Below are 144,179 nucleotides of genomic sequence, written 5' to 3'. Positions count from 1 at the left end.
GACTTAACCCCCCCCCCCCCCCCCTGGAGATTACCTTTTGGGGCCACAAAAAAAAATGTTGTGTACAGTGAAAAATCAGACACATCAATCATTTACGGGAAAGAATCGTCGCGGCGGATAGGACAGTTACGTCTGAAATGTTGGTAAATATGTGGCGAGAAGTGGAATATCATCTCGACGTGTGCAGGGCAACAAATGGATCCCAGGTTGAAGTCTACTAACATTAAACAAAACTTGAAGAAATTCTCTTTCATGATATGTACTCATTGAAGTAATTTTTCATTAACTTCCCCATTAAATTTATACCTAACAGTAGTGAGATCTTTTTCAACACCCTTTACATTAAGCTGTACATACAAGCTTATATCTATAATAAGAGATGATGTATTTTATACTCATCGACTATATATGCTCTAGCCACAGATGAATGGTGGCTAATACCTAAATCCTGTGAAGTAAAAGTGATTGAATAAATAGAATTAATACAAGCAGCTTTATTTGATACATGTCAAAAAATTGCTTTCATCACATATTCAGAGCAGCACAGCACCCAAATTTAGAAGTATTATTCTATATTTCTATACCATAAATCACCAGAAGTAACTGTAAATTTGGTTTCTAGTTTTCTAATTTGAATAATGAAATACCCGCATATTGGCTCTGTGGCTAAAAGCATTAGAATCAACATCGACTATGGTGCAGTGACTCTAGAGTATGAATGCTGCCAGAGACAAACCAGCAGTTAGAGACACTGAAAGAAGAATGCCTAGAAAGAGTTTCCTGACTATGTGGGGACGATTTTTCTAAGTTGTAGGTGATATGAGAATATGAATTAATAAAGAAAACAAATTCCTGAAATAAGGCTGCAGGCATAATGAACTTTTGCGACTAACACTCCCTGAATAACTTAGTAAACATTTATGTATTACAGCATGCTTTGAATAGTGCTATCATTAAATCCAAAACATAAGACTGTTGAAAAAAAGTACAATGGCAACTTTCGCAACTCACACTCAACCTTGTTTCGTGAGTTCTGAATTTCAGATGTGATGATAGCACTAGTCCCGATAAATCCCGATATCCCGATAAATAAAAGTACGTTAAACGGTGTAGATAGTGTAATTCCCAAAAAATACAAAATTAAGGGACGCACACAAGAGTGATATCAAAGGACAACAGCAGTAGAAGGAGTGACAGGATGGCACCTACAGATTCATTATGTAATCATTAGCTCATTGAATTGTAAAAGTACGTTACTCAGGTAAAAGTTGAATGACCAATGCAACGGAAATTGAAACCCAAGTAAGAGAAGTTATGAATTAAAGAAAACACTATTGGAAGATATAGTGGGGGAGGAATGGAAACATTTTTAAGAAGGCTTTGAACTGGAGAACGTATTATGAAAGTTACATCAGTAAACATGAAGATCTGAACTACAGAGCACATCTTTCTGAAGTCTGTGAATTATATCCGTCGCGTTCACACTGAAAAGGGACGTGCACACAGCGCATCAGCAGAGAAACAGCTGAGGGTCACTGCTAACGTGTTGTTGTACTGTACTGTATAACGTGTATCATTTACGTTCTTACAGTGCTACACTCGAACCAGAGAAGTTCAGAAAAGACCTCCTAACAAATTATATTGGAGCTTATCAGCGCTATTATTCTCCATTACCCTTCCTTTACTTTTGTTGATGTTCATCTTGTATCTTCTTTTCAAGGCACTATACACACCGTTCACTGGCGCGCCAAGATAATGAATTTCTTAGAATTATTGTGTCATCGGCAGAGTTTAAGGTTCCTTTTTCTCTCCCGGAACTTCAATTACTTATCTGGTAGTGCCTTTGGTTTCCTTTACTGTTTGCTCAGTGCATAAATAGCATGTATAATACAGTACAACGCTGTCTACTTTGCTTCTCAACTACCGCCGACATTTCATCTTCTTAGACACTTGGATATGCAATCTGATTTCTGTAAAAGTTGCGAATAACTTTTTGCTCCCTTTATTTTATCTCGGATAACTTCAAAATTCTAAAGGGTTGTCGAAAACTTTCTCCGAATCTATAAATGCTAGGAACGAAGATCTTCATGTCAATCACTTTCGTAATATAATGGCTGATGTGAGTATGCCCGATGTGATCCAAAAGTTCAACAAAATCTAAAATTTCTTTCTTCTACTAATCATTCCTTTGTTGAGTAGACAATTAGCATTTTATAACAACGACTTATTAGACTTGGTACTGCTCTTATCTGTCTGCGAATTCTTTCTGTGGTGCAGAGAATATTCTATTCTTCTTCAAGTATGAGTGTGCTAACTGAATTCCATCAGTGCAATTACGACCACTTTTTTATATCCCTAAGTTGCGTTATGATTATTCACATAGTTATGAGCTGAGAAGCTATCATTCTTTCTTAAGCGTTAAAAAAAGATGTGTTATTTTCCGTGATAAATTTTGCCGTCCTGATACAGTATTAGTGAGAAAGAAGACACTTTTCATTCACTGTCCATAGCTTATTTACACACAGGGGAAATGTTTTGTTAGTATCTTGTCTGTAAACGGCAACAGAAAACTTTGAAACGTTGTTACAGAATGTCACTTTCAGGCAGCAATTTACTTGAGATCTGTTCATCAATTAAACTCGCGGAGAAAGGCTCCATTATTCTGCGAATTATTTATTGCAAGTGCAACTGACTATGCAACTATGAAGGTCGTTTGATTGGATGTAAAATATAGAAATATTCGCGTAGAAACATTCTCCGAACTGGAAGCCGATTTGTGGTTCGTGGCTGATTCAATGAACATTCTACGTCAAGTTTTCTTTGAGTTCGGTTCTTTTCTATGACAGAACTACAAATGTACTGTCGTGTGAATAGACTTGATGATAGTGTATTGTAATGCCGGTAGACGAGGCAGGCGTGCCGTGCTTTCTGTCGGGTGACCCCTGGCCCCTGGGCTTCAGCGTCCCCGCCACTGTGCGCTGTCGGCTACTCACCAGGACCTTCATGTCTTCTGCGGCTGCTGCTTCGGACTGAACTGTTCCTGCCCAGTGTGTGGCTGGCCAGCGGCTTATATAGCGCGGGCCGGCCTCGTCTTCCCCGCCACATCCGACCATACGGCGTGCTCCAAGAACGCCTTGTCTTCTGCGATGGGCGGTGCCCGCCAAACCCGCAACACATTGCCCCTCCTTCCTCCTCCTTATCGTGCACCACTTTTCTGTTTCGTCTTGCTTAATTTTCGTCGAGTGTTGTACTTTATCAAAAATGGATTGCTATCCATCGTGAAGCTTTATGTAGTTGTCATCGATGTCGCTCGATACACAATGTAATACAATAATTTGAAATTAATGGGTCCTGTACATATACGTGTAGACTCCATGAATAAACGTTTGCGAAAATAAGGTTATGATATTCGCACCCACATCGCATAAGCAAATGCATATCCATATGCATAAGCCAATCTGCATCTGTAAGTCTATAATTTTTACCTGCATCTGTGGATACTGAAATTTTGTGAATCACTAATGAAGAATTACAGGAAGTGTGGAGTGGCATGAACAGAGTAAGGAGTACAGATGTAACTAGTTTGGCAGTGAACTGAAGAAAGACGAAAGTAATGAGGAGTAGCAAACATGAGGTTAGCAGTTAGTATATAAAAATTGGAGACTTCAAGCTAGACGAAGTTAAGGAAGTCCGTTTAATTTTCTAACTTTAAGAAATGAGAAGGAGTGATCTACTTTACTTAATAAGAAACTTTCTATATTGATGATCCACCTTAGACGGCGTATGTGGTACAAGCCACCATATACGCCGTCTAAGGTAGATCATCAATATTATTGGAACAACTCACCATATATGCCGTATAAGGTAGATCATCAATATTTAATGGAAGATGTCAAGCTAACGTAATCGGATGTGATAATATATATATAGTGATTTTGAAGACTTTAAAAATCACGTGGGAGTGCTACATAACCGGACATGGTCATGTGCACAACGTGACTTTTGATTGTAAATGTTTTTCTCCTGACAAAACTTTCGTAATGTGCTAAATTTTATCCATTAATGAGATAACTTGGCATGAGGTTCCAGCTCACAATGAACACGTTTTGTAACAAAAATGTTTGAAGTCCATTAGATGACAACCAACTTTGTCGAAACCGATTGTCGAAAAAAGAAGTACTTAGGCTAAATTGGCTACAGAACGTTTGTTCTTGGGGAATTCTGTTACGTAGCCACCAAAATAACACATGAAAGACGGAGTAAGAACATAAAACCCAGCTTAGCACAGGGAAAGAGGGCATTCCTGGGCAACAGAAGTCTGCTAATATCAAATATCGGCCTTGATCTAAGGAAGAAATTTCGGAGAATGTCCGTATGGTGCACAGAATTGTTAAATTATGAATTATGGATTGTGGGGAAACCAGAAAGGAAGAGAATCGTAGAGTCTGAGACGTGGGGCTTTAGAAGGACGCTGGTCTATTAGAGAAGGAATCAAGACGTTCTCCACACAGTCGTTGAAGGAAGGAAGATAGGAGAAAGACTGTCAAGAAGAAGAAGAAGGAACGGGACATATGAGGATTATTAAGTCTTCAAGAAATACTTCCCTACAAGTAGTAGCTGTAGACGTTAAAAACTGCAGGGAAAGAACAGAGAGTGGAATATATCCAGCTAATTCGACAGGACTTCAAAAAATAAGTCAGACATGCCATCCCATGCTAAGATCATTGCGCAACAGTACTGGTGCCTTGTCAGAAGAGTGGACATGTTCTGGTCTCCTTGCAGACACATCTCTGTTACGGTGCGGATAATAGGTACATCAGACTGTGGGAGAGAAATGGCGTGGCAAATGGAAACGAACTCCAAAGTTGAAGTACGCGGGACATTACGATTCTTGTGGCAAAAACGTCTAAACGGCACACAGATTCATCGTAAAATTCTGGCAGTGTAGTGTCCAGCCGTAAGGAAATGGTGCCAAAAATTTGACAAACGCTCACAGATGTGGGATGACGCTAATCGGGAAGGAAGGCCATTAACGCTGACTGCACACAATCGAGGGACTTATTCGCAGCAATCGCAGATTTTACAACGATGTTGCCGAGCGGTTTTAGGTGCTACAGTCTGGAACCGCGCGACCGCTACTGTCGCAGGTTCGAATCCTGCCTCGGGCATGGGTGTGTGTGATGTCCTTAGGTTAGTTAGGTTTAAGTAGTTCTAAGTTTTAGGGGACTGATGACCTCATAAGTTAAGTCCCATAGTGCTCAGAGCATTTTGAACCATTACGATGATTGTTAGTACTTCCGGACCGTTGTTTAGAGACTTGGTGACCATATTGAAAAATAACGTCTTGTACCTTAGTCACTTTGACACATAGTGCAGCATTCAATATTTCCTCGACCTGTCGCGATAATGTATAACTTTTTAAGTACCTCCTTATTGAAAGTGTAGGGTATAAATCTTACTCTTAGATGAAGAGGTTTCAACAAGAGAAAAATTAGTACCGGGCAGCATCGAACCAGTAAGAAGAATGGTGCATAAACAAATACCACTTTAAGCCAGTTCGATAATATGAACCTCTAATGGAAGCTGTCAGGACAGCAAGGGACTTGGAAGAACAGTTGAACGGAATGGACAGTGTCTTGAAAGGAGGGTATAAGATGAACATAAACAAAAGCAAAACGAGGATAATGGAATGTAGACGAATTAAGTCGGGTGATGCTGAGGAAATTAGATTTTGCTATTTGGGGAGCAAAATAACTGATGATGGTCGAAGTAGAGAGGATATAAAATGTAGACTGGCAATGGCAAGGAAAGCGTTTCTGAAGAAGAAAAATTTTTTAACTTTGAGTATAGATTTAAATGTCAGGAAGTCGTTTCTTAAAGTATTTGTATGGAGTGTAGCCCAGTATGGAAGTGAAACGTGGACGATAAATAGTTTAGACAAGAAGAGAATAGAAGCTTTCGAAATGTGGTGCTACAGAAGAATGCTGAAGATTAGATGGGTAGATCACATAACTAATGAGGAGGTATTGAATAGAATTGGGGAGAAGAGGAGCTTGTGGCACAACTTGACTAGAAGAAGGGATCGGTTGGTAGGACATGTTCTGAGACATCGAGGGATCACCAATTTAATATTGGAGGGCAGCGTGGAGGGTAAAAATCGTAGAGGGAGACCAAGAGATGAATACACTAAGCAGATTCAGAAGGATGTAGGCTGCAGTAGGTACTGGGAGACGAAGGAGGACAGAGTAGCATAGAGAGCTGCAGCAAACCAGTCTCAGGACTGAAGACCACAACAACAACAATAACAACAATGGAAGCACAGCACCCTGCTTCAATCTATGTCTGCTGAAGTCTGATTTCATAATTTACTGTCTATAAAACAGACGATTGTCGATAAAGTAGACAATTGCCGATCGCGAACAGATTTTAATAGAACACACCTTTTCATAATATTGATACTTTTCGTGTGCTGAGTTTTCTGAAGTAATTGCTGAACTTTCCTCAACGTTCCTGATAAACATTTCCACAACATTGAGAAGTTAATGAAAGCATGTTACAAGTTGTGACATCTTCCATATTCTTAAATATATATCACATTTTTCGTTTATAAAATGTTCGTTAATTCCCCGCAATACTAAGTCACGGTAACAGGCCACACTGCTCAGTGTATTAAACTGTTCATTCTGAACTTAAACTGTTATGATGAGGTACGCAGGGACATTAAGTGATTTTGTATTAAATATATCTTCTATTGTATGTAACACACAAACAGCAGACGGTCCGCGAAGCGAAGATTCCAGTGGATGGAGTATCCTAGAACTGCCTCCGTCTCACTTTGTGGCAGCTTTCGATAATTTCGTAATGGTTGTCGTCATATGGAAGTTTGGGCCAGCTGTGAAGCGTGCTCGGATAGCGTAATGGTAAGGCGACCGCTCGTGATATGGGGGAAACCCCCGTTAGAGTCCCGATCTGGTACAAAATTTTGTTGTCGTCGTTCCATTATACAGCTGATGATTGTCGATATCTGCATACATCTCTTGTATTTCATAACAGCTGTAGTCGTGGCAGTTCATTTCCAAAGGAACATTGGATCGTACTTCTAAACAAGGCAGGCACTGTAATAGAGAATAATAATTATTGTCACTGACCGCATGCAAGTGAAATAGACGAAAAACGTAATACTGATACCGTGAGATAAATTTTAAGCACAACGTAACTACTGTTGCAGACAACGACTGATATCGGAAGCTTTTACTTCGGTCATCGAAATCCTTTAAGACCTCTACCCATATCCTACCAAGCGTTCCTGTCAGAGTATACATGATTTCCCCCCTTCTTTTCGTTTCATGGTCAGTACACCAGGAAAATGTCAGTACGTAATCATACAAATACGATTTTCTTTACTCACACTGTCGTTGTGTTTACCAGTAAATTTGTTGAAGGGTATAACGCAGTGGTTTACATGAGCCATCTAAAGTTAGCATAAATTCAAAAAATGCTCTATGTGGTAGAGACATCACAAAAGTGCAAAACAGCATAGCGAAAATAAAATGTTTAAACACAGTTACGGAAAGAGAACTTATTTTCTAACACAAATTTATTGGAAATAAGTAAATCATCGGTCTGTTTGGAAAATTGCAGACAATTTCCATAAAGAGACTCCAAATATCAATTATCCGCAGACGGAAATAGAGTATGTTAAACCATGTAGAGGGTGTTACACCATGTAGTGTGTCACACTGTGTAATTTGTAACACCTTGACGGAATGGTACAGAACTAATATTCCAGTATTTCCGTCCTGTGGTGTACGTCGTTTCAAATTTTTCTCGTTAAGCGACGTTATTTTCAGTAGAGAAAAAGCGATTCTTACACATGAAGAACTGTAGTTAGTGGATGTGTCTAACTCCTTTGATACATGGTTCAAATGGCTCTGAGCACTATGGGACTTAACTTCTAAGGTCATCAGTCCCGTAGAACTTAGAACTACTTAAACCTAACTAACCTAAGGATATCACACACACCCATGCCCGAGGCAGGATTCGAACTTGCGACCGTAGCGGTCACGCGGTTCCAGACTGTAGCGCCTTTAACCGCTTGGCCACACCGGCTGGATTTGATAATGGACTATATGGATGCTATATATGTTTTAGACTACGCGTGATGCTTAACGTCGCTATACAAGGTGTATGATCGTAACAGATAATAAATTTCTTTTATATCCGCCAATTATCATATAAATTTTGGTCGTTACACTATCGGCTTCGGTCAGCAAAGACCATCTTTAGATCTGCAGTAAAACATAGGAAATGAAATACAACTAGAGGACTGCCTGCATCTTAAAACAATATAATGTGTCATAAAGAAAAAGTATTACTCTTATGGATGTGGAACGTGCGCTTAAAATATGGCGCGACGTGTTTGTTCATAATATCTCCTAGTATAACAAAGCCACAGTGTCACTGTCACAAAATATTTACAAAATCACATCTATTTAAAATATGGTGGAGGCTAGGCAACATTGCCGGCTGAGTCATACTGTCGATAGCGCTACTGTTCGTAACAAACAGCAGAACAGGAGCCACAACATACGTTTGTGCCGCAAGCACTATACATATATATATATATATATATATATATATAAAATTAATAAAGATCTCAATTTCACGCTACTTAGCTGATCTCCAAGACAGACAACAGGAGCCTCACATCGAACTAGTACACTTCGGTAACCAGCGTGATGTCCACAACTAATCATAAGCGTTGATGTTCTAGACAGCTACTTTTATCACTGAATCTCTGCTCACGAACAGATGCCACCTTTGATCTAGCATTACTGTTCCTACATTACGCAAGTAATGGTTAAGTAAGAATCGTTTTATATTATTAAATTCAGATATCGACTGAATTATTCCTTTATCCTCGCTTTGTGGCATGCACTGGGTTCAAATTAGTTTGTTTTAACTTTTTGTCAATTATTAATTTTAACTTTGTCACTGGATGCCCTTCGTACTGCCTCAATCGTCGACTATTTTAAGCCGTCGGTCTGTGAGTCGAGCAAATTTCTATCAAATGAAACTCTACGGCTCCAGAGACCTATTCATGCCTCAAACATCTATGATGTATGTATGTAGACCGCTACGGTCGCAGGTTCGAATCCTGCCTTGGTCATGGATGTGTGTGATGTCCTTAGGTTAGTTAGGTTTAAGTAGTTCTAAGTTCTAGGGGACTGATGACCTCAGATGTTAAGTCCCATAGTGCTCAGAGCCATTTGATTTTGAAGCGGCGAATGAAAATTTTTTACCAATACTTGGTACAAATCTTGGATTCAAACCTGGGTCTCCTGTATTCCAGTACAGTTAGATAGTCAGTGCAATGCTGTTCGAGTTGTTAGGGTCGTCCGAGGAGTTGCGGAAAGCCACTGTGCCAGGGTGGGAATTCAGTTTGTGGAGGTTCAAAAATGGTTCAAATGGCTCTGAGCACTATGTGACTTAACATCTGAGGTCATCAGCCCCCCGGAACTTAGAACTACATAAACCTAACTAACCTAGGTTAGTTAGGTTACATACAGTTGTTCGAAGCCACTGTTCCAGCATACCACAGTGGTTAAGTGCATCTGCGTAGTCAGCAGGAGACCCGCTTTTGAATCTTGGCGTTGCTACGAATTTTCACTCATCGCTTTAGTCTGCATATACGAGTATACATCGCATAAATTTTGTTGTCTCTGGTGTGTGCCATGCCTCCGCAGCACGCAGCATTTTCCGTCACGCTGAAGTGACGCCAGAGCTGCAGGTTTTTCGCCTTGGTGGGAGGGCGGAGCGGGGGAGCCTAAATACCACCATCATCAATGAGCCAGAGGCCACGGTGACCGAAGAGAGTCCGTCTGGGAGCAGTGCAACAGCTTGGACTTGGAGCGAGCGCATGGATGGAAGTTGGCGGTTGGAAACACGAGATAGCGGTTCCGAATGCGAGGAGTACGAGCCGGCCGGTGTTATCTTGGCGTCATAGATATCTTTTCCTAGAGAGCACTGGCATTTACTCGTCTTGAGCTGTGTGCCTTGCTTACAGGTTTCCCCGAAGCAAATGGGAATTTGGTTTAAGTCCGTGGCTGACTGTGTTCTTACGGTACATAGAATAGGCACTTGAGCTACGTAGCGTACGTGGGTAAGTGTTCTGTACGACGTTGACTCCATTCTCGTTCTGACTTTTGACTCGTTGGACATGCGATTGGTCACGCTTGATTTTGTGAAGTTCTTGCAATAATATTTGGTGCAGCAAATCCTGTATCTATGATTTAACCACACACTTTCATCTGGAATATAAATTTGTTCTGGATAAATGGGTGTAATAGCTATGGCTACGTTTATGGCCGTCCGCAGAATTTTTTTCCTGAAATGGGGGGGGGGGGGTTGAGAGGGGGCGAGGGAGAAGACAGTAAAATCGCCAGTTTTACGTAAAAGAGTTGGTTGGTTTGAAATTTACATTCCACAATAAATAATTTTTAGATATGACACAGAAAAACGTGGTATGTCCCAGAGACCTGATGGTTATCCATGGCGTACGACAATTATGTAATTAATAAAAATTCTGTACTTCACATTCCAGGGGAAGCTGGGGAATGGCAAGTGCGCCCTACTGCACCTCTTGCGGACGTCTGTGGTTAGGTTATTCATTCAAGTTATAATTTCATTGTTGAATTTTTTCTCAGTCAGGCTTTTGACCATAAGAGACTACAACTCAGTTATTTTTGTGGCTGATATGCTTTCAGCTGAAAGTGTAATAATATTTTCACTTAAACGCTTTGTTGTGTTCATCGCCGATTCATTGAGATAGCTTTTAATTTTTTTTTTTTTTTTTTTTTTTTTTTTTTTTTTTTTTTTTTTTTTTTTGTCATCAGTCTACTGACTGGTTTGATGCGGCCCGCCACGAATTCCTTTCCTGTGCTAACCTCTTCATCTTAGAGTGGCACTTGCAACCTACGTCCTCAATTATTTGCTTGACGTATTCCAATCTCTGTCTTCCTCTACAGTTTTTGCCCTCTACAGCTCCCTCTACTACCATGGAAGGCATTCCCTCATGTCTTAGCAGATGTCCTACCATCCTGTCCCTTCTCCTTATCACTGTTTTCCACATATTCCTCTCCGATTCTGCGTAGAACCTCCTCATTCCTTACCTTATCAGTCCACCTAATTTTCAACATTCGTCTGTAGCACCACATCTCAAATGCTTCGATTCTCTTCTGTTCCGGTTTTCCCACAGTCCATGTTTCACTACCATACAATGCTGTACTCCAGACGTACATCCTCAGAAATTTCTTCCTCAAATTAAGGCCGGTATTTGATATTAGTAGACTTCTCTTGGCCAGAAATGCCTTTTTTGCCATAGCGAGTCTGCTTTTGATGTACTCTTTGCTCCGTCCGTCATTGGTTATTTTACTGCCTAGGTAGCAGAATTCCTTAACTTCATTGACTTCGTGACCATCGATCCTGATGTTAAGTTTCTCGCTGTTCTCATTTCTACTACTTCTCATTACCTTCGTCTTTCTCAGATTTACTCTCAAACCATACTGTGTACTCATTAGACTGTTCATTCCATTCAGCAGACCATTTAATTCTTCTTCACTTTCACTCAGGATAGCAATGTCATCAGCGAATCGTATCATTGATATCCTTTCACCTTGTATTTTAATTCCACTCCTGAACCTTTCTTTTATTTCCATCATTGCTTCCTCGATGTACAGATTGAAGAGTAGGGGCGAAAGGCTACAGCCTTGTCTTACACCCTTCTTAACACGAGCACTTCGTTCTTGATCTTCCACTCTTATTATTCCCTCTTGGTTGTTGTACTTATTGTATATGACCCGTCTCTCCCTATAGCTTACCCCTACTTTTTTCAGAATCTCGAACAGCTTGCACCATTTTATATTGTCGAACTCTTTTTCCAGGTCAACAAATCCTATGAAAGTGTCTTGATTTTTCTTTAGCCTTGCTTCCATTATTAGCCGTAACGTCAGAATTGCCTCTCTCGTCCCTTTACTTTTCCTAAAGCCAAACTGATCGTCACCTAGCGCATTCTCAATTTTCTTTTCCATTCCTCTGTATATTATTCTTGTAAGCAGCTTCGATGCATGAGCTGTTATGCTGATTGTGCGATAATTCTCGCACTTGTCAGCTCTTGCCGTCTTCGGAATTGTGTGGATGATGCTTTTCCGAAAGTCAGATGGTATATCGCCAGACTCATATATTCTACATACCAACGTGAATAGTCTTTTTGTTGCCACTTCCCCCAATGATTTTAGAAATTCTGATGGGATGTTATCTATCCCTTCTGCTTTATTTGACCGCAAGTCCTCCAAAGCTCTTTTAAATTCCGATTCTAATACTGGATCCCCTATCTCTTCTAAATCGACTCCTGTTTCTTCTTTTAATTACTGTTATGTAAATCGCAGGTGTTTACTTTGCAGTTACAAGTCTTCCTACTAATTACTGTGTGTTATGCATGCTTTTAATTGCTGTTTTTTTTAATCTTAAGTGTAGACTTTTCTTTCACTAAAGGTTTTTTTCTGTTCATGTTGAAGTTATTTAATAGATGTTCTATGATTACTGAATACATTTGTTAAGAGTTTGTTGCCCATTTGGAATGTTTTTGGTGTTTATAATTTGCATATTTTCATGAGAAACGTATACGCCAGCACAAACTCCTTGTAACAACAAGATCGATTATAAATAATTTACACTGTGTAATTTTATGTATGTAAACATGAAATGTTTTTTGGTCTTTACTGATTAATGTCTTTGAATTGCCAGAGGGAAGTGGAAGTTTGTGATGTATACAAAAAAAAAAAAAAAAAAAAAAAAAAAAAAAAAAAAACTTAACAGTGTGTTTAAATAATGAAAATTTATTAATTATGCCTGTTTATAAAAGATAAATTGTATGTACAAAACTGGTTGATACTTAGGGAAGTTCTATTATAAGGAAAAAAAGGTACTGAGAACCCCCTCCGCTACGGAAGTGGTGTGGCGCGAGGGAAAACGTGGTATTGGCGGTCAATCTGGGCGGCAAGAGAGAAAGAGAGAGAGAGAGCACATTACGCAGTAAGTGGCCAGCAGTTGTACAGTCAACTCCGCGGGTGCCAAGTGAGACATTCAGAAACCGATTTATGATGGAATGGCCTCGGATGTGGTTTTGTCTGTAGAATGGTGCTGTCGCATTTTGGAATACCTCTAAAATGATTAATACGTCGTCAAGAAGATTTGAATAGAGCATTAATCCGCCAGAGGTGGGACCACATAGCCGCCACGTGCTTTCCACCATTATTGCACCACGGCTTCACCAACTTTGGAAATCAGATATGTATGCTAGTACGAACCAGTATGCTTGTGTGTAAGTGTTTTTCAATAATAATTTCAATGATAAAAATTCGTGTTTGAACTTTGGAACTGTCCTGTTCATGAAACCAAGCAGGGCCCTATCCTAAAGGTGCTAAACATCGAGTATCCTGTTCATGAAGAACCACTAACTTGTTTCTGTTTGAATGTGCCTAAGTTTCAGTGTTAAAGCATATAATTGTGGCTAGTTAAATTACTTATTTCACAGGTAAAGAGAGAGCATATAATTTGGAACTTAGAAAAAAAACTTTATTTAGCTTTGAATTGTTTCTACTTTGAATGTGTTAAAGTCTTAGTGCTAAAGGACATAAATTTTGTTTATTAAAATCACTTGCTTCACAAGTAATGAAAGAGGCACACAATTTTGAACCTACTTGAAACTTAACGTTACCTTGAACTTATTTCTGAAGATAATTAATAATATTGTTAGTGTAAACTGCTATAAAGAATTGAAAGATAAATAATCTGAAGTGGGGGTTGGAAATCAGTATAGGTGTGATGCAAATTGTTTGTATGAGAGTTTAATCTAAACAGTAGTTTTGCTAATGAAATATGAAACATTTCCACAGTAGAGTGAATATAAAATGTGTGTGTATAGTGTCATTTAATTGCATTTATGAAGTTTGGGTGTTAGTTAAATCAGTACTCTGTTCATGCTCAAATTTGGTCTTGTGATGCCTTTGATAACATTTGATACTGAATCGGTTAATGGTTGAGATGACAATTATTAACAGATGTATAAGGCCATTTGTTTTTGCGTGACTGCCAACTAGACAAATGATAAATACTGCTATCTACTGTTCAGTTCGTCTGGTAGTTGTGCGTGTTCATTGCACTTTACAAAGAAATGTTCAAATGTGTGTGAAATCTTATGGGACTTAACTGCTAAGGTCATCAGGCCCCTAAGCTTACACAATACTTAACCTAAGTTATCCTAAGGACAAACACACACACCCATGCCCGAGGGAGGACTCGAACCTCCGCCGGGACCAGCCCCGCACTCCATGACTGCCGCGCCTAAGACTGCTCGGCTAATCCCGCGCGGCTTTACAAAGAAAGAAGTAACGAAAGTTCCTTTCGTAAACTTACAGTTAAACTCTTTGAACTTAATATTCTAAATTATTATGCCTAATTAGGTTGGCGATCGTATATCCATTCTTTTACATGTATTTAATTACTTTCTTAACTTCCAAAAATAAAGTCTTTCAGTTTTTCTGCTAATTGCAATTTGTACGAAATCATAGTTCGATACCCTCTGTCCACTAGGTCAACACGGTCAAACTATGCAAAATTCCTCCCAGATGGTAGCGTTAGTTGCAGTGAAAAGTTATTCTTAAGGTTATACACGGTTTGCATTTGCGTTATACCCTGTCACCTCCACTCTTCAGTCTGTGCTGCTTGTGATTCAGTCGATCTAGTAGCATTGTTATTGTCTGTGAATCATGTTTCATTAGTGGAGATTGCAGACCTACTCAGCATTTGCCTAAACCAACATTGGAAACCCTTTAAATTCCACATCTGCGGTCGTGAATATGTTCCGTCCACTTGATCTCGGTAAGTGTCTCGGTTCATGTCTCGTTATTTCTTTGGTGTAACTTCTTTGGTGTAACAATGTTTATTATTAGATTTCAAAACCCCTCCCTCTTCTGCGCAGGTTTTCCTTTCAACTTTCGTGCGGAAGCGATCCAACGTGTAAATGTGGAATGCCTATGCACAGGTATACAGTTCCCTTAAATTACGAGATCGTACCTTGTGAGCACGAAACTGACGCCTGATACTGTCCCACATGCATCCATTTGGTTCAGGTCGGGCGAATTTGATAGGCAAGACACCAACGTGATTTAACCACCATGCTCCTTAAACCAATGTAACACGTTCAGGCCATTTGGCACTGGCAGATATTCCGCTGGAAGACGCCAACATCGTCAGGGATCATGCATTGAGGGATGCAGGTGATCCGCAATAATTCTCACGTAGTCCACAGCTGTAATGTTGCCTTCGATTATTGCTGCAGGTCCCATGGAAGCCCCGGTTAGTGCCCCCATAGAATAACACCGAAGCCGTCATCAGGACGAGGGTGCTTCTGGACCGGAGTCTGACAAGAAACTTGTTTCATCCTCCCAAGCGACAAGTGACACATTGACCCACGATGCAATATCGTTAATGCCATGCTTGCTGAGATCGTAATTAGCGATGTCTTTGGATCAACGTGGGACACACTGGAGCCGTTTCCTAGGAGCATTTGCGCCGAATAATATGCTCCGAAACACCTGTGCCAGCACCAGAATTGTACTCTGTCGTCAGATCTCCCACATATCGCCACCTGTTCTACTTTATAGAGCACGCAAGCTTCCGACCACGTTATGTGATGAGGCGTGGACGTACATACCATGTCGCCCTCTCGTGGTTTCACCGTCCTCCAGCACCATAGCAGCACGCGTAGACAAGACCAACTTCACCGTTACCGAGATGCTGGTTCCCTGGCGCCAGACCATAAGAACCTCCCCATTGTCAAAGTCGCTTCTGTCAGTGGATTTCGTCATTTGTGGCCGATGTCATCGCTAAAATGGTTCCCCATTTGCCTTTGCTACTTTTATACACACATAAAAAAGTTTTGCATCACCTCTGTTCCGATAGTTCCAGAACACGCACAGAAAATTGTAATAGAGATCAACATAAACATCATTTACGCCCTTTTTATTGCTTATGAGAACCACACACAAGATGTTGATCTGCTATACAGCGAGACCTTCAGAGGTGGTGGTCCAGATTGCTGTACGCACCGGTACCTCTAATTCCCAGTAGCACGTCCTCTTGTATTGATGCGTGCCTGTTTTATTCGTGGCTTACTACGCATACTACCCGCAAGTTCATCAACGCACTGTGGATCCAGATTGTCCTACTCCTCAACGTCGATTCGGCGTAGATCCCTGAGAGTGGTTGGTGGGTTACGTCGTCCATAAACAACGCTTTTCAATCTATCCCATGCGTGTTCGATAGGGTTCGTGTCTGGAGGACATGCTGGCCACTCTGGTCGAGCGATGTCGTTATTCTGAAGGAAGCCATTCACAAGATGAGCACGATGGGGGCCTGAATTGTCGTCCATGAAAACGAATGCCTCGCCATCTTACAGCCGTTACGGCGTCTTCCATGACCACCAGAGGCGTACGTCGGCCCCACATAATGCCACCCCAAAACAGTAGGGAACCTCAGTCTTGCTGAACTCGCTGGACAGTGTGTCTATGGAGTTCAGCCTGACCGAGTTGCCTCAAACCTCCAAACACGTCTCCGACGATTGTCTGATTGAGGGCATATGCGACACTCATCGGCGAAGAGAACGTGACACCAATCCATTCGGAATGTTGTTGGGCCCATCTGTACCACACTGCATGGTGTGGTTGCAAAGACGCACCTCGCCATGGACGTCGGGAGTGAAGTTGAGCGTCATGCAGTCTATTGCGCATTGTTTGAGTCGCAACATGACGTCCTGTGGCTGCACGAAAAGCATTATTCAACATGGTGGCGTTGCTGTCAGGATTCCTCCAAGCCATAATACGTAGATTGCGGTCATCCACTGCAGTAGTAGCCCTTGGGCGGCCTGAGCAAGGCATGTCATGGACAGTTCTTGTCTCTCTGTATCTCCTCCATGTCCGAACAACATCGCTTTGGTTCACTCCGAGACGCCTAGACATTTCCCTTGTTGAGAGCCCTTCCTTGCGTATCCAACCGCGCTATTAACCGTCTAGGCATGGTTGATCTACAGACAAGACGACCTGTGTACCTCCTTCCTGGTGGAATGACTGGAAATGATCGGCTGTCGGACCCCCCTCCGTCTAATAGGCGCTGCTCATGTATGGTTGTTTACATCTCTGGGTGTGTTTAGTGACATCTCTGAATAGCAAAGTGGCTGTGTCTGCGATACAACATCCACACGTTCTGGGAACTGGGTTGATGCAAAACGTTTTTGGATGTATGTATATTTTCCTTGCACACTACGAGGCATTAACTTTGGTGGTGAGCAGTGATCATAGTGATTGGGCTGAGCAATGCATTTCCACCACGGATGAGAATAATTATTATGATTCGTCGGACAAATTGATATCTTTTCCAGTCAAATGTCACAATGGCATACTTAATTATTAGTTGATTTTTATTCACTTACGTTCGTTTGTCTCATCTCACGGATCTCATCTGTACGTTTATCAGCGATGTGTATCGAATCGTTTTAAGTTGTGGTGTGCGATGACATTTGTCTTTGCTAAGTACTTCTATCCACAAACCATTTTTCTTTGTTCTTTATCTGCTTGTCTTTGGTTTGGAGGTGGGAGGGAGATAAGGTGTAGTAATTTGCTATTCACGATATTTCTAGTTTACACATTATGACTTATGCACTATTCACTACCTAACTAACTAACCTAAGGACATCACACACATCCATGCCCGAGGCAGGATTCGAACCTGCGACCTAGCGGTCGCGCGTTTCCAGACTGTAGCGCCTAGAACCGCTCGGCCACTTCGGCCGGCTCTGCATCGTCTCTCTCCACTCGAGTAAAACGTAAAAAACGTTCATACAGTCATGGGAAACGGTCGGACCGGTCCTTCTTTCGGGCTAGGGTGTAATACGGGCTTGAATGTCGGTTATGTCGTCAAATCTGCATGTGAATTTCTGCACTTCTTTTTTCGGTTTCATAACACCTGTGGTGATTTTTTTCTAGAAAACGACAGTGCTGGGTAGGTGCCCATACGTCATCGTTTTTGTTCCGGAATCAAGGTGTGTGAGAGAAACACACAGTTTTCTCTTCTTCAAAACATGCTGGAGAACGTTGCGCCATTGCGATTTGTGCCACAACAACGTTGACTTACGGCCATAAGTCCACTGCTTAGCACTATCTTTTCGTAAAGTGATTTCGAGACTGCACACCCGATGTTTACAATTGTTGGTTTAAGCTGCCACCGTAGTTACTGCTGTGACACAGCTTATACGCCAGGAACAAATCAGTCTTGAAACTTGTTGGACAGACAGTCTATATCCCCGATATTCAGTTATACACAGTATACCATTTATTTACAGCTTTACTCCCCCCTCACGTCACAAGAAGTAGTTTTTAAATGCCTTTACAAATTCATCATTAGACTTTTCTACTCAGTAATGTTTGCTAGTACGTCTTTGCGTTCACTTTACTTATACTTCTTCTTATCACGTCCCGGTTGATATTCTTCTCGGGTCTGATGCCGATTCAGTTAGTCATCTGAGAACAATATTAGCGCATTCCACCTGACACAGAACATCTAATGAGAATCCCACCGGAACTAATTAGTACCGTGAAGAGTGGTCCCTTTATACGCCGCGGAAGACCAACAGCGCGTGGGCCAGAAGCACTCGCTGCTGCCCCCTAACTCAAGTGATAAATACAGTGCCAGGTGGGGTGAAAGCAGGCAATAACGATGAACCCTTTGCGTCTACCACTGTAACATATTTTGCTGCCCGAGTGAGCGACTGTTGTTTTTTGATGTCAGATGTAAAAGGGTTCCTGATCTTGCTTAAAAGGTAACCCATGGCTCAATTTCTAATGTTGTTTGCCAGTCTAATTTCGATAGCTTCCCTTAAGACACAGTCACAATGGTGAGACGCCGGGGTAGCCTTTTCCGTCTTATCGTACATCATTCTGTGCACATTAGTAGACGGTGCTCTGACAGAGCAGATTTGTCAGGCTCAACAGCTCCTGTGTTGAATAACGTGAATTGAATCGCCAATATACGATTTTCTACAAAGTAAAGGGATTTTGGGAACTTCCTCAATCCTAGGCCACCTTTAGCCGAACCAAAGAGCGCTCTAATTTTGGCTGGAGTGCGAAATATTCTTTTGATGCTATATCTTTCTGAAGTTCTTCCTATTTTTGAAAATACTTCGATAGAATATGGTAAGAAAGTTACCGATGTACATGTATCTTCCAGCGGTTCCGGCGAAGACCCAAACGTAGAGACACGATGAACCTGTCTACTAGTGTATACATTCTATTTGAACAAGTTCGCTGGCCAGTGTGGTCGTGCGCTTCTAGGCGCTTCAGTCTGGAACCGCGTGACCGCTACGGTCGCAGGTTCGAATCCTGCCTCGGGCATGGATGTTTGTGATGTCCTTAGGTTACTTAGGTTTAAGTACTTCTAAGTTATAGGGGACTGAGGACCACAGATGTTCAGTCCCATAGTGCTCAGAGCCATTTGAACCATTTTTTGAACAAATTCTTAAGATCTTCCAGCTCTTCTGTGTCTGAAAAGCCGTAAGTCCTCTTTGCCGACATCCGCAGAACACCCGTGTGTTGGTACGGTGGATGACAACCTGTTTCACCATATACCGATCCGTATACTTCGGTTTTCGATAAACATTGTGTCCCAGAGCCCCATCGTCGTTTTTGTAGATTAGTATGTATACGAAGGAAGATTTCCATCCCTTTCGACTTCCGTGGTGAACCTCATGCTGGTATGAAAGTAACTACAATGATCTAGGAAACGGTTCAGAGAGCCGGCCGAAGTGGCCGTGCGGTTAAAGGCGCTGCAGTCTGGAACCGCAAGACCGCTACGGTCGCAGGTTCGAATCCTGCCTCGGGCATGGATGTGTGTGATGTCCTTAGGTTAGTTAGGTTTAATTAGTTCTAAGTTCTAGGCGACTGATGACCTCAGCAGTTAAGTCGCATAGTGCTCAGAGCCACTTGAACGGTTCAGAGCGCCTATTCCATGTGGCCACACAATAAATATATCGTAGACCTCTCTCTAAAAATTGATAGCTTTTAAAAATGGCGGTCTCAGCGCGTCCATAACTTAACTGACGACAGGGGGACAATGAGCATTCAGTAGCCACTCCTTCCATTTGTTGATTATATTGTCACTCAGTAAAGAATATGTCTACGTCAACACATGGTGGCAAACCGCGTCTTTCCATAATTAGATTTTCGCTAATTAATATCAAAGATTCTTCAAGAGGAACCCCGCTAAAAAGAGACAATGCATCAACGCCCACAAACACGTAAGAGTTACCAAAACACAAAGGCTTCAAACGCTGGATAAAAAACATAGAGTTTTTTGCGACGGCCGGCCGTTGTGGCCGAGCGGTTCTAGGCGCTTCAGTCCGGAACCGCGCTGCTGCTACAGTCGCAGGTTCAAATCCTGCCTCGGCCATGGATGTGTGTGATGCCCTTAGGTTAATCAGGTTTAAAGAGTTCTAAGTCTAGGGGACTGATGACCTCAGAAGTTAAGTCGGATAGTGCTCAGAGCCATCTGGAACCACTTTTTAGCAACCCATGCCTCCCCCTCCCCTCGCTTCACTATCTTTGCGTCGGCAGAAGCATAGGAAGATACTGGAGTCTGTTACAGTTTTGTTATTAACAGTTATACGTTGTCAGTCAGTTAGAGGTCTAGCAAGAAAATTAAGATTGTGTCAGTATATTCGCATTGTGTAGGGACAGATCAAGATAAGATGGATAGTTTTTATGAGGCACTCAGTGATGTAGTTGTTAGAGTAAAGGACAGGGACAGTGTTCTGCTCATGGGTGATTTTAACGCCAGGATTGGAAATCGAACAGAAGGGTATGAAAAGGTTATGGGTAAATTTGGAGAGGATATGGAGGCCAACAGGAATGGGAAACAACTCTTGGATTTCTGTGCCAGTATGGGCTTAGTAATCACAAACTCCTTTTTTAAACATAAGAACATTCACCGGTATACTTGGGAAGGCAGGGGAACCAGATCTGTCATTGACTATATAATAACAGATCAGGAATTCAGGAAAGCTGTGAGGGACACACGTGTATTCAGGGGATTCTTTGATGACACTGATCATTATTTAATCTGCAGTGAAATTGGGATTGTGAGGCCGAAAGTGCAGGAGGTCAGGTCCATATGTAGGAGGATAAGAGTGGAGAAACTTCAGGATAAGGATATCAGGCACAAGTACATAACAGCGATCTCAGAGAGGTACCAGTTAGCTGAATGTGGTTAATTACAGTCATTGGAAAATGAATGGACAAGGTACAGGGATACAGTACTAGAAGTGGCTAAAGAATGTCTTGGAACAGTAGTGTGTAAAAGTAGGATGAAGCAAACAGCTTGGTGGAATGATACAGTCAAGGCAGCCTGTAAAAGGAAAAAGAAGGCGTATCAAAAATGGCTACATACCAGGACCCAGGTAGACAGAGAAAGTTATGTTGAAGAAAGAAACAAAGCCAAACAGATAATTGCAACATCCAAGAAGAAATCGTGGGAAGACTTTGGAAACAGGTTGGAGACTATGGGTCAAGCTGCTGGAAAACCATTCTGGAGTGTAATTATCAGTCTTGGAAAGGGAGGTAAGAAGGAAATGACAAGTATTTTGGACAGGTCAGGAAAACTGCTGGTGAATCCTGTGGATGCCTTGGGCAGATGGAGGGAATATTTTGAAGAGTTGCTCAATGTAGGTGAAAATGCGATCAGTAATGTTTCAGATTTCGAGGTAGAATGGGATAGGAATGATGATGGAAATAGGATCACATTTGAGGAAGTGGAAAAAATGATCAATAGATTGCAGTGCAATAAGGCGGCTGGGGTGGATGAAATTAAGTCGGAACTCATCAAATACAGTGGAATGTCAGGTCTTAAATGGCTACACAGAATAATTGAAATTGCCTGGGAGTCGGGACAGGTTCCATCAGACTGGACAAAAGCAGTAATCACACCAATCTTTAAACATGGAAACAGAAAAGATTGTAACAACTACAGAGGTATCTCTTTAATCAGCGTTGTGGGTAAAATCTTCTCAGGTATTGTAGAAAGGAAAGTGCGAGTATTAGTTGAGGACCAATTGGATGAAAATCAGTGTGGGTTTAGGCCTCTTAGAGGTTGTCAGGACCAGATCTTTAGCTTACGGCAAATAATGGAGAAGTGTTATGAGTGGAACAGGGAATTGTATCTATGCTTTATAGATCTAGAAAAGGCGTATGACCGGGTTCCTAGGAGGAAGTTATTGTCTGTTCTACAAGATTATGGAATAGGAGGCAAACGTTTGCAAGCAATTAAAGGTCAGGCAGCAGTTAGAGTTGACGATAAATTGAGTTCATGGTTCAGAGTAGTTTCAGGGGTAAGACAAGGCTGCAACCTGTCTCCACTGTTGTTCATATTATTTACGGATCATATGTTGAAAACAATAGACTGGCTGGGTGAGATTAAGATATGTGAACACAAAATAAGCAGTCTTGCATATGCAGATGACTTAGTTGTGATGGCAGATTCGATTGAAAGTTTGCAAAGTAATATTTCAGAGCTAGATCAGAAATGTAAGGACTATGGTATGAAGATTAGCATCTCCAAAACGAAAGTAATGTCAGTGGGAAAGAAATATGAACGGATTGAGCCCCAAATAGGAGGAACAAAGTTAGAACAGATGGACGGTTTCAAGTACTTAGGATGCATATTCTCACAGGATGGCAACATAGTTAAAGAACTGGAAGCGAGGTGTAGCAAAGCTAATGCAGTGAGCGCTCAGCTACGATCTACTCTCTTCTGCAAGAAGGAAGTCAGTACCAAGACTAAGTTATCTGAGCACCCTTCAATCTTTCGACCAACTTTGTTGTATGGGAGCGAAAGCTGGGTGGATTCAGGTTACCTTATCAACAAGGTTGAGGTTACCGATATGAAAGTAGCTAGGATGATTGCAGGTACTAGTAGATGGAAACAATGGCAAGAGGGTGTCCACAATGAGGAAATCAAAGAAAAACTGGGAATGAACTCTATAGATGTAGCAGTCAGGGCGAACAGGCTTAGATGGTGGGGTCATGTTACACGCATGGGAGAAGCAAGGTTACCCAAGAGACTCATGGATTCAGCAGTAGAGGGTAGGAGGAGTCGGGGCAGACCGAGGAGAAGGTACCTGGATTCGGTTAAGAATGATTTTGAAGTAATAGGTTTAACGTCATAAGAGGCACCAATGTTAGCACTGAATAGGGTATCATGGAGGAACTGTATAAGGGGGGCTATGCTCCAGACTGAACGCTGAAAGGCATAATCAGTCTTAAATGATGATGATGATGATGATGATGATGAGTTATACGTTGTACATTAGAAACAATAAAATATTATCCTTAAGTAATTTGCTTTTCAGGTTTCTAAGACGAATTTGTCGTTCTTGAGATGTGACATTTATTAATCTCATTTGGTTTTCATAGATATTGTAGATTAGATTCTTATTTCTATACCTCATTTTCGTTTTTCTCTAGACAACCATATGAGGTTCTGCGCCACATAATGCCGAAAGCGTTTTATAGGATCGCAGTTCAAAGAATACATCCTTTATTTCATTCTTTTTTTCATTACATTGATTCTGTGTTTTATTATGATTTTTGAAATCCAAGTGATACTTTTAGCATTTCTTCCTGTATTATTCTGAATATCTTTGCAGCGGTCAGTAGACATGCCTGATCTGATACTTATCAAGCCCTCTCATCTCTTCTTTGATAGCATTGCTGCCTGTATTATTCTGAATATCTTTGCAGCGATCAGTAGACATGCCTGATCTGATACTTATCAAGCCCTCTCATCTCTTCTTTGATAGTGGCACGATATCAGTTTTCTGCTAATCTGACTGTATGTCTACCTTTTCATTATGTGTTTAATTCACCTAAAAACACATTCTGGTTCCCAACCATACGATAAGAGAGGGAGACAGAATAGTGTGGGAAGAGGAAGAGAGAGAGAGACAGAGAGAGAGAGAGAGAGAGAAGGGAGAGAGAGAAGTGGAGGAAAGGAGAAAGGAAGATACAGACAAAGGGGCGAAGGAAGAAGAAGGTGATAGAAAGTGGGATCTTTTGTACAGGGTGTTACAAAAAGGTATGGCCAAACTTTCAGGAAACATTCCTCACACACAAATAAAGAAAAGATGTTATGTGGACATGTGTCCGGAAACGCTTAATTTCCATGTTAGAGCTCATTTTAGCTTCGTCAGGATGTACTGTACTTCCTCGATTCACCGCCAGTTGGCCCAATTGAAGGAAGGTAATGTTGGCTTCGGTGCTTGTGTTGATATGCGAGTCATTGCTCTACAGTACTAGCATCTAGCACATCAGTACGTAGCATCAACAGGTTAGTGTTCGTCACGAACGTGGTTTTGCAGTCAGTGCAATGTTTACAAATGCGGAGTTGGCAGATGCCCATTTGATGTATGGATTAGCACGGGGCAATAGCCGTGGCGCGGTACGTTTGTATCGAGACACATTTCCAGAACGAAGGTGTCCCGACAGGAAGACGTTCGAAGCAATTGATCGGCGTCTTAGGGAGCACGGAATATTCCAGCCTATGACTCGCGACTGGGGAAGGCCTAAAACGACGAGGACACCTGCAATGGACGAGGCAATTCTTCGTGCAGTTGACGATAACGCTAATGTCAGCGTCAGAGGAGTTGCTGCTGTAAAAGGTAACGTTGACCACGTCACTGTATGGAGAGTGCTATGGGAGAACCAGTTGTTTCCGTACCATGTACAGCGTGTGCAGGCACTATCAGCAGCTGATTGGCCTCCACGGGTACACTTCTGCGAATGGTTCATCCAACAATGTGTCAATCCTCATTTCAGTGCAAATGTTCTCTTTACGGATGAGGCTTCATTCCAACGTGATCAAATTGTAAATTTTCACAATCAACTTGTGTGGGCTGACGAGAATCCGCACGCATTTTGCAATCACGTCATCAACACAGATTTTCTGTGAACGTTTGGGCAGGCATTGTTGGTGATGTCTTGATTGGTCCCCATGTTCTTCCACCTACGCTCAATGGAGCACGTTGTCATGATTTCATACGGGATACTCAACCTGTGCTGCTAGAACATGTGCCTTTACAAGTACGACACAATATGTGGTTCATGCACGATGGAACTCCTGCACATTTCACTCAAAGTTTTCGTACGCTTGTCAACAACAGATTCGGTGACCGATGGATTGGTAGAGGCGGACCAATTCCATGGCTTCCACGCTCTCCTCAACCCTCTTTACTTTCATTTATGGGGGAATTTGAAAGCTCTTGTCTACGCAACCCCGGTACCAAATATAGAGACTCTTCGTACTCGTATTGTGGACGGCTGTGATACCCTACGCCATTTTCCCGGGCTGCATCAGCGCATCAGGGATTCCATGCGACGGAGGGTGGATGCATGTATCCTCGCTACGGAGGACATTTTGAACATTTTCTGTAACAGAGTGTTTGAAGTCACGCTGATATGTTCTGTTGCTGTGTGTTTCCATTCCATGATTAATGTGATTTGAAGTGAAGTAATAAAATGATCCCTAGCATGGAAAGTAAGCGTTTCCGGACACATGTCCACATAACATACTTTCTTTCTTTGTGTGTGAAAGTTTGGCCGTACCTTTTTGTAACACCCTGTATTTCTCTGGTGGTTGTGTGTGATTACTGGCTGAATGTCGGCATGGTTTTGGCATCCCTGCTGGCCAGTAATCGATGTGGCCGTTGGTAGCCTTGGGCTGTGGTCGACGTAGACAAGAGAGACCGCGTCATCGCTGCGTGAAGGGACCTCGACTGGCATCGGGTCAATGGTCTCGTACTCGCGGCTCATTTCGGACGCGCCCAGCCCGACGACCTTGGTGATTTTCCTGAACGTATTACATGCCATGTCCACTGCTGTCGGGCTCATACAGCCTTAACGTGACCTCGGCACTGGCTTCCGTGGTTCCTCCTAACGGTGCTTTACTTCTGAGACGAGGTTATCAGATTCCAAGGGAATCAATTTTTTTCATCTCTCATTTTACTTCCTCCCGTAAGATATGTTTTCCATGATATTTCTGTAGCTTTTCAAATTTTTAACTATTGTCTTCTCTCCATGTTCTTCGGTAAAATTGTTCCTACATCATTTTATTTCCTTTTACTGAGTATTTTGACGACATCGGCCTGCAAAGCCTGGTTGATTTTATGCTACGTCGACGCTTCGTTCATTTCTGGCCTCAAGGACGTAAAACAGTACGAGTAGGACCACATCGGTAACATGAAAGAACACATGGCCCCACCGCAGGAGACAGACGGTCTTGTCCCCATAGAAGTTATACGGCGTCACAACCACAGAGTTTACCGAAAGCCTACCCATATGAACAGGCATATACACGCAACTAGCTATCTCCACCCAGGGCAGAAACGCTTTGTTGTGACGACCTAGGTGCACCGAGAAGCCATTTCTGACGCTGAAAACCTGCCGAAGAAACTGAGCAACATACGGAAAATGTTTAGAAGGAAATGGCTACAAGAACCGACAAATTTCGGAAGCCATTTCAACATCGACTCATCAGCAGAATACCCAGAAGGTATTTGTATCTTTTTCTGTTCTGTGTCTCAGTGAAATGAACGATTAGCTGGTATAACTTTGATTTAGTTCTCCAACATCGGTCTGGAATCTCACGACCGCTACGGTCGCAGGTTCGAATCCTGCCTCGGGCATGGATGTGTGTGATGTCCTTAGGATAGTTAGGTTAAAGTAGTTCTAAGTTCTAGAGGACTGATGATCGCAGATGTTAAGTCCCATAGTGCTCAGAGCCGTTTGAACCAGTTCTCCAGCAATGATTCGACACCTTATGAGGCCTGTGAGAGATGATATAGGCCTCATAAATCTAGAATCTTACAAAATTCCCTGTTCTTGTGCATACTTCTTGTCGTACGGACTGTGGGCAACACGGCGGTGTATAGAGGTGTTTCCGCCGACGGTATGCTGAGAAATCAGCGGTAGCGGAGCGTGCTCTGGAAAACAGATACCGAATTTTATTCGGCGAGACACCTGTTGTTAAAGAGACAAATGATTTCTGGGATAGTGTTATCAAAGGAGCGATCGAGGTTAAAATTTCTGAGGACACCCTCAATAAAGCTAAATACAGCCAGGAACCCGGCCACTGGAAAGTAGAAGCAGGCACGGTGATCTTAAAACGAAAATATTACCTTCCGTGGAACTGGACTTGGTTCCAGCGATGTCACAAGCTGGAGTTTGGCTATTTAAGGACGACAGTAGCAGTCTCTCAACAGTCACCTGTTGACCATGGCCCACGAGCACTTGGCCGTAAACTCGTGGGTTTTTATCCACTTGACGTGTTTGTACTTTGTTTGTGTATTACACTTGCAACTGTATCTCTAAACAGTATATGTAGCGCTCGTTGAATTTTCGCTATCTTTGTAGGTTATTATGTTCGTTAACACTCCGTACAGTAATAAATGTTTTAGTAAAGCAGATTCTGGTCTGTATGTCGTTTGAGTCGATATAAAGTTAAACGTAATAAATGGTTGATATCATATCTCAAAATGTTGGGTGGCTGATAGAAGTGGCTTGTATTCTATGAATCAACAATCTTCAATTTTCTTAGAGAACTAGACACAAAAACATCGGCCGACAATATTCTTGTTTGTTAATGTAATCAATACATATGAATCAACTATTGACCTAAAAGAGATTCTATACATCAGAAAATCAATGTGCTGACATATTTGACTTGCTTACGCACTGAAATCTGACAGTTTTCTGTTAGTTAAGAACAAATTTTAGAGACCCTTTACCAGAGGGATGGTGACAGATCTATTGCCTGGTGATCATAAGGGGATGAGTCTTACATGGCTGTTAAGGGATCAGGACCAGAGAGGAGAGTTTGCCAGACGGAAAGAAAGAAGTGATTAGATTAGAGATTAACGTTTCGTCGGCAATTGGGTCATTAGAAGCGGTACTGAAGCTTAGCTATAAGAGGTGGGAAACGTAACTTGAACTTGTGAACTTGTAAACGTACCAACCCAGTAACGTGTGAAGCTTTCGGGGATCTTCTGAGGATGGAACTAGAAGGACTGCGAATTTCATTCCTTATGGTTGAACGTTTCAGAATTTGTGGGAATAATGTGACTGTTCTTAAGAATCTCACAGAGACAGGTTTTTCTCTTGACTGTTCACAGTTCGTCAACATCGTGTCTGTCAATAATGGCTTATGATAAACCATAGTAAATAATTCCTCGTTTAGAATAAGCAGATTACCCAGAAATCTATTCGCAATCCAATGAGTGTAAATCTATCCACCCCCCCCCCCCCAGACCACCTAAAAATAGAAAGAAAAGAAGAAAAGAGTGTCTGGGTGATCGGTAGGTGCTATGATTCCCTATGTATTATTTTTCTGGTAGACTAATTCCGGCAACACTGCTGATAATACACTGCTAAGATATGACATCCCTTTTCAAATACTGCACTTTTGTCCATGGGAATGATAGGAATTTCATTACTGTAAAAACCTGTGAGTTTCATTATTGCTGTTGAGATTTCTATGGTTTCAGAGATTTTTGAGGTAAAGATAATTGACATGAACTGAGGGATTTCAATGTAGTCACGAAATTTCACTCTACATCTCTCTTGAAAATGCTACAAGGTATTCTTGTAACTCCATCTCTTTTCTAGAATTTACATTCTACAAAAGATAATACTGAAACGGAAGTATACTGTGCTTCTTCAAACGATGTTAATCTTCATGTCTGTTTCCTGCGGAATTTACTATTGTCTTAGGTTGTCATTGTGTCTTGTTTAATACTATCAAAACAGAAGACGTCCTATAAAAATGTCTAAAGACTCTGACAGTCAAACAAAGCAACATCGTAGTCTGCAAACGACAATAAAACTGCTCACGCACAAGCTACATCACCAATTAAGATGGTAGAGGTATTCTACCGATTTTTATCAGGTTTTCGTGTCTGTCTTCACCGGTGTGAAGCAAACTTTCTCTCTGTTTGGGCTGTACTTTCTCCACCAGCAGACTGGCGTTGTTGCTGAGTTATTACTAAGAAACCTAATAAATCCACGTAACAAACCAATCTGTTCTATAAATTTATTTGCCTCCGCTGCATCATAATTCATTGTATTTTGGGAGCAATAACAATATCTGTTGGAGCCAAAAGCATGGCGATATTGCGAATCAGTCATCGGAATTTGTGGAGAATGTTATGTAAGTAGAAACAACATGTTGATGGTGCAAACTAGAAGAAAGTGGGAATATAGTTCAAAATGTAGCGCAAGAAACAAATAACAATTATAGAGGTAAAATATTAAGGGCAATGCAACATTACTGTCATGAAATAGATACCAGCACAAGCAGCTGAAAGATCCGTTTATCTGTAGACGTCAAACTAGAGAGGCGTTTCCAGTGTGTTTGAGTTGTTGATTGGCGGCCCGTTTCATGCGATACTTCTGGAAAACAGAATGAGTCAGCATCTTAGTACGCTGTTCGTCTTTTTTTAGCTACAACTCAGAAAAACCGGTTTTAATACTGACAGTCTAATTACGGTAGGTGGGTCACCATTTTTCGTATTTAGAGGAAATATAAGAAGTATTTACAGCAGAATATGATGGCATCTCTACGTAACGAAGCGATTCGCAGAATTGTAAGATTTGGAAGAATAAATATTTCGACGACGGCTTTTAGATTAAACCACACAACGGAATGTGTGAGAAGGAAGCATGCTGTGATGATCTGTTTAGGGAACCATTTTGCAACCACGTCTATACAGTACAGATACACATTTAGTCTCTGTGCTACAAGACATTAGTTCCCCGTTTCTTAGACATCTGCCATTGGCAACTGAGTTGTCACTGCGCTATGGCCATTTCATAAATCTTGCGGCGTACGCAACTGCTCATCATGAAGTCCCGAGACGTTCATCGATTATCTGTTCAATAGGTAGGAAGAAGTTTAGCTTCAAGGGAGAACTAAAATATTTGTTAAGGTCCAGATTATTGTGGCGTGGAAGGTTGGCGGATAGATTTGACAGCTGTTTCCATTTACATATACATCGACACTGTGCAATCAACTGTGAAACTACATGCCAGAAGGTCCTTCTATTCGAGCGTGGGGCGCGGGAAGAATGATTGGTTAAATGCATGTGTGTGCATTCCGATTATTCTATTCTTGTCTTCACGGTCCCTAACTGAACGATACAAGGCAGGCTGTAGTACATTCGTAAGTTCTTTAGCTGTGGAGCTTGATAATTTTTAGTAGGTTTTGGAGGGTAAGTTGAGTCTGTCTTCAAGATTTTGCCAGTTCAGGTTTTTCACCAATTCCATGGGTCCAACGAACCTGCGGTCATTCATGTTGCCCTGTTATTTGTGCATTAAGTATTCCCTGTTCGTCCTGTTTGCTATTAATCCCACGCGCATGAGCAATGGATGGGTCGCACGGAAGTATTGTAAGCTACCTCCTTCGAAGAAAAGTTGCATTTCCTCATTGTTCTTCTAATGAATAGAGTTTACCACCTGCCTGGTACTAGTGCGATGTCCACGAGATGCCGAACTTAGCCGCTATAAATCTGTTGCCTGTTCTGGTCTCTGACTGGCAAGAATTCTTGGATAGAGTCTTCAGAATGGACTGACATCAAAGGATGTCGTTACTTCTGGGGACGAACGTCGGCCTAAGCAGGAGTGGGCACTGACAAAGAAATACATAGTGCAACAGTGCGTCTTTATTCAATTAGGACTGTACGTAGTCATTTCATTATAACTGTGATGAAGTGTGGCACACATTGCACCTTTCAAATAAAAATATTGTGCAGTCCCAAAAAATATACGCAATTATTCGTTGCCTGTTGTCAGAAGATTCGTAACATCTGCAGTCACGATGAATGTAGTCAATGAACCTACGACCGTGCAAAATCTTCTGCACTAGGGACACGTCTGTAGAGGATGCAAGATAAGTCAGAACTTTCACGAATTGTGTTTGAATTGTACATCTCCCACTACACCGCTCAAGTGAAATTTTGTGCTGTCACAGCCAGTCCACATCTTCGCGTTCTCAGCAGTGATGTAGGCTGGATATGTTACAGTTCCATCGTCTTGGGAGAGGGGAAGTAGAAGTTCGGAGTCGAATTTGTCATAGACGGAGTAAGAATGGAGAAGCAATGGAGGACAGTGAGACTTTTGCGGACCGTTTGAACGTCTATAACACACTTGATAAGAACAGGCAGAGTGTTGTATGATTTATTCCATGGGCGCTGAACAACCCACAACGTGCAACATCAACACCAATACTTGCAAGTTTCCCATAGCAGCAATTCCACTTTTATCGGACACCAAAACTAAATAAACCATCGCCTGCTGGGTCACTAATGATGGCCACACCTGTGTCACCCTGTCGATAGATGATACATCAGTAATGGCGGTAATAGTAGTAGTAGTAGCAGCAGCAGCAGCAACAGAAAGAGAAGAAGAAACAAGGAACACATTTTGTGTGAAATATCAGTTTACTTGTCTTCACAGTTGCATGTCGATTAGAAGATGCTCATTTTCGATTTCTATAAACGTCATCAGCTCTATAAAATAATACGTAAGTGAACTATGACAACATTATAATGTATAAGAAATATAGCTACCTAATGTAAAACTGACAAATGTCCGTTTATCGTATTTGTGGTCATCACAGAATGTTCTGTTACAGAAAACCTAAAGTAACATTCACTTTGTTCTAAGTACAAAGGCAATAACTTGACGATTCAGGACACGAATGAACGGAAGGGTTAGTAGAAGATTAACTTTTTTCTTATATTAAGTGTACAAAAGACGCACCATTAGGTGTTGCGTACAAGCCTCTTCCATTGTTCTTCTCAAAATAAATCATATTTTTCATGATAACTTCCAGTGTTCCCCCCGTCATTGCAGTGTCCACCTTTATAGCGTCCATTCAACGTGTTCTCCTTTGCCTTACACACTCGCCGGATCCCATCAGCTTCTCTCTCCAGAGTCACCCAAACTCTCCTCGTTCCTTCCTTCCTTCCTTAAATTGACCCCTAATTGCTTGAGTCTAGATATGCTGACTAGGTCTGGTACTGCTGTATTAATCACAGCTTTCCTAATTTGCCCGGTTTAGTTTTTTGTGTCGTGGATCAATAACTTCTTCTCCGACACCAACAGCCATGATGAGTCACCCTTCGGGTGGGTGCATGTTCTTAAGGCATATACTAGGACTGTTCTGATGTAGGTTCTGTACATAATTCATTTTGCCTTTCTGGGCGCCTTGTGATCCCATAGGATCGGCGTCATATGTTGATAGAAGCAGGAGCACTTGCGAAACCTATTTGATACCACTTTCATGGCTACCTTTCTGCGAGACGCTCTTTCAAGGGTAGTTAAGTTTTCCACATTTCCCAGGGGAGTTAGGGGTATTATCACACTTGATATTTGCTGGATACACTCCCAAAATGACTGCCATTACTAATGTCTTCGCTTCACTCGTTTTGAGACTATATTTCTAGAATCCATCCACCCATTTGTTCAGCAGCCTCAGCTACACTTCCAATTCTGTTTCTCCAATGTCACAACACCGTTAGCGAAAGCCAAGTCATTAATCTGTGAATCGGATTTCTTGGTATTGTTTATTATGTCATCTGTGACAGTGATAAATGTGGCAATGGTCCACTACATTGCTTCATAACTCTTGGGTGACTCTTCTCTTCCTCATGCACTTTTAGTTCTTTCCTCTATTGTCGCAGTCTTTTGGCTTCTCGATATATTGAACACTAGGCTCCGAAAAACACCCCTAATCTTCTCCTTCAACACACGCACACTGAAGTTCTGGCCTGTTCACTTTTCTGGCCTGAACGCGTATTGCCCTCTTCTAACTGCAGCTCCGCTACTGTTTGTAGCCTCTACTCTACAAGATTATCGAGAAGATGAAATACACGATATATACACATAGAAAAAAAATGCATCACCCTGGTTCCCAGAACTTCTGAAGATAGGCGTTGACTGTGGATGTTGTATCACAGACACAGTCCCTTTGACTGTTCAGAGATGTCACTAAACCCACCCAAAGTTGTAAACAACCACGCATGAGCAGCAGCTATTAGACGAAGGGGGTTCGACAGCCGATCAGTTTCAGCCATTCCAGCAGGAAGGAGGTACACGGCTCGTGTTGTCTGTAGCTCAACCATTCCAAGACGGTCTACCGCGGTTCGATCGCGTCCGCATTGGTATTTTCTGCCAGAAACGTCTATCAACAAGGGAAATGTCCAGGCGTCTTGAAATCAACCAAAGCGATGTTGTGCGGACATGGAGGGGATACATAGAGACAGGAACTGTCGATGACATGCCTCACTGAGGCCTCCCAAGGGCTACTACTGGAGTGGATGACCGCTACTTACGGGTTATGGGTCGGAGGAAGCCCGACAGCAACGCCACCATGTTGAATGACGCTTTGCGTACAGCCACAGGACGTCGTGTTATGACTCAAACTGTGCACAATACGCTGCATCATGCGCAACTTCACTCCTGACGTCTATGGCGAGATCCACCTTTGCAACCACGACACCATGCAGCGCGGTACAGATGGGCCCAACAACATGCCGAATGGACCACTCAGGATTGGCATCACGTTCTCTTCACCGATGAGTGTCGCATATGTCTTCAACCAGACAATCGTCGGAGACGTGTTTGGAGGCAACTAGGTCAGGCTGAAGGCCTTAGATATACTGTCCAGAGAGTGCAGCAAGGTGAAGGTTCCTTGATGTTTTGGGGTGGCATTATGTGGGGCCGACGGACGCCGCTAGTGGTCATGGAAGGCTCCGTGACGGCTGTGCGATACGTGAATGCCATCCTCCGAGCGATAGTGCAACCGTATCGGCAGCATATTGGTGAGGCGTTCGTATTCATGGACGACAATTCGCGCCACCATCGTGCCCCTCTTGTAAATGGCTTCCTTCAGGATAACGACATTGTTCGACTACAGCGGCCAGCATGTCCTCCAGACACGAACCGTATCGAACATGCCTGGGATAGATTGAAAAGGGCTGTTTATGGACGACGTGACTCACCAACCATTATGAGCTATCTACGCCGAATCGCCGTTGAGGAGTGGGACAATCTGGACCAACAGTGCCTCGATGAACTTGTGGATAGTTTCCCACGACGAATACAGGAAAGCATCAATGCAAGACGACGTGCTACTGGGTATTACAGGTACATGTGTGTACAGCAATCTGGACTACCACCTTTGAAAGTCGCGCTATACGGTAATGTGTGGTTTTCATGAGCAAAAACAGCGCGGAAATGTTGTTTATGTTGATCTCTATTCCAGTTTTCTGTACAGGTTCTGAAACTCTCGGAACCGAGGTGACGCAAAACTTTTTTTTTATGTGCGTATTTCAGCAAGATAATGCCTACTTCTTGTCTTCGCCCTTGGCGACCCTACCTTGGCCGGGAAGATAGCCGGACCGCTCCCCATTTCAGGAAGTATGGAGCATTATGGTCAGGGCCCTCCAACCACCTAGGATTTTGACGATCTAGCGCTCATGTTGGACAGAATTTGACACGATATCCATCAAGAGTAAATTAAACTACACTATTAATAAATACCTAGCCGAATTACCGCTTGCCTATGGGCCTAAGGTGGACAAACGAGTTTCTGGTTTGATTTGTGAAGCTCTTTCTCTTGAATAAGTCATCTATTTTTTTCTGAAATTGTAATCATTTGTTTGTCTGTGCATGCAGATCGCATCTATCGATTTCCGTCCAATTCTGATAATTCATTCGTGGTATGTCTGTTTTTTAATCTTAGAGTGTATGTTGAAAATTATCTAATTTCTTTTTCGGAAACGCTTCTCTTGTTACTGCTACTCTGGATATTTTATACTTTCTGGGTCGCTCGTCATGACATTTAGCTTCCCAAATAGAAAACTCATTTACAACCTTTAATGTGCCATTTCCAAATCAAATCCCTTCAAGATCGCGTTACTTAATTCAACTACATTGCACCACTTATATTACTTTGGGTGATGTTCATCCTGTTACTGCTTTTCAAGACGCAAAATATTCAATCAACTGGTCTTCCAAATCATTTACCGTCTCTGAGTGAATTACAATGTCACCAACAAACATCAGAGTTTTTATTTCTTCTCCTTCACTGTGAATACTTTTCCAAATTTCTTCTTGGTTTCCTTCGCCGCTTCTCTATTTATTGTATAACATTAAGGATAGACTGGAAACCTCTCTGATTGCGTCCTCAACTGCTGCTTCCGTATCATATTCTTCCACTGATAACTGCAATGTGGTTTATTTGCAGGTTTTTCAGATACTTTATCCCAGGCAACAATGTCAAAAGATTTCTCTAAATCTAGAAATACTGTAAACGTAGGTGCGACTTTTTTAACCTATCTTCTAGGATGAAAACAGCTGACGTTTTGCACTAACGACCGTCGATGGGACCTACTAACCGGAGGACAGCGTTTCTACGCCCTGGACCTGCTGCTTTCCTTGCTCCGTGTCGTCAACGGCTGTTACTGCCAACGAGTGAGCCATTGTATTTATGGTTGACTGTTACGGGTTGTGAGCCGTGATACACATCGCTTGAGGCGCCGAGTTACTGGGTAGACTTGTTTATTACACACAAGGCCCTCGCCTTTATTCGGAAACAGCTTGAAACGTTCCCTTAGAAAAATTAATGAATTACTGTGCTGATAAACCTTTTACATTATTAGATTTTCAAACAGCTGAGCAGAAATGAACGTACTCAGACATTTCGCTCTTTACCTATTCTGATCAACACTAAACTGGCAAACAATATTTTAGCGCAACGCAATCTTACTTTCAATTATCCCTACAAAAGAATGGCCCTGACTAACATTAACCTATACCTTTCACAAATCACTTACCTCACCAAAATCTTCGTTACTCGAACTACTGTAATAAAGCGAGCGCCACTACTGCCAGCTAAATAAAAGATTCAAACTACTGAAGTCACTAACTACTGATAGACATAGTTAGCAAATGAAAGATTTTGATAGAGAACAAACAATGTATTTACCTTAATAGTGTTCATAAGTTGGCTCAAATGGCTCTGAGCACTATGGGACTCAACTGCTGAAGTCATTAGTCCCCTAGAACTTAGAACTAGTTAAACCTAACTAACCTAAGGACAACACAAACATGCATGCCCGAGGCAGGATTCGAACCTGCGACCGTAGCGGTCTTGCGGTTCCAGACTGCAGCGCCTTTAACCGCACGGCCACTTCGGCCGGCGTGTTCATAAGTCATAATATATATAGCAGTTCATGGCAGCCAGTCTTACAAATTTACTGTCTCTGATGGACACACGTCCAGATCATCCGCGCTCAAAACTCCGTCATTTCTCTCCCCACATCCACCACTGCTGGCAGCTCACCTCCAACTGCGCAACACTACGCGCTGTTAACAGCCGACTGCCGAACATTACAATAGCATATACTCGAACAATGCAAACGAGCCACAGCCTTCACACAGCACAGTCAGTGATTTTCATAGAGAGCGCTATGTGGCGTTACCAACATAAAAACATAAACAGCCTACTTACAAGCTGACATTGCTGGCCTAAGGCAAACTGATTGTCTCAAGGGTTCATGAGCACGGTGGCTCCGGTCCTGCCGGTTTTCTGCATTTAATCAGCGCTCTGATAAATGACAGTTCATGTGCCACAGCTCTTAACTTTCATTAACTGTGTTGATAATGGTTGCTTTTTCTGCGTAAGAATTTCTTTTATGGAGTGTTAATGCAATTCATGTGAGGGCAGTACTTTCCAAGCCTGGCTAATGGTGATTATAAATTACGAGTTTTCATTAGGGTGGTTTTTCTAAAATTATCGTAGTTTGTGTTCTCTTTGCTGAGATGTTTTTGAGGTGTATTGACTTAAGGGGTTAAAACTATATGTGGTCTTGAATTGTGATATCGTTGTGAATGGATGAGACTTTCTGTTATTAACATTTCTCAGTTTTCAATGGAGTCTTCGATGCAATAAAACTGAAACGCAATTTGAAAGACATTTTTCATACCCACCTCGACTTAGCCCTTCCACTCACTTAATCTGTTGCAGAAATCCAAAATATAATGGCCACTGTGAGTCCTCAAACTGTTTTACCAGCTTTACTTTCATACCGATGAATAGTAGTGAGTCTTAACGATTAATGAAGAAACGTTCGAAAACACCTATATTCAAAGAGCGGATTTTTTCATCAGTTCAAAATGGTCCTAATGGCTCAAAGCACTATGGGACTTAACATCTGAGGTCATCAGTCGCCTAGACTTAGAACTAATTAAACCTAACTAACCTGAGGACATCACACACATCCATGCCCGAGGCAGGATTCGAACCCGCGACTGCAGCAGCAGTGCGGTTCCAAACTGAAGTGCCTAGAACCGCTCGGCTACAACGGCCGGCGTTTCATCAGTCTTCTGCATGATATGCAGCCTGCCACCAATTCCTCTCTTGTGCCAACCTTCTTATCTTTGAGCAGCAGTTGAGCCGAAGTTCTGTTACCTGTTGGATGTAAGTGAAAGAAGTTGCAAAAATGCTGAAACCAGGGTAATTGAGAAAGATAAGGCAGGTTGCTATATCCGCAGTCCAGTGGTTCCAGGAACAGTGTGACCTGACGATGGTCCCAACAGTAAAGTCTGAGTATACTGCTTGTCATTTACAGCCACATCGACAACGCGATTTACGCTCGCTCATTTTGCCAGCAGACAGATTAACGCCATGTAGAATGTAGTTTATTACTGGCGTTTTCTCCCTGATACAAACTGCTTTAGCGTCTTTCTCACAACAGCGGCGACACCAGGTACGTGATAAGTCACTGCAAGAGCTCCATCCATTAAGATCGACGAAAGTTTCTCTCAACAAAGATCATGCTTGCTGATTAACTTCTCTAAACAAGAAATTAGGTTGTCAGCAGTAGTTTTGCCATATATTGGGACTACAGTTGCTCTCTACCAAAACTACAGTCCGGTAGTTTTGGGACATTACACAAATGTTGTAGTAAATGGTATGATTACCGGCACTATAGGTAGCAGTCGTAGGAAAAGAAACATAAATGAATGTGTAAGAGAGAAAGTGGTAGTCGACGACATCTCTTCGTGTTTTGTTTGTTTGTTTGTTTTGCACGTAATTAAATCCGCATAACGTGCAGTGTTAGTCCATTGTGTATGTTATTTCCTTACAAAATTTAAACTCCATTTTGCAATTAACAAAAAGCAGTTGAGCTCGTAACTTCAGTGCTTTTAAAATAATCAAAACAATTACTTTTGATGGAAGTACAATATTTATAAATATTGTTATTTGTTACTCACTAGAACGTTCTTCATTATTATCAGAGGCAAGAGCTTGCTTTTATTATTGGTAAGTAGGAAAGCTGCGTATGATTAATAGAAATATGTTTTGTATAAGCTCGACGAAATATTGAAACGACGTTTGATATGTTTCTGTATCATTTTATTTAAGGAAATTGCGTTTTCTATTGCTATATAATAAATGTATTCGTTTTTTATCTTTACTACAAAATCCCTCTGTTTCACGTTAAAAATCAACAATTTTCGAAAAAATCCTGATTTAAAAATTGAAAATTTCAATTTCGCTACAAGTATGGTTTATTTTTAAGTAACAGACAGGAAGATAACCATGTAGAAGAAAATGGTTCAAATGGCTCTGAGCATTATGGCATTTAACTGCTGAGGTCATCAGTCCCCTGGAACTTAGAACTACTTAAACCTAACGAACCTAAGGACATCACACACATCCATGGGCGAGGCAGGATTCGAACATGCGACTGTAGCGGTCGCACGGTTCCAGACTGTAGCGCCTAGAACCGCTCGGCCACCGCAGCCGGCTCATGTAGAACAAAAATGTTCCTTAGATTACACAACCCATTATATATCCTCAGTTTCTGTACCGTTCACCGCTTCTGGTTTTTAGGGTAGTATAGTAAGACTCTGATCACACAATCAAAGAGATCGAAAGGAGGTAACGATCAATAGATTTGCAACACACCTAACGTACAGGTAATGAGGTAACTGACTGGCCAAAGCTACCAGGAAAACTATAGCAGTCTTGTGATTCTTGAGTTTCTCCCGGCGTATCTGATAATCAAAATATACACGGGTGTACTGCCAGTCTACAGTGTCCAATGGGACCAGCAGTACACCTGTGGAGATTTTGATTATAGCAGTCTTCTCTCATTTGTGATAGTCTTCGTTCGCCTGTCTTTGTTCCAGAACTGTGATTGGGACCAAATCAAGGAGTTCTACCATCACATTGAACTTTGCATCAATACTTCTCTCTGAAGTGCGGTACGTTGTACAACATTGGTTTTCTTAGTGCTTTTGTCCTCAGTCGAAGAGGAAAAAATATCTTTATTCCTGTCAACATTTCTTCAGTTAGTTCGAAAACTGCGCTCCTTGACAGAGGAACTGTTTCGGAATAGGAATTTCTTCTGGGCATAAAACTGTAGCAATAGAAAATTTTAGTGTCTAGGATAAAATCACAAAGGGAGTCCCACAGGGTTCCATTTTGTGTCCACTCCTATTGGGCTGTATGTGAATGACCTTTCACTTAATATTCTACAAGTGAAATTGGTACTTTTTGCAGTCGATACTAGTGTTACAATAAATCCCATTAGCCAGAAAGCAACAGGCGAATTAGTAAATGATATTTTTCAAAGAATTATTAAGTCATTCTCTGAGAGAAGTTCAATATGCAGCAATAAAATATTTGATCATTTGCCCAGTAACATAAAATGTCTGATAGGTAGCCAAGCAAGTTTTAAATGTAATTTAGAATCATTTCTCCTGAACAACCCCTTACACTCTGTTCGTGAATTTCTAATTAAAAACTGATAGCCGGTAAAATAAGTACTAGTTTTTAAGTGGCCCTGCATGAGTAAGAATAAAATGATAACATGTTCATTAGGGTTAAAACTAATCTTGTATACATGTTCTGTAAACTGACTCGTTCCGCATCATTTCAGTAGAATTATCGTTCAAATGGTCTTCGGAACATATAGCAAATAAGCAAACAAACTAACTACCAAAGTGTTGTTTCACAAGTCCTTCATTGCTGAAAGGACAAGCAATTCTGAGAATTATGTTATCGCTCAGTTTCACTGCAGCATCAGTATACAATGCCTGATTTTAATCCTTTTCCCGCGCGGGGTAGTCATGTGGTCTAAGGCGTCTTGTCACGGTCCACGCGGCTCCCTCCGTCGGAGGTTCGAGGCCTCCCTCGGGCATGGGTGTGTGTATTGTCCTTAGTGTAAGTTAGTTTTAGGTAGATTAAGTAGTGTGTAAGCTTATGGACCGATGACCTCAGCAGTTTGGTCCCATAAGACCTTACCACAAATTTCCAAAATTTTTCATCCTTTATTTCGGATACAGTAGTTAAGATCGAGATCAAAATTCCGTAATGTGATACTGACATTAACGATATTTTCAAAGAATGTCACATCTGTACACATATATACTTGCTTCTCTCTCTTTATCTCAGCTCGAGAAGTATGGCTTTCCTCTTTTCAGTACTGAAATTGCTGACTACGTTTTCACGAAGCAGTTGAAAATGGGATTTCACTCTATAGTGCTTCGACCTCTGTGATGTGAAATTGTGGCCTCAGCGTTACCGGTTCCAGGGAATTCCGTCGTCGCTGTTTTGGAAGCAGCGCGACAGTAGGTTCACGGGCTCAGTGCAGCCGATCACAACGGTTGTACGCACAGACTTCGATGGCGATGGAGAAATTCAGATCAATTTGTTTTCTTCGGTCGAATAAAGCAATGTTCCTACATGCATACCTGACATGAATTGTGAGATACTTGTAAATTAAGTACAAGAAAGAAGGAGTTTATGACATCCTGAGGATGAGAAATATAAAAGGAATTTGTGTCAGAATATAAGGTCCGAAATCGCTACTTACCAGAAAGCACAAGTTTCGAGCAACTTAAAAATGTTATAATAATTAATTTAACGTTACCTTCTATTACATTATGCTTGTTCTGGTGCAAGCTATTTCAGTGTCGTGGCTATACTTAATGCACCTCATGCAATGCAAACAAAATCTGTGGCTGAAACTTTAGGCCTATAATACAAGCTCCGAAGTGACATGTGAGGAAAATGGCCTATGTTCATTTTGATGCTTAATGATACAGTAGAGGACCTCGTTTGCGCTATGGTAGGGGGACGTTATCATCCTACGAATTATCATTTGTGCCTTCTGGTGCTTCTAACCCAATAGGGTGGTGATTCTGTTTTGTGAGGTGGTTTTCAAAAGTCGAGTAGGTGTTTCGATTTTTCTGTGTTTAGATATACAGAGTACCTTACTTTAAAATTTGTTTGCCTGTCACGCCTAAACCGAATATCAGTCATTGCAGGTTAATCAACATGTGCCTGTTTTGCTAAATTTATTTGGTGTTGCCAAAGAGTGTTTGTATTGTTGCTTTTCAGTGTCACGACCAATTACCTCGAGTATATAATAGAATGTTATTATCTTCGTCTAACACACTGACGGAAAAATAGTCGCAACACCAAGAAAAAGTTTTGCGACGTGAAAGAAAGTTGGTACGAATGTTTATACATCTGAAAGATGGTGTATATTCACATTCCGTAGCAATCGAATAACAGTGGCGCAGATTTGCTTTAAATACAAGCTGTAACGATCGTGAGCGTTAATTTCCTTTGGGATTGGACGTCCTGAGTTGATGTTAGTCAACAATGCCTTTAGGGCGGCAGAGACGCCATCATCAAAACCTCACTGAGTTTGAACGAGATCGTGTAATAGGGGTACAAGAAGCTGGATGTTCCTTCTGTAACGTTGAGGAAAGACTTTGCAGGAATAGAGCCACTGTACGTGATTGCTGGCAGCGGTGGTCGCGTGAAGGTACAGTTGGAGGAAGATTGGGCTATGGTCAGCCACTTGGCCCTACCGAGAGGGACACCATCGCATTTCGTGTATGACTCTGGAGCATGGTACAGCATCTGAAGCAGCAATCTGAACAACAGTTGACACCATAGTGACACAACGAACTGCTAGAAATTCGTTATTTCAGCGACTGCTCCGAGCCAGATGCCTTGTAGCGCGCATTCTACCAACACCAAACCACCGCCATTTGCGACTTCAGTGGTGTCACGCGAGAGCGCATTGGAGAGAAGGTTGAAGGTCTGTTGCGTTTCTTGGTGAAAGCTGGTTCTGCTTCGGTGGCAGTGATGACCGTGTGAGTCCAGTTGAGGGCATGCTACCAACCTGTCTATGTGCTACACACATTGCACCTACACCTGGAGTTAAGATCTGGGTTGCGATTTCGCATGACAGCGGCAGCACTCTCTTGGTTATCGCTTGCATCCTGGCTCAAAATATGTACGTCGATCTGGTGATTCGAAAGGTTGTGGCCGGCCGCGGTGGCCGAGCGGTTCTAGGCGCTTCAGTCTGGTACCGCGCGACCGCTACAGTCGCAGGTTCGAATCCTGCCTCGGGCATCGATGTGTGTGATGTCCTTAGGTTAGTTAGGTTTAAGTAGTTCCAAGTTCTGTTAAGTCCCATAGTGCTCAGAGCCATTTGAACCATTTTTTGAAAAGTTGTGCTGCCATTCATGAACAGTATTCCAGGGTGTGTTTTCCAACAGGATAACGGTCGCCCACATACAGCTGTTGTAACCCAACATGCTCTACAGACTGTCGACATGTTGCCATGGCCTGCTTGATAACCAGGTCTGTCTCCAATGAAACACATACGGGACATCATCGGACGACAACTCTAGCGTCATCCACAGACAACACTAGCCGTCCCTCTACTGACTGAGCTAGTGGCACAGCCATGGAACTCCATCCCACAAACTGACATCCGATACCTGTGCATCGCAGTGCATGCACGTTTGCACGTTTTCATTCAACTTCCTGGCAGTTACACCGTTTATTAATGTAGTAACATTTCACATTTGGAATGCCTTGTCTGGCGCATATATTAACCTGTGATTTTGCTGTGTTAATCACTTAAATATGTTACCTAGCCAATGCATTCCCGAAATTTCATTACAGTACGTTTACTGCTTTTTGGTGCTGTGATTTTTTTCCGTCGGTGTATATTCACGAAACGTGTCTGATCCCCCAATAACTGAAGAAAGAGTGTATGGAACTCCCCACATAAGGTTCAAGAGAGTCATGGAACTCATAGCGCCAAGTACTGGCGAAGGAGATGGGACGCACTGTGACCAAGCTTTCGCCTGAAGTCACCGGGTGACCTCTGGCAAAGACGTCTGGCGAACTTTGTCACTGTCACTGTGACCGCAGACTTGTAATACATACTGAGGGCCACGTTGTACTTCAACAAAAATTTAATTTTCTTCCCAATGCACACTGAAGCGTAAAGGTTCATTAAAATTTCATTAACTCCTTTTAGGCTTTCCTCGTTAATCCTGTGTCACTACCACAAACATGACCTTAACATAGACGATGGTAACGACGACAGGTCAACAGACTGTGATAGTGTGCGTTTGAAACGAACGGGGCTAGAATGGTTTCTGTGGTGCAGCAGGAACACCTAGTTAACATAGACAACGCAAGACTCTTTGGGTGCTTGTGCACACATTATCACATTTACTCGAACTTGGTATAGACCTGTCGCAACCAGGCTCGCCGATCCAGATTACAGTGGAGTGGCGCACAGAACACGAAGAGAAACAGCAGCCACTTCATTAGCGACGGACACAATGCTATAGTCGGCTGTAGAGCTTTGTAGTAAGTGCGTAGTATAGCTAGCCAACAGGCTATCGAAATTGTCCAACGAAGAGAAAGCAAAAGTCAGCTCAGTTACTTTGGACGTTGAAAGACGTGTCTATCAGCTGCAACACAATGGAAGCTGAATCATGCCAGACTTGCATGAATGAAGCATTCAGTACTGCTCTTAGCTGTTATCATCCACGTCGCTCTACGTCCAGCCTCACTGTAATCATGAATATGCAGTGACACCCATTTGCTCTAACTGCAACAGTGCTAGTCACTCTGTACCCTCTACTATATGGTTTGTGGCTATCCACGGAAAGTCTGGAGGGGTTTCAGTACACATTGAGTATTTTTTGTCACAGACGAATATTATCATCAACAGAAAGCCTCTGTGCCATGAAGCTTTTGACACCAGTGACGTAAGACCACGTGTCTTTGATATGAATAACAAACTTTTTTGTCATCAGACTCCTGATCTGTCATTTATTTGTTTTATAGAAGGTGTTAAAAGTATCAGTATCGCTACAGGAGGTAGTATTGGTCAGGCATCAACAGAGTTTAACATAGTGTGACTAGGGATTGACTGATATGGCCGCACATTTTACCAAACAGATGAACAGGTGCTGTGTATCACCGTTTCCTGTGCAATGAATTTCCAGCGCTACTGGAGAAGACCACCCTTGCAGAAAATCAATTACTGTGGTTTATTAACGATTGGGCACCACCCTATTTTCTATGGATCGTGAGATAAATTGTTTCATGAGTGATTGATTGGTTGCTGAGATCTCACAGAATGACTTCCTCCTTCAACATATTTAAATCCGTTGGATTTCTGTCTATGGGTAAATGTAACAGCATTTGCGAATGCCGTACTCAATGACAAGATGCAGTCATTACAGGAGTGTGTGACCAGACATGTGACGCAATCCGAATGCAGGCACATGTACAGGGCTATTACAAATGACTGAAGCGATTTCATAAATTCACTGTAGCTCCATTCATTGACATATGGTCACGACACACTACAGATACGTAGAAAAACTCATAAAGTTTTGTTCGGCTGAAGGCGCACTTCAGGTTTCTGCCGCCAGAGCGCTCGAGAGCGCAGTGAGACAAAATTGCGACAGGAGCCGAGAAAGCGTATGTCGTGCTTGAAATGCACTCACATGAGTCAGTCATAACAGTGCAACGACACTTCAGGACGAAGTTCAACAAAGATCCACCAACTGCTAACTCCATTCGGCGATGGTATGCGCAGTTTAAAGCTTCTGGATGCCTCTGTAAGGGGAAATCAACCGGTCGGCCTGCAGTGAGCGAAGAAACGGTTGAACGCGTGCGGGCAAGTTTCACGCGTAGCCCGCGGAAGTCGACGAATAAAGCAAGCAGGGAGCTGAACATACCACAGCCGACGGTTTGGAAAATCTTACGGAAAAGGCTAAAGCAGAAGCCTTGCCGTTTACAATTGCTACAAGCCCTGACACCCGATGACAAAGTCAAACGCTTTGAATTTTCGGCGCGGTTGCAACAGCTCATTGAAGAGGATGCGTTCAGTGCGAAACTTGTTTTCAGTGATGAAGCAACATTTTTTCTTAATGGTGAAGTAAACAGACACAATGTGCGAATCTGGGCGGTAGAGAATCCTCACGCATTCGTGCAGCAAATTCGCAATTCACCAAAAGTTAACGTGTTTTGTGCAATCTCACGGTTTAAAGTTTACGGCCCCTTTTTCTTCTGCGAAAAAACGTTACAGGACACGTGTATCTGGACATGCTGTAAAATTGGCTCATGCCACAACTGGAGACCGACAGCGCCGACTTCATCTTTCAACAGGATGGTGCTCCACCGCACTTCCATCATGATGTTCGGCATTTCTTAAACAGGAGATTGGAAAACCGATGGATCGGTCGTGGTGGAGATCATGATCAGCAACTCATGTCATGGCCTCCACGCTCTCCCGACTTAACACCATGCGATTTCTTTCTGTGGGGTTATGTGAAAGATTCAGTGTTTAAACCTCCTCTACCAAGAAACGTGCCAGAACTGCGAGCTCGCATCAACGATGCTTTCGAACTCATTGATGGGGACATGCTGCGCCGAGTGTGGGAGGAACTTGATTATCGGCTTGATGTCTGCCAAATCACTAAAGGGGCATATATCGAACATTTGTGAATGCCTGAAGAAACTTTTTGAGTTTTTGTATGTGTGTGCAAAGCATTGTGAAAATATCTCAAACAATAAAGTTATTGTAGAGCTGTGAAATCGCTTCGATCATTTGTAATAACCCTGTATTTGATAGATGCATGAGTCATACTGAAGAAAGGCTGAAAAGTAAGTCAGGATGCGTGATAGCCACAAGCATCACTGTGAATGGCATTTGTTTTAAGTGACTCAGAGAAATAAAGCAAAACCTAATGTGGAAGACAGGATGAGGACTAGAACTGGAGACCACCCGAATGCATATTCAGTGTTTTACTACAGCGCCATATCACTTGGTGAGAGAATGATTTGTCATGCTGTATCAAATAAGCTGCCGGTACCATTTCACTTTGCAAAAACAGACGTAATGTCTTATGGGATAACAGCAATCAATGATTTTATAATGTTGCTTAAAATCCGTCTTGATTGCAAAAATTTGTTTATTATTCATATGACCGGTTTAGGTTCATTCAGAACCATCTTCAGATCTGATATTTCAGTTACAGGAGTAACCAGTCACATGAGTGACGTAGCATGTGAAAGTTGCTGGATTTGGACGGGTTACTCCTGTAACTGAAATATCAGATCTGAAGATGGTTCTGAATGAACCGAAACTGGTCATATGAATAATAAAAAATTTTTTGCAATCAAGACGGATTTTAGGTACCATTTCACCTCAACTATATGGAATTCCTTATAAATTAGAGAGTGCAGCAATCAGTCGTCCTTTTTTTTTTAGATTTTATTACGCAAAACCAGTTTTCAGCTAGTAGCTAGCCATTATCAATGCCCTATTTTCTGTTCTCAATGCAGGTAAGTCCCCATTGTTCAGGTGTCAGTCGCAGTCCTTTGGATACAGTATTCAAAGAACTGTGACTGAGGCCCAAACAACAGGGACTTACATGCATTGGGAATAGAAAATAGTGCATTGAGAATGGCTAGCTGCTAGCCAAAGTCTCGATTTGCATAATGAAATCTAAAAAAGGACGGCTGATTGCTGCACTGTATGATTTGTAAGTCACATTACAGTCGCTGAGTGGACCCACTTTGCGAATGGAAGGTAACCTCATATGCAATTCCATTCCAACTTTAATTATACAGCATAAGGCACAGACTGTATCAGTTCCTCAAGAATCTTTTTAGGCAGTTAAGATCTTTTTATGTATTCAATTCGTCACTTAGGTTCCTAAAGGAGGTGTGAAAATCTTCTGGTAAACCTTCCGGGATGTAAGGTCGTGGTCCATGAAACTCTTCAGCTCCTAACGTTTCGTCCAGAGCTGCGCTGGACATCTTCAGAGGGGTGTTTCTCCTCCGGTGAGTCTTGCCCTCTGAAGATGTCCAGCGCAGCTCTGGACGAAACGTTAGGAGCTGAAGAGTTTCATGGACCACGGCCTTACATCCCGGAAGGTTTACCAGAAGACATGTCATCCGGTCGTGAAAGCTTTCATACTATGAGATGTGAAAAGATCACCACAGAGAGATTTATGTAAAGTATAGTTTATTTACAAGAGTGTGTGACCTATACATGACTACTTTTTGTAGCAGTGATCCTCTATCCTCTACCCGAGGAGGGCAGCCTTGTACTGGAGGTGTGTGATGGCGTCAGCGTGGTGGATGGCGGGGATGCCGGCAGCGTAGGCGGCGGCCAGGGACAGCCCAGACACGGGGTCTGCGGGGGTGGCGGCGGCCAGGGCTGCGGACTGAGCGTGGGCCACAGCGTGGGCGGCCTTGGCGCTAGCCACCTGTGAAGGGAAGGTCATGTCAATAACACCATCTCACTACATGGTATGGTATTCTGAAGGGGTATAGGAAACGGTGTAGAAGTACATACCTCAGGAGTGTCCAGGGGAACGCCACCAGGTCCGATCACGATGTTGGCGGGTCCAGCGATGACGGGGGCGGCCACGGCGTAGCGAGCGGCGGCGATGACGGGGGCGCCGGCGTAGATGGGAGCTGCGGCGATGGCGGGCACGCCCAGGGTGTTGCGGGCGGCCTCGGCGGCCTGGATGTTGAGGTGCGCCGCCTTGGCGACGGCCACGTGGGGCTCGTCGGCGGGCACGATGGAGGCCACGGGCACGCCCAGCGTGTTGCGCGCCGCCTCCGCCGCCTGCGTGGCCAGGTGCGCCGCCTTAGCCACGGCCACGTCGGGGGCGTCGGCGGGCACCGGGATTGCGGCGGGAACCCCCAGACCCAGGTAGCCGGGCTTGGCCAGGGCCACAGCCAGCACGGAGCTCAGGATCACCTGCAGGCAGCGTATGCATTAGACATGGTCGAACTCTCTAGAAGCCAGGTACTTATTGTATTGCTGTGTTTTGAATGAACTCTGTTTATCACAGACGATGACTGACAAAAGGCATAATCTGTACATCTAATGAAATTTTTATTCTTCAGGAAGAGTCGTCATCAAACTTTATCGCTTAAGAATCACTACTGACATCTTGAGATGGTATCTTGTGCCGCATATGTGTCTATCGTATTACTGATTTGTTCAAATGGTTCAAATGGCTCTGAGGACTATGGACTTAACATCTGAGGTCATCAGTCCCCTATACTTAGAACTACTTAAACCTAACTAACCTAGGGACATCACACTCATCCATGCCTGAGGCAGGAATCGATCCTGTGACCGTAACAGCAGTGCTGTTCCGGACTGGACTGAAGTGTCTAGAACCGCTCGGCCTCAGCGGCCAGCTATTCAAAAGATGGTTCAAATGGCTCTGAGCACTATGGGACTCCACTAGACTTAGAACTACTTAAACCTAACTAATCTAAGGACATCACACTCATCGATGCCCAAAGCAGGATTCGAACCTACGACTATAGCAGCAACGTGGTTCTGGACTGAAGTGTCTAGAACAGTTCGGCCTCAGCGGACGGCTATTGATTGGTGGCCCACATAAATTAGTACATACTGAGACCACAATAGATTAGCTACAGTAAGGGGGTAACAACTTGCCTAACAATCCTCTAGCACAGGCTGTTAAAATTATTCATAATTTTGATCACTTCAAGTCAACTTTCTCTGTTTCAGATTGCTACCATCCTCAGTCACCCCAAAGTCGTGACTGTAACTGGCTAGGATGCGTTGTGCTGTCTATGGGAGTATTACATGTATTATACAATATGAGACCCGATCAAAATTATTTATCAAACGTTTTCATCTTATGGTGTGATATTAGAACTGCCTGAATCTAATTACATATTCCTTGGTGCAAATGTGTACCACAATTGAAGATGACCACCTCTATAATGCGCATTCACAAATCCATGTAACTTCGCCACAGCAGCTCATTGTTACGAATTTTGAACGCCCTTCAGCTGTCATTACTGGAAGATGAACAATAAAGCATTCCCCCCCCCCCCCCCCCCTCTCACATCCGTTAATCCCAACAGGTGCTGTGCAACCTACCTTTCTCTCCCTGAGGTAAATAGCCAGCGTTACTTAGCTTTTGGACGAATTCCTCAATTTCATATAAAATGAAACATACCTAAAAATTACATTCTCTGTTAGTTGTTGCTGTTTCCTACTGGTCACGAAACCCACACTCCTAACAATGCCTTAACTCTCGTTTCTGGATTCTGGTATTAGCTGCTGGATGGATATTACGAGTACTGTAAAATACGGCCGATAATCGCTGGCTGTACGAACAATTGATTCGAACAGCGTGCGGTCCTTGGGCGGGCTTTTGACGAGCGCTGTTCTAGCTCACCAATCATCAACTAGAGCACTTCTGATTTCTGTTTCTATTATTCGTAATTTCATCACATAACAGCTCAGAGAAAATATTATAGATGGTATTCTATATTTTTCCTTTTATTAATCAATCTAAATCATTCTCTAGTATTGTTAAAATGGTTTCCTTTCTCGTACCTTCGTTTATTTTGCTTTATCACATTTTTTTTTTCTAATAAGGGTCACCTAGGAGATATGTAGTCTGCATCAGGTTCTGATATGTGTCTGCGTATTAGTAGATAAGAATTATATTCAAGAGTGTAAACGGACAGCGTATGACTACTGTACCGACACATCCTATGTTTCATTACTGATGCCTTTCTACTGTAGCGAGAAACACCAATCCTGGAAAAGTATGAAAGGCTTATATCCTAATTCTGGATAAACCTATGCTCTTATAAACAAATAATTAGTACTGCTTAGACTCTCAAACGTTGTGGCTTTCTCACTGAGATGATTGACAGTAACAATATCCCTATGCAGAGTGTTACAAAAAGGTACCGCCAAACTTTCAGGAAACATTCCTCACACACAAATAAAGAAAAGATGTTGTGTGGACATGTGTCCGGAAACGCTTAATTTCCATGTTAGAGCTCATTTTAGTTTTGTCAGTATGTACTGTACTTCTACGATTCACCGCCAGTTGGTCCAATTGAAGGAAGGTAATGTTTACTTCGGTGCTTGTGTTGACATGCAACTCATTGTGCAATCACGTCATCAACACGGATTTTCTGTGCACGTTTGGGCAGGCATTGTTGGTGATGTCTTGATTGGGCCCCATGTTCTTCCACCTACGCTCAATGGAGCACGTTATCATGATTTCATACGGGATACTCTACTTGTGCTGCTAGAACATGTGCCTTTACGAGTACGACACAACATGTAGTTCATGCACGATGGAGCTCCTGCACATTTCGGTCGAAATGTTCGTACGCTTGTCAACAACAGATTCGGTGACCGATGGATTGGTAGAGGCGGACCAATTCCATGGCCTCCACGCTCTCCTGACCTCAACCCTTTTGACTTTCATTTATGGGAGCATTTGAAAGCTCTTGTCTACGCAACCCCGGTACCAAATGTAGAGACTCTTCGTGCTCGTATTGTGGACGGCTGTGATACAATATGCCATTCTCCAGGGCTGCATTAGCGCATCAGGGATTGCATGCGAAGGAGGGTGGATGCATGTATCCTCGCTAACGGAGGATATTTTGAACATTTCCTGTAACAAAGTGTTTGAAGTCACGCTTGAACGTTCTGTTGCTGTGTGTTTCCATTCCATGATTAGTGTGATTTGAAGAGAAGTAGTAAAATGAGCTCTAACATTGAAAGTAAGCGTTTCTGGACACATGTCCACATAACATATTTTCTTTCTTGTGTGTGAGGAATGTTTCCTGAAAGTTTGGCCGTGCCTTTTTGTAACACCCTGTATACATACACGAAATTCGGCCTGAGAAGTCATAGTATTGTCAAATGGTTCAAATGGCTCTGAGCACCCATGAGACTTAACTTCTGAGGTCATCAGTCCCCTAGAACTTAGAACTACTTAAACCTAACTAACCTAAGGACATCACACACATTCATGCCCGAGGCAGGATTCGAACCTGCGACCGTAGCGGTCGCGCGGTTCCAGACTGTAGCGCCTAGAACCGCTCGGCCACTCAGACCGCCCATAGTATTGTCATTTTATATACGTAATAGCTGCAGCCATGACAAATGTTTCTGCCATAGATTTTCAATTATATTATTTATCTTTAAGGCGGATAAAAACCAATTAATATTTGCTTAAGACAGTTATTTTTTTATAAATCGTCAGCAACTAAATATGTGTAGGCTGTTAGTATTTGTTTATCCACCTATACTGCTTGGATTTCTGCTATAACGTACTTTTCATGTTATCATTTGAATGTGACCTGTAGTTTCGTAAGCACTGTAAACCATTTCTCTATTTTGGTGTGTAGCTCTGTCTTTCACTGCGCCAGTTTACCTCATATCAGACAGTGTATAGTTTTATGGTGACACGTTTCACCCGTATAACAGCACCACTGTGAATAAAAATTACGATTGAAACGGAAGTTTTGCTAGTGTTATAAATGATGGAGAGACAAATGAAGTTATCTACGATGCTACCGTTTACTTAAGACTACAACCGCCTTAACGTTATGCAAACTAAAATCTCTGACGAGAGCTTCATGCTCCAAAGCGAGATATACTGACGTTACATCTCTGTGAGAAGCACTAGCGGTATGTAATATGAATTTTGAAGTATTTATTGCACCCTAGGTGAGATCAATGCATTTGAATATGATTTGCAGATGGTACTGTAATATAGCACGTCTTCTATCATTCTCTTCCAATTTACTTTACCGCACGGTTAGTTTTGTCTGTGGAAAATGTAGGTAGACGCACGGTCGTGTGACCCCTGCCTGTGGATCGTCAGCCACTGTGCGCTGTCGGCTACTCACCAGGACCTTCATGTCTTCTGCGGCTGCTGCTTCGGACTGAACTGTTCCTGCCCAGTGTGTGGCTGGCCAGCGGCTTATATAGCGCGGGCCGGCCTCGTCTTCCCCGCCACATCCCGCCGCCTGGACCCCCTACGAGACCGCCCTGTCATCGGCGATGGGCGGCGCCCGCCAAAGTCGTTGCTCTCCACTCACTACTACAACTCCCCCTCCCTCTACTCGTACTGTTTTTTCAACGATTCCCGAACGTTGTCGAAAATGAAACCCGAAAAATATTCATTTTGACTGTTGTCCTCCATTACCTTCAAAACCCCTCGGGGTCGATGGTGCATACCAGTCAAGCGAGGTCACGTAATTGCTAAGACATTGAAACACATTCCCAAAGTACACCGTCCGAGTCGTCATTTGTCATCGTGAGTCACGTCATTAGTCGCTTAAGGTGAAACCTCAGCTTTTTTTTTTCGATAACACTGCACAGATCCTTAACCCCAGTCCCTCTAGAACTCAGCTGATATTCCGTTTGTACCTCTCAATCGACATGATATTAAGGGCTAACATTTATCGCGCCTTTAAGGTTTTCCGCCGTTGCTTAATTGCTTCTATATTCCTGGAGATGTGATCAATTGAAATGTCTTCGAAATCGCCGAAAACCTGCCAACTAAGTACAATTTCACGACGACACATATGGAAACATGCGCTGAAGCGCCAAAGAAACTGGTATAGGCATGCTTACACAAATACAGAGATACCTAAACAGGCAGAATATGGCCCTGCGGTCGACAACGGCGTTGTCAGACAACAAGCGTTTGCCGCAGTTGTTAGACCGGTTACTGCTGCTACAGTGGCAGGTTATCGAGATTTAAGGGGGGGAAACCATATTAGGAGGCTGTTTGACACTGATTTTTAAGGGTTTGTTTATGGGTGGGCAGAATTATATAGAATTTAATCAAATTTTGACATCATTTCATTCATATTTAGAACAGATTTTGTGAATTTTTTTTTTAAATTTCAGTCAAAAATAACAAAGTATGGCTGTGATGTCAGCTGAAGGTTGTGACAATACTTCTCAAACTGCATGCAGTATAGTCATTTAGATTTTCATCTGAAATCGAAAAGGTTTTGATTTTACATTAATGACTTATTTCCTAAGAATATGAGTCTCAATGCAGGTGAAAATAATGAAAATTAAAAATTTTGCAGCCTTTGGAACAATTCGATTTTCACGATTCTTTTCTCCAGTTAAGCAAAGAAAAATACCCTTCAAATCATCTCACAAGATGGTTCATATAATTTGTAATTTTATAAAGAACCAAACTATCAATTTTCACAATGATCGGTTCTATACTTTTTTAATTAGACTGCACGCAAATGTGAAAACGTCGAGATAAAGGCGTTAACAATAATGTAACATGCTTACCGATTAATCTGCGATTCCAGTACCATACACCAATCCTTCTTTTTGCGCTTGCAGCAGTGCTTTCTGGGCTTTCCAACCTTCCTTCGATTCCAGTGAACTACGTCGACTCTGCCGGATCACACGCTGGTTATCCACTTGTTCGGCATAATTGAACCTTTGCATGCCTACTAGAATTCCTGCCTCGTTCATGACCATCACAAGCGATGAATTTCCTTCATTGATCAAGCCCGCTGCTAAGTACAATGGCAATTCAACGACTTTTAGTCCGGAGTGCAAGTGTTTAGGAGATAATCGTCAGATAGTGGAATTAAAACTTTCATTTGCATTTTCTGTGTGGCCACCTACACATCTCTCCAGTAATTCATTCCTTCATAAATCTTCATATATTGAAAGAATTCCCTTCTGTACGTCGGGGTGCAATGGAGGAGAGTGTGGTTTGCGGTTCATGTTCTGTACCAGGTGCTGTTCGTTTCTGCCACCCACTCCAGCTGTTTTCTCCCTCTGGGCAATACTCGTGTCGAAGACTTTCATCCGTGGAAATCGTATGATATTATGTCGCCGTAATTGCTTTTTTCGTGTCTTCCACAGTATCTATATGTCTTCGAATCACTAGTTCATAATAAGTGCTGAGCTTTTTCACTAATGACTCTGAGAGTTTGCCTTTTCCACCAAACTTTTTATTTTTCCAATGTTTCGGAGTTGAGTCCCCTTTGAAATTGTGACAGCGTATTCTTTGATAGTTAAGCTAACGATTGATGCAATAAAAAATCGGGTTTTTTGAACTTCCTAATGTGGATCCTCCCCATAAGTGAGATTGAACGTGGTGGTACAGACGGCGCACGAGCGATGGTATACAGCATCTCCGAGGTAGCGACGAAGTGGGGATTTTCCCATAGGACCATTTCACGAGTGTACCGTGAATATCATAAATCCGGTAAAACGTCAAATCTCCGACATCGCTTCGGCCGAAAAAGGTCCTGCAAGAACGCGACCAACGACTACTGAAGAGAATCGATCAACGTGACAGGAGCGCAATCCTTCCGCTGCTACAGATTTCAATGTTAGGTCACCAACAGATGTCAGCATGCGAACCATTCAACGAAACATCATCGATATGGGCTTTCGCAGACGAAGGCCCACTCGTGTACCGTCGATCACTGCACGACACAAAGCTTTACGCCTCACCTGGACCTGTCAACACCAACGTGCCATTGCAGTGATGTGGAACCCCTGATGTGTTTAGATACGATTCTGCTAGGTAACACGTACGTAAACATCCTGTCTGAACACCTACATTCATTCATGTCCATTGAGCATTTCGACGGATTTGGGCAATTCCAGCAGGACAATGCGACACGTCCAGAATTGCTACAGATTGGCTTCAGGGACACTCTTCTGAGTTTAAACACTTCCACTGGTCACGAAACTCCCCAGATATGAACATTATTGAGTATATCTTGGATGCCTTGCAATGTGATGTTCAGAAGAGATCTCCAACCTCTCGCACTTTTACGGATTTCTGGACAGCCCTGCAGGATGCATGGTATCAATTACCTCCAGCATTAATTCATATATTAGTTGAGTCCATGCTAGGTCATGTTGCAGCACTTCTGCATGCTCACAGTGCCCCTACACGACATTAGGCAGGTGTACCAGTTTCTTTGTGTCTTCAGTGTAATACATTAATGTACTATTAAATACGAGGGTGAGTCAAATGAAAACCTTAAACTTGTAATAACAAATCGAAATTTCGCCCCGTTATCCTGTAAGTTGGTAAGCGTGCTGCAAACAGCGTGCATAATGCCCTGTAGACAGCAGCATAGTGCAGATGCACACATACCGTCGCTATATCATTTTAAAGATGTCCACCCCAGTTGCGACTTGCACCAGGGAAGAACAGCGTTCAGTTATTCGGTTTTTGCGTAGTGAAGGTGTGAAACCTAATGAAAATCATCGACGAATGAAGGTTCGATACGGTGATGGATGTTTACCACAGCAGCAAGACTACGAATGGAGCAGGAAGTTCGCAAATGGTGTGACTTCAGAGGAAGGTGCTCCTCGTCCAGGTCAGGCACAACGAGTTGTGACTCCACAGAACATTGCAGTAGTTGAAACCATAGTGAAGGAAAACCTCCGACTGACACTGAATGACATTGCAGCTACAGATTATTCATGGCTCACCACACCACATTGTGCATGATGTGCTCCAGTTTCACAAAGTGTCTGCAAGATGGGTGCCACGGCAGCTGACTCCTGAAATGAGAGAACGACGTGTTGATGCTTGTTAAGAACTTCTCCGGCGCTTTGAACGAGAAGGTGATGGCTTCCTTGCAAGAATCGTTACTGGAGACGAAACCTGGGTTCACTTCCACCAACCGGAAACGAAGACAGCGAGCAAGGAATGGCGCCATTACTCATCACCAAAACCGAAGAAGTTTCGAACAGAACCATCACAGGGATGGTTATGCTGACTCTCTTTTGGGGAGAAAATGGCGTCATTTTGGAGCATTACATGCCTAGAGTGGCCACTGTCACCAGTGCATCGTACACAGATCTCCTAAAAAATCATCTGCGGCCTGCAATCAAATCAAAGAGACGTGAATTGCTGTCAGCAGGTGTCCTTTTGCAACATGACAATGCAAGGCCCCATACTGCCCGTACAACAGTTGCAACAATCAGAGACCTTCGTTTTGAGTGTCTTCCTCATCCACCATACTCAGGAGACTTTGCCCCAAGTGATTTCGATATGTTTGGTGCACTCAAAGACGCAATGGGAGGAAAGAAGTTCCGTTCTGATGAGGAGGTACGCCATGGGGTGCATGAGTGGTTGCGCGGACTACCAAAATAATTTTTCTCGAAAGGAATTTACGCACTTTGTAACCACTGGAGGACTTGCATTGAGCGTGGGGGAGATTATGTTGAAAAGTGATACAGCTCTGTATCACTTCTGCACAATAAAAAATATTTAAAAGATATTTAAAGTTTTCATTTGACTCACCCTCGTCATAAATCAGCAATTCACTACTTTGCAAATGGAGAAACAAGTTAAAAAAAGATTCTATAAATTACTGCATTGCAAAAAAGAAGTCAACTATAAGTAAAAAAACACCGAGTTACTATGAACTGATGATCCAGTTCCTCTTTTTATCCGATACGAAAAGTAGAGTATACAAGATTCCAGCCAATTACCTATGGGCATGTATTGTAGGTATCCTCTGATAGCGTGCCCCTATTTTCTGGCGTAAAAGAGCATGTGAACACAATAGTGCATAGACAATGTCTGTTCAGATCTACGAGACTTCATTCCTGATTTATTAAATAACTGTTGATCTTTTCTGAGAAACATTTTTATGTGCCCACTATCACCAACTACCCGTATATTAGTGCTTGCTAAAACGCCGCTTCCGGGAGGGGGAGATGCGACGTCTCCGGATCGAATCCACCTGGCTGATTAACGACGAGGGTCGGTGTACTGGCGAACCTTTCCGTGGTTTTTAGGCGGTTTCCACGTCCCTCTAGGTGCATACCGGGCTGTTACCGAAGTCGCTCCTCAGTTGCACGATTCCCAGACAATTAGTAAATTTTCTCACACTTTCACATGACTAGCTACACATATTCCGCCCAAAAGAGTTTGCGGGATGGCGACAGGAAGACCATTCGGCCACCACTAGACTAAACATGTGTAATCCTTTAATAGCTATGGCAGTCCTGCTTCGAGGTGAGACAAAGGAACAAGAAAAAGAAGAAGATATGTCCACTATTATCACTCATGACATCACGGCTGATCGTCTGTTGCGTCGCATTACTTGTTGTTCCTTACATGTATAATCAGTGTATCACTTAAACATGAGACCACCTTGCGGTCAGCTGCTGTACAGGAAGAGTTCCATAACAGAGAGCGGATCTGCTGAATTTTGTATCGATAGAGCGCGTTTCTATGGAGAAGACTAATTCCGCTTAGTGACGTGCAGCCTAGGTCGCTAGAGTGCTTTGTGTGTTACTGGTAGCTGGTTGAATCCTGAACGTTTAACAAATTCTTATCATCAGTTTGGCCTGCAAGATGAGAATGGGTAGTGGCACAACGAGAGCCAGGATGTGCATCGATAGTTCGTAAAAGCTACAACCATCGCTGAAGATGTCCTTCGCAGATGAGACGAAACGTTGGACTTCAACAAGAAATTCGTCCATCCACGGCATAGTAGCCCGGGATATCATAATAAGTGAAGTTGCAGTGTTATGAGTACGTAGCGGCAGTTGTGCAAGTCAGAGTCTGGAACAAGCATTTCCTGCTTTTCGCGAGTGGCTCCCCTAATGAGAGAACCACTGGTAGTAGAGTTCGGAAAACATAGTTGGAACTATCAGTGAGAACGAAAGTTTCAGCCAAGCCTGAAAGCTAGCTGAATTAGCCTAATGATTAAGGCACCGCAAGTGGTAGGCAAGAATTCCTAATTCGTTTCCCCGTCTACCACAAATGTGGTTGTCACTAATACATATTACATAGTATGTTCAGCGAACTTGAACGGCTCCTACATGTCATTTCACATTATTTGGTAATCATCGATATCATCCTCATCCGTCCATTTGTGTCATTTCAGCCCATTTAATCAATCTGTTAAACTTCCCTGTCTGCGTCTCTTCTGGCAGTAAGAATAATGTTCGAACAGATCTCTGGCCACGCAAGCTTGTCCAACAAGACGACCTTGGTGACCCTGATTTCCTGGAGCTGCACACACGCTCTGGAGCGCGTACGACCTCAACACGGCCTTCGTGGTTCTTCCTAACGGTGCGTACCAGACGGATTATATATGCTTACCAGGCAGATTACATACTTTCTCTTCGATAACTCCAACGCATTTATCATTACGCCACTTATGCTTTCCTTAGGTTATCATCATTTCCCATTTCTATCTGTGCAGATTTTTCCTTTTCGGTTTATTTTCTTCTTTTCTTCTGGGCGTTAGTTGTCAAGAAAAATTTCTTTCCGTAATGATTAATTTTTAGTCCAATTTCTATTACTGAACACATACACCTATAACACTATACTGCACCGTTCAGTATACATATAATATTTATAACCAATTTTGGTATTTAGATGCAGCTAATGTTACCATCTGGGAGGATTTTAACAGATTTTACCGTGAAATACCTAAAGATTTTACTTATCGGACTTGAAATTAAATTTACGAAATTACAAAGAAAGTAACAGATTTAATTTATAAACTGTTTTAACTACTCAAACTTACTCAAATGAAATAGAATACCGTCGCCAGTCTACTTAGGCATAGAAATGTGCAACATTTCTGTTAAAGAAAAAGTAAACAATTTTAGTGGAAAAATACAGTCTACACTTTTTTCCTACGAAAATGCAATGAAACCAATCACAAGCAAAAAAAAGAGGGTGGTAAAATGGATACTAACAGTTATTACAAAACATTCCTGTCCTCACAAACACAAAAGACACTATTACACTCATCAATTTTACATACTTTGTCAAACCTGAGTAACTTCATCAACACAACAAATCCGAGCCGATACTAACTGGAAATTGGGCATGCGTCTAGTTTCATTTTGTCAGATATTTTGTACACAGTACAAATTTAAATAAAATTCATATGCAGTAAGATTCACACTATTCTTTTAAAGCAAAGAAGTAACTGTTTTCATGGATAATCGCATTCGTAGTAACTTTACGTTCAGTGAGAATAGAACAGTAAGTGGGTGCTCATAAACTGATATGACACAATGTGCACAAAACTCAACATAAATTTCAATGGCAGTTGGAACATTTTATAATAAAGTGACTTTGTGCATTTTGAGCAAGTTTCTCTGGGGGGGGGGGGCTGATCTTGAAGACTATAGAAAAGCAAACTAAAAACACTTTCATGAACAATCTAAAGAATGCCAACTTAGGAAAACAGTTCTTTGTAAATTGACTCACCTTGTGTGCATTTTTAACAGATTCTACAGTCAATATGTTCACTAGGTATTGCTTTTAAAACCAATCATTAAGAACATTTACTTCAAACTGAGCTCAAAATGGTTTGTTATACGTTAGTTATCATCTCAGTTGTTTACTTTTGAAAAGATAGGTTAAGCAAGTAATATTAAGAGATCACAAAACTATAAAATGAAGAACTTCAATTACATCTACATCTACATCTACATCCATACTCCGCAAGCCACCTAAAGGTGTGTGGCGGAAGGTAATTTGACTACCTCTATCCGTTCTCCGTTCTATTCCAGTCTCGTATTGTTCGTGGAAAGAAAGATTGTCGGTATGGCTCTGTGTGGGCTCTAATCTCTCTGATTTTATCCTCATGGTCTCTTCGCGAGATATACGTAGGAGGGAGCAATATACTGCTTGACTCCTCGGTGAAGGTATATACTCGAAACTTCAACAAAAGCCCGTACCGAGATAATGAGCGTCTCTCTTGCAGAGTCTTCCACTGGAGTTTATCTATCATCTAGGTAACTCTTTCGCGATTACTAAATGATCCTGTAACGAAGCGCGCTGCTCTCCGTTGGATCTTCTCTATCTTTTCTATCAACCCTATCTGGTATGGATCCCGTACTGGTGAGCATTATTGAAGCAGTGGGCGAACAAGTGTACTGTAACCTACTCCGTTTTCTTTTCGGATTGCATTTCCTTAGGATTCTTCCAATGAATCTCAGTCTGACATCTGCTTTACCAACGATTAATTTTATATGGTCATTCCATTTTAAATCGCTCCTAATGCCTGCTCCCAGATAATTTATGGAATTAACTGCTTCCAGTTGCTGACCTGCTATATTGTAGCTAAATGATAAAGGATCTTTCTTTCTATGTATTCGCAGCACATTACACTTCTCTACACTGAGATTCAATTTCCATTCCCTCCACCATGCGTCAATTCGTTGCAGATCCTCCTGCATTTCAGTACAATTTTTCATTGTTACAACCTCTAGATATACTACAGTATCATCCGCAGAAAGCCTCAGTGAACTTCCGATGTCATCCACAAGGTCATTTATGTATATTGTGAATGACAACGGTCCTACGACACTCGCTGCAGCGCATCTGAAATCACTCTTACTTCGGAAGACTTCTCTCCATTGAGAATGACATGCTGCGTTCTGTTATCTAGGAACTCTTCAATCCAATCACACAATTTATCTGATAGTCCATATGCTCTTACTTTGTTCATTAAACGACTGTGGCGAATTGTATCAAACGGCTTGCGGAAGTCAAAAAACAGGTCATCTACCTGGGAACCCGTGTCTATGGCCCTCTGAGTCTCGTGGACGAATAGCGCGAGCTGGGTTTCACACGATCGTCTTTTTCGAAACCTTTTTGGAGAAAGGGACAGTGCAGAACTGAGTGAAACGCCTTACGAAAGTCGAGAAATATGGCATCAACCTGAGAGTCGGTATCTAGAGCCTGTTGTATATAATGTACAAAGAGGGGCAGCTGTGTCTCGCATGACCGCTGTTTCCTAAAACGGTGCTGGTTTCTGCAGATGAGCTTCTCAGAGTCTAGAAAGGTCATTATGTCTGAACACAAAATATTTTCCATGGTTCTACAACAAATCGATATCAGTGAAAATGGCCGGTAATTATGTGCATCCGATTTTCTGCCTTTCTTACAGTTTGCTGTGACCTGCGCCTTCTTGCAGTCCCGTGGAGCTTTCGGCTGTTCCAATGATCACTGATAGATAATGGATAAGAACGGTGCTATATTTGTAGCATAGTCAACATATTATCTTACGGGGATACTGTCTGGGCCAGATGCCTTCCTTCTAGATTGAGCTGCTTATAAACTTATAGATACAACAAATTCCACACACCACAATATTAACATAACTTAAATGAAGAACTTCTTATGTTTGATACAGTTTTGATTAAAGTGTACATTCCTCAGCCAGAATATTATGACCATCCAGGCAATAATAACGTCACCTGTCGAGGAACGACTGATAGTTAGACACACGCACAGTGCGTGTAGTATCAATGAGCGTGCTGCCCATGTGTACAACGGGGAAGGCGCGAAATCTATCTGAGTTTGACCGAGGGCGGAACTGTGGCGGCCCGCAGGCTCGGTGCAAGCATTTTGTAAACTGTAAGACTTTTCGAGTGTTCGAGGAGTGTTGTGGTGTGTTTCTTCAACATGTGGCGAAACCATGGTGAAACCACGTCCAGACTTTGTGGGGTTGCACAGCACTCCTCATAACAGATATCGCATGTCGTAGGCTGGGAAGACTGGTAAAACAGGACAGGCTGCGAACTGTGGCAGGACTAACATCAGACTTTAATGTTGGAGTACAAATGTGTCTGAGCACACAGTGCACCGAACACTCCTAAGGATGAACCTCCGCAACTGACGACCTTGTTCCAATGTTAACACTACGACATCGACAACTACTACTGACATAGGAACCTGACTATTGGCACTGGACTTTCTACAGTATGGCGATGGGAGGGCGCGAATCTGTCTTCTTGCAAGGGAACAGCTCACTGATAGTTGTACTGTGGGCCGGAGACACGTTGGTGGCGGGAAACATCCATCTGGGGATCCATTGGTCCAGTATCACGACGGCCAAGGAGTATCGTACACTGGTTGTAGACCACGTACACCCCTTTGGACGGTTATTTTTTCGGATGGCATTGGCATTTTTCAACAAGATAATGCGCCATGTCACAGATCCAGGTGCGCGATGGAGTGGTTCGAGGAACACTGCGGTGAGTTCCGGTTAATGCGCTGGCCCCCCATCTCGCCAGATCTGAACCCGACTGAACATACCTGGGACGTGACTGAATGTGGCGTCAGAGCTCATCTCCACCCTCCCAGGAATATACGGTAATTAGGAGACTTGTGTGTGAAAATGTGATGAAAGCTCCCTCCAGCGACCTAGCAAGGCCTCATTGCTTCCATACCGACGCGTCGCCGCTGTTATCCGTGCCAAAGGTGGTCATACCGGCTATTAGGTAGGTGGTCATAATGTTCTGTTTGATCAGTGTGTGTATGACTACTTGCCTGCAGTTATTTGCACAGGTGTCATATAACAAATTTTATACAGATACAACTTCCACATATCATTTTGCAACAGTTTCGATTAAAGTATCTGTATTGATGCATATCAGCAGCTAACTGCCAGTTCTCATAGATACAACATAGTTATAAATCTCCCATATATTATATTCTTAACATAATTTGGGGATGAAGAACTAGTCATTTTTGTGACAGCTTAGATAAAAAGTTATGTATAGCTACATGACAACTACTACTTGCGCATTTCTGTTCAAGAAATGGTTTATCGTTTACAGATAACGTAAATTTTTGATAATGCAGACACAAAAAATTATTTCATTTTAAATTACCTGAGCCGTGCATGGCTCGTGTTCCCGCCATCATGTATTTTACACCCTGTTTTTAACGTACTTACACCTCACTACGTTAATTTAAATTACTATTGTCACTGGGTTGCTGCTTTGCCTGACCGGCAGCAGCGCTAGCAACGCATATCGATATATCCCCTCTCGTAGTATCTTTGCTCGACTGCTATTACTTCCTGGTCGTTGTCTGTCGTAAGGGACTTCAGGTTGCGAGTTCGGGCTGCCACTCAGTTGGAACGCGTCTCGAGCTCAATCCAGACCTGCCAGTCAGGGAGTTGCAATGCGGCACTGGTGCAGTCGGGTTGTAGCTGTGACGTCTGTGTCGACATGGTTCGCCCAACTATTGCCTCCACGCATCACTTGAGCCGGACCACGGTCTTGGTGGATCGTCGGTCGGTTGTCCTACCGGACGACGCGTTTTGGCTCGCCGATCGTTCATGAGTCGGCTGTGTGTGTGTGCATCGACTCCCGACTTGCCATCGTGCGTCCTTAGTTAATGTTGCGTATCGTTCATGTCTTCGTGCAAGTGTTTGTCAGGTTGTGTGTGCAGTTGGCGTTATTTCCTTTGACAAGTTATTTTAAATGTTGTCGGCGTACTGACCGTCTCATCCGGCGACGTGCAACTGGTTCTCTGAGCGCTTCTTGGCCCCTTCAGTTATCATCTTGTGGAACTTGGGTCGGTCCTTTTCTGGCACAGGGATGTCGCTTAGCCTGTGGGCGTGTTTCCTCTGCGTGGTTGGGTCCGAAATAGTGTTTCCGCCGTCGTCTATCTGGAAGTGAGTGGGAGACGCACCACCAGTGCAGTCGCGACGGAGAAGCAGTCGCGGGCGGACCAGCAGGCAGTCAGTCGGTTGTTGCGGACGTGGGAAGTTATCTCCGCGCGGTGCAGTCGGCTGGGTCCGCTGGCAGTCCCTGCACAGTGTCGGAGCGTTTGTGGAGCTGTCCGATCTCTACGAGCTTCGTGGTTCACTGACCCAGGACGTCAAAGTTGAGTAGTGGTTTCAACTACCCAAGCCACGTGCATTCATGTTGTGGTGGTTCATTCGGTGGTTTGCTGTTGAGGAGGCTTTCCTGTGAACAACACTAAGTGTTTCTACTGCTGAAATGTAGCCGCCGTGCGGTGCAATTAACTATTTTAGTTGACTATAATTCGAGTGCACAAGTGGAATTTTCTGCCTTGTGGCCGTTAGTGTTTTGGTTACCTTGCCTGGCCACTGACGTAGATTGAGGCAGTGCTCCTTTTGGGTGAAGTTAACTATACGAGGTGCATTCAAGTTCTAAGGCCTCCGATATTTTTTCTAATTAACTACTCACCCGAAATCGATGAAACTGGCGTTACTTCTCGACGTAATCGCCCTGCAGACGTACACATTTTTCACAACGCTGACGCCATGATTCCATGGCAGCGGCGAAGGCTTCTTTAGGAGTTTTTTTTTTGACCACTGGAAAATCGCTGAGGCAATAGCAGCACGGCTGGTGAATGTGCGGCCACGGAGAGTGTCTTTCATTGTTGGAAAAAGCCAAAAGTCACTAGGAGCCAGGTCAGGTGAGTACGGAGCATGAGGAATCACTTCAAAGTTGTTATCACGAAGAAACTGTTGCGTAACGTTAGCTCGATGTGCAGGTGCGTTGTCTTGGTGAAACAGCACACGCGCAGCCCTTCCCGGACGCTTTTGTTGCAGTGCAGGAAGGAATTTGTTCTTCAGAACATTTTCGTAGGATGCACCTGTTACCGTAGTGCCTTTTGGAACGCAATGGGTAAGGATTACACCCTCGCTGTCCCAGAACATAGACACCATCATTTTTTCAGTACTGGAGGTTACCAGAAATTTTTTTGGTGGCGGTGAATCTGTGTGCTTCCATTGAGATGACTGGCGCTTTGTTTCTGGATTGAAAAATGGCATCCACGTCTCATCCATTGTCACAACCAACGAAAAGAATGTCCCATTCATGCTGTCATTGTGCGTCAACATCGCTTGGCAACATGCCACACGGGCAGCCATGTGGTCGTCTGTCAGCATTCGTGGCAATCACCTGGATGACACTTTTCGCATTTTCAGGTCGTCATGCAGGATTGTGTGCACAGAACACACAGAAATGCCAACTCTGGAGGCGACCTGTTCAACAGTCATTCGGCGATCCCCCAAAACAATTCTCTCCACTTTCTCGATCATGTCGTCAGTCCAGCTTGTGCGAGCCCAAGGTTGTTTCGGTTTGTTGTCACACGATGTTCTGCCTTCATTAAACTGTCGCACCCACGAACACACTTTCGACACATCCATAACTCCATCACTACATGTCTCCTTCAACTGTCGATGAATTTCAATTGGTTTCACACCACGCAAATTCAGAAAACGAATGATTGCACACTGTTCAAGTAAGGAAAACGTCGCCATTTTAAGTATTTAAAACAGTTCTCATTCTCGCCGCTGGCGGTAAAATTCCATCTGCCATACGGTGCTGCCATCTCTGGGACGTATTGACAATGAACGCAGCCTCATTTTAAAACAATGTTTCTATCTCTTTCCAGTCCGGAGAAACAAAATCGGAGGCCTTAGAACTTGAATGCACCTCGTATTACCGCGTTTCAACTTCAAGTGTACCACGGCAATTTTCTGCCTAGTGGCCGTTAGTAATCCGGTTACCTGCCCTGGCCGCTGACGTAATTACAGGCTGCGTTCTTTCCTCGACTGTTGTCGCTGTCCAACATGGTGTGTAATTTTGACAGCTAATACGTACTCCATTGTAGATAACCACGTTTGTAACCTTTTGTGTGCCGGCCGAAGTGGCCGCGCGGTTCTGGCGCTGCAGTCTGGAACCGCGAGACCGCTACGGTCGCAGGTTCGAATCCTGCCTCGGGCATGGATGTTTATGATGTCCTTAGGTTAGTTAGGTTTAACTAGTTCTAAGTTCTAGGGGACTAATGACCTCAGCAGTTGAGTCCCATAGTGCTCAGAGCCATTTGAACCATTTTTTTTAACCTTTTGTGTTTGGGTTCTCATGTACTGATTGATGGGAAGCAAGTCGTTGTGTCTGTCCGTCCGTGGTTGTCTTCTGGTCCATTTCCGACGGAAGAAGTCTAGTTGGGCTCACCACCTGTCTCACCTAAGTGAACGAGGGCAGACCAACCCTCCTGGCGGCTTCTCAGTGCCGTTGCCTTTATTGTCTTTCCCACCGGTGTTTAATTACCTGTTTTCAGCTACTTAAAATTTGAGGCTTATGGTTATTTTTTCTTTTTTTCCTTAAAAATTTTGCAAAATTAATTGTGGGCCTCCAGTCTTGTAACCTTATTTTTAAAATTATCTTTCAAGATTAAACATTGCGGCCATCTGCCTTTAAAAGATTATGGTAATATATTTTAAAATTTTGAAACCTAATTGTGGCCTTCAGACATTGATATTGCACCTAGCATATCAACTTTGCCTTGAGGCTTTCCATCTAGCCGTGATATATGTTTTTTAATTATTTTGTTTGCCACTTTAACACCATTTTACCTTGTTGATTTTAAGATTTCGTGTTTGGAGGCCTTCAGGTGTAAAAGAATTGCATTTGGTAATGGTTCGGCTACGTGCCGCTTTGGCTGTAAATGTGTTATTAAATTACAATTAGAAGCTGAAACTGACCCGGACCTTATTTGGCCCTTTCCACAATCCTACTTACCTGTTGTGCCCAGCGGGTTTTGCGGCCGTATCATTACTTGAAGGACAAGATTTATAGTTCTTGGCATATTCGTGTGACACGCGATTATATTAATGCCTTTAATAATATTTTCTGGTTGTTGTTGTTGTGGTCTTCAGTCCTGAGAGTGGTTTGATGCAGCTCTCCATGCTACTCTATCCTGTGCAAGCTTCTTCATCTCCCAGTACCTACTGCAATCTACATCCTCCTGAATCTGCTTAGTGTATTCATCTCTTGGTCTCCCTCTATGATTTGTATCCTCCACACTGCCCTCCAATGCTAAATTTGTGATCCCTTGATGCCTCAGAACATGTCCTACCAACCGGTCCCTTCTTCTTGTCAAGTTGTGCCACAAACTCCTCTTCTCCCCAATTCTATTCAATACTTCATCATTAGTTATGTGATCTACCCATCTAATCTTCAGCATTCTTCTGTAGCACCAAATTTCGAAAGATTCTATTCTCTTCTTGTCCAAACTATTTATCGTCCATGTTTCACTTCCATACATGGCTACACTCCATACAAATACTTTCAGAAACGACTTCCTGACACTTAAATCTATACTCGATGTTAACAAATTTCTCTTCTTCACAAACGCTTTTCTTACCATTGCCAGTCCACATTTTATATCCTCTCTACTTCGACCATCGTCAGTTATTTTTCTCCCCAAATAGCGAAACTCCTTTACTACTTTAAGTGTCTCATTTCCTAATCTAATTCCCTCAGCATCACCAGACTGAATTCGACTATATTCCATTATCCTCGTTTTGCTTTTGTTGATGTTCATCTTATATCCTCCTTTCAAGACACAGTCCATTCCGTTCAACTGCTCTTCCAAGTCCTTTGCTGTCTCTGACAGAATTACAATATCATCGGCAAACCTCAAAGTTTTTATTTCTTCTCGATGGATTTTAATACCTTCTCCGAATTTTTCTTTTGTTTCCTTTACTGCTTGCTCAATATACAGATTGAATAACATCGGGGAGAGGTTACAACCCTGTCTCACTCCCTTCCCAACCGCTGCTTCCCTTTCATGTCCCACGACTCTTATAGCTGCCATCTGCTTTCTGTACAAATTGTAAATAGCCTTCCGCTCTCTGTATTTTACTCCTGCCACCTGCAGAATCTGAAAGAGATTATTCCAGTCAACATTGTCAAAAGCTTTCTCTAAGTCCACAAATGCTAGAAACGTAGGTTTGCCTTTCCTTAATCTAGCTTCTAAGATAAGTCGTAAGATCGTGTTGCCTCGTGTGTTCCAACATTTCTTTGGAATCCAAACTGATCTTCCCCAAGGTTGGCTTCTACTAGTTTATCCATTCGTCTGTAAAGAATTCGTGTTAGTATTTTGCAGCTGTGGCTTATTAAACTGATTGTTCGGTAATTTTGACATCTGTGAACACCTGCTTTCTTTGGGATTGGAATTATCTATTCCAATTTTTGACGGTGTCGACAACAACCGAAATACCTGCTGATGATATCCCCAAAAGTTAACATACCTCTGTTGAGGCAGAGTCCGAAGATTGCTGTATTTTGCATGTGTGTTGTAGTGGGATGTGACCGTGACTTGAGGTTGTTGTGTCATTGCGTCACCTCGCAAGATTATGCGCCAATGGGAAGGGTGATTTCCGATGAAGAAAGGATAAGATCCGAGAGAATGAAGAAGTACTGGACTGACAGAAAACTGGAAAATTCTTTGTATAAATTTGGCTGGAGTGGTCCAATGAAGGCCATAAAATGTAAATAATAATAATAATGTATGTGCACGCAGAACAGAGTTCCACTGTGACACCAAGGGAATTTTCCAAATGTGAATGTGTAACAGGTTTCAGTGTGGCCATTCAAGCATAAAACTTCATTGAAAACCGAGAAACTTAAGAACATTATTAAATCGAACTGTTGCAGGAGCGAGACGAAACTTACATAGTTGCGTTATGTGGTAATTAGTATGAAGAAACATCCGGAAGGCAACTGAAAAGTATCCACGCGTTCAACCGTACTGCTACTGTTGCATCACAAGGCTCCTCCTCACCACTCCAAGTACAAAATTTCATTGATGACAAATTCGTGAAGTGAGAATAGTGTCATTGGGATGTTAAGAAAAATAAATTTGTATTAATATGGGTGTAAGGCCAGGCTGCAGCATACCAATATTGCAGCGCAACTTCAACATCCAAGTAGTAGTAATGGAAGTGAAGTGAAGTATAGTAAGAGCAATAAAATTTCAAAGTGATCAAACAGCATTGTTAAATTATGTAGATGTAAAAGCCCTTAGGAAGATTTAACTCTGCGGAAAAGGAGAACCACATGACTTAACGCGGAATATGGCTTGAGGACACACACAGGAAAAACGAAAGTGATGAATATTATAAAGGAAACTGACGACTTACTTTTTCTTCTTCTTCTTTTGATTTTGACAGATTGGGAGAGTCTAACTGTTCTGGTGTCAGTTCAACGACAGTAAAGAATGACACAAAAAGGAAGAAGTGAATAATACTCTCATGTAGGTAACATGGTAGGACGAGCAAGGACCGCAGCTCGTGGTCGTGCAGTAGCGTTCTCGCTTCCCACGCCCGGGTTCCCGGGTTCGATTCCCAGCGGGGTCAGGGATTTTCTCTGCCTCGTGATGACTGGGTGTTGTGTGATATCCTTAGGTTAGTTAGGTTTAAGTAGTTCTAAGTTCTAGGGGACTGATGACCATAGATGATAAGTCCCATAGTGCTCAGAGCCATTTGAACCATTTTGAACGAGCAAGGAATCAGAAGTAGACCCAGAGGTGAAGAAAGCTTTCTTCAGTAAAAGTGTCATAATGGTATCAAAATAGTTATGGAGATGAGGAATAAATTTCTAAATGTGTACGACTGTAGTACAACGCTGTATGTTAGGGAAATTTGGACTTTCGGAAAGCTGGAGAATTTGAAATTTAGTACTACCGAAGAAGGATCAAACGTTTGGGCTACAAGAAGGTGCTGAATGAAAAAAATGCTAAAATTTAACCACTGGGCGCGGGAAAAAGCAGAAGGGCAAAATAAATAGTTGGGCAGGCAAAGACTAGAATTATATGAAAAGTATACAGAAGAGGTTGAGTCTAATAGTTATAAGAGATAAAACGATTATTAAGGGATAAGAATATGGAGAGCAACAGGAAACTTTTCACAAGGCAGACGGGCTCTCAGTAATAGCTATTACTGTGGTATGAAGACAAACAAATATTGTCTACAAATATACACAATAAATAAATCGCCTGGGAGACTGATTTGAAAGGAAAATAAGGATTTAACAGTTCATCAACAATGATATCATTAGTCAATAGATCAGGGCACAAGCACACATTGAGGAAAGTTGAGGAAGGAATTAGGCCATGACTTTCCAGTGAAACCATGTTAACATTTGTTTTAAGTGACTCAGAAATAAAACAAAACCTAATGTGGACGGCAGGATTAGGACTGGAACTGGAGCCTTCCCAAATGCAAATTCATTGTCTTACTACAGCGCTATCTCACTTGGTGATAAAATGTTTTGTCATACTGTATGTAATAAGGCGCCAGTATCATTTCACCTCAGCTATATGCAATTCCATTCCAACTTTAAAGTATTCTACAACATTGAACCATGCGTGGCTCCTGTTACTGCCGTCATCTACTTTACACCCTGTTTTTAACGTACTTCCACCTCACTACGTTAATTTAAATTACTACTGTCACTGAGTTGCTGCTTTGCCTGACCGTAACCGGCGCTACCACCGCGTATCAATATATCCCCTCTCGTACTGTCTTTCCTCGACTGCTATTACTTCCCGGTCGTTGTCTGTCATAGGGCAGTTGGGGCTGCGAGTTCGGACCGCAAGTCAGTTGGAATGCGGGTGGAGTGCAGTCTGGACCTACCGGTCGGGGAGTTGCAATGCAGCAGCAACAGTCGGGTTGGAGCTGTGTGGTCTGCGTCGACATGGCTCGCCCGACTGTTGCCACATCGCATCACTTCTGAGCTGGGCCACGGTCTTGGTGGATCGTTGGTCGGTCGTCCTACTAGAAGACGCGTTTTGGCTCACAGATCGTTCATGACTCGGCTGTGTGTGTGTGTGTGTGTGTGTGTGTGTGTGTGTGTGTGTCGACTCCTGATTTGTATTCGTGTGTGCTTAGTTACTGTTGGGCATTGTTCAGGTCTTCGTGCAAGTGTTCGTCAGGTAGTGTGTGTAGTTGGCGCTATTTCGAATGACGACTATTTTAGATGTTGTCGGCATTCTGAGGGGAGTCGGTCGGTTGCTGTGGACTAGGGAAGTTATCTCCGCGCGGTGCAGTCGGCTGGGTCTGCTGGCGGTCCCTGCGCAGTGTCGGAGCGTGTGTGGAGATGTCCGATCGCTACGGGCTTCGTGGTTCACCAACCCAGGACGTCAAAACTGAATAGTGGTTTCAACTACCCAAGACACGTCCATTCATGTTGTGTGGTTCGTTTCGGTGGTTCGCTGTTGGGGAGGTTTTACTGTGAGCAGCACCGAGTATTTCTATTACTGAAACATAGCCGCTATGCAGCACAATTAACTATATTGGTTGACTACAATTCAAGTGCACCAGTGAATTTTCTCCCTTGTCGTCGTTAGTGTTTTGGCTACCTTACCTGGCTACTGACGTAAATTCAGGCAGTGCTCCTTTTGAGCGAAGTTATCTATATTACCGTATTTCTAATTCAAGTTTACCAGCGGAATTTTCTGCCTTGTGGCCTTTAGTGTTCCGCTTACCTGCCCTGGCCACTAACGTGACTTCAGGCAGCGTCCTTTCCTCACCTGTTGTCGCTGTCCAAGATGGTGTGTAGTTTTGACAACTTAATACATATTTCATTTTGGATAACCACGTTCGTAACTTTTGGTGTTTGAGTTCTCACATACCGATTGGTGGCAAGCAAGTCGTTTTGTCGGTCGGTCGACGCCTGACCCCTGGTTGGGTTCCGACGGATCAAGTGTAGTTGGGTTCACCATCTGTCTCACCTAAGTGAACAAGGGCAGACCGACCTCCATGGAGGCTCCTCAGTGCTGTTTTCTTTATTGTCTTCTCACCGGTGGTTGTTTTTTTATAATCTAACATAGCCAATGATTTAAGAAATTTTTGATTTTACTGGATTTTATGTAATTTTGAATTTTGGAAAATCAGTTGTGGGCCTTCAGCCACTTAAACCCTTGCGGCCTTCTGCCTTGAAACGTTATGGTAATTTATTTTAAAATCTTGAAAATTTTATTGTGGGCATGCAGCTGTTTCTGTTGCATCTTGTTTATGTTTGTCTATTGACCCTTGCCTTGAAGCTCCCAGCATTGCTGTGTATATATATCTGTTAATTATTTTATTTGTGATTTTAACTGCATGTTTTTACCACTTGAGATTTATCTTGGTGCTTTAAGATTTCTTGTTTGAAGGCCTTCAGCTGTGAAATAATTGCCTTCTTTCCAAGAGTTATTAAATTACAATTTTGAATGAACCTGACTGACATCTTATTTGACCCTTTCCACAATCCTAATCTATTGTTCTGCCCAGCGGGTGCAGTACGCATCTCAAGCGTAAGACACAGACTGTATCAGTTCTTCAAGAGTCTGTCTGGACAATTGAGAGCTTAACCTTTTTATTAATTTATTTCGCCACTTAGGTTCCTGAAGGAGATGTGAAAAGATGACCAGACAGAGATTTATGTAAAGTATAGTTTATTTACAAGAGTGTGTGATCTATACATGACTACTTTTTGTAGCAGTGATCCTCTACCCGAGGAGGGCAGCTTTGTACTGGAGATGGGCGATGGCGTCAGCGTGGTGGATGGCGGGGATGCCGGCAGCGTAGACGGCGGCCAGGGGCAGCCCAGACACGGGGTCTGCGGGGGTGGCGGCGGCCAGGGCTGCGGACTGAGCGTGGGCGGCAGCATGGGCAACCTTGGCGCTGGCCACCTGTGAAGGGAGCGCCTTGTCAGTAACAATGTCATCTCACCTCTTGCTATGTATACTATTCTGAAGTGGATATAGGAAATGGTGTTGAAGCACATACCTCAGGAGTGTCCAGGGGAACACCGCCAGGTCCGATGACGATGTTGGCGGGTCCAGCGATGACGGGGGCGGCCACGGCGTAGCGAGCGGCGGCGATGACGGGGGCGGCGGCGATGGCGGGCACGCCCAGGGTGTTGCGGGCGGCCTCGGCGGCCTGGATGTTGAGGTGCGCCGCCTTGGCGACGGCCACGTGGGGCTCGTCGGCGGGCACGACGGAGGCCACGGGCACGCCCAGCGTGTTGCGCGCCGCCTCCGCCGCCTGCGTCGCCAGGTGCGCCGCCTTAGCCACGGCCACGTCGGGGGCGTCGGCGGGCACCGGGACGGCGGCGGGCACCCCCAGACCCAGGTAGCCGGGCTTGGCCAGGGCCACGGCCAGCACGGAGCTCAGGATCACCTGCAGGCAGCGTATGCATTAGACATCGTTGGACTCTCTAGAATCGATGTACTTATTATATTGCTCTGCTTTGAATGAATTCTACTTATCACACACAGTGGCTAACAAAATGCCTAATCTGTTCCTCTAATAAATTTTTATTTTTCAGGATTAGTCGTTGTCAAATTTTATTAAGAGTCAGTTGATGGCCCATATAAATTAGCACATTCTGAAACCCCTATAGATCAGTTACAGTAAGGGGGTCATAGCTTGCCTGACAATCCCCTATTACTCATTGTTAAAATTAGGCACCAATTCGTACACTTCATGTCGACTATTCTCTGTCTCATATTGCTGCCACCCTCAGTTAAGTCGGCCGCTGTGGCCGAGCGGTTCTAGTCGCTTCAGTCTGGATTAGCGCTGCTCATACAGTCGTATGTTCGAACCCGTGCCATGGGCGTTGATGTGTGTGATGTCCTTAGGTTACTTAGGTTTAAGTAGTTCGAAGTGTAAGGGACAGATGACCTCAGATGTTCAATCCCATAGTGCTCAGAGCCATTTGAACCATTTGAACCCTCAGTTACCCAAAAGTCGTGATACTGTAGTTACCTGAAGAAGTGTTGTGCTGTTTGTGGGAGTGTACTTATATTAAACGTATTACGTGTATTATGCAAGTTGAGATATGATCACAATTATTTATCAAACATTTTGAATGTCTTTTTCCTTCTTCTTATTGTGTGAAATTATAACTACCTGAATCTAATGTCATACTACTTGTTGCAAATACATACCACATTTAAAATGACCATCTCTATAATGCGCGTTCACGAATCCATGTTATTTCTGTGTCAATCATTATACCGCAGCAACTCTTTGCTACGAGTTGTCAACAGCCTTTAGATGTCGTTACTGGAGGACGAACATTAAAACAATACCCCCGTCCCTCACCACATTCTTTAATGCCACAGTTGCTGTGCAAGTTAACCTTCTGCCCCGGAAGTAAATAGCCAGCATTACTTATCTTTTACATGAATTCACAAATGCCGTTTGAAAGTAAGCACACCTAGAAAATTGCCTTCTTTGTTAGTAACGTTGTTTGCTACTGAGCATGAAAATCACTCTCTTAAGAAGTCCTTCACTGAAGTTTCTGGATTCAGGTGTCAGTTGCTGCATGGATATTACGAGCGTTATAAAATACGGCAGAGAACCGCTCGCCGTACGAACACTTGATTCAAGCGACGGCCGACCTTTGGGTCTCATTTCGGCGACCGCTGTTCTACATCACCAATCTTCAACTAGAGCACTTCTGATTCCTGTTTCTAGTATTTGTAATTTCATCATATAACAGTTCAGACAAAATATTCTGGACAGTATTTTACGTTTTTTCATTTATAAATTAACTCAGATTATTCCCTGGTGTTAAAATGTTTTTTTTCCGATCTCCATTACTGTGCTTTACCACATTTCTTTTCCTATTGCTCTTCGAGCTCTTCTCTCGTGTCCATTGCTACTAGTCCTCAATTCCTGCATCCACCTCCCTCTATCTCGTCTTTACTGTTGTACTTTTCGTGCACAAATGTAAACTGAGTTTATTGTTTTCCGCTTTCTGCACTAAAGGAACTGTTAAATTTTTCTTAATGGTGCACATTATAGTGACTTATACTTACCGTAATTATTACAGTACTTAGAATGCCTGATTAGATATGCTGACCTGATGGTACTAACTTTGGCACATTAAATATATAGACATACTGATACAATAAATGGTTTGAAGTCTTTTAGTGCGAGTGACAAGGTTCTAGTTAGTCTAGTTTGGCAAACAGTTTTCATCTGACAGGAAGTTAAATAAGAATCGCGATGAGATTTACAGGCTGCATGAGATTCTGATATGCGTCCGGGTGTCAGTAGGGAAGCGTATATTCACGAGTGTGGAGGGAAAGCGTGTGACTACTGTACTAGCACATAAGTTTGTTTTATCCTATGTTTCATTACTGATGCCATTCTCCTGTAGCGAGAGACACCGATACTGGAAATGTGTGAAAGCTATCTATCCTATTCCGTGATAAATGTATACTCTTACAAACAAATAATAAGTACTCCTTAGGCTCTCAAGTGTTATAGCTTTCTGACTGAGTTGATTGACGATAACGCTACACCTGTATACACTCGAAATTCGCCAGGAAAGTAATAGTGATCTCATTTGATCAATATCATTGTTGCAGTCCCGACAATTTTTTTCTGCCATTGAGTTTCAATAATACTATTTATTTCAAAACTCGATAAGAAACCAATTAATAGCCGGGTAGGACAGTTATATTTTTTATAAATCGTCAGCAACTAAATATGTATAGCGTGTATTCTCTGGTTATCCACCTGGAATGCTTGGGTTTCTACTATAAGGTACTTTTGATGTTGTCATTTGAATGTTACTCTTTCATCAGTACTAAACTATTTCTATACTTTGGTGTGTCTAGGACGTTCTTTTACTGCCTCAGTTCACACGATTTCACAGTATGTACTTTCATGGTGACACTTCTCATCCATATATAACCAACACTGTGAAAGAAATCACTTTTCAGATGGCAGTGTTGCTAGTCTCGTAAATGGCGGAGAGATAAACGATTACCTACTCTTCCCCCATTTACTTAAGACTACAACCGCCTTAGGAATAAACACAAACAAAAATCTTTGAAGGGAACCATGCTCTAAAGAAATCTATGTTAGAATCACTAGTGGTAAGTAATACGAATTTTGAACTATTTATTGCACCCCAAATGAGAATATGATTTGCAGATGGTACTGCAATATACCACGCCTTCTATCATTCCCTTGCAATTTACTTTACCGCACACTTAATTTTGTCTGTGGAACATGTAGGTAGATGCGCGGCCATGTGACCCCTGCCTGCGGAGCGCCACCGCCCCCGCCACTGTGCGCTGTCGGCTACTCACCAGGACCTTCATGTCGTCTGCGGCTGCTGCTTCGGACTGAACTGTTCCTGCCCAGTGTGTGGCTGGCCAGCGGCTTATATAGCGCGGGCCGGCCTCGTCTTCCCCGCCACATCCTGCCGCCTGGACCCCCTACGAGACCGCCCAGTCTTCGGCGATGGGCGGCGCCCGCCAAAGTCGTTTCTCTCCACTTACTACTACAGCTCGTCCTCCGTCTACTAGTACTGTCCTCTCGTCATGTTTGTTTTTTCAAGGATTCCTGAACGTTGTCGAAAATGAAACCCGAAAAAGAAGTCGAAACTTCATTCTTTATGTCGTCCTCCATTCCCTCCGAAACGCCTCTGGGTCGCTTGGGTATAGCCGTCAAGCGAGGTCACGTACTTGTTAAGGCTTTGAAAAACATTCCGAAAGTACAGAGTACTAGTCATCATCTTGCCATCGCGAACCATCACTCGCTTAATCAGAAATCCCTGGAATTTTCTTCGATAGCGCAGTGCAGATACTTAACCCAATCCCTTTAGAACTCAGCTGATATTCCATCTGTACCACTCCGCCGACAAGATGTTTAAAGGCTTACGTTTGAAACGTCCCCTTTGAAAAATTTTACATGACTGTGCTTAAGCTGACACACAATTTTTTTTTTAGCGCAACGCAGTCTGACTTTCAGAAATCTCTACAAAGGAATGGCCCTGACAAACATTAACCTGTACCTTTCACAAATCACTTACCTCACAAAAATCTTCGTTACTCAAGCTACTGCAATACAGCGAGCGCCACTACTGCCAGCTAAATAAAAGATTCAAACTACAGAAGGCACTAACTACTGATAGGCATAGTTAGCAAATGAAAGATTTTAATAGAGAACAAACAATGTATTTACCTTAATAATCATAATATATATAGCAGTTCATGCCATCCAGTATTACAAATTTCAAAACTCCGCCATCTCTCTCCCCACATCCACCACTGCTGGCGGCTCACCTCCAACTGCGCAACGCTACGCGCTGTTAACATCCAGCTGCCCAACACTACAATGGCAGACAACAATGCTAACTAGCCACAGACTGCACACAGCACAGCCAGTGACTTTCATACAGAGCGCTACGTAACGTTGCCAATAAGAAAATATAAACAGCCTACTTACACGTTTATTGCCGGATTAATGTTTCCTGTTGTTCCTTAGTTGCTTCTGTATTCCTGGAGATATGATCAATTGAGATGTCTTCGGAACCGCCGAAAATTGGCCACTTAAGAACAGCTTCATGACGACACATGTGGAAACATAAACTGAAGCGCCAAGGAAACTGGTATACGCATGCTTATTCACATGCAGAGATAGGTAAACAGGCAGAATACGGCGCTGCGGTCGGCAGTGCAGTATTTGAAACTAGTGTCTGGCGCAGTTTTTCGATCGGTTACTGCTGCTACAATGGCAGGTTTTCAAGATTTAAGTGAGTTTAAACGCGGTATTATAGTCCGCGAACGAGCGATGGGACACAGCATCTTCGAGGTAGCGGTTAAGTGGGGATTTTCGAGTACGACCATTTCACGAGTGTACCGTGAATATCAGGAATCCTGCAAAACATCAAATCTCCGACATCGCTGTGGCCCGAAAAAGATCCTGCAAGAACGGACCAATGACGACTGAAGAGAATCGTTCACTGTGAAAGATGTGCAACCCTTCGGGAAATTGATACAGATTTCATGCTCGGACATCAACAACAGTCAGTGTGCGAACCATACAACGAAACATCATCGATAAGGCTTTTCGAGCCGAAGGCCATTCGCGTACACTTGATAACTCCACGACACAAGGCTTTACGCCACCTAGGCCCACCAACACCGACATTGGACTGTTGATGACTGGAAACGTGTTGACTAGTCTGACGAGTCTCGTTTCAAATGGTATCGAGTGGGTGGACGTGTATGGAAACAACTTCATGAATCCTTGGTCCCTGCATGTCAGAAGGGGACTGTTCAAACTGGTGGAGCCTTTGTAATGGTGTGGGGAGTTTGCAGTTGGAGTGATATGGGACCTCTGATACGTCCAGATACCATTCTGACAAGTGACACGTACGTAAACATCCTGTCTGATCACCTGCATGCAGTCATGTCCATTGTGCAGTCCGACGGACTTGGGTAATTCCAGCGGGACAATGCGACACTCCACACTTTCACAGTTGCTTCAGAGTGGTTCCAGGAACACCCTTCTGAGTTTAAACACTTCCACTGGCCACCAAACTCCCCAGACATGAATATTATTGGGCATATCTGGGAAGCCTTGCAACGTGCTATTCAGAAGAGATTTCCAGCCCCTGGTACTCTTACGGATTTCTGGACAGACCTGAAGGATTCATGGTGACATTTCCTTCCAGCACTACTTCAAACATTGGTCGAATCCATGCCACGTCGTGTTGCGTGCTATCGGGGGCCCTACACGGTATTAGGCAGGTGTACGAGTTTCTTTCGCTCTTCAGTGTATATTCCTGGAGATGTGACCAACTGAAATGCCTTCGAAATCGGCCAACTAAGTACAACTTCACTACGACACATGTGGAAACATATGATCCCAAAACCGTAAGTAGAACTCGATAGCAACAATGCACTCCAAAATGTTGTTCCTCAGATAACAATATGTGAATAACGAGAAACTAACACAGTAACATATCTGGAGTCAATATGCAAGGCAGAAATTATATACATAAGACAAACATGTCTTATACACAATGCATTACGTACTTCAACATCTCGCCGTATGAGGGTACGTAATGAATCCAGGAACATTGCCGAACATTATTGTTTTTTGGTGTGTGGAGGCGTAATGTAGCATTAGCGTAATGAATTCCAAATCTGTGAACACGGCAGACTCTCCTGTCAAAGTTAATGTGACAAGATAGGCGTTCCGCATGTGCGTCTTTCCAGGGTTGCATTCGCTATTGACATCATTTTTATAGATGACAATGAGCGACCGCATCGAATTGCACAAGCGGAGGAGCTCTTAGAACGAGAGGATAATCGGTGAATGGATTGGCCTGCCCTTTCCCCCGAAGTATATCCCATCGAGCACGTGTGGGATGCAGTGGGGAGACGAACTGCAGAACATCCACACGAACCAACGAACATCCAGGGGTTGACAACCGGTCTGATGGAGGAACGGAACGCTCTAGCCCAAGAAATCCCTACCAACTTTGCTGCCAGTGTGGGTGCACCTCGTAGAGCATGCATTGCCGTCCGTGGTGATCGCACACCCTATTAAAAGCAGCCATGTCCCGCCTGTTGTGGTGTCTGGGGATCATCATGAAACACTGTGTAATCAGTGTAATTATTGTCCCCGAGTCCGCATCGTTGCGTACATTTTTCAGTTACCTTCTGTAATATACTGGTAGCAGTTCTTGCTGAGGATGGTCCGAGTTTCATCGAGCTGCGTTACTTGGCAGTGACATATGATACGAAAGTTACTTTCATCCTCAAGTTTTGGACGCCAGTTACTTTCCTTTTGGTGTGGCGTATAAACCAAAAACTATTTGAGTGATGATACTAAGTACTGAATGTTGCAAATTAACCTTTCGTGCTACTGATAAGCAGTTTGTTATTTGCGCCGAGCGCATTTGTTGCTCACCGTAAATAACAAAGACTGCAACCCACCAGAAACTTACAAACCTTTTTTACTGCACCTTGTCATGTCAGCTTCCTAGAGCATAGGCCACCTCCGTTTACAGTATCAGTTACGGACACGCACACTGGATTAGAATGTGCTGTATGCCGTAACTGGAAAGCGGCATGCTGACTGAGCCAGCTAATTAATTTGCGCTGAAAATTTTTGCCACTATAAAAGATGTCCCTTACACAAAGCTGTAACTTACTTAAATACTCTCTATGCCTTTAACAAATCTGTTTGGATGTAAACATAATTACCAAATATACGAAAATTTTTCTGTTATCGTACGCTTTCTCGTTGCTATATCCTCGTATATCGTTAGATCTACGATTCTTTAAATCATTTTTATTTGCTTCAAGCAACTTCTCAGTCACCTAAGTCCGTTCTACAGATATAATTCCCTTTTTTATAATAATGGTTAAAGACGAGATGTGATTCAGCTTATCGACGTCCTTTCTTCCTTACGTCATTTACTTTCCCGAAATTTCTAGTAGAATTCACATAATATGCACCTTTTTTCCATTTTATTTTTAAGTATATGTTTTCAAGTGCTTGTAATGTTACTGTTCTAAATGTTAGTACAATCAAACACGTCATGCTTTTGTGATATTTACGGCAGGTATTGGGAGAAGGCTTGCGGCATACTAAATCCGCGTTAATTTCAGGCAGACTGGAGCCAGTTGTGCTAGTCAACAAGGTTTCTTCATTATTTTCTTCGTCAGTACGACGGTTTTTATTTCATTTAATCCCCTTTCAACTTACCTGAAAGGTCATTTCAACAAACTTTTTAACGCACCTACGGTCATTTTTCGATAGAACTTTTGTTAATTAGATATACGTTTCCTCACACGTTGCACTTTAAATTTTCTTGAATATTATTACAACGACTCTTTCGAGCCTCGTAGTGTGGCGAGCAATACTCAAGAGTCTCATTGATTGAGAATTTTCTAAGTGATCCCTAGTGTGGATGGAGAACTGTTCCTTCTGATTCCTCCACACTCTCTTCCAATGAGACTCGCGTACCTTTAAACCCCATCGTAATTTATAACTAACAGAATCGTCAGAATGTAATGACTACTGACTTATTTATTTATAGTATGATGAGTTACAGGACCAGATACATTACGACTCAAATACATCAACATCAACATCTACATCGAGTGTAGCAAATTACTGAAGAAACAAGTGAATGACCTCTGAAACTGTTTGGAAAAAGGTTATATCCATTTTGTGCGTACTTTGGCATTACGCATGACGTAGTAACAGCAGGGCAAATAAAAATAGAAGTAAAGCTTTTATTCACTCATATACACTCAAACTCAAGGGCCAAAGAAACTCGCATAGGGGGGCATTCAAATATAGAGATACGTAAACATACAGAAAATGCCGCTGCGGTCGGCAATAAAAAAATGGTTCAAATGGCTCTGAGCACTATGGGACTTAACTGCTGAGGTCATCAGTCCCCTAGAACTTAAACCTAACTAACCTAAGGACATCACACACATCCATGCCCGAGGCAGGATTCGAACCTGCGACCGTAGCAGTCCCGCGGTTCCGGACTGCATCGCCTAGAACCGCACGACCACCGCGGCCGGCGGTCGGCAATACCTATGTAAGACAACAAATGACTGGCACGGTTGTTAGATCGTTTACTGCTGCTACAATGGCAAGTTATCAAGATTTGAGAGAGTTTGAACGTGGTGCTATAGTCGGCTCACGAGCGATGGGACACAGCATCTCCGAGGTAGCGTTGAAATGGGAATTTTTCCGTACAACCATTTCACGACTGTACCTTCAATATCATCAAATCTCCGATCCTGATGCGACCGGAGGAAGATCCTGCAACAACTGCACAAATGGCAACCGCAGAGAATCGTTCAACGTGTGAGAAGTACAACTCTTCCGCAAATTGCTGCAGATTTCAGTGCTGAGCCATCACCAAGTGTGAGCGCGCGAACCATTCCACGAAACATGGACTTTCGGAACCGAAGGCCCACTCGTGTACCCTTGATGACTTCAGGACCAAAGCTTTACGCCTCGCTTCGGCCCGTCAACGCCAAAGTTGGACTATTGATGGCTGGAAATATGTCGCCTGGTCTGACGATTATCGTTTGTAATTATGTCGAGGGGATGGACATGTACCGGTATGGAGACGACCTCATGAATCCTCATGTTCAAGCTGGTGGATGCTCTGTAATGGCGTAAAGCATGTGCAGTTGGAGTGATATGGGACCGCTGATACGACACGTACGTAAGCATGCTGTCTGATCACCTGCATCCATTCATGTACATTGTGCATTTAGAGCGATTTGGGCAATTCCACCACGATAATGCGACACCCCACACGTCCAGGATTGCTACAGAGTGGCTCCAAGAACACTCTTCTGAGTTTAAACACTTCCACTGGCCTCCAAACTGCACAGACATGAACATTATTAAATTTGTCTGGTATGCCTTGCAACGTGCTGTTCAGAAGAGATCTCCAACCTCTCGTAGTTTTACGGATTTATGGAGAGACCTGCAGGATTTATGGTGTCATTTCTCTCCAGCACTACTTCAGACGTTGGTCAAGTCCATGCCACGTCATGTTGCCGCACTTCGGGTGCTCGCAGTTGCCCTACACGATATCAGGCATGTGTACCAGTTTCTTCGGCACTTCATTGTAATATGTTAATGTACTATTGAATAATAAATCAGCAACTTACTATTGTGCCGATATAGAAACAAGTTTAAAAAAAACATTGTATAAGTTACTGCGTAACAAAAGTATTACTTTTTCTTTTTTATACACTCCTGGAAATGGAAAAAAGAACACATTGACACCGGTGTGTCAGACCCACCATACTTGCTCCGGACACTGCGAGAGGGCTGTACAAGCAATGATCACACGCACGGCACAGCGGACACACCAGGAACCGCGGTGTTGGCCGTCGAATGGCGCTAGCTGCGCAGCATTTGTGCACCGCCGCCGTCAGTGTCAGCCAGTTTGCCGTGGCATACGGAGCTCCATCGCAGTCTTTAACACTGGTAGCATGCCGCGACAGCGTGGACGCGAACCGTATGTGCAGTTGACGGACTTTGAGCGAGGGCGTATAGTGGGCATGCGGGAGGCCGGGTGGACGTACCGCCGAATTGCTCAACACGTGGGGCGTGAGGTCTCCACAGTACATTGATGTTGTCGCCAGTGGTCGGCGGAAGGTGCACGTGCCCGTCGACCTGGGACCGGACCGCAGCGACGCACGGATGCACGCCAAGACCGTAGGATCCTACGCAGTGCCGTAGGGGACCGCACCGCCACTTGCCAGCAAATTAGGGACACTGTTGCTCCTGGGGTATCGGCGAGGACCATTCGCAACCGTCTCCATGAAGCTGGGCTACGGTCCCGCACACCGTTAGGCCGTCTTCCGCTCACGCCCCAACATCGTGCAGCCCGCCTCCAGTGGTGTCGCGACAGGCGTGAATGGAGGGACGAATGGAGACGTGTCGTCTTCAGCGATGAGAGTCGCTTCTGCCTTGGTGCCAATGATGGTCGTATGCGTGTTTGGCGCCGTGCAGGTGAGCGCCACAATCAGGACTGCATACAACCGAGGCACACAGGGCCAACACCCGGCATCATGGTGTGGGGAGCGATCTCCTACACTGGCCGTACGCCACTGGTGATCGTCGAGGGGACACTGAATAGTGCACGGTACATCCAAACCGTCATCGAACCCATCGTTCTACCATTCCTAGACCGGCAAGGGAACTTGCTGTTCCAACAGGACAATTCACGTCCGCATGTATCCCGTGCCACCCAACGTGCTCTAGAAGGTGTAAGTCAACTACCCTGGCCAGCAAGATCTCCGGATCTGTCCCCCATTGAGCATGTTTGGGACTGGATGAAGCGTCGTCTCACGCGGTCTGCACGTCCAGCACGAACGCTGGTCCAACTGAGGCGCCAGGTGGAAATGGCATGGCAAGCCGTTCCACAGGACTACATCCAGCATCTCTACGATCGTCTCCATGCGAGAATAGCAGCCTGCATTGCTGCGAAAGGTGGATATACACTGTACTAGTGCCGACGTTGTGCATGCTCTGTTTCCTGTGTCTATGTGCCTGTGGTTCTGTCAGTGTGATCATGTGATGTATCTGACCCCAGGAATGTGTCAATAAAGTTTCCCCTTCCTGGGACAATGAATTCACGGTGTTCTTATTTCAATTTCCAGGAGTGTATATTCTCAAATAAGTACAAAGTAATCAAGTATAAATAAAAAAACAGAGACTTAGTATAAACTAATGATCCAGTTTCACTTTTTATCCGATATGAAAACCAGAATACACAAGATTCCAGTACATGTGTTCAAGGTATGCTCTGATATCGTGCTCCGATTTCCTCGCATAATAGAGGGGGTGTCATTGTTTCTTGTGAACGCAACATTGCATAGACAAGGTGTGATCAGAACTACGAGACTTCATTCCTGATTTGTTAAATAACTGTTAATTATTTCTGAGGAACATCTTTATATGCCCGCTATTATTTACCAACTACCTGATAAAGCGGCGCTTCCTCGTAAAGCGCCGCTTCCGAGACGGGGAGGTGCGAAGTAACCAGATCGAATCAGGACGGCTGATTAACGACGAGGTTTGGTGTACTGGCGAGCCAGTCTGTAGTTTTTAGGCGGTTTCCATGTCCCTCTAGATGAGTACCGGGCTGTTACCGACGTCACGCCACAGTTACATGATTCGCAAACAATTAGAAAACTTAAATACACATATTCCGTCCCGGAGGGTAGCGGGATGGCGACAGGAAGGGCATCCAGCTACCCCATAGACTAAACATGTCTAATCCGTTAATAGCCATGTTGACCCTGCGCCGATGCGAGACAAAGGAACAAGGAAAAGGAGAAGATGCGGTATATCCACTATTATCGCTGATGATAGCACGACTGATCCTGTGTTGCGTCGCATTAATTTTTGTTCCTTACCAGTATAGCGGTGTAGCACTTAAGCATGGGACCACCGTGCGGTCAGGTGCTTTACAGGAAGAGTTTCGTAACAGGCAGCGAGTCTGCTAAATGATGTACTGATAGAGAGGGTTTTTGTGCAGAAGACTAACTCTATTGAGTGAAGTGCAGCCTAGGTCGTTAGGGTTCATTGTGTGTTACTTGTAGCTGGTCGAATCCTGAAGGTTTAACAATTTCTTATCAACAGTATTTGGACTACAAGATGGGAATGTGAAGTGGTACAACGAGAGCCAGGATGTGCAACCATCCCTGAAGATGTCCTTTGCAGATGGGGACCAAACTTTGGATTTCAACCAGAAATTCGTGCGACCACGGCATAGTAGCTCTGGATATTACAACACGTGAAGCCATAGTGTTATGAGTAGGTAGCGGCAGTTGTGCAAGTCAGGGACTGGAACAAGCATTTCCTGCTTTTCACGAGTGGCTCCCCTAATGAGAGAACCATTGGTAGTAGTGTGCGGAAAACATAGTCGAAACCATCAGTGAGAGCGAAAGTTTGGGCCGGGCCTGAAAGCGAGCTCAAAGAGCCATCGGACATGGTGAGCAGGAATTTCTAATTCGGTTCCCATCTACCACAAATGTTCAGTTGTTACTAATAGACATTACTTCGCAGGTTCAGTATATCTGAACGGCTTCCACATGTCATTTCATATCATTCGGTGACCATCCATTTCATCCTCATATGTCCATTTGTTTCATTTCAGGCTATTTAATTAACTTGTTAAACGTCCATGTTCGCGTCTATTCTGGCAGTAAGAGCTAATGTTCGGAAGAGGTCTTTGGCCATGTAAGCTTGTCCAACAAGACGACCTTGGTGATTCTGATTTCCTGGAGCTGCACACATGCCCTGGAGTGCGTACGACCTCAACACGGCCTTCGGGGTTCTTCCTAACCGTGCGTAAAAGACTGATTGTATATGTATACCAGACAGATTACGTTTTGTCTCTTCGATAACTCCAACGTAATTTGTATTATGTTGTAGGTTTTTCCTTTTCGATTTATTTTCTTTGGTTTCGTTTGTTATTCTTTTCTCTGGACATTAGTTGTAAAAAAAATTTATTTTCATAGTAGAATACATACAAGCAAGTAAACCAGCTTCTTACTTCCTTTATTCACGACTCACAGGTTGCGACCATGCGTATCGACATTGAGCGTTCATTATGACAGATCTATCGTAGCAAGTTAAAATGTTGATGCTGGAAAATTGTTGGTGATGTACTGGCATAAAAAAAGATAGGATATATCGTTGAGGTATCCTACATTATCTGGGTACAACACGGAGAGTCGATCCCTCCGCTGGATCGCTAATTTCTTCACAAGTTTCAACTAGTAGAGCCACTTGAAACTTTTAAATGTGAACCTCCAGCAGAATTCAACGACAGGAATGACACAAAAAAGAAGAAAGTGATACAATACCGTCATCTTCGAAACATGGTAGGATAAGCAAGAACCGGCCGGAGTGGCCGAGCGGTTCTAGGAGCTACGGTCTGGAACCGCGCGACGCTACGGTCGCAGGTTCGAATACTGCCTCGGGCATGGATGTATGTGATGTCCTTAGGTTAGTTAGGTTTAAGTAGTTCTAAGTTATAGGGGACTGATGACCTAAGAAGCTAAGTCCCATAGTGCTCAGAGCCATTTGAACCATTTTGAGAAGCAAGAAATCAGAAGTAGAAGCACAGATGAAGAAAGCTTTCTTCAGTAATAGCGTCCTACTGGCATCAAAATACTTATGGAGATGAGGAAGAAATTCCTAAACCTGTACGACTGGAGTACAACACTGTATATTAGGGAAATCTGGACAGTCGGAAAGCCGGAGAAGAAGAAGCGATTGAAATATAGTGCTACCGAAGAATGTTGAAACTTCTGGGATACATGAAAGTGTTGAATGACTGAAGAACTAAAAATAATAGACTGGGCGCTGGAAAAAGCAGAAGAGTGAAAGTAGTAGTTTGGCAGGCCAAGACTAGAATGACCAGGAAAGGTTATAGAAGAGGTTGAGTGTAATAGTTACAAGAGATAAGAAGGTTATCACGGAATAAGAAAATATGGAGAGGAGAATGAAACCATTCGAAAGACAGATGTTGTGGCGTTATTCTAGTCACTATGATGAAATCCTGTGAAGAGAGGTAATAACTATATGCCTGTGCTGCTATGAAAAGAGATAAAAATTGCATTAACCCTGTCATGAGATTTTGAAAATGTCTCTCTTGCAATTTATTTTTGTGTCTGCTGACTATTCACTGTAGTAATACTGTTACCTTTGCTAGAACGTAGAGCCTGTCGGTGCTGACAGGGGATGTCGCCAAGAGCTTACACTGTATAAGTTATACATAGGTGTGTAAAATACCATTATTGTTTGTAAGACTCATCACTTCCGTCGTTATCACCGGTTAATTTGGTAAATACCCGAGTCATTAATTAATATGCGCGATCGTTCTGAACTTCCTGCGTGCTTTATAAACCAGGATGCGCAGAATGAAACTAGCGAGGATGATCTTTACGATAATACTGAACCGGGACTGATCCTCTTAATGTACGTCACAGCAGATGCTGAAATGGCCACCACCGACGAACCAGCGCTGTGCTCGATTTGTCAGACTGTAAGATACACGTCTCAGCTCCGGCAGTGGGGGAGCAGCAACAGCGTTTTCAGTGTTCTGATGTAGCTCTTCCTGTGAGTGAATACTGTCTGAGTACACCTGACCCTTCAATTTGTTCCGCAGGTAATAATTAAGACCGCTAATATTTTTAAAAATATCAGGAATCCGATATACCAATATTTAAAAAATTATCGTCAACGGCCCTCCATATTTCGAGAAAAAGGATCGATATATCGACGGAAATCATATCGACGCACCGGACTACAAAACCATCTGCTGCATATTGTAAATACACTGCCAGTTTTAGAGCTGTATATTTAGGTATTGATTTATTATTAGATATTCTGAACATCAATTAGCTAGCAGCCTATTCACCCCCTTAGAGCAAGAATTGAAAGGAAAACTATGCACGTTCATGGTTGGTAATAACCACTTTGCTATCAATGGTAACTGCGTGTAAGTGGCATAGTAAGAGGTGCCCGATGGGTCCGTCGTTTGGTTTCGTCGCATATCGGATTTGTCCGGAGCACTTCATGTCGACTTTCCCGTTTTTTCATTTCTTCAAACGCCAGTGACCTAGCAGTTGCAGTGTCAACGTGGTGAAGTTAAACGTTGCAAGGTTCGCAGAAGAGCTTCTGTGAAGTTTGGAAGGTAGGAGACGAGGTACTGACAGAATTGAAGCTGTGAGGACGGGTCGTGAGTCGTGCTTGGGTAGCTCAGTTGACCGGCCGGCACGGTAGCTCAGCGATGGCCAAACATCTAAACCCATACAGATAAGGCGAGGGGTTCCACAGGGCAGTCCCTTATCAATGTTTTTATTTTCAGTATCTTTAGAGCCCCTCCTCCGCACAGTCCACGCAAGATTAACAGGCATAACATTGAGTGGTGAGAAAACTGTCATACGCGCTTATGCTGATGACGTGGGCGTTGTAATAAGGAATAAGGAGGAGACAGTAACACTGGAAAGAGAAATCCAAAGGTATTGTCTAGCGTCGGGAGCGACAGCAAATGAAAACAAAAGTCAAATATTGAATCTACGGGGCCTAGATCACCTTCGACTGGCATGGGCAAAACAAGACAACAAACATAAAACTTTGGGAATAACCTTAATGGCATGTCCGATGCGGATGGCTGCTTTTAACTGGACGGAAACTAGGAGGAAAGTTCATGGTGCTGTAATGGAGAACATCCATCGAACTATGGACCTGGTGCAAAAAGTCAGATTCATCAACTCCTGCGTTTTGTCTAAAGCGTATTTCACTGCGCAGGTATTTCCAATTCCTAAACTAGTAGCGAAAGGGATCATGTCCACTGTTACCAATTATTTATGGCGAGGAGACATATTCAGGGTTGTTGCGACCACAGTTATACTGGATGTCAGAAACGGGGGCCTCGGTTTGGTGGATATTCGCAATAAAGCGTCTGCTCTGTTCCTCAAACGGACTTTCCATATACTCAGAGAACTTCCACAATGTATAACCGCAAAGCTCTTTGAGGCAGTGACACCCCATAGCCTGCAAGCACCGATTGATGTGCGAAGGATTAATGCCCGTCTGCAGTATGTGAGGAACTTTTTCCTCGAAGCAAGTTATCTTAGTTACGAAATCAGAAGCAACACACGTATCACAGCGCGCGACATCATACTTGAAAGGAAGTTAAATGAGGGTAGAAACAAAATTGAAACGAAATTCCCAAATTGTGACTGGAAAGCTGTATGGCGGAACATCAACTATGCCGGGCTATCTACAGGCGCTATTTCCGCATGGTACAAAACAGTTAATAATGTCATCAGCACCAACGAGAGACTATATGGGATCGGTTTAAACCAGACACACCTGTGTGGAAAATGCAATCTGGTGGATACACTCAGCCACAGATTCACCTGTGGTGGCAATGTGCATAACTGGAATTGGATCAGGCAACAAATCGCCTTCCTCACCAGATCCTCTACGCAATATATAACGCCGTCGCTCCTCCTGAGACCGGACATGACATACTTTCCGAAATTAAAAACCAACGCTATTAGCTGGTTACTCGGAAAATATGTTAGTTATGTCATCCACACACTTGGGTCGGACAACGAGATAGAATTCCGCGTTTACATGAAGTGTGAATATGCAAAAATCAGCACGTATCGCAACCACAAGAAGCACTACGGCAACATGCTGAAGATAATTTTTGAAAGAATGGGTGTTGGTTAAATATGTGAAACCACTACAACACCTTGAACGAGAACGAACAGAAGAAAAATAAAAGTCACTTGGTTCCTTAAAAAAGAAAAAAAAAGCGTGTTCGGTCAGAGGGTTAGCAGCCCTCAGTAATAAAAAAACTGAGCTAATCGATCAACAACGAACTTAAACGGATGTCTAACGACGTCCGCCCCCAGCAGATGCAACGAACAAAAGCGAACAAAATGAGATTAAAAAAAAATGTTAATAGAGCAATTGCACGGGAAAGGCAAAGGTCCCGAGTTCGAGTTTCGGTCCGGCACACAGTTTTAATCTCTGAGGAAGTTTCATATCAGCACACATTCCACTGCAGAGTAAAAAACTCATTCTGTTAAACGTTGCAGTTTCCATCAGTAGCGCCGAGCGTCAATAGCGTCGGCGTTTACCTTCACACATCTCCGTCCACCGCAAGCACGAATCTGTTCGTTTAGATTTTTGATCATTATTTTCAGCAACTGTTTTTGAAGAATGCCAATGTGAAGAAATAGGACACTAACTGCGTTAAAAATTATTTTTAAGGCAGTTTATTCACATGAGAAAACTTGATTCTATAAACACTGCTACCCCTCAGTGCAATCGGACTTTTTTATTTGTGCCACCTATACTTGCTTCATACAGCCGAAGAGAAAGACTGGACATGATGACAGCTCAAAAAGTAGTAAGACTCCTACAAGCTGGAAAAAACAATTTCAAATATTTACCGGAAACTGCAAGAAAATGTAATGTGAAGTAAAAATGCCGGACCTCGATTTTGCCGTTTCGATATCAATAAATCGACGTATGGGGAAGATGATATCGCTGGTTGATAACGATATTTTTTTTGGAAAAGATATCCATATTTTATCAACAGCCCTAGTAAACATCACGGGGAGAGAGATCAGGCCATCGAGGTCGGCATTCGATGGCACTGCCCCTGCTGACTGTTCTCTCCTCAACGGACACCTGATACCACTCGAGACATTGCGGTCACAGTGGTGTGTGCTGTTGGTCCGTCTGGCTGAAAATATCCGTACAGTCTTTCATCTTCTGTGGGTTGATCCACGTGTGGATTAAATAGCTTTAACAGTTTGATGCAATAATCGTGTTGTGAAGTGCACAACTACAATGCGCTTTCAGTCTTGGGTTTGTGTAATGGCTCTTCAAAGTACTGATGGAGATTTCCTGCTGCATAATGGCGCATGTTCTGTGAGTTCACACACCGTGACATGCTGTACTAGGCCTCATCTGAATAAATGAAAAACTGAGAGCCCAAAAGTCCTGATTCCATTTCTCAGAAACCACCGCCAGCACTCAAGAGGCGAAAGTTTGGCTGAGCGCTGTAACTCGTGCACAGAAATAAATTTACAAGGATACTGATGCGAGTTCTTTCTGATAAGGTTTCTACATGGCGATCTCTTAATTCCTGCTTGGACAGATGAACGGCCTTCATTTTATTTCGTTGGACTTTGTTGTCGGCTTTCTTTCACTCTAGGGCAATGTTTTCTGGTGTTACAACTCTTTTCGGATCGTTACAGGTTTTTATTCGCCACATAGGTTTGCATAGCAGACTTTGATGGTAGTTTTCGATAGAGCACTTCCATTCTTAATTATTGTGCGAAGATTTCTCCAAACGTTTTGTACGAATTGTGTTTCACGTAACGCTCGGCAATGAACACGATCTGTTTCATTGTGAGCAAAATTTTGTGCTGCATTCAACTGATCACTAAACACGTCTTCTCCTTTCACTCAGTTCAACGTAGTGTCACAGTGAAGTACTCGAGGCGGAGCATGTAGTAGATGTGGAAGCGCAGGCAGCCGGTTGGTACATCGAAATCATGTTACTATCACTTTCTTTTTCATTAATCAAGGTCAGCTGCACGTAGGTCTCACAAATATTTTCTGGAAAGGTTTTATTTTCCCCGTCCTGCAATACGACCATTTACGAAGTGTCTACTGCATGCCTTTAAAGAACTTTGATGTAAAACAGTGTACTGTGGTGACATTATTTATTTATTGTATGTATACATACAAGTATTCTTTCTGGAAACTACTTTTTAACGTTATTACAGCAACATCGACATCTACGTAGATACTCCGCAAGCAATCGTGCTCTGCGTGGCAGGGTACTCTGTGACACTTCTCGTCATTTCCTGTCCCATTGCATTCGCAAACAGAGCGATGGGAAAACGACTATCTGTATGCCTCTGTATGAGCCCTACTTTCTCATATCTTATCTTCGCGCCGGCCGGAGTGGCCGTGCGGTTCTAGGCGCTACAGTCTGGAACCGAGCGACCGCTGCGGTAGCAAGTTCGAATGCTGCCTCGGGCATGGATGTGCGTGATGTCCTTAGGTTAGTTAGGTTTAAGTAGTTCTAAGTTATAGGCGACTGATGACCTCAGAAGTTAAGTCGCATAGTGCTCAGACCCATTTTCTCATCTTCGTGGTCCTTACGCACGATGTAGGCGACAGTAAAATCATTCGGTAATCAGCTTCAGAACCAGGTTCTCTAAATTTTCTCAGTAGTGTTCTTCAAAAAGAATGTCGCTCTCCCTCCACGGATTCCCAAAGCATCGCCGTAACACTTACGTGTTGCTCGAACCTACCGGTAACGGTAACCCGCCTATGAATTGCTTTGATGTCTTCTTTCAATCCGATCTGGTACGGATCCCAAACAATCGAGCAGGATTCAAGAATAGGCCACAAAAACACCCTGTATGCGGTCTCCTTTATACACTCCTGGAAATTGAAATAAGAACGCCGTGAATTCATTGTCCCAGGAAGGGGAAACTTTATTGACACATTTCTGGGGTCAGATACATCACATGATCACACTGACAAAACCACAGGCACATAGACACAGGCAACAGAGCATGCACAATGTCGGCACTAGTACAGTGTATATCCACCTTTCGCAGCAATGCACGCTGCTATTCTCCCATGGAGACGATCGTAGAGATGCTGGATGTAGTCCTGTGGAACGGCGTGCCATGCCATTTCCACCTGGCGCCTCAGTTGGACCAGCGTTCGTGCTGGACGTGCAGACCGCGTGAGACGACGCTTCATCCAGTCCCAAACATGCTCAATGGGGGACAGATCCGGAGATCTTGCTGGCCAGGGTAGTTGACTTACACCTTCTAGAGCACGTTGGGTGGCACGGGATACATGCGGACGTGCATTGTCCTGTTGGAACAGCAAGTTCCCTTGCCGGTCTAGGAATGGTAGAACGATGGGTTCGATGACGGTTTGGATGTACCGTGCACTATTCAGTGTCCCCTCGACGATCACCAGTGGTGTACGGCCAGTGTAGGAGATCGCTCCCCACACCATGATGCCGGGTGTTGGCCCTGTGTGCCTCGGTCGTATGCTGTCCTGATTGTGGCGCTCAACTGCACGGCGCCAAACAGGCATACGACCATCATTGGCACCAAGGCAGAAGCGACTCTCATCGCTGAAGACGACACGTCTCCATTCGTCCCTCCATTCACGCCTGTCGCGACACCACTGGAGGCGGGCTGCACGATGTTGGGGCGTGAGTGGAAGACGGCCTAACGGTGTGCGGGACCGTAGCCCAGCTTCATGGAGACGGTTGCGAATGGTCCTCGCCGATACCCCAGGAGCAACAGTGTCCCTAATTTGCTGGGAAGTGGCGGTGCGGTCCCCTACGGCACTGCGTAGGATCCTACGGTCTTGGCGTGCATCCGTGCGTCGCTGCGGTCCGGTCCCAGGTCGACGGGCACGTGCACCTTCCGCCAACCACTGGCGACAACATCGATGTACTGTGGAGACCTCACGCCCCACGTGTTGAGCAATGCCTCCCGCATGCCCACTATACGCCCTCGCTCAAAGTCCGTCAACTGCACATACGGTTCACGTCCACGCTGTCGCGGCATGCTACCAGTGTTAAAGACTGCGATGGAGCTCCGTATGCCACGGCAAACTGGCTGACACTGACGGCGGCGGTGCACAAATGCTGCGCAGGTAGCGCCATTCGACGGCCAACACCGCGGTTCCTGGTGTGTCCGCTGTGCCGTGCGTGTGATCATTGCTTGTACAGCCCTCTCGCAGTGTCCGGAGCAAGTATGGTGGGTCTGACACACCGGTGTCAATGTGTTCTTTCTTCCATTTCCAGGAGTGTAGATGAACGACACTTTCAATTCTCCCAATAAAGCGAAGTCGACCATAGTCCACACATGCTCGTTCCATTTCATATCGCCTACAGATTTGCACTCAGGTGTTTCAACGACGTGACTGTGTCAGGCACTACACTACTAATACTATATCTGAACAAATGGCTCTGAGCACTATGGTACTTAACATCTGTGGTCATCAGTCCCCTAGAACTTAGAACTACTTAAACCTAACTAACCTAAGGACATCACACACATCCATGCCCGAGGCAGGATTCGAACCTGCGACCGTAGCGGTCACGCGGTTCCAGACCGTAGCCCCTAGAACCGCAGGGCCACACCGGCAGGCTGTATCTGAACATTACTAGTTTGTTTTTGCTACTGATCCGCATTATTGTTTACTGTGGCTCAACGGCGGGCTGCAAGTCTTTCAAGTTTGACCGCCATTTCGGCGGGTTGTTTCCTAATGAAACCCAGCTATCTAATCAGGAAAATGAGCCTGCAGCTGAAGGTGTAATGCGAACCATATGTCATTTCTGGTGGCTACTCGCATAGCTGGGATGTGAAGGCTATGTTAAAGACATACTGACAAATTCCGTGTCCGACTGGTATTCAATCCACCGAGCTCTGTTTCCAGACATGCGCTTTATCACTGGACCACCAGGTCCGACACTTTGTTTTGTTTATGTGGTGTCACCGCCAGACACCACACTTGCTAGGTGGTAGCCTTTAAATCGGCCACGGTCCGTTAGTATACGTCGGACCCGCATGTCGCCACTATCAGTGATTGCAGACCGAGCGCCGCCACACGGCAGGTCTAGAGAGACTTCCTAGCACTCGCCCCGAGTTGTACAGCCGACTTTGCTAGCGATGGTTCACTGACAAATTACGCTCTCATTTGCCGAGACGATAGTTAGCATAGCCTTCAGCTACGTCATTTGCTACGACCTAGCAAGGCGCCATTACCAGTTAATGGCTCAAATGGCTCTGAGCACTATGGGACTCAACTGCTGAGGTCATTAGTCCCCTAGAACTTAGAACTAGTTAAACCTAACGACATCACAAACATCCATGCCCGAGGCAGGATTCGAACCTGCGACCGTAGCGGTCTTGCGGTTCCAGACTGCAGCGCCTTTAACCGCACGGCCACTTCGGCCGGCTATTACCAGTTACTATTGATGCTGTAAAACATGTACCGTCAAGAGCGATGTTCACCAATTATGGATTAAAGTTAAGTATTCCAGCAGCTACGTACTATTTTTGCAACTATAAATTCCTTGTCCTGTTCCAGACCTCACGCCAGCCTGCGTGAGCTTAAACGCGTGCCTTTCGGCTTCCTCCTAGTGGATTGGCTGTCTTGCCGGTCCACAACAGTTCATTATAAATATCGCTATAATATTTCATTTATTAACAATTTTTGCCGCGCGGAGTAGCCGCGCGGCGTCTTGCCACGCTCTGGGTGGGTGGACCCCGTCGAAGGTTCGAGTCCTCCCTCGGGCATCGATGTGTGTGTTATCCTTAGCTTAAGTTAGTTTAAATTAGGTTAAGTAGTGTGTAGGCTTAGGGAGCAATAACTTCACCAATTTGTTCACTTAAGAATTCACACACACAACAATTTTCAGAGAAATAACAGTTCCCAGTTATTCAGAATGGATCTTTCACTCGACAGAAGAGTGTGTGCGGTCCTGAAACTTTCTGGCAAATTAAAACTGTTAGCTGGACACTGAAGCGGCACATCCAGAAAATATGTATGTAGAACTTTAACAGACGGGGTCGTGCGTGCGCGATCTTTCATGCCGCTGACAGCTGAATTGACAGGTGTTTTGAGGTCCAGGACAACGAGGTTTGACAGTTGTGGGCCTTGCTAGGCCGGACGAGCTTTGCGGCGTAGTCAGTAGATGGCAGCACCTTCGACGCACAAGTGGGAGAAATGCTAACTGCGGGCCAGCTAGCCCGACGCTCGGAAAACGTGATGGGGAAATCACGACCCTTTGAACGGACAGCAGAAAGTAGCCGTCATGACCGAACTACCTCAGTAAAGAAATATGAAATAAGAGGACTCTAAATAATAACTTAACTAACGCAGTGACAGAGAAACTTGTCACATGGCTTTAAAGATAGAAATTAGACGAGTGCGTGAACAAAGTCGCGCATTCGCTATCCGATTTACTTTAAAAGGTATTGAATGTTAAATATTTTGGATATCAAATGATCTTTAAAAATTAATAACTCACTAACACCTTAGACGCTTCAGGCAAACATAGTGTTAATGGATAGGTCTCAGTGAGCACTATTGAATTGTTTAGATTTTCTGTAAATACTTCATATTTCAAATTAGAGTCCACAATGTATTTCCCGTGCATGAAAAAGAGAATTTTCTGGCAACTAAAATCGTAAAAGTAGGAGCAGCATTAGTAAAAAGAGGTAATTAGAGATGTATGACTTCAATCAGTTTCATTTTTTAATATTCATTAGTGATATAACGGCGCGTCCATATTATCAAAACCTGTATTTTTGTGAAAGGCATTAGAGCCACACGAAAACGAAAAGTACCATTGAAAAGCTGATGAAATTTACATCTAAAGTCATTTGTAATATTTAACATGTCCTACCAACTGACCCCATCTTCTAGTCAAGTTGTGCCACAGATTTCTGTTCTCCCCAATTCTATTCAATACCTCGTCATTAGTTATTACATGATCTACCCATCTAATCATCAGCATTCTTCTGTAGCACCACATTTCGAAAGCTTCTATTCTCTTTTTGTCGAAACTATTTATCGTTCATGTTTTACTTCCATATATAGCTACACTCCATACAAATACTTTCAGAAACGACTTCCTGACACTTAAATCTATACTCGATGTTAACAAATTTCTCTTCTTCAGAAACGCTTTCCTTGGCATTGCCAGTCTACATTTTATATCCTCTCTTCTTCGACCATCATCAGTTATTTTGCTCCCCAAAAAATGGTTCAAATGGCTCTGAGCACTATCGAACTTAACATCTGAGGTCATCAGTCCCATAGAACTCAGAACTACTTAAACCTATCTAACCTAAGGACACCACACACACCCATGCCCGAAGCAGGATTCGAACCTGCGACTGTAGCGGTCGCGGGGTTCCAGACTGAAGCGCCTAGAACCTCTCGGTCACACAGGCCGACTTGCTCCCCAAATAGCAAAACTCATTTACTACTTTAAGTGTCTCATTTCCTAATCTAATTCCCTCAGCATTACCCGAATTAATTCGGCTACATTCCATTATCCACGTTTTGCTTTTATTGATGTTCAGCTTATATCCTCCTTTCAAGACACTGTTCATTCCGTTCAACTGCACTTCCAGGCCCTTTGCTGTCTCTGACAGAATTACAGTGTCATCGGCGAAACTCAAAGTTTTCATTTCTTCTCCATGGATTTTAATACCTACTCCGATTTTACTTTTGTTTCCTTTACTGCTTGCTCAATATACAGATTAAATAACATCGGAGATAGGCTACAACCCTGTCTCACTCACTTCCCAACCACTGCTTCCCTTTCATGCCCCTCGACTCTTATCACTGCCATCTGGTTTCTGTACAAATTGTAAATAGCCTTTCGCTCCCTGTATTTTACTCCTGTCAACTTCAGAATTTGGAAAAGAGTATTCCAGTCAACATTGTCCAAAGCTTTTACGAAGTCCACAAATGCTAGAAACATAGGTTTGCCTATCATTAATCTATCCTCTAAGATAAGTCATAGGGTCAGTATTGCCTCATGTGTTCCAGCATTTCTACGGAATCCAAACTGATCTTCCCCGAGGTCGGCTTCTACCAGCTTTACCATTCGTCTGTAAGGAATTCGCGTTAGCTTGATTAAATTTATGGTTTATATATGATTTCTAAAGCCGGAAATACTTGAGTTTGAGTTAGCGCGAGCCCATATGTATCGGCGGCCATTTTCGCGCGACACTTGGATTTCGACGGTCAGTTGGGATGGATTCGCGTACAGACAGGTCGTATGTGTGAAACCGAAATATTTCCTACGTTCTCAGTTGGGACATGTAAGACTTTCGCCTGTGTCGGTCGCGAGAAACTCTGAAATAATTTTGACCTGTTCGTACGTAGAAGAAATTGAAGTCGCGTGAGTGATTATTTGGGGTTTGTAAATATTTTGCGAGTCTCGATCGTAATCAGTTTGAAAATATTGTTCAGCGTTTGGCCTCTGAGTAATATTGAGTTAGGCGACTTTGTCTAAACATCTGTTAACTTTGATGGTGATCTGTAATTACAGATATCGGTAGTTCGTAATTACAGAATTTCAACTTAAAAGTGTACTGAAGCACTTCGAATAATTTTCGTGGATTTCTAAAGGTTAAACGAGCACTTCATGCTGATCGAGTTACTTGTGTTCCCGCACTGACAGATATTATTTTAATAATAAAATGTTGTGAATAGTGTGAAAGGGTTTTCGTTTGTTTTCTTCTGGAATAAATTCACTCTGTGAAAAGTAAACATTATTTCATCACAGATTCCTGCTTGCAATTTTAATAAATTTGTGAATGCTTTCATTTAGGGTTATATGCGAAAGATGCGTAGTTTGACCGTGGACAGTGGCGAAGCCAATATTTTGAAATCGATCCGAGCATTGGGAAGCTCTATGAACAGTGGTTCTCTTGCTTTATATAACTTTTTTTATTCCTGCTGACGCACGTAGGGCTCACGAATCGAACTCTGGTGGAACCAACAGTGATTAACGCAAGCATTAATCATTTACTTATTTCATTAAGCAAACAGCAAGAACGACAAAATTTCTTAAAATAAGCATTTTCTCCTGCCAAAAATGTTACCATAAATTATTTCACATACGGATAGACTCGTCTGAGGTCAAACAAACGATTATTTTCCCGTAAACATTATCTCAAATTACGTCCCAACCGGAGATAGAACCTCGCAACTTTGACTTTCTTGGGTAATGTTGGTATCGACTAAACTATCCAGCCTCACACTTCAATCTTCTGTTTCACAAACTCTGCAGAAGCTCTCCTGCATATCATACGGCTTTAGCGCTCCCAGGAGAGAAGATATTAAGGAGAAATGACCTTGACACAGTCTCCATGGTCGTTTCCGGGAATTTTTGTGCTATGCACACTCGGCGGCGCTACAATGCCTATTTCTCTGTCAGATATTTCGTCCGAGCCTCTGACGATATCTCCAGCATTGGAAGACGGAACATTAGACACAGAAATATATATTTTGGACCACAGCTTAATGTCCATTAAACAAATTTCACCAAGAAGAAAAATGGCGGCCGTGAAAGTCTGCATAGCATGTTTCAGAAAGCTTCCATCAATCGTCGTTAACTTCAGTAGCAGACAATCCAGGGCTATTTGCGATATAGAGCAACTTGCCTGTACTTCTAGTCCCATCACCAATAGTATTTTTACCTTATTTGAGTAATATTACTTCATCATTACAACTTTCTTGTAAGGGAACTGTGGAGAAACAATAGCGAGGTAGCTGCGTGTATTGGTAGACAGATTAGAAACATCGCGTCCCTCTGGTTAAACGCGACGCCTCTTTTAGTCCAGACATGTGAAAGACTGTAATATATTTATGTTATTGGCTATTAGTATATCATGAAACTCCCACACCTCTAATACTCCTTACCCAACTGACGCCGTTTACGGGCTCTTTGTACCTTGTGTGTACGGAACGAGTGTTTCTCACGAAAATATCTGAAGCGTATCCTGGAATAGTTTCGAAAACTGTGGACAGATTTTATCACGCAGAAGGTTAATGTCGTTCCCTGACATTCCACATGGTTTCATCACCATGCCCACAGTCCGGAACGTTCGTCGAATGACTTTCACATTTTTGGACATCTACAGAAAAAGTTTCACGGACGCCGTTTCGAAACGAGAAGGACTGCGAAATCGTTGGCGGACAAGAGATTTCTAAGAGGAGATGACTGGACGAGGTAGTTTCCTCTGGAACAGATGTCGCAACAGCTACGTAGATTCCGCAACAGAAATTTCTCTGCCTGTTTCATTAACGCTGGGTCCGAACTGTACACGTAATCCGAAGCTTAGCCCGCCATAGGCAACGTTCTGTTGTGAAGTTTGAACAAGAAAATTGTTTTTAGGAACATAAATCTTCGACAACAATTTTAGATTCTTAGGCAGTTTATTACGAGTCTCCGATAGTTGTACAGCAAAAAAACTTGCTGGGATGCTGCTCTTTTGCGAAATAATCCAGCAGTGCTGTAAAAAGGGACATAATTTGCAGTCTTGATGGCTTACTTCAAACTGGAATTTTCCATTAGTGCTTACTTCCCTTTGGCCAAACAATCGGCAACGTGATTTTTCTAATCTCTATTCTTTCTTGCTTTCTTTGTGTTGCGTACTTCCATGATCCGTTAAACGTTTTCATAGAAAGCGAGAATGTGGATTAATAAGTGTCGTAAATATGTCCATACAAGCAATACCGATGTGTCTTGTTCTACTATTACCTGCTTGTGAATTCACGAATGTAATCTGCATGAAATGTATCGTCACTTTTCACCCTCCCTCCCTCTCTCTCTCTATCTCTCTGTCTCTCTCTCTCTGTCTCTCTTTCTTCGTCTGTCTGTCATCTCCGCCTTCTTGTCTTCTTTTCCCCAAGAGGGAGTTTTAATGATTTTTTCCCATAGATAGCTTTGGTTACTCTTTTATTTATCAGTTTTCTCCAGCTTTTGCGTTATTGCTGAGCCCTGGTTTTATTTCCTTAATGTTGAACATACCGATGTTTATCATCGTCATCATAATCTAATATAGATGTTATGTAGTTGGTATGAATTGGCGTACTTCTACATTATTCAACTTAATTAGGGTGTACAACGTTTGGTCGAATTTAGAAATTACTTGTTGATTATATGCTTATGAATTGTAACAAGTGCAGGATGTCATCTGTCAAGTTCAGATCTTCAATATCACTGTGCATTCAAGATCCAACATAAAACGATGCCTTGACATTGGTTTTTCAAGTTGAACGTGGGAAAATACTCTGTAGGATCCTGATTTTATAGACTCTCAAATTTTATATAAATCAATGTTATTATGAAGTCGTAGAACTAACCGATAACTGTCTGAATTTGGGACCAGCTGCAAATGATTGTACAGTCATTATGATAGAGAGAAGAGTAGAACTGGCCTGGATTGTGACGATAACACGCTCGATTACGTTGTTGTGAACTGCAGTTCTTGAGTGGATATTTCTCCATAAATACCAACCAGTGCCTTGCATTTGTTGAAGGACATTAAAGGTCATAACTTTAAAACGCAAATGTAATCTGGAAGGGGACTGGGATATCCACGGGATGGATTCAGCCACCTATCTGATGGGGTGTTCTCTCTCCACTCACATTGACCCCTTTCCTTGCGGATTTCACCCCATTATATAACACGTACCTTTCGAGGTGGAGTGGCTTACGTCCCTCAGCGATACAGATAGTGGTACCAAAAGTGTAACCACAGTAAAAAGGATATCTGTGGAGAGTCGACATAAACATGTGGCTATTGGAAAGGGACAGCAGCCTTTTCGGTAGCTTAAGGGGATGATTCAGTGATGTAATCTTATACCATAGGCCACCATGGCCTTGCTGTAGTGGCACTGCGAATGGCTGAAAGAAAGGAGAAACTACAATGCTTGTTTTTCCCGAGGGCTTAAGCTCTGCTGTAAGGTTAAATGATGATGGCATCCTCCCGAGTAAACTATTCCGGAGGTAAAATAGTCCCGTATTCGGATCTCTGGGTGGGGATACGTATGAGTATGTCATCATCAGGAAAAACAAAATTGGCGTTCTAGGGGTCGGAGAGTTAAATGTTAGATCTCTTAATCGGGTAGGTAAATTACAAAAATTTAAAAAGAGAATTGGATAGGTCGAAATCAGATATGGTGGTAATTAGCAAAGATCGATAGCAGGTGAGTACAGGGCTATAAATACACTACTGGCCATTAAAATTGCTACACCACGAAGATGACGTGCTACAGACGCGAAATTTAACCGACAGGAAGAAGATGCTGTGATATGCAAATGATTAGCTTTTTAGAGCATTCACACAAGGTTGGCGCCGGTGGCAATACCTACAACATGCTGATACGAGGAAACTTTCCAACCGATTTCTCATACACAAACAGCAGTTGACCGGCGTGGCCTGGTGAAACGTTGCTGTGATGCCTCGTGTAAGGAGGAGAAATGCGTACCATCACGTTTCCGACTTTGATAAAGGTCGGATTGTAGCCTATCGCGATTGCGGTTTATCGTATCGAGACATTGCTGCTCGCGTTGGTCGAGATCCAATGACTGTTAGCAGAATATGGAATCGGTGGGTTCAGGAGGGTAATACGGAACACCGTGCTGGATCCCAACGGCCTCATATCACTAGCGGTCGAGATGACAGGCATCTTATCCGCATGGCTGTAACGGATCGTGCACCCACGTCTCGATCCATGAGTCAACAGGTGGGGACATTTGCAAGACAACAACCATCTGCACGAACAGTTCGACGACGTTTTCAGCACATGCACTATCAGCTCGGAGACTGTGGCTGCGGTTACCCTTGACGCTGCATCACAGACAGGAGCGCCTGCGATGGTGTACTCAACGACGAACCTGGGTGCACGAATGGAAAAACGGGTTTTTTCGGATAAATCCAGGTTCTGTTTACAGCATCATGATGGTCGCATCCGTGTTTGGCGACATTGCGGTGATCGCACATTGGAAGTGTGTATTCGTCATCGCCATACTGGCGTATCACCCGGCGTGATGGTATGGGGTGTCATTGGTTACACGTCTCGGTCACCTCTTGTTCGCATTGACGGCACTTTGAACAGTGGACGTTACATTTCAGATGTGTTGCGACCCGTGGCTCTACCCTTCATTCGATCCCTGCGAAACCCTACATTTCAGCAGGATAATGCACGACCGCATGTTGCAGGTCCTGTACGGGCTTTTCTGGATACGGAAAATGTTCGACTGCTGCCCTGGCCAGCACATTCTCCTGGTCTCTCACCAATTGTAAACGTCTGGTCAATGGTGGCCGAGCAACTGGCTCGTCACAATACGCCAGTCACTGCTCTTGATGAGCTGTGGTATCGTGTTGAAGCTGCATGGACAGTCGTACCGGTACACGCCATCCAAGCTCTGTTTGAGTCAATGCCCAGCCGTATCAAGGCCGTTATTACGGTCAGAGGTGGTTGTTCTGGGTACTGATTTCTCAGGATCTATCCACACAAATTGCGTGAAAATGTAATCACATGTCGGTTATAGTTAATATATTTGTCCAATGAATACCCGTTATCATCTGCATTTTTGCTTGGTGTAGCAATTTTAATGGGCAGTAGTGTACAAAGTGGAATAGGTGCAATTAATAAGAAAATAGCAATGCGAGTAAGCCTCTATGAACAGCATAATGAGCGCATTATCGTAGCCAAGATAGATACGAAGTCAACACCAACCATAACAGTACAAATTTATACATCCACTAGCTCCGCAGACGATAGAGAGATTGAAAGACTGTATGATGAGATATAAGAAATTATTCGGTACTTAAAAGCCCCAAATATTTAATTTTGATGGGGACTGGATATGTAGTAAGAAAAGGAAGAGAAGAAAAAATAGTGGGAGAATATGTAATGTGGAAAATCAATGAAAGATGAAGCTGCCTCGTAGAGATTTGCTGAGATCGACATTTGTTTTAAGAATCACGAAACAAGGATGTATACGTGGGAAAGACCTGGAAAACTGGAAGGTTTCAGACTGGTTACATAATGGTAAGGCAGAGATTTCATAACAAGATTTTAAAACTTGTGGAATCTATTGTAATTTATTTTTTATGAAATTCAGATTATAACTGAAGAAACTGCAAAATGATAGGAAATTAAGAAGAGTTGGACCTGGATAAACTGAAAGAAACAGAGGTTGTTAATTTCAAAGGGAGGAACATTAGGCAACGATTGACTGAAAGAGGAGACAAGACGAAAGGATAGCTTTCGGAAACGGAACGGTACAGCCTTCAGCACATCAAAAAAAGTAAGAAGACAACGCCTAGCAGATATCTGCGAGTATCACAGGAGATACTGAAGTTATCTGATAGGAAAGAGGAACCACAAAAATACAGCAAATGAAGCTGGCGAAATGGAATACAGACCTCCCAGATTATTATTAGCGAAAAATGTGAAATGACTAAGCAGAAAAGGTCATAGGGCAAATGCAACACTGTAGAACCATTTATAACTAGAATAAAGGTAGATAACGCCAATGGAAAACTAAAGAGGCGTTTGGAGACGACCAGTAACTGTATGAATGTCAAGGGCAGAAACTGAAAACCGGTTCTAAGAAAGAAGAATAAGCCTAAAAGTGAAATGAACGTAATATAGAGAGGTTACACAAGGGAACTGAACTTGAAGTCAGTTCTACCGTAAGGGAGAAATTAGATGAAGATGTGAAGCGAGATATGTTACTATGAGAAGAACTTGATAGAGCACTGAAAGCAAGGTACTTGTACCTGGAGCAGAAGACGTTCCCTCAGAACTGCTGATATCGTTCGTGACCAGCTATGTCAAAACTATTCCACGTAATGTGTAAAACGTGTGAGACAGGCGAAATACCCTCGGACTTCAAGAAGAATTTAATAAAATTACAAATAAGCATGTGCTGGCAGGCGTCAATATTACCGAACCATTAAGTTCATGGTTGCAAAATACTGACTCGAATTATTTACAGATGAATGGAAAAAGTGGTAGAAGTAGACTACGGAGGGGAATTTCTTCGAAATGTAGGACTACGCGAGGCAGTACTGTCCATACGACTTATCTTAGAAGATCGGTTAGAGAGACGCAGACCTACGTTTAATGCATTTGTAAAGTGGGAGGGCGTGAGGGGAAAGTAGTGATTGAGAAGAGAATGGAGCAGTGTTGTATCCCATTCCTGATATTATTCAAAGTATACATTGAGCAAACAGTAAAGGAACCCAAAGAAGGAGAAGGAATTACATCTCAGGGAGAAGAATTAAAAACTTTACAGTTTCGCAGATGAGATAATAGTCCTGTCGGAGTCAGCAAAGGACTTCAAAGAGCAGTTGAATGGAATTGACGTTGTCTTAAAAGGAGGATATAAGACGACCATAAACAAAAGAAAAACAAGGATAATGACATATGATCGACTTAACGCAGGTGGCGCTGAAGGTATTAGGTTAGGAGACGAGACACTAAAAGTAGTAAATGAGTTTCCCTATGTGGACAGTAAAATAACTGCTGAAGGGTAGGATATAAAATGTATACTGGTAGTGGCAAAAAAACATTCCTAAGAACAGAAAATTGTTAACACCGAATGTAAATTTAGGTGTTAGGAAGTCTTTCTGAAGGTATTTGTCTGGAGTGCATTCTTGCACGGAACTGAGACGTGGATGGCAAGTAGTTCGGACAAGAAGAGACTCGAAGTTTTGGAAACGTGTTGCTACAGGAGAATGCTCCCTGGACTTAGAAACTTAGAACTACTTAAACCTAACTAACTTAAGGACATCACACACATCCATACCTAAGGCAGGATTCGAACCTGCAACCGAAGCAGCAGCGCGGTTCCGGACTGAAGCGCCTAGAACCGCTCAGCCACAGGGGCAGGCTGGAGTAGAATGAACAGCTGCATCAAGCCAGTCTTTGGGCTGAAGACGGCTACAGCAACATACACTATGTCATCAACAGTACTCGGATGCTCCCAAAAACAGACTTTTTCATATTAGGTGCATTGTGCTGCCACCTACTGCCAGGTACTGCATATCAGCTGCCTCATTAGACATCTGAGAGAGCAGAATAGAGCGCTCCGCGGAACTCACGCACTGCGAACGTGGTCAGGTGATAGGGTGTCAATTGTGCCATACGTCTGTACGCGAGATTTCCACACTCCTAAACATGCCTAGGTCCACTGTTTCCGATATGATAGTAAATTGGACACGTGAAGGGACACGTACAGCACAAAAGCCTACAGGCCGACCTCGTCTGTTGACTGACAAACAGCGCCGACATTTGAAGAGGATCTAAATGTGTGACTGGCAGACATCTATCCACACTATCACACAGCAATTCCAAACTACGCCAGGATCCACTGCAAGTATTATGACAGTTAGGAGGGAGGTGAGAAAAATTGGATTTGATGGTCGAGCGGCTGCTCATAAGCCACACATCACGCAAGTAAATGCCAAACGACGCCACGTTTAGTGTAAGGAGCGTAAACATTGAACGACTGAACAGTGGAGAAATGTATGGAGTGACGAGTCACGCTACACAATATGGCGATCCGATGGCAGGGTGTGGGTATGGCGAATCCCCGGTGAATGTCATCTGACAGCGTGTGTAGTGCCAAGAGTAAAATTCGGAGATGATGGTGTTATGGTTTGGTTGTGTTTTTCATGGAGGGAGCTTACACCCCTTGTTTCGCGTGGTACTGTCACAGCACAGGCCTACATCGATGTTTTAAGCACCTTCTTGCTTCCCACTGTTGAAGAGCAATTCGGGGATGGTGATTACATCTTTCAACACGAGCGAGTTCCTGTTGATAATGCGCGACCTGTGACGGAGTGGTTACACGACAATAACGTCCCTGTAATGGACTGGCTTGCACAGAGTCCTGACCTGAATCCTAAAGAACCCCTTTGGGATGTTTTGGAACGCCGACTTCGTGCCAGGCCTCACTCACCGATGATACCTTTCCTCAGTGCAGCACTCCGTGAAGAATGGGCTGGCATTCCCCAAGAAACCTTGCAGCACCTGACTGAGCGTATGCCTGCTAGAGAGGAAGCTGTCATCAAGGGTGGCCGACCACCATATTGCATTCCAACATTATCGATGGAGGGCGCCACGAACTTTTAAGTCTTTTTCAGCCAGATGTCAGGATACTTTTGATCACATAGTGTATGTGAGTAGTGTCTTATGTTTATTTGTTGAGTGTAGGTGAGTGCAATGGATACACGTATGGTGTAGTGTTATGTTTTCGTCGTATGATGATGCTGATGAGGGAAAGGAGAGGATGGAACACGGTGCCTGCACCCAGCCTACTCCTATCAAATAACAATGGGTGGGGGGGGGGGGGGAGCGGGGGGGGGGGGGGGGTGCCAAGCTTAACGTGCCCATCCGGCAGGCGGAATATCATAAACAGTGTCACGTGCGCTCACATCATGAGACACTGTTCACAAGTGTGGTATTTAATCCAGGCTACAAGACGTGATTAGGAACCACCTCTCCTCCTCTTGCCGACCAAATACTGGCAGTGAAAATCTCATCCACGACCTGCATTCCAACCGGCTTGCTTCCGAGTCGAGTCCCACCGCAGAGGCGTGCATTAGCTACCTCGTGTACGAAAGGCGTTCGGCTCAAGAGCTTATGTGCAGTCGGTTGTTGTTCACTCTCCTTGTCTACAAGTACGACTTGATAACATGTAAACAAAATTGCGTCTCGAAGTGCTTTGTCAGTTATTTTTTTTATTTTTTATTTTTTACAGCTACATCAATTCGATAATAGAAGGCAACCTAGTCTTATCGTAAGGTCTGAAAGTGCATCCGGATATCTTATCTCCTGTTGTCCACACAGATTATAGAATTTGTCTATAAATCCTTATTATATCTTTTAAATTGTATAAGAAGCATTCTTCTTCATTAACCTAATTTTTTCTAATCCTTTGTTGCACAGACTGTTCTGTTTATTGAAGGGTGTTTGCTCTTCGGTTAATTGTGCTCAGTTGCTGATACTATCAACCTTCGTCTCCGGAGTGTTCGTCTACTGTACGCACAATGCTGCGAAACGTGTTTATTCGGCCGCTGTGGCCGAGCGGTTCTAGGCGCCTCAGTTCGGAACCGCGCTGTTGCTACGGTCGCAGGTTCAAATCCTGCCTCGGGCATGGACGTGTGTGATGTCCTTAGGTTAGTTTGGTTTAAGTAGTTCTAAACCTAGGGGACTGATGACCTCAGATGTTAAGTCCCATAGTGCTCAGAACCAATACGTGTTTATATCCTTCCATATTTAGGGGGCCACATCCTACACACGATAAACACCCCCATATCGTAATACCACGTCCTCCACACTTCACTGTTGCCACCACACATGATGGCACGTGACGTTCTGCAGACACTCGCCAAACCCAGACATCTCCTTCCGACTGCCACAGGGTATAGTTGATACATCACTCCAAATCAGTCGTTTCCAGTCATCCACTGTCCAGATGCGTTTTACACCACGTCAAGCGCCGCTTACCACTGACTGCAGAAATGTGTAGCTTATGAGGAGCTGCTCCACAACTGTACCCCATTCTTTTTAACTCCCTATTCACTGTCACTGTTCTAGCTGGACTGCTGGCAGCACTCCGCGATTCAAGAGTAACATCTTCCCCTGATCATAACAGGAAAGCTTTCACGGCCGGCGTCTTCATTAATTAAAACTTCCCGGCTGAATTGCCGTGGTCCGTATATAAAACTTCTTCTCCTTCCTGACGTTTCGTTGCCTACTGCGGGCAATATCTTCCGAGGTGAGACGGCGACTGGCTGCTAGGCGCTGCATGTCCCGCTCGTATAGAGCGCTTAGATGGCGCCACCACTTTTGAAGGCGAGAATAATGTTCCATTCAGCGCAAGCGAACCGTATTTATTTACACATGGAATTGGCGATGCTGCGCGAGCGGATCCATCAAACACGTCGAGGACTTGCGGTAACCAGTAGTCAACTGTTAAATCTTCATTTACGTATTAGCAATACTATGCGGTTGGGTGTCTGGAGTAAGTTGGATAGATTAACATTTAGATTTATGGAACTTAGCGCATAAGTGTCTTCTAATAGGCAGAAGAAGTAGTTTGAGCATTTACAAAAACAGGAACAATTCCGATACAGTTATCAACTTGTCCGGGGAAGAACTATCCAAGGAGCAAGACTCTGTTCTCTCGAAAGGAGGAAATTTTGCTATCACTCCGTCACAGATTCCCACGGAAGATATTGTTGCCAATATAGAAGCAAGAATTCGTCTGTCATCACCGCATTCTGTCGATGAAATAGGGATGGAAACAGCCAGGATACTACGTAAAGCCTAGCCACCCAGCAGTAATTTATCTCTAGGAGAAAGGAAGGCGTTACGGGAGATTCATGCGGACAGTAATATCATTGTTCCTACTGCTGATAAGGGTAAGGCTACTGTCGTGCTGAAGAGTGAGGATTATCATAGGAAGATCAGTGACCTCTTGGATGCTACCACCTATAAAATACTGAAAAAGGACCTTACAACTAAAGTGTTGAGTGCTACCCAGCGATTAATAAAAAGATCTTCCATTCCTACAGAAGATAAAAAATACCTTTGCAAAACGAAAGCTTACCCTCCTAGACTGTATGGGTTACCTAAGATACACAAGCCCAATGTCCCATTGAGACCGATAGTATGGGCCATTGGAGCTCCTATTCAAGAGCTGGCTAGAGATCTTGCTCCTTTGTTGCAACCGTTTATAGGTTACACTGACACTCATATTAAAAATTCCATGCATTTTATCGAAAAAATGAGGGAGATCACAGTTAGTCCAAGTGACATCCTTGTCAGTTTCGATGTAGTATCCCTGTTCACTATGGTCCCTGTTGACGAAGCTCTTTCTTACATAGCTGATATGTTTCCTACTGATATAATAGCTTTGTTTCGACATTGTCTATCCTCGACTTATTTTCAATATAACAACGAGTTTTATTAACAAATTGATGGGGTGGCCATGGGTTGCCCTCTGAGCCCAGCTATTGCTAATCTATTTATGGAATTTTTCGAACAACAAGTGCTGCAGTCGGCCAGTAAAAGCACTTTGAAATGGTATCGATACGTGGATGACACCTTTGTGATATGGAGTCATGCTGAAGAGGAACTGAGTGATATTTTGGTGCACAGCCGGCCGGGGTGGCCGAGCGATTCTAGGCGCTACAGTCTGGAACCGCTACGGTCGTAGGTTCGAATCCTGTCTCGGGCATGGATGTGTGTGATGTCCTTAGGTTAGTTAGGTTTACGTAGCTCTAAGTTAGAGGAGACTGATGACCTCAGAGGTTAAGTCCCATAGTGCTCAGAGCCATTTTTTCTGTTTTTTGTCCACATAAACAGTTTCAATCCAAAGATACAATTCACCATGGAGAAAGACAGTAATGGACAAATAAATTTTTTGGATGTATTGGTTATTAAACGGGCAGATGGGACTTTTGGGCACAAGGTATATAGGAAAGACACACACACCGATCGTTACCTACATAAGGATTCGAATCATCATCCTAGGCAGAAGAGAGGAGTGATAAAAACTTTAGTGGACAGGGCTAATAACATCTGTGAGCCAATTTATTTGCAAGATGAATTAAGCCATTTGCGAACTGCTTTCAAGAGAAATGGGTACACTGACTACGAGATAGATCGAGCACTCCACCCTAGACGGAAAGTGTCCGAGAATACACGACAACAACAACCGTCGGCTGGAAAAGTTTTCTTCCATTTATTCATAACATCATGGCCCGTATTGGGGAAGTTTTGGCCAAGTTTCAAGTGGAGACAATCTTTCGACCTACCAAGAAAATTAGTGAAACCTTAAGATCGGTGAAAGACGCACGACACCCCTTAGCTACCCCAGGTGTGTATAAAATTCCGTGTAGCTGTGGCATGGTTTACTTTGGAACAACAAAAAGGAGCGTTAACACCCGCCTAACGGAAAACAAAAGGAACTGTAGATTGGGACAAATTGACAAATCAACTGTAGCGAAACACGTGTTCAAAGACGGCGATCACGAAATAAAATTTAGTGGGACAAACGTAATAGCTAGGACTTCACATTATTATACCAGCATGTATAGAGAAGCTATAGAGACCTACAAGCACGAAAATAATTTTACTAAAAAAGAAGAAGGATTAAAACTAGACAAGATATGGCGGTCGACTTTGCACCAACGAGGTGACAATCGATTACCTGTAATCGAGAAAGGTGACACTAGCCAGAGATAGTTTTAAAGTCGAAAGCACGTGACGAATGGTGGCGCCATCTAAGCGCTCCACATAAGCGGGACCTCCAGCGCCTAGCAGCCAGTCGCCGACTCACGCCAGAAGATGTTGCGCGCAGTGGGCAACGAAACGTCAGGAAGGAGAAGAAGTTTTATGTATGGACCACGGCAAATCAGCCCGGAAGTTTTAGTTAATGATCTTCCCCTAATTTTATGAGATGGATTACAACCAGGCTTCGCAGTGCTAGACGGTCCCTGTCCATCAGTACATGAGGTCCCTCTTATCCCTGTTTCTGTTGTTCTGACTTTTGCCCCCTTCTGGAAACTGAGTACAGGTTTTTCATTTTAGTTCAGAATTCTAAGAATTTCTAGCAGTCATCGTCAGATACTCCACTAAATTACAGATTTAACGTTTCCGAGCGTGACGAGAAATAGCGCTTTAGCAATCAGAAAATACCTATTTTTCTCTTAGTTATCACTTTGTTCACAAGAAGTTATGCCGATTCCATGGTACGGCTGCGATTTTAGCACTGATCCGCAGTCAATCGCAGTCAACCTTAACAGACGGCGCCCAAAAAATGCCATCCATCTTTTTTTGTCGCACTGGTTTAGCACCCCAGCGCGCGGATTCCGTCAACATTTCCCATCACATAAGCTTAGCAGCAGTATACGTGCTTCATCCGTCCTCATTTCCCATAAGGACTCCTTCTGCCCTTGATGCACAATCGAATCAAAGAAATAGTTTACAAATTGTCTGTGTAACAAGAAAACCCTTGATGGCTTGCTGATTCTGCCTTCTGTTTTACGCGACAGATCTTTTGTAGTACACTCAGAAGAGCACAGCGATGCTGTACTGTGGGTGTGTGCATCTATACTTAGTTCCAAACAAATCAGTCTAAAAAATAAATATTTTCTATGCCAAAAGAGAGGGGAGGGTTGAGAATGCCTCCAGTATTCGAAACTTCTCAAAGTCGATGGCTGCAACTCAGCGCAAAATGCATTCATAGAGCTACGAGTTCTGTATCCTGTTCACCACATTGTCAGTGAATGCAGCATTCGAGCCTATCACGGTGCTGAAGAGGACTTCGTATTAGCAACTCCAGATGAAGTGCGCTGGATTGAAGGACTGGATATTCAGTTGTAAACACAAATTTAAGTTTCTCGTGTGTCAGTATGTACATATGTCTACGTAATTTGTTTTATGATATGTCTGTATTAGCCATACGCTAAATAAATAAATAAATCTGTTTCCTAGTTGGAATGTAGCACGATAATTTGTCAAATTGGTGGGACGAGGATTACCTTGGTGCAGTGCTACACCTGAAACTTGATTCTACCAGTCAATTTGACGATGGTTTTGGGATGTTCCCCACATCCATCTAGCCAGATACAAAATCTAGTCTACATTCTACCTAACTAATCAAAGAAGATGTAGCTTACGAAGCAGTCGACACTTAAAAACAGAAGTCATGGAAGTAATGCAGTAAATCCTTTAACATGTCCGGATTTTCTTTTTTTGTAATCAAAGTGCAATGGACGGTTCTTCCCTCTTCCTCCACTTCTAGGGGCATTAATGTGACATTTCCGCTGAAACATGGCAGGATTTTCTGAGTAATTCTTTTTTCTTGTTTCAGGTTTATGATTTCTAGTTTCAGCGTAGCACAGGAGTATAAAAACATTGTTTTTATTAATATTTTCTATCTTAATTTCATAATTCGCGGTGTAGCCTAGATTTAATTGAGTGGGGATGTAATTTCAGATAGTTGGAATAGACCCATATTCGTGTTAATAACATGAGAAGGTGTACTTTGCACCTACTACTGAAATACCCGTACTAAACTTTGTACCCATATTCGTAATAATAACATAAAAAGATGTATTTTGAATCTACTACTGAAATATGCAAAACGTTTAGGCTCCAAAATAATCTACCTTAAAAATACTGTGTAGATAATTATCCGTCTTTTAAGATATAATAAGTTTTGTTCACTTCTTGCCAAATTTAGTTATTGGGGAACCACACTTGCAAAACTCACCGAATCAGTTATATCAAAAACCATAACTGGGTAGCTTTGAATCTTGCAGTCTCATGCATAATTTTCCGCGGACGAGCGCCGCACATCTAGCTACGAGAGAAAATCGGCACTCGTGGCACATGGATGGTTGCAGTGCAGCCTAGGAATCCATAAAATGGATCATCGAGTCGAGTTGTTCTGCCGCCGTGCGGCCAGGTCATCAGTGTATTAGGCCTCCATTGGGCAGACCCAGTGAGGTGGGGTTGCGCTTAGCACAATGGTCTTGCGTTTGGAAGGACGACGGTTGAGATTCGCGTCAGACCATATTCATTAAGGTTTCCGCGATTTCGCTAAGTCACTTCAGACAGATTGCTGGATGTTTCCTTCGCGAGGACACGGCCTATTTCCTTCATATCCGTGAAACAATCCGGGCTTATTCTCCGCCTCTGATGACCACGGAGTCGATGGGACATTAAACCTTCTTCTTCCTTCCTTCTTCCACTGCCCTCGCAGGTTCCCCAAACCCCTGCCGATGAGTACCGCAGACGCCGTTTGCATAGAAAGCTTCCCGGCACAGTGAAGCCATGGTAGCCAGCCACCACCGCCGCCAGGTTGGCTTCAGCTGCGTCTAACGTGGCGCTGAGTCAGCCGCAGACACGCCTAAAGCTGCTGCTCAGACTGAGCTCTGCAGCACAGCCTTGATTTGCAGGACGCAAACATCGTCGCGCACGTGGGCGCATACCGTCCCCACAAAGTTACTGGTAGTGCTCTGCCTAATAAATGTGTTCTGCTCAGCTGTTGGTGTCTCGTTGACTGTTTCCTGAGATCCACGACCGCCGTTCTAGCACGAAATTTCTGAGTGAGGAGGTGTCAGGCCGTTCTGACAGCAGAACAACAAGTCCTGATTCCTGCAGTAGTGCTTGTAGGAAAAAGTCTGTTAAGATTACAAAAATACATAGATTAGTTATTCTTTTAATGTATTTCGATAGTAGAGTGACGGGTTTAGTCTTTTACCATTATTCATATTATCAATAAACATGTGGAAAGATGGGGATATTATCAGGGACATGGAAGGCATCAGAGAGGGTTGAAGAACTGTATTGAAATCTTACTGAATGTGGAAAATGAACGCCGGCCGCGGTGGCCGTGCGGTTCTGGCGCTGCAGTCCGGAACCGCGGGACTGCTACGGTCGCAGGTTCGAATCCTGCCTCGGGCATGGGTGTGTGTGATGTCCTTAGGTTAGTTAGGTTTAAGTAGTTCTAAGTTCTAGGTGACTTATGACCTGAGATGTTGAGTCCCATAGTGCTCAGAGCCATTTGAACCATTTTTTTGGAAAATGAACAAGGAAGTGACACAGAAGTCATTGAAGCAGAGAAAGAACAGCATACAATTCCTTATGCATAAACTGTAAATGTCCAGAAACAGATGAGCGGCGTGAAGGTCGCGGAAGCAGATGAGTGGACAGCGTATGTTATTAAGGCAGTTGAGAACCAAGGAATACAATGGTTGTATCGTATGCTGGGGACGATGTGGAAAGAGAACAAAGTGCCGGATGATTGGAGAAATGGACTTATATTACCATTGTGTAAGAAATGAAGTAGAAAGAATTGCACAAACTATCGAGGACACACAGTGCTATCACATTGCCTTATCATCAGGGAAAACATCGTAGAAAAGAGACTGCAAAAAATCCAGAATATCAGTTTGGGGAACAATGGCATAGATTCAAAAGTAACACGATACAACTTACTTTTGCTCTCCGTCAGTTAACGAAGAAGTATTGGGATAACGAAAAGTGTCTGATAATAGTGTTCCTGGAGTTGTGAAAATCATACGACAGTGTTCCATGGGGTAAAATATGGGAATAGTTCAGAAAATACACTCCTGGAAATTGAAATAAGAACACCGTGAATTCATTGTCCCAGGAAGGGGAAACTTTATTGACACATTCCTGGGGTCAGATACATCACATGATCACACTGACAGAACCACAGGCACATAGACACAGGCAACAGAGCATGCACAATGTCGGCACTAGTACAGTGTATATCCACCTTTCGCAGCAATGCAGGCTGCTATTCTCCCATGGAGACGATCGTAGAGATGCTGGATGTAGTCCTGTGGAACGGCTTGCCATGCCATTTCCACCTGGCGCCTCAGTTGGGCCAGCGTTCGTGCTGGACGTGCAGACCGCGTGAGACGACGCTTCATCCAGTCCCAAACATGCTCAATGGGGGACAGATCCGGAGATCTTGCTGGCCAGGGTAGTTGACTTACACCTTCTAGAGCACGTTGGGTGGCACGAGATACATGCGGACGTGCATTGTCCTGTTGGAACAGCAAGTTCCCTTGCCGGTCTAGGAATGGTAGAACGATGGGTTCGATGACGGTTTGGATGTACCGTGCACTATTCAGTGTCCCCTCGACGATCACCAGTGGTATACGGCCAGTGTAGGAGATCGCTCCCCACACCATGATGCCGGGTGTTGGCTCTGTGTGCCTCGGTCGTATGCAGTCCTGATTGTGGCGCTCACCTGCACGGCGCCAAACACGCATACGACCATCATTGGCACCAAGACAGAAGCGACTCTCATCGCTGAAGATGACACGTCTCCATTCGTCCCTCCATTCACGCCTGTTGCGACACCACTGGAGGCGGGCTGCACGATGTTGGGGCGTGAGCGGAAGACGGCCTAACGGTGTGCGGGACGGTAGCCCAGCTTCATGGAGACGGTTGCGAATGGTCCTCGCCGATACCCCAGGAGCAACAGTGTCCCTAATTTGCTGGGAAGTGGCGGTGCGGTCCCCTACGGCACTGCGTAGGATCCTACGGTCTTGGCGTGCATCCGTGCGTCGCTGCGGTCCGGTCCCAGGTCGACGGGCACGTGCACCTTCCGCCGACCACTGGCGACAACATCGATGTACTGTGGAGACCTCACGCCCCACGTGTTGAGCAATTCGGCGGTACGTCCACCCGGCCTCCCGCATGCCCACTATACGCCCTCGCTCAAAGTCCGTCAACTGCACATACGGTTCACGTCCACGCTGTCGCGGCATGCTACCAGTGTTAAAGACTGCGATGGAGCTCCGTATGCCACGGCAAACTGGCTGACACTGACGGCGGCGGTGCACAAATGCTGCGCAGCTAGCGCCATTCGACGGCCAACACCGCGGTTCCTGGTGTGTCCGCTGTGCCGTGCGTGTGATCATTGCTTGTACAGCCCTCTCGCAGTGTCCGGAGCAAGTATGGTGGGTCTGACACACCGGTGTCAATGTGTTCTTTTTTCCATTTCCAGGAGTGTATAACGATCCTGATTTATTAATTAAAAAAGTTCAGCTGCTGTATGAAGATCGTGAAAGCAGTGTACAAGTAGGAGGTGGAAGATCATAATGGTTTTGAATTATTTTAGTCAAAGAGATGCGTGCAGCAAGGCACTTCACATTCCGCATTACTCTTCATTACACTTATGGACACAATACTGAAAGAAATCAAAGAAGTAGGAAATGATAGGCCTCAGTGCTTTTGCTTTTGCTGATGACATCGCAATTTAAGGAGACACGAAAATGGAGGTGCAGAGGAGACTGGATTAATGGAATAAAAATTAAAAGAATTCAAGTTACTGAAGATGTGTAGGACACTTATACTCTATAACATCACTTTTTAGAGAGAAGTTTGAATGTGTGAAAAGTTTCAAATATATCGGTAGTGTCATATCAAATGGTGGAAGTGCCAAACTAGAAGTTTCAGGCAGAGGAATAAAATGATGCAGCCTCTTCCACCATGTCCGGATCCTAATCTGGAACAACCGAGCCCATTTAAGAGCTAAACAGACTATGTATAAAACCTATCTCCTGCCAATCACGACGTATAGTCAGGAGTCTTGTGTCATGAAAAGAAGAGTCAGATACAGGTTAACTAGGGTGTCTCACCTAACTATGCCACCTCAGATATCTCTGGAACAACAACAGATATTCAAAAACGATTGTCACCAGCATGAACGTACGGCAGGACCTTAGGAAACCAACTCCTATGCGAAATTTTAAAACGTAAACAAATACTATTTTCAACACAAACGTATGTATTATTTCGTTTGCTATCAGTAGCATGAAAAATCACAAAAATATTGCGTTGGTTGTATTGCAATACGTCAGTTACATCCCGAGAAATTTCGAAGCGAAGTTGACGCTTTAAATAAATGAAGAGCACAGCTAGCGCACGTCCTGGGACTCAAGCGTGCACCTCACGCTGCCGGTAATCGTGATGTGATTGACATACTACGCCAATGGAATGTTAATGTATGGTGTGATACTGTATGACAACACATTATTGGCCCATATTTCATTGATGACTCTCCTAAGGGAGGATATCTTAGCCCCTTCTTGAGCTGTAGCTTACTTGAACCGATCCACCCTTTGTAATGTGTCAAATAATGGCGTATCGGAATTATGGATGTCCTGCGCATAATTTTTATTGCAGCGAAGTGACAACTAGCGGTAGAATTAATGGTAATACAGTTGGTTTCACGTTTTTAAACTTCGTAAGTTCTGAAATATGTGGCTTGCAAAGGATAACAAACGCCGTCGCAGTTTCTGACGTAATGCATCGCATGTAGTACTGTGCTGAGAGCAGGGGTTGCCTGTACTGGCGCCTGTATCCTGCCGTAAACATACCAGTATCACCAAGGCACGCTCTACCTTCAGTGTGAAAGAGTCTCTTAATCTGGTCTGCTGAACTGCTCTCATACTGTAACGTAATTCACACACGTTGCTACATTAAAACCTGTTTTCTTGTGATTTATTACATTTGCCGTCATCTAGTCGATATTCCGGCCTTCAGTAACAAAGAAAAACTAGATATTATTTCAATTTATGGCGAATGTCACAGAAATGCAACCGCAGCTGTGACACTGTATGCTGAACGCTACCCTGATCGGCGGCGTCCGTCACGTCGAACTACTGGCAACATCTGCAGGACACTCACGAAAACAAGAAGCTGGGCTCCCACAAAACGTCGACGTACAACGCCAGCGACTGGCAATGGAAACGAAATTGCTGTTCTGGCTGCTTTAGCGCACAATCCGCAGGTGGGTGTACGAGTAATTGCACGAGGTGCAGGAATAAGCCACAGTAGTGTGTGCAGAATCTTGCATCGGCACCGGTTTCATCCGTACTACATCTTACTGCACCAAGAACTGCACGGGGATGACTTTGAATCCCGCATTGCATTCTGTCGTTTTGCACTTCAGCAGCTGGAAGGTAATCCAGTGTTCCTAAGCAATACGTTTTTACGGAAAAGGCTTCATTTATAATTCATGGTAATGTGAGTCTGCGGAACATGCACTACTGGTCCGTGCAAAATCCCCACTGGATTCGCCAAGTTGCTCATCAACGACAGTGGAGTGTCAGTGCTTGGTGCAGTATCATTGCTAACTGTATTGTAGGTCCCTATTTTTATCGTGGAACATTGAATGGACAGCGATATACATAATTTTTTAAACACTCACTAGCGCTCCTCACGGATGACCTAGGATTGGAAACTCGTCTATCAATGTGGTTCCAAAATGATGGATGTCGCGCACACAATGCAAAACTTGCCAGAGACCTTCTAAGTGCGACATTTCCAAATAGGTGGATGGGGCGGGGAGGTAGGCCCCTACTGTGCGATGACCAGCACGGTCCCCCGACTTCACGCCATTAGACTTCTTTCTCTGGGGCGCAGTGAGAGAGAGGGTGTATCAAGAACCCCCAACGACAGTAGAGGATATGCAACATCGTTTTACTGCGGAGTGTGCGGCAATATCTGTAGAAGCTCTACAATCTGTGCATCACACTCTCGTTACCCGTCTTCAAACGTGTATTGATGCAAACGGAGGGCACTTCGAACATATGTTGACGTGACACAGTTTCGTTGGTCAAGATGTGGGTGTATTTTCTATGCTGGATGTAATGCACAACAATACAGTTGCTGTGGGCGACGGGGCTCTAGTAAACGGGTTTAGCAGAGTGAATTCAAGTGTGTTGTCCCTAACTGTGGCTCTAGTTGTCTTTTCGATAGAATAAACATACATTTACAATTTGAAAAACGCAACTTTGCGTTGGACGTGTTACTTGTTTATTTTTGTGGATTGTGCATACCTTCCCATCGTGTGAGCCCCTGTAACAGGCAGCGTGAGGTGCATAGTTGAGTCTCAGGACGTACGCTAGCTGTGCACTTCATTTGTTTCAAGTGCCAACTTCGTTTCGCAATTTCTCGGGACGTAACTGACGTATTGCGATGCAACCAACGTCATTATTTTTGTGATTTTTCATGCTATTGATTGCATACGAAAAAAATAAGGGGTGTCCATTTAAAAATACACAAGTTTGTGTTGAAAATTGTATTTGTTTACTTTTTAAAATTTCGCATAGTATTTGCTTTCCTAAGCCCCTGCCGTACGTTCATGCAGGTGAAAACCGTTTTTAAATATCTATTGTTGTTCCAGAGATATTTGAGGAGGCAGAGTTAGGTGAGACGCCCTGGTATGTAAGGAGAGAGAGGTGGCCTTGTCTATGGAGGAAAGAATGAGCGCTGCAAGATTGTACTGGTTGGGTCATGTGAAGGGAACGCATCCGTCTAGAGCCTCACGCCAGTATTTGGAGACAGAGGAACCAGGAAACAGACCGGCTGGGCGGCCTAGGAAGAAATGCAAAAGCTAGATTAATGAAAAACTCAAGAGGAAAGCAGTAACGTTGTATGCACTGGAGAGAGAAAAGATTTACCAGGACGAAAATCAAACGGGACATATCGTTCACAAAGTTCCTACCAGGATCGCTGGAAGGAAATTATGGTGCTGATAATGATGGTTTTAATCACACAGTTTCTGAGAAGTCACTGGAACGGTTTGTGAGTATGTGTGCAGAGCGATTTAATATGGAAAGATCACACAAATTAATCGTAGGAAAAGAGTTCTCACACGAAGGAGAGAGAGAGAGAGAGAGCTTACAAAACCCTCGTTTGACTGAAACGTTAATATTTCTCCAGTGGAACTCCTACCAGGTAGGACATAGGAGAAACAGATAATATACAAAGAAGAGCAACACTTTTGTAACGGGTTTAATTAATGCAAAAGCGCCATGGAAACGTTCACCCAGCTCTAGCGGCCGCCAATATAAGAGAGGCATTGAGCACCACGATATGGTTTACTGTTAAGTGCCTATTTTCATAGATGAGTCAGCCAACATTGCTTCCAACCACTGACACCCTGTGAAAAGAACATGAAGGTAAAATCAGAGAGATTCGAACTCTTATAAAAAGGCTTACCAACATACGGTCTTCCCATGCAACATTCACAACTGGAACGGTAAGCGGGGGGAGAATCAGTGGTGCATAAAGTATCTTCCGCCACACACCGTAAAGTGCTTTGCGGAGTTTAATTGTAGAAACTCTAACTATCTTCAAAATTAATTGACGTTTGATTGACATTTCTGGATAACTGAGTACGGGTACGACAATTCTCTCTCTGGAACAGGCAAACTTATTCATAATTGGTGTCGTAATCATGCGTCGAGATACGGTAGAAGTTTCTAGCATGCATACGGTGTTGATAAACTAGGAATTTCGTGTCTTGAAGTATCTAATGCCTATAAAAGTAATTTTGAATAAATCCTCTTTATCAGAAGTGTTTTGAACAGTCTACCTAGCCGAAATGTTCATTTCTCTGTCAAACATCGTGCAGCCCACAAAATAAATCCGAATCCGAAATTCTCTCAAGGCATCTTTTTTATTTCCACCTATGTCGAACGTAAGTCTGTCTGCCATTTATCTCGAACTGACACACCTGTCTTTTAGTAGCGTCAGTCAACACTTTTCCTATAGGGTGTCGTTGCACTGAGTTATGTTACCAACTACAAAAAATGTTCTTTAAAATTCTTTACATGTCTATTTCAGTGGCACTCCACGTACGTTAACAGAGCAATATTTTATTCATTAAAGACAGATTTCATAACTCTGCTTTCATGTGTCCATCATATTCACTTACAACCATCGTGTTGAAAAAAGAAATGTTTGTTTACTGTCTGGCTGTTCGACTCCCATTTTGTCACGAATAGATCATCCTTTATCTTTTGCATTTAACTTCACCTGACAATGGCACTTTTCTGAGTCTTAAAATGTCTAGTAAGAACTAAGTATTCTGTACTGAACAGCAAAACATCTGGTCTCTTCCTGAGTTTCCTCAAGATAAATTTGTAGCTTACACACGAATTAAATTCCTCACGGATTCCTTGCGTACATAAGTGATTTATATCCATCTACGTGACCCATAGCCGTGTCTTAATGGTAGGCTACATCAACTAAATTTGCAGGCTAGTTGTCATGCTATGATCGGTTGTGGTAGTGGTGGCGCGTGTCTTCATGTGACAAGTATATTTCAGTGTGTGATTTCTGTGGGGTAGTTTAAACTGATCAAGCGTCAAGCGATGTGCGGTCATAGTCTCCGACAACGAACGTTATAGATGTGTATTTTCCAGTGTCAGGGTTCACAATGAATTCTTCAACAGACACTTCTCACGTTTTTTTATCTAGAATAGAATTCTTACGTTAACATACTTCATTATAGTCCTCTCATAATGGCTTCTAAAAAGAATGCTTACATTAGAATATGTTCTGAAAGAATCTCTGTAAGTAAAAAGTTCAGATCATTATCTCGAATAGGTGATTAGTATCAGTTGTAAATAAAAGTTTTCTCCTCTGTTTCGCTTCTGTAATTAGATTCTTTTAGCTGCGTCTAGCTGGAATGTCCAGTCAGCCTGAGGCGTCAGTTCTGTATGATAACAGGAGTTTCTGCATAAGATATCAAATGATTTCACGGATAAATCCTTTGTTCGAAATACTGTAACTGGTCTGGAACTAGTAACATTTTTTTGAGGTGTGAAACACCTTTGTATTCTTCTCTTTTAAAACTACGATATTAGCAAAAGAAAATACTCTAGTTCCGTTTGAAAAGGCGAAGTTGATATCTGTATCTCTGTGATTAAAATAGCTATGAAAAGATAGTAAACGTTATTTAGTGAGGAATTTTTCACAATTAACTTGGGTCAAAATAGAATTACGATATGTTAAATGGTTAATGAAATATGACTTGTGAACAGCTTAGTTCTATCAATCAGTATAGGCAGGGGCTATAACAATCCACTGAATTTGCCTTTCTGCTGAACTTCCCTTTAACGGCCAGTGTTGAAGCTAATGGATTAATTATGGGTAGTTTTACCTTATATCTTCCTTCAGAGGAGGTCTATGCGTTGATTATTCTTCGCACCAAAGTTATCAGTCACGTTATCTTCAAATTTCTTATTCCTTGTCTTTTTTTGTGTGGCAGATGTGCAAAAAGAACACCTCATTTGTCATAGAATTACAAAGGCAGTTCTTAGTTATTTTAAGGGTACTTATACGTCTTTCAGAAGAATCTGTAGTGACAGGGAATGTAAGAATGAGTTTGATAAACTTCGTTACTTCGTTATAAATATTGTGAAGATGATTGCCCATTGAGTTTTAGAAGGTCTGCATGTGATAAATACTTATATTTATCAACCTAAATGTTTCCTAACTCATTTTCCAGTCGTTCATTGTTGAAGAATGGGCAAGTTGTCAGAAGGCCATTCAGCTTCATTGTTGGGAAATTTGATTTATAGTTTACACACTGATTGCTGCCAAGCAGCTCTATGAATTAAATATTCTAAAGATCTATAAAATGCATGACCATTTGCGCTATTGTGTCATCTATGTTCTCTTGACAACATCTTAAGGGACTGGAATTCACACTCATTAATACTTATTTCACTGTGAAGTTTCTTATTTCAGTACTCTGTACAAGATGTCGCAGTCGTTTCTAAACAAATATCATTTAACAAACTGATGATCTTCTTGATTTCAGCATTTCACATAGTAATGTCACATCCACTTTTGTGTTGACGAAGTGCACAGAGATGATCAACATATTCATTAATATTTTTTTGTAAAGGAAAAGCAGGAAAAAGAATTGAGCTCTAAGTAAGCCGGAAGCCCTGTTGAACGACTCTGCATACCAACCCTTATGATCTGCGGCGATATTTTGGAAAATGTCTTTCAACTCATGGTATTTAAGGTATATTTCCTGGACAGCACATGAACTGAAATTCCAGAGTGTACTACATGTTTAACGCAATGTGAATCCTTCATTTTCTAAGACTAGTGTTCTCTTTGAGGTATTGCTATAAATGAATAGAATGCTGCAAGAGTGTAAATGAGAAGTCTAAGTGCTCTGATATTTTTAGAATAGTGTGAAAGCGCTAGATTACGTTAATGAGCATAACAGTGCAGAAATGTAACTCGCAGACATTTTTGTTTAGCAAAATTTTGGACACCTCTGCCTTTATCTGCCTCTGTAAGACGCTCCATCATATGTTTGCCTCACTGTTTTTCGATAACTCCCCAGACATCACGTACATTGAGTATATTTCCTCATAAACCCTGAGCAATTTTGTCGCTATAAACATTTATCAAAACCAATACCTCTTTCTATGGGACGATCTTTTGGACAAAGTCTGAGAACAGTACTCATCCGTGACTTACAAGAAACAACCAGCGTTTCATCTGTTTGCACTCCAGAAAACTCACATGCGATCTTTAATGACGTCGGCAACCGGCTAAATTAGTTCATTTTGGATATTTTTTGATGTTCCTTTGAACCTAGAAGTGCTCTGCACCAGTTTACACAAAGGTTTCAATAATTCAAAATAATTGGCTTTCTTGCCTGAACTTACATCTTCACAGTGTCCCATGAGTGCAAACTCTTTCTAACTTAAGAAACAAACAACGTCAGTAAGTCTCTCGATTACGAATCTATTTTGTTTCACAACCACTATTTGTTTTATGGCTAGAAGTTTGACTTCTTCAGAAACTGTATGTCCAGTTCGTCCATGACGCAACAAGTGAAACCTTCTGAAGATCTCTTTCTGCTGTTTCTCCGCTTTTCTGTCAAACGTTTTGTCACACGTATTGGGAAAGAAGCTGAGGCTTGTTTTTTCCGATTCCAGACCCAACAAACGAAATACGTGTTTAACAATACAATTTATTTGTTACAGAACAGTCTGTAACCCAAGGATACTTTTTATACCGAAAACATTGAATTTTTTTCTACTTGTGACCTGTTCTAAGCAAACAGGATCTAATTTAATCACCCTTTATATACTCATATGTGAATATATATGGTGGTGCATTGATCGTGACCGGGCCAAATATCTCACGAAATAAGCATCAAACGAAAAACTACAAAGATCGAAACTCGTCTAGCTTGAAGGGGGAAACCAGATGGCGCTATGGTAAGCCTGCTAGATGGCGCTGCCATAGGTCAAATGGATATCAACTGCGTTTTTTAAAAATAGGAACCCCATTTTTTATTACATATTCGTGTAATACCGAAAGAAATATGAATTTTTTAGTTGGACCACTTCTTTCGCTTTGTGGTAGATGGCGCTGTAATAGTCACAAATATTTTGCTCACAATTTTAGACGAACAGTTGGTAACAGATAGGTTTTTTAAATTAAAATACAGAACGTAGGTACGTTTAAACATTTTATTTCGGTTGTTCCAATGTGATGTACCTTTGTGAACTTACCATTTCTGAGAACGCATGCTCTTACAGCGTGATTACCTGTAAATACCACATTAATGCAATAAATGCTCAAAATGATTTCTGTCAACCTCAATGCATTTGGAAATACGTGTAACGACATTCCTCTCAACAGCGAGTAGTTCGCCTTCCGTAATGTTCGCACATGCATTGACAGTGCGTTGACGCATGTCGTGAGGCGTTGTCGGTGAACCACGATAGCAAATATCCTTCAACTTTCCCCACAGGAATATATCCGGAGACGTCAGATCTGGTGAACGTGGGGGCCAATCCAACTGTCATGAAATATGCTATTCAATACCGCTTCAACTTCACGCGAGCTATGTGCCGGACATCCATCATGTTCGAAGTACATCGCCATTCTGTTACGCAGTGAAACACCTTGTAGTAACATCGGTAGAACATTACGTAGGAAATCAGCATACATTGCACCATTTAGATTGCCATCGATAAAATGGGGGCCAATTATCCTTCTTCCCATAATGTCGCACAATACATTAAATCGCCAAGGTCGCTGATGTTCCACTTGTCGTAACCATCGTGGATTTTCCGTTGCCCAGTAGTACAAATTATGCCGGTTTACGTTGCGCTGTTGGTGAATGACGCTTCGTCGCTAAATAGAACGCGTGCAAAAAATCTGTCATCGTCCCGTAATTTCTCTTGTGCCGAATTGTGGCAGAATTGTACACGACGTTCAAAGTCGTCTCCATGCAATTCCTGGTGCATAGAAACATGGTACGGGTGCAATCGATGTTGATGTAGCTTTCTCAACACCGACGTTTTTGAGATTCTCGCGCAATTTGTCTGCTACTGATGTGCGGATTAGCCGCGACAGCAGCTAAAACACCTACTTGGGCATCATAATTTGTTGCAGGTTGTGGTCGACGTTTCACATGTGGCTGAACACTTCCTTTTTTCTTAAATAACCTAACTATCCGGTGAACGGTCCGGACACTTGGATGATGTCGTCCAGGATACCGAGCAGCGTACATAGCACACGTCCGTTGGGCATTTTGATCACAATAGCCATATGTCAACACGATGTCGACCTTTTTCCGCAAACGGTCCATTTGAACACGGGTAATGTATCACGAAGCAAATACCATCCGCATTGGCGGAATGTTACGTGATACCACGTACTTATACGTTTGTGACTACTACAGCGCCATCTGTCACAAAGCGAAGAAAGTGGTCCAACTAAAACATTCATATTTCTTTACGTACTACACGAATGTGTAATATAAATGGGGGTTTCTATTTTTAAAAAACGCACTTGATGTCCATTTGACCTATGGCAGCGCCATCTAGCGGGCCAACCATAGCGCTATCTGGTTTCCCCCTTCAAGCTAGACGAGTTTCGATCTGTGTAGTTTTTCGTTCGATGCTTATTTCGTGAGATATTTGGCACGGTCACTATCAATGGACCACTCTGTATATACAGATTTTGTCTGCACGATAACTACTGGGTGTTTTATTGTCTCCACCATCATTTCATCATTATTGACATGCAAGTCGCCAAGCGCGGTTCAACTGAAAAGCCTTGCAACTCGGCAGCCGAACTCCCGGCTGTCAACGCCATACGGTTATTCCTTTTTATCAAGTTACAATCCGTCATGTGGAGTTCCACCTTATTTCTATCGAACACAGCTTGAAAGGTGCAGATACTTGCTGTTGGGAACTACCAGGAACGATTGACACTAAAATCTTTTGAGTCGTTACAATGGCCTAAAGACAGGAATTTTCGTCAAAACTTCTTCATCGCTCGACGTTTCGATACCTCTGCTGGAGTCTTCTTCAGGCTTCAAGCGGTGTTCCTGTGTAACCATCCAGGAACGCCAGTGGGATTCTGAAGGACACACCAGCAGATGCATCGAAACGTCAGCTATTGCAAAAGTATGAAGAGGACTGTGACACAAGCTAATAACTCAGACTTTATCATAAATAATCATGAAACTTCCTGGGAGATTAAAACTGTGTGCCGAACCGAGACTCGAACTCGGGACCTTTGCCTTTCGCGGAGAAGTGCTCTACCACACATACCGCTGCAGAGTGAAAATATCATTCTGGAAACATCACCCAGGCTGTGGGTAAGCCATGTCTCCGCAATATCCTTTCTTCCAGGAGTGCTAGTTCTGCAAGGTTCGCAGGAGAGCTTCTGTGAAGTTTGGAAGGTAGGAGACGAGGTACTGGCGGAAGTAAAGCTGTGAGGACGGGGCCTAAGTCGTACTTGGGTAGCTCAGATGGTAGAGCACTTGCCTGCGAAAGGCAAACGTCCCGAGTTCGAGTCTCGGTCCGGCACACAGTTTTAATCTGCCAGGAAGTTTCATATCAGCACACACTCCGCTGCATTGAAGAGTTAAAATCTCATTCTGGAGTAATAATCATGCTGTTGTTGAAGCTCTTTTGTCCGTGTTTCCTTTAACAGTACATATGTTTTTGGATGGGTCTGTCTTTAGCAAAACACCTGTTTCACGGCAGTTGCAGCGACATCAGTGTGCTCTTATTTTATGGCTTTTTACCAACCATGAAGTAAAAGCTCACTGAAGTTGCTGCAACCGCAGTGAAACATTTTTGGGATAAAAAAAGAAACTGTTTTTTGCTAAAGGCGGACTCAAAAAAATGGCTCTGAGCACTATGGGACTCAACAACTTAGGTCATAAGTCCCCTAGAACTTAGAACTACTTAAACCTAACTAACCTAAGGACATCACACACACCCATGCCCGAGGCAGGATTCGAACCTGCGACCGTAGCAGTCCCACGGTTCCAGACTGCAGCGCCAGAACCGCTAGACCACCGCGGCCGGCTATAGGCGGACTCCATCCAAAAACATATGTCTTTACCATTAATGATAATGCCGCGAAAGCCTGCACATTTATAGAGGAATGTTTGTCCACACTCGTTAGCCAGAAGTCAAAGATCCCTTAGGGTTTGTAGGAGTTAAGTCATTTCCTTGATGAAGGCGCTAAAACTGTGAACAAGACGTTTGGAATTACGTGAAATTGCTGCTATCGAGCATACAATAGTTTTAACGGTATTATTTTGCGACCTGTCATATTTCATTTACCTCATAGAAACTAAAATAGTCGGAATGGGAGACACAGAACTCATTTTATAATTTTTGCAGACAATTTTATTTGCAAAAATTAATTTGTACATAATTTACTTTTGTACAGCGGGGAAGGTATCGACAGATTGGGTGAAGGAAGAGCAGTCAGGTTTAACCGAGGAGAGCGGCCTTGGCGTGCAGGTGGGCGGCCAGGCCGTAGGGGGCGGCGGCGGCGTAGGCGTAGGGGGCGGCGACGACGGGGGCGGCGGCGGGCACCACGGGTACGCCCAGGGTGTTGCGCACGGCCTCGGCGGCCTGGATGTTGAGGTGCGCCGCCTTCACGACGGCCACGTCGGGGGCGTCGGCGGGCACGATGGACGGCACGGGGATGCCCAGCGTGTTGCGCGCCGCCTCCGCCGCCTGCGTGGCCAGGTGCGCCGCCTTCACGGCCGCCACGTCGGGGGCGTCGGCCGGCACCGGGATGGCGGCGGGAACCCCCAGACCCAGGTAGCCGGGGGTGGCCACCGACACGGCAACGACGGCGCTCAGGATAACCTGCAAACACACACGGAGCGAACGCTCTTCTCAAAACTGCTCACGCGTTTCAGGTTCAGAGCAACAAAAATATATTGAGTAGCTTCGAGGAGTTGAGGAGGGTGCGTTGAGAAACAAATTGAGGACAGGATACGTCGTACTACTATGTTACAGAGTTTGAGGTACGGGGGAAAATGCCTGCTACTTGACCACCCTATTGAGAGAAACCACAACTTGTGTGATGGACTGTAGGCCGAACAGTTCGCAATGCCTCTGTCAGAGTTCAGGAAATTACACATCATCTGATACGTGCCCATCTGCCCCAAAAATACTGTAGATTGCGCTAAAAAATGGAAATGTCGTGTGGCTAGGGCTTCCCGTCGGGTAGACCGTTCGCCTGGTGCAGGTCTTTCGATTTGACGCCACTTCGTCGACCTGCGCGTCGATGGGGATGAAATGATGATGATTAGGACAACAAAACACCCAGTCCCTAAGCGGAGAAAATCTCCGACCCAGCCGGGAATCGAACCCGCGCCCTTAGGATTGACAGTCTGTTACGCTGACCACTCAGCTACCGGGGCGGACTGGACTCCGCTAAGAGCAGAGGCAATTAACATTAATATGTGTCTTTGCTAGGGAGCCGAGCACAGTGCACACAAGTATGTATGTTGCTCGGCAGTACCTCATGAATCACTAGCTGTTGGTAAAGGAAGGAAAGAAGGAAAATTGGGTTTAACGTCCCAGCGACGTCGAGATCATTAGAGACGGAGCGCAAGCTTGGATGCTAACAAAGATGGGGAAGGAAACCGGCGGTGCTCTTTCAAAGGAACCATCCAGCATTTGCCTGGAGTGATTTTGGTAAATCACGGAGAGCCTAAATCGGGATGGCCAGACACAGTTTTGAACTGTCGTTCTTACAAATGCGAGTCCAATGTGCTAACCACTGCTCTACCCCACTCCGTGTTGCTGTTCGTGCTCTGGAAAGGGATGCTGAAGTTCAGTGTGGACGATACTATGGCGTGATTGTGGCTATACAGATTTACAACTCAGGTTTGCTGTAGAAGAAATGGCTGAGAGAGAGGCATTTTCGATAGAAACTCGGACAGTATCGAATGTCATTGGAGGACGTTTCCTGACAGTTATTCCTAGTTTCAAATAATTACTCAAGGCCCCCGTTACGTCACTCGACATAGGGTGGTTATATTTCAGCTGCACTACGCACACAGTATGAGCGTCTGCTCTATCTAGCACATTCTACAACACGTCAGGGATTGTGCTGATCCTAACTATCTGGCCGGCCGTTGTGGCCGCGCGGTTCTAGGCGGTTCAATGTGGAACCGCGTGGCCGCTGCGGACGCAGGTTTGAATCCTGCCTCGGGCAGGATTCAATGTCCTTAGGTTAGTTAGGTTTAAGTAGTTCTAAGTTCTAGGGGACTGATGACCATAGATGTTAAGTCCCATAGTGCTCAGAGCCATCTGAACCATTTGAACCTAACTATCTGGACCAAACTCTTCAAGGATCCCTAAAGGAAACTGGCAATGGATGCCCTGGCGAATTTAATGCTAAAGCGTCTAGGAAAGCTAAATGAGATAGACATTGAGGATCCTGTCGGCAACCAAGTCATCAGAGAGATCGTGAAGAAGTACGCCAGAGGACATGAAGTGAAGCTATCAGTTCGTTAAGAGGTCTCTTATGCCTGTATCATAAAATTATCACTTGAGGGAACACAGTGCTATGCCATTGGATTAGTATTCTGTGTCATGATAGATCGATATCACCCCCACCGGTGTCTCACAGTAGACGCTGTCAGCAGTCGTGCGGCAACCTGGCGAGGCCAATGATGCGCGCCCACTGAGTCATGCTTTCAGCGGCTCCCACTACGAGCGCCCTGTGTCTCTGCAATATAGGATGACTGGCGGCAGCTACATGGCCCAGTGTCAATTGCAGACTTCTACAGTCTTCAGTTTTAACCGCCTTCGATAGTTTGCTCGTGCATTAGTGGCTTGAACCTCACACTGCACAATGTTCTTTATTTTGCATCTTCTAATAGCTGGTTATTGCTGTTTGTTCCCTTCTAAAGTTTCTTCGCAACAAGTGGAGTTAAGTCAAACTTCTGTTTACTGTATTCACATGTTCGCTAATGATTTCTGCTCCTGTCCAGCTTCCCTAACACGACAGCTACTGCAGCACTCCATACCCCGCTCACCTTATTGGTGTGTACGATGTAGTTCACAACATACTCAGATAGAGCGGGGACCAAATCTCTTTCTAGCTACCCACCAATACAAGTAAACACTCATTCAAACAATTTATGAATCTCCCCGATTACATTATATCTGCCTTTGGCCCTATTTCCTGTTCCCGACGAGTCAGTTGCCAAATTTCAGGAACAGAATATCGAGACAGTATGCACCAAACCCTTTTTCTAATTTGGTCAAATTTAGCACACTACCAGTTCGCAGGAGACGAGAGGCAGAGCAGATAATTACAGGAAAACACAAACCAAATATCTTTCTCCTCAGTGGTATTCCTAGCTAATATTTTTACCTTGATTTTGCGATATGAAACAGTCCAAGTAGTAGGCCAATACCATATAATTATCAACAAAAGGGACGTGGTGATTCATACCAAGCGAGAAATCGGAACTGTCGGCTTTGACAGCATGTGAATGATTGATTCTGATTTTCTTTTCTCCGATTCGACTGCAGGAGGATGCCAACAACGTAATAGAAGAATTGGAAATAAAAAAACCACGAAATATTAAACTAATTACAGAAATGTGTAAATGATAAGTAGGTAATCCGAAGAAAGAAAAGTAATCGACTGACTATTTCGTTTAATTAGGGCCAGCAGTGGACAGTTGGATATCAAAATGATAGAAATTAAAAATAATTTGGAATTAATTTGAGAAACCAAACGATATGTTGTAAAACTAATTTCTCATTAGCGTCGAGTAGAAAATTAAAGATAGTTCTATCATTAGACGTCAAATAACTTTCCAAAATTTCGAATTGTTCAACAAGCAACAGAAAAAAGCGAGTTGGGAATAGCTGGGAGGCGGGGAAACACAGACTTGTGGTCAAGAGACAACATTTTTGAACTATCGTAGTAGTTGTTGTATCCGAAACCCTCTCGAGCTACCACCAGGTCTGGGTGATACGGTCGGATATTGTGGCATGGTTAATTGAAGGGGTGGGCAGATGCCACTCATGTCGCCACCCTGTACCTCCCAGGACAGAGTCAGTGTACCCCAGCTGCATGTATCTAGTGTAAACCATGAAATAGTGCGAATATGTGTCAAATGTCTGCGAGTCATGTAACTGAGGTGGATCGTGGGGACGAGCCCGGTATTCACCTAGTGGCATGTGGAAAACCGCCTAAAAACCACAACCAGGCTGGCCGGCACACTGGACCTTCGTCGCTAATCCGCTGTGCGGATTCGATCCGGCGTCGGTGCGCCTACCTGAGTCCCAGAAGCAGCGCATTAGCGCTCTCGGCTAACCTGGTGGGTGGACTATCGTAACTGCAGAGGGCAAACAGAAATGGAGGTGCACGCGAAATAGCCGCGCGGGATTAGCCGAGCCGTCTGAGGCGCTGCGGTCATGGACTGTGCGGCTGGTCCTGGCGGACGTTCGAGTCCTCCCTCAGCCATGGGTGTGTGTGTGTCTGTCGTTAGGGAAATTAAGGTTAATAAGTGCGTAAGATTAGGGACTGATGACCTTAGCAGTCAGTCCCATAAGATTTCACACACATTTGAACATTTGTACACACGACATACAGCCTTATCGATTGAGAGAAAGGGGGCGAAAATATTTCGTTGCTGGAATCCTCGTGGTAATAGAGAAGGTTTTAGACAATGACACCAATAAGGATGTACCCGAAAAGAGGAAGTAGAAGTGCCGCGCGGTCTGAGGCTCCTTCTCACCGTTCGAGGCTCCACTCTTCTCTCGGGCATGGGTGTAAGTGTTGTCCTAAGTACAAGTTAGTTTAATTAGTGTGTAAGCCTAGGAACCGATGACCTCTGCTGTTGGGTCCCTTAGGACCTTACTCCAAATTTCCAAGTAGAAGTTTTGGAGTAGTCTACTAGTGGTTTGCACTAGGAAAATGTCCTATGGTGATGATTATGTGCAGAAAGTGAGACTGTACAAGTATCGGGGAATAGATTATGTGTTAAAGGCGATCCGCTGATAGTGCAGGAGAGACCCGTCTGCAAGGTGGTGCAGTGGTCCGCGAACGGACGCGTCGGCGTGACAAGGTCAGCAGCGGCCTAGCGACGGCCGTCGCCAGGTGAAAGGGAGTCTGGGCGTGTTCGCCCGGGGCGTGGCGGCGTGCGTAGTCCTGCGTGGCTGCCGGTACTCACCAGGACCTTCATGTCTGCGGCTGCGGAATGAACTGTGCCTGCCCCGAGCGGCGCGCTCGCCGCTTATATACTAGAGTCGGCGCGCCGGCCTCGGCGGCGGCGGGTCTCGTCCAAGACCGTCCTGTCCCATGCTGAGCCGCCCCGTCCTATCACGGGCTGGGCTGGGCTGGGCTGCTCCGGCCGATGGGCGGTGCCCCCGCGCTGCTCGGGTTCCTTCTCCCCTTGCCGCCGGCGTGATGCAACACGGGAACACACGGCCGGTGCCGGCAGCGGTAGGCAACCACAGCAGTAGGCGACCACAGCACTTCCGCGACCACCTGCGCCGTTCAGTGTCGTTGCATGCAGCTATCTCGACCACCGCACCTCAAGCATTTTATCATCTTCCTGTGATAATGCAGCGTTGTTGTTGTGGTCTTCAGTCCTGAGACTGGTTTGATGCAGCTGTTCATGCTACCCTATCCTGTGCAAGCTTCTTCATCTCCCTGTACTTACTGCAACCTACATCCTTCTGAATCTGCTTAGTGTATTCACCTCTGGGTCTCCCTCTACGATTTTTACCCTCCACGCTGCCCTCCAGTACTAAATTGGCGATCCCTTGATGCCTCAGAACATGTCCTACCAACCGATCCCTTCTTCTACTCAAGTTGTGCCACAATTTCCTCTTCTCCTCAATCCTATTCAATACCTCCTCATTAGTTATGTGATCTAACCATCTAATCTTCAGCATTCTTCTGTAGCACCACATTTCGAAAGCTTCTATTCTCTTCTTGTCAAAACTATTTATCGTCCACGTTTCACTTCCATACATGGCTACACTCCATACAAATACTTTCAGAAACGACTTCCTGACACTTAAATCTATACTCGATGTTAACAAATTACTCTTCTTCAGAAACGCTTTCATTGCCATTGCCAGTCTACAATTTATATCTTCTCTACTTCGACCATCATCAATTATTTTGCTCCCCAAATAGCAAAACTCCTTTACTACATTAAGTGTCTCATTTCCTAAGCTAATTCCCTTAGCATCACCCGACTAAATTCGACTACATTCCATTATCCTCGTTTTGCTGTTGTTGATGTTCATGTTATATCCTCCTTTCAAGACACTGTCCATTCCGTTTAACTGCTCTTCCAAGTCCTTTGCTGTCTTTGATAGAATTACAATGTCAACTGCGAACCTCAAAGTTTTTATTTCTTCTCCATGGATTTTAATACCTACTCCGAATGTTTCTTTTCTTTCCTTTACTGCTTGCTCAATATACAGATTGAATAACATCGGAGAGAGGCTACAACCCTGTCTCACTCCCTTCCCAACCACTGCTTCCCTTTCATGCTCCTCGACTCTTATAACTGCCATCTGGTTCATGTATAAATTCTAAATAGCCTTTCGCTTCCTGTATTTTACCCCTGCCACCTTTAGAATTCGAAAGAGAGTATTCCAGTCAACATTGTCAAAAGCTTTCTCTATGTCTACAAATGCTAGAAACGTAGGTTTGCTTTTCCTTGATCTTTCTTCTAAGATAACTCGTAAGGTCAGTATTGCCTTACGTGTTCCAATATTTCTACGGAATCCAAACTGATCTTCCCCGAGGTCGGCTTCTAAGTACTGGATATAATTTATTTTCGGCAATCGTATTGTTTCATTACTAACGGAGTGTTGTTTAAGTAGTACTAGTATGCCTGTGGTCGAAATTCGACCAATTGAGTCAGTGGACCTGATCTCTGATAAAAAAAACTGTCATTTATCTTAAAGTGATACAGCCCACCTACAACTGATATCTTACCCTCAGAACTGATCCATAGCAAATGCTGCACTGTAGCTACGAATATTCTTGATGCTGTGAGGACAGGTCGTGAGTCGTGTTAGGGTAACCCAGATGGTAGAACACTTGCACGCGAAAGGCAGAGGTCGCGAGTTCTAGTCTCCATCCGGCACACAGTTTTCATCTGCCAGGAAGTTTCATATCAGCGGACACTCCGCTGCGGAGTGAAAATCTCATTCTGGAAACATCCCCCAGGTTGTGGCTAAGCCATGTCTCCGCAATATCCTTTCTTTCAGGAGTGCTAATTCTGCAACGTTCGCAGTAGAGCTTCTGTAGAGTTTGGGAGGTAGGAGACGAGGTACTGGCAGAAGTAACTGTGAGGACGGGGCGTGAGTCGTGCTTGGGTATCTCAGATGGTAGAGCACTTGCCCGCGAAAGGTAAAAGTCCCGAGTTCGAGTCTCGGTTCGGCACACAGTTTTAAACTGCCAGGAAGTTTCATATCAGCGCACACTCCGCTGCGGAGTGAAAATCTCATTCCGGAAACATCCCCCAGTCTGTGGCTAAGCCATGTCTCCGCAATATCCTTTCTTCCAGGAGTGCTAGTTCTGCAAGGTTCGCAGAAGAGCTTCTGTGAAGTTTGGAAGGAAGGAGACGAGATACTGGCAGAATTGAAGGTGTGAGGACTGGTTGTGAGTCGTGCTTGGGTGGATCAGTAGGTAGAGCACTTCCGCGCGGAATACAACGGTCACGAGTTCGAGTCTCGGTCCAGCACACAGTTTTAATGTGCGGGAAATTTTCATTCTTCAATTAATTCATCGATTTCTCTTTAACTTTTCCACCATTTGAAATGAGTCCTTGATACTGTATGTTGAATAATAAATTTTGTGTTAACGGCGGCAGATTAGCTTATGACAAACACAACGAGACTGCCTTTGTATCGCGTAAAGTAACCTCAAATGCCAATTTATTTGCATGACAAAACCTGCACTGTAAATTCGTTAAACCGCAGTTATAACACTCAAAATTATGTGGAATTACGGTCACTCCACATTTCAACATATTTTATAAAACAGCATAGGATTATCGTTATCAACGTCCACATTATTCCCATTACTTTGTCTATGTAAAAATTGTGCCTCTCTAGTTCTCCGTCTTTCAGGCCGACCCATCAATGTTCTTCTTCGAGTAAGAGCCTAAAACATAGTTTTCGTATAATAACGGAAGTCTTAGCTATTCGGAATGAAGGAACTGAAAATTACTTCAGGTTTTATGGTGATGGCAGCAAACGACCACAAAGTTCGTTCTATTTACTCTTAGACGAAAGTAAGGGAAAAATCAACGCTGACAAACAACGTTTGATGTCCTCGACGACTTCGTAACTAAATTTTATTTTCTACTACTGACGACATCAACGAACTAGCAGGTGAGACGTTGTAGCTGCCCGGTATGTGTTCTAATGTTCAAATGTGTGTGAATTCGTAAGGGACCAAACTGCTGAGACCATCGGTTCCTAGACTTACACAGTGCTTAAACTAACTTATGCTAAGAACATCACGCACATTCATGCTCGAGGGAGGACTCGAACCACCGGCGGGAGGCGCCGCGCAGTCCGTGACAGGGTGCCTCAAACCGCGCAGATACTCCGCTTGCCCTGCCCAGTATGCGTGTTGTTCTGTATATGAACCATCTGCAACATGCGCATTCACGAAACGTTGTTAGTTTCGTGTGTCATTTCTACCACAACACCGGATCCGTACGCGTGGTAGAAGTTGGTAGCAATGTGAGAGACAAAGGACAACTTTTGTCATGTGCCTATTTCTACTTTCTTTTACCTCATTTAATGGCTATGTACATAAATTATTTTTTGTGCACAACTGTGGCAAAGTACCTATCGAGCTACATAAGTTCCATTGGCCTCCTTGTATAAGACATTTTAAAAATCGGCACTTCAGTTTTCCACGATCATGTATTAATATTATGATGACTGTGTGGCCTAACCAATACAACCACTGTTAAAGTAATTACTAATGGTATGCACCACTGCGGATTGGCAAAGTACTGAATAATAACAGTTCAAGTCAAGTTTCGCGGCACTTTTGGAATTTATTTTCGAACATCAATGATTAAAATTTCTAGCTGTTACCTGCTTGTGTAACGTAATTCGCAGAGCGATATGTTGCCTGATACAAGTTTGAGCTATACCAGGATCGAATTCGCGCGGAGGTTTAACGACCGTGACGTGCTCACAGACAAGTATAAGTGCGCTTTTGAAGCGATTTACCACGCTCGATTAGGCAAATGCTGGGATGGTTCCCAGTTTCTGTGCAGAAAATATGACACACAAACTATTAAAACACTATCACACAAAGAATAAAGTTCACACGACTCATAGGCAGGTCAAATGCTTTTTATTGCAGTCTTCAATCACAATGTCAATTCTTTTGACGATGAGCGGTTTCAGTCAGTAATGACCACCCTCAGATCTTCGTTACACCATGACCTAAAGTGATGAGTCCATAATGGCAGCGTCAAAATATATACCATTACGGCCTAATCACTTTAGGACACGGTGTAGAAAAGATCTGAGGATGTTCATTACTGACTGAAACCGCTCATCGTCAAAATAATTGATATTGAGATAAAAGACTGGAATAAAAAACATTTGACAGTATTGGATCACTGTTCATATACGCGATTATGTCGCAGTTGGTGAAATCATAGACAGGTGGCGCACACGACTCTCTTTCATTAAGTGATACCGAGCGAGGCGGCACAGTGTTTAGCACACTGGATTCGCATTCGGCAGGACGGCGATTCGAGTCGTATCCGGCCATCCCGATTTAGGTTTTCCGTGATTTCCTTAACTCGTTCAGGGCAAATGCCGGGATGGTTCCTTTGAAACCTCATGGCCTATTTCATTCCGCATCCTTCCCTAACCCGAAATTGTGCTCCGTCTCTAATGACCTCGTTGACGACGGGACGTTAAACACTAAACTGATAACTGTGGCCACAGTAAAAGTTAAACAGAATAAATAGGTCAAGTACTGAGTACAGCAGACAGGATTAACGCTAACAGTGGGACCACGCCCACTCGTCGTCATCTATTTCGTCCAAATTTAGGGCATATCCAGAACTTGGCCAGAAATGAGAGTGACGGAATTGGGAGCTCTAGATGAACAAATTTCCAGAAAAAAATGCATTTTTGGCGCGAGTCATGTGAGGCATGAGCAATTTATTTTAGCGTGGTTTCCGGGCAGCAGTTGGTGCAGCCGAAACAGCACAGAACAGAAATCCGTTTGTCGTGGACTGGAGTCACTATGAAGAAGCTTTTCGTTAAGTTTTCAGGTTTTTACCTTATTTACTCTGTTTAAGGCGGCAAGATTTTGTTGTCATACATGAATAATTTTGACATTTTATGATTCATTACTTTGTATTGGCTCGTAATTTTTGGGTGGGGTTATCGAATTGTTAATCATTTATTGATTGATATCGGGTAACCTGATACTAACCTATAGAGTTGCATACTTTGAATGTAATTTGGTGCTGGCTCTGACAGCAGGGATACCGTGAGCCTTCGCTGTGCCCGTGACCGACAAGGGACGAGGACTGCAGGAGGGCAGTTTTATGGCTCTGAAAAGAGAACGCCGTGTGTTTGTTGCCTAAGGCTGCCGCCTCGTCTTGGGGTCGGTGGAAAGGATCTTCTCGCGACGGACCCGAGGTAGCTAAAGGAGGCAGGGGAGAGACGATAAGATCGTAGATATAGCACCTCACAAGCGTAGCGACAAGCCTTTTTTTTAGGACGAGGAATGACCGTGGGATGTCTGATGCAGATGCGGGCTAATGGTCGCAGAAGCTCTCACGGTGGATGCCAAGACGCATTCTCGCCAAAAGCAAAGAAACGTATCTGTTTGGCTGAACTGTAGGCGCTGGAGGGGTCACAATTTGTTCTAGAAGTTTCAACCGAACTGAGTATGAGCCGAAGGTGGATGGCTGACAGATTCACGCCACGTAAAATGGGAAATATTCCATTTGAAATGGGTGCGGTAATTGACCAGAAGCAGAGTTCGTGCTAACAAGACGAAGTTTCTCTAAACTGAAGTCTTCGCGGCTAGGGGACTCTTTGGCGGGTGACGGTAGGACACGCTTCGCTGGATACTGTTTTGAGACATCTCTGGTAAGGCGTCAGTCAACAGTCCCACAATTAGATTCGGAAGCGCTCATTTCACCGCTAGGAACGGCATTATTCGTCTATGAGCAGAGATATGAATGTGTGCTTCTTTGCAGGGATTGAGACATGACGAAGTGCTTCTGTAACACCCCTTACTTGAGTAAATTCTCTTCTCCTGGCTTATGAGCAAGCAGGATTCTTGATTCATGTCTGGCATTGTACCAAAGTAGCTTCTACACTAGCAATTGTGCGGATGCTGTTTCACGTCCTGTGAGTAGTCAGAACTTTCAGCTACGCACAGCACTTCGTCTGGACAACCTCCGGCGGCAGTGAGCAGACCATCGCTGCAAAACTGTTCTTCACATCTGTAAATAAACTGTAACAATGCGCAGCGTGCCCGCATCTCGTGGTCGTGCGGTGGCGTTCTCGCTTCCCACGCCCGGGTTCCCGGGTTCGATTGCCGGCGGGGTCAGGGATTTTCTCTGCCTCGTGATGGCTGGGTGTTGTGTGCTGTCCTTAGGTTAGTTAGGTTTAAGTAGTTCTAAGTTCTAGGGGACTGATGACCATAGATGTTAAGTCCCATAGTGCTCAGAGCCATTTGAACCAATGCTCAGCGTATTGTATTTGATGTGATGTGAAGAAACAAATTTCTAATGTTACTTGACTCGTGGGACTCATGAGGAGGGCAAACATACGCAGAACTATACCCAGAACTATACCGCATTGTTTTGCAACACTTGGAAGGATTACTGTCGTGCAGTATTATAGTGATCCCCCCCCCCCTCCCCGCCAAAAGCATACCGCTACTACAAACCAGCGGTGTCTGTTTTTATCGTCAGCTAAACAATTTGACCAAAAAGTTTCAAAGCTGGTCTTATTTCGCCGACAGAGAACTAGAAACAACAGCGCGGGAATACTGCATCAAAATACATTCCACTATATGTCACAAGCCATCTTCACCAATATTTAGCGAAATCGTTGGTTACACGGAGTATGATGCCAATCCGCGTGACGATAGAGAACCTCTTTTGAATGTTAAAAAAGCAAATTTTAAATGAACCACGTAATTGCAAAAATGTGGCGTTTTTAATGTGTATAAGATGCCGAGAAAATTATTACGTCCACTGTTTTTACGATGAATACTATCCCAGCACGTGTAAATCATCAGTTGTAATAAAAATATCCAATTTTATATTCGAAGTTCCGACGTACGCCTTACACTTCCTCTAAATTTATTTGCAATCCTAAATTTTTCTTTGCCTTTCTTTCTCATGCCTTATGAAAATATTAATAAACGCAGTATACTGAGCATTATCTCACTTTATTAGAACTGTAATTAACGTAAAACTGAAAATGAAAAAATTTGTGGGTGGAAATAGATCCCATACCTCTCACATTGCCGTTGTGTCGTCTTGCCGCTGCGTCAACTGCTACATGGCAACTACGCTAACGTAAATGGTTCATGCCTTGGCCGACCCGCGCCAAAAACTGCTATTTTTTTACGAATCCTTGGTCATCTGGAGATCCAACTTTTGCCACTTTTATTTCAGGCCAAGTCCTGCATATAATATAAATTTTTACAAAATCAGTTACAACCCGTATGCGTGGTCACCTTGTAAGTGAATTAAGAAAACGATGATGATTTATAACTCTTACTGTTGAAACCATAATTCTACCTTTATACACGAAAGTCGATGAGCGGTTATTTGCGCAGTCACACGAAACATTCAACATAACATACTTTCCATTAGACCATTCGCGAAGTTGTTTCACCTTTCACCAGTTAATCAAATGTTCAAAACCACTGTAATATCATCATCTCGCAAACTCGTCTCATGTCCGTGTTACGGCCTCTGAATCGACAGCCTCCACACTGCACTATTAAACAGTGCCTATCGCCCTGATTAGACGTGCTGCAGGCCAAAGAGAAAAAGCGGCGAAAGAAAGGGCACACCGCCTTGTCTAAGGAGAGCAGTACGCTTTCAATAGCCAAATAATGTCCGGGAATTTTTCGATCGTTTTTATTCGTGATAGCGCAAAGAAACACACAAAAAATGAAAGAACAAGTAAGATATGTACCTTAAGGTAGATACAGCTAGTATTGAGAGGCTCTGAGGTGAAGCCTCCTAAAAAGTTCCGTTAAAACATAATTTTTATTAACATAGTACAAAGATGCAGATAAATGTTAACACTACCGAACTGTAAGTTTAATAAGCCACGGTTGCAAAATACTTAGACCAATAATTATTTACAGAAGAGTGAAAAAAATGGTAGAACGCTACCTTGTGGAAAATCATTTCGAACGTAACGGGAATGAAATACACGGAAAAAAGTTATATACAGCTTGTACAGAAACCGTACTGCTGTCGTAAGTGTCAGAGGGCATAACAGTGAAGCAGCAGTTGAGAAGGAAGTGTAGCAGGGTTTGTAGCTCATCCTCGATGAAACTGAACTCCTACTTTAAGCAAAAAAATGTAGGAACCAAAAAGGTGTGTGGGAAGATACTTAAAGTTCAGAGAGAATTGAAGAAAAAAATTAGGAACCAAGGGGATGTTTGGGAAGATAGTTAAAGTTCAGAGAGAATAAATATAACCTCTGCGGTTTTCGGAAGACAGCGTAATACTGTCACTTGGAAGAGCAGTAAGGGAATGCTTAGTGTTTTGAAAATATGTAAGACGAACATAAAAAAATAAAACAAAGTTATAACCAAATTAAATCAGGTGATGCCGAGAGAACTATATGAGGAAACGAGACACTAAAGGTGCAAATGAGTTTTGCTGTTTGGTAGCAAAACAGCTGATAATAGCCAAAGCAGAGAGGATAAAAAAAGCAAAAAGGTAATAGCAAGAAATGTGTATGTTTAAAAGAGAAATTAGATGTTAAGAAGTATCTTCTGCATATATTTGCCTGAAATGTAGCCTTATATGGAAGTGAAATCTGGCCGAGAAGCAGTTCAGATAATGCAATAGAAAACTTCGGAACTGAGTCTTCCAGAGAATGACGACGATTAAATCTGTAGATCGAGACATGAAGAGATTTACACAGGATAGACATTCACGGGGAGCTGCATCAAACAAATCTTCTAATTGAAGACCACAACAGCAATAGTATTGTAGAATTTATGTTATAAGGTATCATCTCGAATAAATAAAGATTAAAACAAAGGTTTCAACTTTCTTAACTTTTTACACCGAATGATATTTTTCAGAAAGACAGTAGCCGTGCTTAAGGCTGCACCTGTAAATTTATATTCCTATTTCCTCCATCTACTAGAGGCTTATGTGGAGTACAGCCCCTACGTTCTTCTAGAAGATTCAGCTACCTGAGCCTGAGAAAGTCGTATTAAAGTCGAGATGATTTTCACGTTGCACTGCTTACAACGAAGAGGAATCGACAGAGTAGCTGAACTTACTCTCTCAAATCTCTGTGTATGTATCACTTTATTATGTTTTGATGCGTCTGCAATCGAAGATTAATATGAATGTTTTGATAACGTTAAAAAACATTTCTGTTTCTGCAACTGAGAGTTCTATCCACTGTAGTAAAGGCATGCTATGTTTGTGAATATCTCGCAAGAGTGCTCTAGAATACAGTAACAAAACTGTGACTTCCTAGCGAGATTTTCACTTGCAGTCGACAGAAATGGACCAGGCAAGGTATGCGCAATAATCTGCTACACATTCACAGAATGATAACACAGTCGTTCTTGAAGTTCATGGTTGGGAGCCACATGTAATATCCCTTACTTCCCTTTAGACTTTTCTGGCTTCTACTTTCAACCTTGCGCTATGGCAGTGAAGATTGTAAATCAACGTGCAGTCACGTGTGGCACGTAAATGTTTTGGAAGTCGAGTAGTACCCAACTGTAGTCCTTCAAAAGAGACAGTGAGTTTGCTATGTGTTCTGTCCAAGGCGGAAAGCACAGATGGAAACAACACAGTTGAGTTTTAACTGCGTTTAAGCGTAGTAAACTTGCTGCATTATGACTATGGACAGTCACTAGTATACTCGTAGGTATGTAAAAGAGTAGGGGCCAATACGTTCCCTTATGGCAACCAATTTTTCAGTCATTGCCATCGATTGTGCTATCCCTTAAATTCTATAGACAATCATCTGTTTCCTAGTAACTCTGTAATGTGAAATTTCCTGGCAGATTAAAACTATTGCGCCGGTACTCGAACATGGGACCTTTGTCTTTCGCGAGCAAGTGGTTTACAGTGGAGCTACTAAGCTATACAGGCAGCCCTTCCCCCCCGGCCCACCAACCCCGACGCAACGTTATTGTCAGCAAAACATCTCCTTCCTTCCGAACTTCACAGAAGTGCTCCTGCGAAACTTGCAAGACTAGCACTCCTGAAAGAAAGGAGATGGGGTTTAGCCGCGGCCTGGAGGATTGTTTCTAGAATGAAACTCGTGTAACCATGGTCCTTGGAAAGCCCATAGATCATGTTTATCTGTATATGGTTACTGACCGTTTCAGTATCGTAAGCAGCTGTCTGGTCGATAAATGTTACACTTGCAATAATATGTGTTTGCAACCCACCCTCTATATACTGTGTGAGACTAACAATCTGAAGTATATAATCATTTCTTGATCAGAAATCTGCTGTTCACGAATTAATTCTGGCTTTGTTCGTTCTGTAATGTTCATGTCCGGCCAGTTTGGTAGCCAGCATTGTCCTGCTGGAATTACCCAAGTCCGTCGGCATGTACAATGGACGTGAATGGATGCAGCTTTTCAGACAGGATGTTTACGTATGTGTCACCTATCAGAGTCGTGTCTAAACACATCAGGGATCCCGTACCACCCCAACTGCACACGCCCCGCATCATTACTGAGCTTCCACAGGTTTGAACAGTCGCCTGCTGACTTGCAGGGTCCAGGGTCCATGGATTCATGAGGTTGTCTCCGTACCCGCACGCGTCCATCAGCTCGACACAGTTTGAAACTAGATTTGCCCGACCAGGCAACATGTTTCCAGTCATAAACAGCCCAACGTCTTTGTTGATTGGCCGGGTGAGGCGTAAAGCTTTGTGTCGTGCGGTTATCAAGAGGACACGAGTGGGCCTTCGGCTCCGACAGCCAATATCGATGATGTTTTGTTGAATGGCTCGCACAGTGACACTTGTTGATGGCCAGGCATTGAAATATCAAGCAATTTGTGGAAGGGTTGCCCTTTTGTCACGTTGAACGATTCTCTTCATTCGTCATCGGTCTCGTTCTTGCAGGATCTTTTTCCGGTCGCAGCGACGTGGGATATATGATGATTTACCGGATTCCTGATATCCACAGTACACTCGTGAAATGGTCGTACGGCAAAAATCCCCACTTCATCGCTACCTCGGGTATGTGTCCCATCGCTCATGTGCCGACTCTAATACCACTTTCAAACTCACTTAAATCTTGATAACCTGCCACTGTAGCACAAGTAACCGATCTAACAACTGCACCGACACTTGTTGTCTTATATAGACGTTGCTGACCGCAGCGCCGTATTCTGCCTCTGTATTTGACTATGCATGCCTACACCAGCTTCTTTGGCGCTTCAGTGTAGTTCATTTACTTTTTTTCCGTCTTTAGCATTTTCATTTAACTTCCCTTCATAGCAGCCAAAAGTAACTTTTGCACGTACATGCTGACGTGGTTACATTACAACAGCAGCTGGCCCAACTATACTTGGGCAAGTTAATTTCAGAAACTTGCTGCATGCACTTGGAAAAATATTTCCACGAGGGTCGAGTCGTGAGATTCTCGAGGGAAAATTTACAGCGTCGCGCTTAAAAATCAAAGCACACTTATTATAGAAAAATTTTGGAGGGAAATAAAAAGTGCAGAAAAAAGCGTTAATATGAAGAAATTGATATAGAGGCATACGTATTTAGGTTGTTGGTAAACACTGTTTAATGAACTAAAATGGGATAATTCCGCATGGGTAAAACTTTTTTATATTG

The 144,179-nt window shown here is 43.4% G+C and overlaps 2 protein-coding genes and 1 long non-coding RNA gene across 7 annotated transcripts in view; 1 reads left to right on the top strand and 2 right to left on the bottom strand.

The window, feature by feature from the left end:
- Positions 1-3,113, bottom strand: part of LOC126176102 (cuticle protein 18.7-like) — a 5,313-nt gene extending 2,200 nt beyond the window's left edge. The window contains exon 1 of the mRNA XM_049923240.1: positions 2,994-3,113. Within this exon, the coding sequence (XP_049779197.1) occupies positions 2,994-3,113 (120 nt within the window). The remainder of the gene's footprint in view (positions 1-2,993) is intronic.
- A 44,439-nt stretch (positions 3,114-47,552) lies between these two features.
- Positions 47,553-72,623, top strand: LOC126177013 (uncharacterized). The gene is made up of 2 exons (XR_007535736.1): positions 47,553-47,684; positions 72,519-72,623. It is a non-coding gene; the product is annotated as an uncharacterized LOC126177013 (long non-coding RNA).
- Positions 47,577-132,336, bottom strand: LOC126177009 (cuticle protein 18.7-like). 5 transcript variants are annotated; one of them, XM_049924227.1, is made up of 3 exons: positions 132,293-132,336; positions 47,927-48,337; positions 47,577-47,837 (listed from the first exon to the last, which is right to left on the bottom strand). In XM_049924227.1, exons 1-3 carry the CDS (start codon positions 132,302-132,304, stop codon positions 47,655-47,657), a joined length of 606 nt encoding a protein of 201 aa, XP_049780184.1. In that variant the 5' UTR covers positions 132,305-132,336; the 3' UTR covers positions 47,577-47,654. The 5 variants fall into 5 exon arrangements, with proteins under 5 accessions (XP_049780184.1, XP_049780185.1, XP_049780183.1 ...); XM_049924228.1 differs by lacking the exon at positions 132,293-132,336 and adding an exon at positions 76,092-76,129; XM_049924226.1 differs by lacking the exon at positions 132,293-132,336 and adding an exon at positions 52,291-52,388.
- Between the last annotated feature and the right edge of the window lie 11,843 nt (positions 132,337-144,179).

Source organism: Schistocerca cancellata, chromosome 3 (assembly GCF_023864275.1).
Source record: "Schistocerca cancellata isolate TAMUIC-IGC-003103 chromosome 3, iqSchCanc2.1, whole genome shotgun sequence".
NCBI lineage: Eukaryota > Metazoa > Arthropoda > Insecta > Orthoptera > Acrididae > Schistocerca > Schistocerca cancellata.
Note: the sequence above shows the minus strand (reverse complement) of the source record. Positions and strands in the feature narration are given on the sequence as shown.

What these genes read in the sequence shown, in the direction of transcription:
- LOC126177009 (XM_049924227.1), bottom strand. An exon ending in TTCCCCTGGACACTCCTGAG is followed by an intron (nt 47,838 to 47,926) that starts GTATGTACTTCT and finishes TTCCCTTCACAG; the next exon opens with GTGGCTAGCGCCAAGGCCGC.